This window comes from Peromyscus californicus, unplaced genomic scaffold, assembly GCF_007827085.1.
Source record: "Peromyscus californicus insignis strain IS unplaced genomic scaffold, ASM782708v3 Scaffold_8__1_contigs__length_139910024, whole genome shotgun sequence".
NCBI lineage: Eukaryota > Metazoa > Chordata > Mammalia > Rodentia > Cricetidae > Peromyscus > Peromyscus californicus.
The window spans coordinates 49,016,810-49,138,705 of NW_026294606.1; the positions used below are offsets into that span (position 1 = coordinate 49,016,810).

Below are 121,896 nucleotides of genomic sequence, written 5' to 3' on the forward strand. Positions count from 1 at the left end.
TTTCCTCACAAGGTAAACAGTGTTGCTTAATGAATAACATTGCGCTGCTTAATAAATAACAGGGACACCAAAAAGAGATGTTACAACTTCCTAAAAAAATTTAAAAGGTGAATGGGGTTTTTCATTATGTAGGCCAAGCTAGCTTTGAACTTGGGGAGCTCCTCTTGCCTCCCTATCTCTAAGTGTTGAAATTACAGGCATGCACTGCCACACCCTACTACAGCTTACTGTTCTCATCTTCTAAAGATAGACCAGCTAAAGTCCAAAAGAGAAATGGCATCAGAATCAGGGTCCTTTTAACTATATAGGCTCAACCCTCACTTTATATAAATTACATATGAATGTGTAATAATTATATATGTAATGGTGTGATATTAGAGAATGTGCAATTATATATAATACACAATGATAATACGTGTAATTTTTAACAGTTTTACCACAGGTGAGTAAAAGCTTTCTCACAGACCACAACAGCCTGTGCTTGCCAGGAACCTGCAGAAGAAGCCCAGTTCTGCCTGGGGCCACCAGGCCCTGCCTTGCTCCTCCCTCCTCTCACTTCCTGGTCCAGCCTTCCTGCACCACCTGCCCTGCCCCCAGCCTTCCGTCTCCCACCCTCCCATCATGTCCTCCCTCCCCGCTGGATACCCTTCTCTACTGACTCTTCATTCACAGACCTCCTCCCAGGGTCTATGAACCCTGCCCCAGTGTTCCCTGGATTGCTGCTTGCTTGATTCTTCGGCCCTTGGGAAGGCAGACTTGGCCGCACAGACCTTATACTACAGCAGCCTACCCCGGAACAGATTCGCTTCTCACAGCTCCGAAGGCTGAGGAAACCAAGATCATAGTGAGGACACAGTCCTTACAAGGCAGGAGAGAGCAAATTCACTCCACAAGCTCTACTCTGTAGGTGTTTGCTAACTTTTCCTGGGGAGGTCATTCCTACCCAGACAGGGTACTAGCCACACATTAAAGGAACAATTCCAGCCACACCAGGTGAGCCCATGAGTATATTGGACTTGCTTACAGGAGCATAGACTGCAAGTCCCACCCCATGGATGACACCTTCCCCATAGATAGAACTCCACTTCAGCTAACCTTCTGCAACCTACTTAACCTCACGGGCCGCAGGCAGCTGGGGCAGAACTAGACACAGCTGGATAGGGCTTTGGGCCGTGCGTGAGGGAGTAACTAGAATCTCAGGTGAGGGTCTAGTCATTCTCCTCCGTCCTCTTTCTGAGAAGGAACAGTAGGATGTCTGCGATTGAAGGCCTCTTGAAGGTAATTACAGCCGTTCTGGTGAAGATGCTATTATGCTATTATGAGCTATTATGCTCAGGGGATGGTAGGAGCTTGTCTCAAAGTAAATAAAACAAATATACCCAAACTTTTTTTTTTTTTTTTAAACTCAAGGGGTGAGGATGTAGCTCAGCAATACGAATTCTGTAGCCTAGCTTATGCTGGCCTCTAATTCAGGAATGAACCTCCTGTTTCAAACTCAGTGCTGGGATTACAGTTGTGTGCTACCATACCCAGCTTTTAAAAATATATGTCATCTTTTAATACAGGGTTTCATGTAGCCAAGCATGATTATACTGATACTCCTGAATTTACTTCCTGAATGCTGGGACTGCAGACATGTACTATCACACCTGTTCATGCTATGCTGGGGACTGAACCCACAGCTTCATGAATGCTGGGAAAAGCACCTTACTAACTGAAACACATCCCTAGCCCCCAGTGCGCTCTCTCTCTCTCTCTCTCTCTCTCTCTCTCTCTCTCTCTCTCTCTCATTGTATGCTTTTTGAGACAAGATCTCTCTAGGGAGTACTGGCTGTCTTAGAACTCACTATGGACACAAGGCTGACTCCAAACTCACAGAGCTCTACCTGCTTCTGCCTCCTGAGTGCTGGGATTAAAGGTGTGGGCCACCATGTTCAGCCCTCTTTTTAAAAACAGAGTATTTTGTACTATAGGTGATTTCTTCAGCCTAAAACTTGATCATTTACAGTTTTCTCACACAAAATACACACACACACACACACACACACACACACACACACGGCGGGGCGGGGGGGGGGGGGGGGGGGGGGGGGGGGCACCCATGCCGATCCTTCCAACCTGGAAGCTGTACATACTCGGAAATGTGCAGATGCCCTTGAGCCCACTTGTGGCGGTGGACCGGGTGACTCTGTGACCACATGTCCCTTCTGTCCCGCAGGAAGACCCAAAGGACACCAGCAGCCACTTGCTCACTTTGGCTCAAATTTGTTTCTGTGCTGTGGCCCCTGGTGTTGAAACACGGGGTCAGAGAGACAATTGGGTGTGGTGATATTGTGTTCCCCAAAATATTGTGCACCCTAATAAACTTATCTGGGGTCAGAGAACAGAACAGCCACTAGACATAGAGGCCAGACAATGGTGGCACACACGCCTTTAATCCTATCACTTGGGAGGCAGAGATCCATCTGGATCTCTGTGAGTTTAAAGCCACACTGGAAACAGGCAGGCATGGTGACTCACGCCTTTGATCCCAGGAAGTGATGGCAGGATGTAGAAAGGTATTTAAGGTGTGAACTATAGCCTGGTTAAGCTTTCAGGCTTCTAGCAGCAGTTCAGCTGAGATCCATTTGGATGAGGACTGAGAAGCTTCCAGTCTGAGGAAACAGGATCAGCTGAGGAACTGGCGAGGTGAGGAAGCTGTGGCTTGTTCTGCTTCTCTGATCTTCCAGCATTCACCCCAATTCCTGTCTCCTGGGTTTGATTTTATTAATAAGACCGTCTAAGATTCATGCTACAATTGGGGTTCCTTTTCCAGGACCTAGAGCACAAATATTTACACGTATAAGAGAGTTGCGTGCCTGGGACCCCCGTCTGGAGACAACTGACCGTCTGACAGTTGTCTGGGTTTACAATTTTATGACAAGACAAAGGATGGAAACTAAAAGTGCCCGAGCCACTGTCTAGGTAACATGACAGCAGCTGGCTCCTCGGCCCGTCTGTGAAACCTCTTAGTTCTACGCTGCTCTAGCCCACCCTGTGCAGCCCCGGACCTGCCAGCCAGGGGAGCACAGTTTTAAGCCGTGTTTTAAGCCAATGTCACTGCTCCTGTATCACCTTTTTCTTTTCTCTTTCCTTTGCTCTCCCTTCCCTCTCACCTCCACCCCCTCCTTTTTTTTCCCTTTTATTTCCGGTTCTTACTTGTCCTCCCTTCCCCCTTGCATTTTGAAACATGGTCTCACTATACAGCCCAGACTGGCCTTGAACTCATAACTGTCCTGCCTCTGCCTCCCAAATACCGGAGCTACAGGTGTGCACCCCAGTATCCAGCCTTACATCTGTTCTTCACGTGAATATATAAACTAGTCCAGATCTAGTGACACAGGCCTGGGAGGCTGAGATGGGAGGACTGTTGTGAGGTCAAGACCACTGAGTCTTGAGTGAAACTACATCTCCAAACAAAAAGGGCTGGCATGTGGTTCGGTGGGTAGAGTGCTTGCCTAGCACACATGAAACCCTGGGCCCAATAAACTGGGCATCATGGGGCACGCCTGCAATCCCAGTAGCTGGGAAGTGGAGGCTGGAGGAGCAGAAGGTCAAGGTCATCTTCAGCCAGCCTGGGCTACATGAGACCCCGTCTCAACCCCCAACCCCACCAAACAAACAACAAAGTAGATTACAAAAATAACTTCCGTTTTTCAAATGATGAAACAGTGTTAGGTGTAGTTGGCATTTTCTTTGGGTTGCCAACCAGCTCCCAAATAAAGACACAGAGACTTCTTAATTATAAATGCTTGGCCTTAGCTTAGGCTTGTCCCACTAGCTCTTTTAACTTAATTTAACCTGTTTCTATTCATCTACATTTTGCCTCGGGGCTTCTTACCTTTCCTTCATTCATACTTGCCTACTTCCTCTGTGTCTGGCTGGCCCCTGGTGTCCTCCTTTCTTTCTTCCCCTGCCTGAGCCTAAATTCCCCCTCCTACTTATTCTCCCTGCCCAGAAGTTCTGTCTACACCTCCTCTCTCACTGTGGCCACTCAGCTTTTTCTTAGACCAGTCAGGTGCCATAGTCAGGCAAGGTAAAACAGAGACATATCCCTACATAGTTAAACAAATGCAACACATTTTTACACGGTTAAACAAATGTAACACATCTTTGATAATTAAACAAATATTCCGAAACAAGCTGTTAAAAAACAAAAACTAACCGACAAACCACACAACATCCAGAAATGTAGATGTAAAAAGAGAAAATTTTTCTGCTCTTTCCCCGAAACCCCTACTCCCTGTGAAATGTGGACTTTGAGCCTCCCCAGTCATCTCCTGTGGATGTTGTGGGAAGTTCACAGGCTCTGGAGGCCACTCCCTGTGTGCCTGTCCCAGCTCTGACTCTGGTTCTCCCAGGGTGTGACTTTGGGCCTGTTGTGGACCACCTAGTTCTTGGATTTAGTTCTCTGTGCAATGGGTGAGATCAAACACGTTGTTGATAGGAGAGGCCCCAAACAGAGCTGGGCACACAGGAAGCAGAGGGCATGTGGTAAGGGGTTTGTTAAAGCTACAATCACAGGGTGACTTCCTTTGGAGAATCTGCTGCTGTTGCAACAGGGATCCGAACCACATCAAGAGCTGCAGGTTTGTTTCTCTTACTAGAAACAACGGGGAGCATGTTCCAGGGGAGGCAGCTGCCTCAGTTCCAGGGTTCCCCTCCCCTTGCAGGAGGCCTCAGCTGCATCAAGGCATGACCCTGGGGTCCAGCATCAGGAGGGAGACAGAGATCCGGAGCTACTTTCTTCAGAAGAACCTGACCTCCACGTTGTGTCTCACTCTTGCAGGCACCAAAGAGAGGCGCTGGCTGGGCTCCTGTGTGTAGGATCGAGTTATGCTTTTCCTTGGACATTCACAGAATACAAACCAATGCAGGCGGCAGCTGCCCACTTCAGATGGTGCTGGAGGCCAGCGGACCCTAGAATAACAGAGTGAAAGAAAGAATCCGGCACTAAGTTACTCTAAAGAACAGCTTTAGAGAGGGAGGAGCTATTCCAGCTCCATCAGTCCTCCGTGGCAGGGAATTCAAGGCAGAGTTCATGACCTAAGGAGTATGAGGAGGAGGATGCTCCTCACGTCTTGGAGGGTCAGGAAGCACAGGTCAGTGCAGGACCCCATAAAGGCCTGGGCTCTGTCTGCCATTCATCTCTGTAGCTGTGATAAACACCTTGGCAAAAAGAAACAGGAGAGAAAGGGTTCATTTTTAGCTCACAGTTCCAGGTTATGGTCTGTCAGCGTGGGGAAGTCAAAGCAGGAACTTCCAACAGTCACGTCACTGATGGTCACGGACACAGAGATGGATGCCTGCACAGTTAGCATTCAACGAGCTTTCTCTACCCCTATACAGTCCAGGGCCCCAAACCAGGAGTGGATGCTGCCCACTTTCAGGATGAGTCTTCCCACATCAATCAGGATTGAACTCAAATTTCCAGGCTTGCCAAGCAAGCACCTTGGTTCCCTAAGCCATCTTGCTGGTCCCTTGGCTAGCACTTCTATACATAACATCTTTGTTGCTGTTGTTATTGTTTGAGTTATGAAGAGGACATCGGATTCCCTGGAGCTGGAGTTACAAAAGGTTGTGAGTCTCCATGTGGGTGCTGGGAACCAAACCTGGGTCCCCTGCAAGAGCAGCAAGTGCTCTTCATCACTGAGCCCTCTCTTCAGCCTCTGTTGTTGTTTTTTGTTTTGTTTTGAGGTAGGGTCTCACTATGTAGCGTGACCTCCCACTTACCACAATCCTCCTGCCTCTACCTCCCAAATATTGGGATTACAGATGTGCATACCATCATACCTGGCATAGAGCTTCTTTATAGAAGTAGGTTGCTAAGGGGAAGGGCTTGTGCATTAAATTTTAATACACACTATGAATAACACCTTAAAAATAGTGTGTCAGTGTGTGCTTCCTGATATGTCCAGCAATTTTCCCACGTGCCCTCTTCTCTGAAGAGGAGGGAGCCCCTTTAGAGAGACAATGGATGCATCCAGAAGAGGGACCACCAGCCCCAGCAGTCCAGTGACAGCCTGGGGTTATTGCTGTTATTTTATTTATGTTATGTTATTGTTGTTTTCTAGACTGATGGTCTAGAAAAATAAGAGCAAGAAGATAGAACTCAGGGCTGGAGAGATAACTCAGTGGTTAAGAGCACTAACTACATTTCCAAAGGACCTAGGTTCAATTCCCAGCACCCACATGGCAGCTCACAACGGTCTGTAACTCCAGTTCCAGGGGATCCAATGCACACAAACATAAAAAAAAAAAAAAGGAGACAGAACCCAATGCTTGTTGAAACCCAGAGAGTATTGTTTTTACTGTCTAAATGTAGACAACTACTATATGTAATTTTTCCAGTAACATAGCTTCTAGGGCCTTTTTCTCCTCTTTCTCCTCTTCTTCATCCTCCTCTTCCTCTTCCGCTTCCTACTGCTCTTACTCCTCTCCCTTCTTTCTTCTCTTTCTCTTCTGTCTCCTCCTCCTCTTCTTCCTCTTCCTCTTCCTTCAATGCCCGGCCCATGTTGGGCATTGAACGCAGGCTTCATGCACACTAAGCACACTCCCTCCCACTGAGCGTTGTGGAGCTCTGCCCCTTGCCCCACTTCCTGCCTCCTTTGGGAAGCTTTTCTTAAATCAGCTTTATTGCTGTGCAGTTTATATGCAGTAAAATACACCAGCTTTGAGAATGTGAATTCCCAAGTTTTAACAAACATGTACAGTTGTGTGACCACTACTGCCATCATGATATGGAATGTTTCAATCACTGTTGTTCCCAAATAGTCAGCCCTCACTCCAACCCTTGTGCAGGGAACCAGGGATCTGCTTTCTGTCACTACAGCTTTACTCCCAGTTTCAAGCACTTGGAATCTTGCATGCTCTTTTGCAGTCTGACTTGCGCTGAGTACATTGTTTTTGCGAATCTCCCTTGCTATATAACAACGTATGCCTGCGGCTCAGTCTACTATTTAATTGACACATGGTATTTTATATTTTGGATGTGCAAATATTTGTTTATCGATTCACACGTTGATGGACATTTGAGCTGTTTCCAGTTTTTGCTGACACAGATAAAGCTGCTATAAATGTCTGTGTACACATTCTGTGTGAACATATGAATTTTTTGTTTCTCTTGGGAAAATATCTAGGAGGAAGGCTGCTGAGCTGTGCAAATAGTGTAGCTTGAACTTTACAGGGAACTGTCTGACTGTTGTCCATAGTAAGTGCACCATGGTGCTTCACTGTTGGTGATGCTTGGCAGCTGCAGACCCTCCACACTCTTGCCAACACAAGTGATTGTGAGTATGTCTTTTTCTTTTAGCTTTTTTTTTTGGTTTTCAGAGACAGGGTTTCTCCATGTAGTTTTGGTTCCTGTCCTCAATCTCGCTCTGTAGACCAGTCTGGCCTCAAACTCACAGAGATCCGCCTAGCTCTGCCTCCCCAGTGCTAGGATTAAAGGCGTGCGCCACCGCCACCCGGCTTCTGAGTATGTCTTTTCATTGTACCTATTCCATTTCATGTGGATTGATGCTTCCGTTTAGGTTTTTTTTTTTTCTTCTGGTTTTGGTTTGCTATATTCTATTTGGCTGTGCATTTGTGTATGTGTGTAGTGTATGCAAAGCAAAGATCAGAGGATGATATTGTGTGTCTTCCTCTATTGCACATTGCATTTTTGTATATTGTCTATCTTATTCCTTTGAGACAGGGTCTCGGTGAACTGGAAGCTTTCGGGTCTGGCCAGGCTCCCTGGCCAGTGAGCTACTGGGATCTGCCTATATCCATTCCATCACTGGGGTTACAGGTATGTAAATCCATGCTCAGCTCTTGTTACATAGGTTCTGGGGCTTCATACACAGGTCCCATCTAGCCCAGGCTATCCTGGAACTTTCTAGTAACCTAGGCTAGCTATGAACTCTCAGCACTGCTGTGCCTCAGCTTCCAGAGTGCTAGGATTAGGGTAGCTTCAATTTATATTTTTTTAATGACACAAAGTATTAAGGATCCTTTTTTTTGCCAAGCAATCACTGTTTATTAACTAATCAGATACAAAAACACCATAGGCGACACCTTAGTTGGTCTGTCTAATAATCCTGTTTGTCTGGTCTTTCCTGTTGCCAGCATCCCTACCTTCTACACAATGAGTTGTCTTTCTCTTCATTCCACCTCATGGAGAAGAGAAGGATTTCATGGGTAACTTCAGGAAGTTATTCGCTTCCTTGAAACATTTTCCAACTGTACAGATCTCATGAATCAGATCCTCCATGCAGATGATGCCATATTTACCAAGAGATCGAGCAATCAAGGTACTCTGTCAAGGCAATTCACTTCTTACTGATTTTGCCATAGCTGCCCTTGTCGATGAGCTCATTTGCTGACTTGGGGTTAGGGTACCCCTATGCAATGTTGTGTGACAAAACTTCTCCTGAGGGAGACTCAACACACACATCTACTCAGCCCAGAGAGGGAGCCCATGGCAGACCAAAGTACAGATACCACCAAAGTCCAACTCGGTGAACCAATGAGTGTTTATTAGGGTTACTTACAGGACCATGGGTGTCATGGGCTTTCTATTGCTGTGGAGATACACCATGACCATGACAATTCTTGTAAAGAAAGGCATTTAACTGGGGCTTGCTTACGTTTAGAGGTTTAGTACCATATCATTATAGTGGGAAGCATGGTGGCACGCAGGCAAACATGGTGCTGGAAAGGTAGCTGAGAGTTCTACATCCAGATTGGCAGGCAGCAGAAAGAGACCGAGACACTGGGCCTAGCTTGAGCATTTCAAACTTCAAAGCCCATGCCCAGTGACACACATCCCCCAATAAGGCCACACTTACTCAAAGGCCATACCTCTTAATAGCGCCACTTCCTGGTAACCAAGCATTGAAATCTATGAGCCTATGGGGGCCATTCTTATTCAAACCACCACAATTGGTGAGGGGTTTCTTCAGGAGCAGAACTTACTCAAAGACAGCTGTATCACCAAAGCCCACCCCAGCGTGAGTGACCGCTCACAGAAGCTGGGAACCCGGGGCATACTGCAGGCAGCTCAACAGGTTGAAGAGTATCCTTTCCAAGTGACACTGATCTAAACTCTTCCAGGCAGCTTGTTATCAATTTAAAATTGTTATCGATTTTAAAGTTGTTTCTTCATTATATCTTTACAAGAAAAAGACAGAGAAAAAAATTGCCTTCACGGTGCCTACTTACAATAATTTTCAGCCTGTTAAGAGATATCAATGGGCCGGGCGGTGGTGGTGCACGCCTTTAATCCCAGCACTCGGGAGGCAGAGCCAGGCGGATTTCTGTGAGTTCGAGGCCAGCCTGGTCTCCAAAGCGAGTACCAGGAAAGGCGCAAAGCTACACAGAGAAACCCTGTCTCGAAAAACCAAAAAAAAAAAAAAAAAAAAAAAAAAAGAGATATCAATGGACGCTGGGCAGTGGAGGCTCACACCTTCAATCCCAGTACTCAGGAGGCAGAGGCAGGCAGATCTCTGTGAGTTCGAGGCCAGCCTGGTCTACAGAGTGAGATCTAGGACAGGCACCAAAACTACAGAGAGAAACCCTGTCTCAAAAAGAAAAAAAGAGAGAGAGAGATCAATGGAAGATTCTCCCACAGGGAATGTTAAATAGCACCACCCTGTGCCGATATTTTGTATGACAGCCATTGGAAGTGATAACTAAGCAACATCCTCAATCTATTGTTTACCATTACATGGATGACATCTTACTAGCTGATTCAAACATAGATGCTTTAGAAAGAATGTTTGAAGAAGTAAAAAAAATCTTGTCTTGTTGGGGATTACAAATTGCTTCTGAAAAAATACAAAGAGGAGATTCTATTAATTATTTAGGATATAAAATAGGTCTACAAAAATTAGGCTCCAGCCGGGCGGTGGTGGTGCATGCCTTTAGTCCCAGCACTCAGGAGGCAGAGCCAGGAGGATCTCTGTGAGTTTGAGGCCAGCCTGGTCTACAGAGCGAGATCCAGGACAGGCACCAAAAACTACACAGAGAAACCCTGTCTCAAATAGATAAATAAATAAATAAATAAATAAATAAATAAATAAATAAATAACCCAAGAGAATTATCAGCTGAAGCTGAGAGAGAATTGGCTTTGGTGAAAAAGAAATTACAGGATGCACATGTGGATCATTTGGATCCAAAGCTTGATTGCATTCTGGTTGTTTTGCCCTCTACACATTCTTCTACAGGAATATTAATGCAGAGGGAAGATATTATCTTAGAATGGATCTTTGTTTTGTTTTTTGTTTGTTTGTTTTTTGATTTTTCGAGACAGGGTTTCTCTGTGTAGTTTTGCGCCTTTCCTGGAACTCACTTTGTAGACCAGGCTGGCCTCGAACTCACAGAGATCCACCTGCCTCTGCCTCCCGAGTGCTGGGATTAAAGGCGTGCGCCACCACTGCCCGGCAGAATGGATCTTTTTAGCATATAAACAGAGTAAAAAATTTTAAACTTATATGGAAAAAGTCTCTGAGTTGATTCTAAATGAAAAATTGAGACTTTGTCAATTAGCAGGAATAGATCCAGCAGAAATTGTAGCACCTTTCACTAATGATAAAAATGACAAATTATGGGCATAAAGTGAACCTTGGCAAAGAGCTTGTAGTAATTTTTTCGGATAGGTTAACAACAAATATCCCAAGAGCAAGAGAATTCAATTTATAAAGAGAACTAACTGGATCCTTCCTCTCGTTGTACAGGGAACACCAATATCTGGAGTCCCTAGATTCTATATTGATGCAAATAAATCAGGAAGGGCAGGTTATAAATCAGGAAATTTTAGTAAATTGACTCAAAGCCCTTATGATTCTGTCCAAAATCCAGAATTATATGCTATTCTGATAGTATTATTGGATTTTACAGAACCTCCTAATATAGTTACTGACTCTCAGTATGCAGAAAGAGATGTTTTACAAATTGAAACGCTGAATTTATTCCTGATGAGTCAGAATTAACTTTGTTATTTATTCAGTTACAATAAATAATCAGGAATAGGAATCATCCCATATATAACACATATCCAATCCCATATGGGTCTGCCAGGCCCTCTAGCACAAGGTAGTGATTAAATTGATCAACTATTGATAGGAAATGTGCTGGAGGCCTCATAGTTTCATAAAAAAATGAATGTCAATAGCAAAGGGGTATGTGTGTCAGAAAGCCTTTCTGTTTCAAAAAAGCAATGTTAGTGTGTTTATGGGTATGTATATGAGTGCTGTGGGATAATGCTCTTGTACACTGTAAAGATTTGTCGCTAGAATTGGTTTAATAAAGTGCTGACTGGCCAGTAGCCAGGCAGAAAGTATAGGTGGGGTAGCCAGACTAGGAGAATTCTGAGAAGAGGAAGAGTGGAGTCAGGAGTCGACAGCCGGACATAGAGGAAGCAAGATTAGAATGCTGCACTGAGAAAAGGTACCAAGCCATATGGCTCAACGTAGATAAGAATTATGTGTTAATTTAAATGTAAGAGCTAGTTAGTAATAAGCCTGAGTTACCCACCAAGCACTTATAAGTAATATTAAGCCTCAGAGTCAATTATTTAAGAATCAGCTGCTGGGTATTTGGGAACAGGCAGGTGGGAAAGAACCTTCTGCCTACAAAGCTCAGATCCTTGTACCTGCAAGGCAAGCACTTTACCAACTCAGCTATTTCCTTAGACCCTTCAGATGCAAATATATATATTCAGATGGAATGTCTGTGTGTACTTCATTAGCATTATCTTTTCTACATTTCTCCTTAGGAAAGGTTTTCAGAATTGACTCTGTATTAAAGACCAGAATATCAATTTTCTGTTTATTGGTCGTCCAAATGATGAAAAACCATAAAATTCCAGCAGATGGCGCCAAGGTCCACCTTTTTTCCACTCCCCTGCAATCCCAGACCACCTTTGAGAAAACAAAGATTTCTTCACCCACACAGCCCCAGCTACAGGCTGTGCCACTGAAGAAAATTCTGGTAAAACAATCTAAGGAAAAAAGCTACAAAAGTTGTAGTCTTAAGAAATATACCCAGAAATTGGACGGCCCCGTGGAGGGGTCTCCCATCCACCACCTGCCTTGTTCCCACAGCGAAAACAGCTCAAACCTTCCGGAGCTAGGATCCTAGGACAGGACACTTAAGCTGGCTTTACCAGACTGTGGCAACTGATGTCTTTTGCCCACCCCATCTCCACCCTCCACCCCAAGCTCCCTTGTTCCATTAGGCCCACAGCTCTGCTCCAAACTTCCACCAGGATCCAGATGCAGAGGTAAAAAAGGCCCTGCAACCGGCCAGGTTTAAAGTGCTCCCCAACTCCAGGAGCAGAGGGCTGGCAATCATGGGAACCAGAAACTGAGACAACGAGATAAATAACTATGTCACCCTTTCTCCAGTGCCTCCTGAATATATTGTCACCTCAGTGTAAAAACTGAAAAATTAGCTGGGTCCTGGCTTTCAGGAAAAGTAATGTCCAGGGGAAGCATGTGAGCCAAATGTACACAGTTCTGCCTTCAGTAACACAGTGCCAGTAGTTTCCAGTCAGCCTTGGAATATTCAGTGGAGAAACTGGCACCCTCTGTGAGCAGAATTGCCCACCTTCTTCCCAGAGCTGAAGATCAAACGTTCACCAGCCCCTTGTGACACCCCTCCTCAGCACAGGCCACTTAAGTCAGGATGGGCAGGGCCTTGTCCCACATTTGGGCTCAAGGTCAAGCTCTCTTTGATGAGTCACTGAACTTATCTAGCAGAAGCAGACCCCTGAGGTGGGCCTTGGGGGGTGATCCTCAGAATCTGGTTCTAGCTGGACTGCTGTTGTGGAATGCTGTCCTCTGGCCATAACATCACCACTGCGGTCTTGAACTCACAGCAGGTGGGATAACCCACACCTACCCTAACTAGACTGGCCCATTAACATTCCATCCTAGAGTGGAGGTGAGAGGACGTGTCCACACCTCCCTGAGACCGTGTAAGTAGTTCATGGTTGCTGGGAGGGAGAGCCGTTCTTCAGTGTATAGCCTCTTGTAAGTTGCTCTCACTACTGTGTGTGACCTCTCACCCACCCTCCTTTAAGTAGCCCCAATCAAACTCATTGTTCACTTCCATTCAAGCTAGACTTGAATGGAAGCATTTCTTTGGTCTGTTCCTGATGGCCTATTGGGATAACAGGCATTTGTTTGTCTTCAGGGCTCAGTGCAGGAAACATCAGCCAAGATGTGAGCAAGCTGCAAGCCCCTACCCTGACATAAGGGTATTGGTGAAATTATTAAGGTCACTCCACGTAGTTAAAAGGGAGATTTATTTAGTGGTGTAACTTACAAATGAGGGGATAGGTAGGTTGCAGGTTCTGGGAAAGATGCAGCGCAGTCCGGCAGTGTTCTCTGGAGAACTCTCCTCGGTCCACCTCGGTCTACCTTTCCAGGGTCCAGGAAACAAGAAAAGCGGAGCATCCGGATCTCAGGTCTTCAGGGTCCTCTCTTGGCCCCACCTTGTAGGCGTGACAGTTACCGAAGCCTCAATGGGGGTTGGAACTTCCAGATCAAAGCTGGAATGGCTACCCACCACATAAGGGTGTTTCCAGTCACTATGCTTTCACACCACGAGGGACTGCTCCCTTTGAACCCTGAGCCAGAGTGAACCTTGCTTCTCAGAAGTTGCTTCTATTGGGTACTAGGTCAGTCACAAGGAGAAAAACTAGCTATACACCAAGATAACAGAGCGTCTGAAACCTGTCACATGATGAGGCCTCCTGGATCTGAGTTTGATGGGAAGTACATGAGATGGTTCTTTATTTATTTGTTTGTTTGTTTATCTATAGACAGGATCTCTCTGTGTAGCTCTGGCTGTCCTGGAATTCACTATGTAGACCAGGCTGGCCTGGAACCCGGAGAGATCTGCCTGTCTCTGCCTCCTAAGGGCTGGGATTAAAGGTGTGAACCACTATGCCCAGCAAGAAGACATGATTCTTATTTGCTTATCTGCCCATTTATTTACTAATGTTTATCAATGTTTCCCATATGCTAGAACCTGTGTTAGCTGGTCAGCCCTAAGGAAGAGAGGAAGAAGAGGGTGGCCCTCAGAGCCGCACAGGCACAGATGTACACTAGAAGCCAAGATGTTGAGTTCTGAATGTAAGCTCATGCCTCTGGCCACTCTCCCTAATACCCTAGACCGTCTCTCGGGAGACTTGGAGACTGAGAAGGTGCAAGTAGAGTGATCCAGCATAAGGACCCAGCTTAAATGGAAGTATCTGCTTTGATACGATGACCCCCAAATGCCCAAAGCATGTGGAAGAAACTGCTTTGTTGAACCTGATTTGTTGAACCTACGCAAGATCAGCAAAGGTTTATCCTAATTTCAGACCCAGTCCCGGGAACTCGCTTTTAGGAGCTGTGCAGAGAATTGGGCCCCTGTTCTCTGGTACTAGATTATGTTTTCAAAACATGCAGAGAGAGAAGGAAGGACTTTTCTGGGAAGGAAAATTGACTGAACATTTCACCTATCCCATTAAGTTTGGCAAGAATAACTCTATTTTCGAATAAATAAATCTATTAATCACTGAAAAAAAAGGAAGAGAGAAAAACACCTTGTAGACTCCAAAGTTCTTAGGCAATAAGCCCTTTGTAAAGTACAAGGGCCCTTACAGGGAAAGCTAGCGTGTTTTTCTCATCCTCTTCCATCTCTCCCGATCCAAACACCCAGGAGCCTGATTGGTGGCACATTCCTATAATCTCAGAACTGAGGGAACAGAGGCAGAAGATTAGGAGTTCAAGGCCAGCCTGGGATTCATGACACTATCTAAAGAAAAAAAAAACAACATATCCTCACATTTGCATTGTAAAATAGACTGCAACTAAGATTATTCCTTGACTGAAGCCCGTGGTTCATAAATCCAAGACAAGAAAGCCGTCCCTGTAATGTTTAGTTAGATGTCCAAAAAGTAACTGAATGTATACATTATATGTATGTAGATAAATCTGGAGAAAATGCATTATGGTATTTGTGAGTGATATCTCTAGATGCTAATGTTGATTATTTTCATTTTCCTTTCTTGATCATGTGTAACTTTTGATGTTTAAACATAAATCTCCTAGGAAATTGATGAATTTACTATAAAGAAATGAGATCTGGGTGTGGTGGCATGTGCCTGTATTCTCAGCACTTGGGAGGTAGAGGTAGGCAAGTCAGGAGCTCAAGGGTCAGTCTCAGCTATTGAGTGAATATGAGGCCAGCCTGGGCTACATGAGGCCCAGTCTCAAGAACTAACAACAAAGAAAGAGGAGAGAAAGTGAGCTTTGCTCAGTCATTCACTCCATAGAGCTAGAAGTTGGGGTTTGTCAGGAGAACAAGAGGTCATCTGTAGGGCCCTGGCCTTGCCATTTTGAGTAAGCTGTTGCCTGCTTGCTGACCTTGACCAGATGTCCTCCCTATGCTAATTCCCTGCCGGGTTCCACCCTCCTGAATGCTTAAGGGAAGTTCCTTGTCTGTGTATACTGCATATTGGGCATTAACAGCTTAGATGCAAGATTGTAAACATCAGTAGCAAACTTCTGCCCTCTGGGGTTCTCCCATTGTGCTGTAAGCCTGTATTTAAGGTTTCCTCCCTCTTTCAATAAACGGCATTTGGCAGTCTGCTGAGGCCAATGACCCTCTGTCTTTTGTCTCTGTTTTTCGATCCACACCCCCTCGCTCGGACATGGTGAACAGGTGAGAGATGAAGTAACTGCATGAACTGGGCTCTTCCTCCGAATGAGACATTCATCTTCTCTTTCTTTCCAGAAGAATTTGCAAAGCCTTTGATGAGTATCTGAACCGCCACATGGTGATTAGGTTTTCATCTCTAATCATCTTTCTGATGATTGGTGTCCTCTAGCATGGCAAGTTTTCTTTGCCTTTTTGTTTTTCCAGTGTCAATTTCTTTGCCTAATTTCTTTGGCTTTTCTCTTTCAAGAACTGTTAGGGTAGAAAAGCGCTCTACCCCAATCATGGACCTCTTTAACTATATATCCTTCCCACATTCGCCTTCTGGTCTCTATCTGCTAACTTCTGAGGAGTTTCCAAAGGTGAATCACCATCCTTCCTGGCCATCATTCCTGGAATCAGAAAGTTTCTTTTCTTGACTTGATGTGTGCCGAAGTGAGTCTTTCATGGAGCTCATGGGTGCTCCGTCTTCAAGGCTTCAGTGTGTCCATCAGCCCCAGGATATGTTCCCAACTCCCCTGATGCCCTTTTCTTGCTGAAGATCTCAGTTTTCAGAATCTGAATGGGCTAAGGACACATGCTGTGACAAATCATAGGACATCATAATAATTTCTCTTCTCTCCTGTCCTTCCTCTCTCTCCTCCCTCCCCTCCCTTCTCCTCCCCTCTTTCCCCTTGTGAAGATAATTTTTATTTATTCTTTGACAATTTCATATATATATATATATATATATATATATATATATATATATATAATGGCTTTTGATTATATTCACCCACCCCACCCTCTATTTCTCTTTCTTATCCCTCTCCAACTCTCTCTGAACCCATTCTTCTTCCCAATATGTATCTCCTTTCATATCTTGTTTTTATAACCCACTAGATTTAATCAGGGTTGCTGCCATGTGCATGTGTGTGGAGTTATTTACTTGATCACAGACAACTTACTTACCAGTGGCTACACCACAGAGGAAAAAGACTCCCTCTTTGCCCAGCAGCCAGGAACTACCAAGAACTCCTCATCTAGGGGTAGGAGTTTACATGTCCTTCCTCCATAGGTGCTGGAATATTGACAGGCTTGATCTTGCGAAGGCCTTGTGCAGGCAACCATAGCTTCTGTGTCCTGGGTACAATGGCCATGTCACATCTGGAAGACTGTTCCACAGTACCCCTACCCCATCCTTTAGCTCTTCCTTTCTTTCCTTTCTCTTTCTTTTTCAGTGTTTTCAAACAGTCTCATTTAGCTGAGGCTGACCCTGAACTCGTGATCCTCCTACATTTACCTCACCAGTGCTGGGATTCCAGGTGTCCTCATTTCTCTTTGTTTATTGAGATAATGTCTCAGGGAACCCAAGCTGGACTTGAACTAGCTATGTAGTTGAGGGAGAGGCTGGCCTTGAACCCCTGATCTTCATGTTTTCATCTTCCAAGTGGTGGGCTTACAGATGTGTGCCACGGCACTCTGCTTAGGTGTTTTGGTCTTGATGAAGTCATTTCTAGGACATGACGTCACCTTGTTGGGGCATATGCTAAGCCAGATTGGTCCCTTATATGTGGTTCCCTTGAAGAGTGTCAAACACTTACACACATACACACACACACACACACACACACACACACACACACATACATACACACACAGGACAGGAGAGAGAGAGAGAGAGAGAGAGAGAGAGAGAGAGAGAGAGAGAGAGAGAGAAAGAGAGAGAGAATTTGTGCAACTTTCTAGATTCTTCCAAGAACGAAGCTGTCAGCAGGAACTATCAGATGAGTCATGTAAATAATTTAAATGTGTATACATATACAAGGTATCTGTATGGAGGTAGAAGACAATCACAGGTGTTGGTCCTCACTTCCCACCTTGATTGACACAAGATCTCTTATTGTTGTTTCCATAAGCCAGGCTAACTGGCCCTCTCTCTTGAACTTCCCAGGATTCTCCTGTTTCCACCTCTCATTTCTCCCCAATAGCACCAGGATTTCAGATACTCGGGCTATGTGTGTCCAGCTTTACATGAGACCTGGGGATTGGAACTCCAGTCTGTCCTGTTGCTCAGCAAGCATTTTACACCTCATGCAGTTCTAACTCCAGCCCTTCACATTCTCAGGTGCTCGTGAGCACACATAGCTGCTGGTCTCCACTTGGACACATCCCAGGTCCAGAGGTATTGGATGACTTGTCAAGGTCCCTAAGAGAGAGAGGAAGATCTAGTTATACCTGCAGTTTCCAAGGGGATTTAATCTCTGTGGTTGATGATGTCTAGTAGGTAAAAGTGGACACAAGAATGAAAAGTCCTCATGTCCTAGCCTATTCATGTATGCCATCACCTCATAGATAACATAGCTATCCCCACCCTGAAATGGATGTTGGGTTACAGATGAGCACCAGCACCCATGGAGCCAGGTGTATGTGGTGCCGGGCCTGAGGTTTCCTAACCCCACACCCTCAGCATCTGCCATCTGCCTGCACAGGGGTGGGGGACAGCACGAGACCAAGAGTTTGGACTATTGCTCCAAGTGATGTAAAAACTGGGAAAGGGTGACCACCCTGAGCCAGGGGTGGCTTGCCTTAAGAGGTGACTTCTGAGCCAACTGAGAGGGTGACACTGAGGATATAGTGGCAGATTGGGAGATCTGACCCAAGAAGGAGGTGCTGGGGCAGTCTTCGGGGGTCCTGCCAGCAGCACTAAGTGGCTGCAATAACATCCAGGGCATTCACAGTACTGAGAATGCTGGGTCGCAGGGGGCTGGGATTCGAAGCAACCCATTGGTGGGAAGGCATTCCCTCCCTGGATGGGTTGTATGTGCCAATAGCAAGCAAGGGACCCAGTCCAGGAGTGGAACACATTTGTTCATTTCCTTTGCAAATATATTTGAATTGCAAATATAAGCAAATTTAATGACTCTGGAACTTAGGACCTAGCTTTGGACAGCAAGAGCTCAAGACCTGATGTTGATATAAAGATGGGAGGAGGTGCCAGGCTGTGGTGGCATATACCTTTAATCCAAACACCGGGTGGGGTTCTGTGAGTCTGAGGCCAGCCAAGTCTACTTAGTGAACGCCAGGTCTGCTAGGGCTACATAGTGAGACCCTGTCTTTAGAAGGCAAGGGGAGTTTGGGCATGATACACCAGCATGCCTTTAATCTTAGCATGCAGGAGTCAGAGGCAGATGGAGCTCTGTGAGTTCGAGGCCAGCCTGATCTACAGAGCGAGTTCTAGGACAACCAGAGCTGTTACACAGAGAAATCGAAACCCTGTCTTGAAAAACAACAAAAAAGTCAGAGGAAGAGGAGAGATAGGAAAGAAGGAAGGAGAGGAAAGAGGAGAAGAGAAAGGTGGAAAGGAAGGGAGGGAGAGATTGAAGAGAGAAAAAGAAGAAGAGTAAAAAAATAGGGAAAGGGGTGGGAGAGGGAAGAGAAGAGAGGAAGAAGGAGTAGAGAAGGAGGAGGGAGGGATCAGGGAAGTGTGTGTGTGTGTGTGTGTGTGTGTGTGTGTGAGAGAGAGAGAGAGAGAGAGAGAGAGAGAGAGAGAGAGAGAGAGAGAGAGGAGGGGAGGGAGGGAGAAGATAGGTAATAGATAGATCAATAGATAGATGGTAGATAGATAAATGATAGATCCATAGATAGATAGATGATGGATGGATGGATAGATAGATAGATAGATAGATAGATAGATAGATAGATAGATAGATAGATGAGAGATGAGGGGAGAGAGAGGAAAGGGCTTCCTTCCCAGTTGACTGTGGTTCCACATAATCCACTGATTATTTAGCCAAGACTGTTAATTAAAGTTGGCTGTGACTTCCAGGGTAGCCTACCCTAGAGCCCCCATGAGGCCTACATGATGCCGTCCCACTGAGCTATGGGTCAAGGCCACCATCCTACATCCTACCTGCAATATTGTAGGAGCTACCTACATCCCCTTCTTGCAACATTGAGGTCATGACAGGGAAAAAGAACAAGATTTGCAAACTGAGAAACTGAGGTCAAATGTCCCTAAGCTGGTCAAATGTCAGACACCACAGGGCACTTTAGGTGGTGTTTCTCAGTGGCTCACTGTTAGATGCAGGGCGTTTGGGGCCAGCCTTGCTCTCCATGGCTGTGTGTCTTCAGGGAACACTTCTAACCTCCCAGAGCCTCCTCTAATCATTTATGTCAGCGAGAATGGAATGATGAATTACAGGACACAGTAAGGGAGTGACTTATTTGCCTGTTTGTTTAATATTCCTTGGGGCTGTTTAATTCCAACTCCCAACCCTCTACCTTGCTCACCTTGACTCTGCACCCTCTGACCTCAGAGTGATTCTGGGGTGTTGCTCTCAGGGAGAATAGAAGTAGGAGGCAGAGACCTTGGCTCTGAGACCTTCCAGTGTCCTGAGTTCAGTATGCTTTAGGCTATTGTTTTCTGAGCCCCAACAAAGACTCATGGTTATAATCCTTCCTTTCTCTTCTGTCACCATCTGCTCTGACTTATCATACTACAACCGACCATTAAGCCAATGTCTGCCTGCCTGCCCGCCTGCCTGCCCACCCTCTCTCCTTCCTTTCTTCCTCTTCTTCTTCCTCCTTCTCCCCCCACCCTCTTGGTCCTTAAAATGGAACACAGGGTCTTGCACATGCTAGGCAAGTGCCTTACCACTAAGCCACATCCTTAAGGTCTTACCATTCAGCACAACCTGGCCCAGAATTCACTCTGTAATCCAGGCTGGCCTTGGACTCAAGCAACCCTCCTGCCTTAGCCTTCTGTGTGTTAGGACTGCATGTGTGAGCCACCACATGGGTGTTGTGAATAAACCCTAGTCCTCTACAAAAGCAACAAGTGCTCTTAACCACTGAGCCATCCCTCCAGCCCTCTCATTAAAATTTTAAAAAGGCTTTTAAGCATGTGTATACTGCCTGCCTGCCTGCCTTGAGTTATAACCATCCCATAGTCTCAGTGTATGCACTACATCTAAGCAATACACACACACACACACACACACACACACACACACACACACACACACACACACTGCCTGTAACAGCCACTCCTTCAGCTCCCACAGGTCCCATGGTGCTCACAGAGATGGCGTTTCTGGTCTAGCACCTGATCTCTTACGCCCTGCTGTTGTGGGGTCAAGGGCCATGGAGACAGAACCCAGAGCAGAGCAACTGCCCATAGCTACAATGCCCTTGCTAAGTGGTCATCAGGAGCTGTCCTTATCCAAGCAGAGCAGAGCTGGCTGCTGCTGGTTCCAGCCTCCCTCCTCCCCATCCTATCCCAACCTCCCCCCCCCACCTCCATCCACCTCATGGGGCTGAACAGAGTCCAGCATCTAGTTGTACATTAAAGGACAGCAGGCCAGTCCCTAGGGCACTGGGGACAGTGAGGAGCTACAGCTTGGAACATTGCCAGCTCTGGGGGCCACAGGAATAGGCATGGTCTCATTCAGGCTTAATGGAACTGGTGATTGCCTTACAGGCAGTATTGCCCAGTGGCTCAGACCCAGACACCAGCTCTGCCCTCTGGGAGCTGTGTATGGTTGGGGGAAGGCCTCTAACTTCTCAGGGCCTCCTCTAACCACCTGTGAGCCAGGAGAGCAAAAGAGTAAATTAAGGAGATAAAGGAACACTGTGACAATTTCACTCTAAGACCTGAAAAACAACTGGTTTTAGCAGGGCAAGGTGGTGTAATCCCAGCACTGGGGAGGTAGAGGTGAGAGGGTCAGGAGTTCAAGGTCATCTGTGGGGCCACATATATGGTGAGGCCCTGCCTCAACAACACAAAGAACCACGCAAACAGCCGGTTGGCTTTGAGCTGAGTGTGGTAGTGCATACCTGCCACCCTGGCACTTGGAAGCTGAGGCCGGAGGATGGTAAGTTCCAGGACAGCCTGAGCTACACAGGGAGACTCTGAAAAAGAAAATGGTTTCAGTTTGCTTGCTTGCTCATCCTGTTTTCCTGTTGTTATTTCCTTCTATGCCTGACCTTTCCCAGCTCTGACCACCAGGGCACTGTTAGCTCACCACCAGCCTGCGCTACTAGACCTCTCTGCTGCTGTTCTCTTCAAACCCTTCCTGTCCCGTGTGTGTGTGTGTGTGTGTGTGTGTGTGTGTGTGTGTGTGTGTGTGTGTGTGTGTGTACGTGCACTCACACTCATGTGAAGGTTGTGTGTATGATGGATGCACTTGGATGGATTTCATAGCATAAAAGAGATAAACAAGTGAAAAACGAAGACGTGCCCTACTGGTTAGCCTGACCAGACCCACGGGAACCACCCAGGGAACTGAGTAAACCTCCTTGCCTCTAAAACCAAGAAGCAGCATATGGGAACCTCTGGGTTGGGGACGGCTCAGTGTGGAGAGTTACCCAGGCCAAGTGTACAAGTAGGGCTGAGATTTGCTGGCAGAATGAAGTGGGACCCTCCTCTGATGAGACTTCTCCCAGTGACTTAGTCACCCTCTCCTGTCAACTGATGTTCTCACTGATGGGACTTTGTTTCTAGACCCAAGTGTTCCTCACAAAAGTGTGACTTCCTCTGTCTGCGGGCTAACCCTATGAAGTTTGCTTGATGTTCCATATTCCATGAGTTGTATCTAGGTGACGTGATCTGCTGTACCTGGGATCCTGTAATGTGGTCACAACACTATAGGCACACATATCCAGGGTCCATCATTTTCATAGTTGTTGAGGTTCACTGGAGTGGAGAGTTGGGATTCTCACAGGCTTGCGGCAAACCAGAGACAGCTCTTGCCTGTTGTACCCATGCCCAGAGCCATCTACTTCTTGTTCCTCCCTTGTGGACCTCACAGCTTCCAGAAGTATCTCTGACTGAGCACATGTACTCCATTCACCCACAGGGGCACAGCAAGCCTCTTGCTCCCTACATAGTAAGGAACTCTTAGAGGTAAGGTCCCAGCAGCCAAGCCATGGTGAGCTGGCATCCTGTATTAAAGGTCACCACTGAAGCCACAGGGTGATTTTGTATTCTTTTTTTTTTCCTGGTTCCTGAGACAGAGCCTCACGTAGTCCAGGCTGGCCTCAAACTTGCTATGGATTGAGGCTGTCTTTGAACTTGTGAACCCTTGCTGTCACCTTCTGAGTGCTGAGATTACAGGCCTTCATTGTGACGGCTAGCTCGGCTTGGACTCCTTACCATGGGCAGAGGGGAACAGCTGCTCACTCCTAACTCCTAGACCCCCACCCCTCCTGGAAAAGGCCCCATGGCTCCCCAGGTACCTTCTTCCCCAGTCTGACAACTTCTTTGACTGAATTCCTGACAGACAAAATCCGTACTATTCTTTTTGGAATGGGACCCCCTCATCATGTTCCTGTCTGAGGGTACAACCAGCAAGCCCTTGCTTCAGGATGGAGCACTGTGTTCTTGAGAATACTTGAGAGCTTGTTTGGAGGTTCCAGCAGCTACTCAAATACCCTTTTCCAATGACTGGTCCTTCTCTGCGGTGAAGGTCATCCACTTTGAGTGTGCCACTCTGTGGAATGGACACCTTTGGAGCAGTGAGGGAGGAAAGGGACACCATCAGCCAGGTCACTAGCATTGATCCTGGCCATCAGTGGGGTGTCAGGTGCTGCGGCTAGATAGATAGATGGCCTTTCCTGCTTAAGTTCTTGCTGTAGTCTGGAAGGGTCAGTCCATCCTGAGGGCATCTGTCCTGACCAGGGCCCATGTTGGTCAAATTCCACCTTGGAGCCCTGGGATGGAGCATGTTCCCCTCCCAGGGCCCAGGCTTGCCTTGTTCACTCCTCCCCCCCACCCCCCCACCCCCACTCCCGACCTGCAGATGAAGGATGCTGGGTGCTCTCTGGCCTGTGGGCTGGGAGGTCACCCTCCTTCCAAAGCACAAAGCCTTCACTGTGCTCTGTACCAGAGGAAAATGCAAATGGGGCCCTGAATGTGACCGGTCCCCAGGGCCCCAGAGCTGGCCTGCGCTTGTTTTTTCCTTGAGGCGGCCTTGTTTTCTCTTTCAGAGGACTGAACTATGAGGGCCATTACAACTGTGAGTATGTGAGTATGACCACAGTCTGACTCATGAGTTTTATCAGCCCAAAGGCTGTGACACTCATCACTGCCCAAGGTAACCAGAGATGCTCTGAAAGCTGCGGGATCAGAATTGAAGGAAAGGTCATCGAAGTTCCTTACACTTAACTGAGCATGGTGGTGCATACCTGTGATCCTAGCACTTCAGATCCTAGCACTGAGGCAGGAGAATTATGCTTTCATAGGTCAGACTAGGCTGTAAGACCTTGCATCAAAACACCAAAAAAAGATGGATATCATGGCTCATTTTTGCAATCCCAGCATTCAGGAAGCTAAGGCAGGAGGATTGATTGCCCTGAGCCTAAGGACAGCCTGGGCTGCTTAGTGAGTTTCCGCCCAGCTCATAGGAATCCTTTTGCCTTAGCCTCCAGAGAACTGGCATTTTAGGCATGGCCTGCAGGCCGCATATGCCCTGCAGTCTCTCTTGGTAGTTTATAAGAAAGCATGCTGTGCTGGGACTTTGTAGTTCCTCTCCCCTCTTGGAATTGCAGGCAAGCTCAAGACAACCTTGAATTCTAACTTTGCTTTTATCCAGTGCCTTCTTGTCTTGTGATTCCTAGCACATAGGAGGAGCCAGACCATCAGGTGGCATGGCGCTTGCCTATCTATCCTTGAAAACCTCTAAGGATGACGGAACTCTCTTTGTCTTACAGATTTAAAGACTCTCCCTTGAAGACCTCACCGTGTTGTCTATAATGCTCTAACACTCCTGAAATTTCTGGAACTGAAGGGCCCCATCTCTCTTCCTTTGGGACCCCTGCTATGCTATTCATGGAAGCCATCTCTTCTAATCTCTCCCATCTGAGGGCCTCATTGTGACTCCCTACAGCCATGCTCTTATAACTCTCCTAATACAGGTCCTGTAAAGGGTAATGTTGGTTGTGTCAGCTTCCTTTTCTAAAGTGTCTTTTATATTTTATCTATCAGGGTCTACCTGGAGGAACTAGGTCAGTGGGGGTGGGCCTTTGGAGGTGATATCTCATCCCTAGTTCCTTCCTGTTCCCCTCTCCACTTCACACCTGTCAGGAGGTAAAGAATCCCCTCTAACACACAATGCTGCCACTGCACACTTTTGCTCAAGTGCTTAGGGCAAGAAACAATGAATGGGAGCCTCTGGAATGGGCAGAATAAGTTCTTGTACCATCAAGTTCCTCTTGAAGGTGTTTCAGACACAGCTGCACCAAAGGAAATCAATATGGCTGCGTCCATCAGCTCAAAAATCTAGACACATGGCTACAAGACGAAGAGATGGCACTTCTCAATCTACCTGCCAACTTCCTGTTTCTGTTCTTTTACCTCTGGCTCTACTACCGTGAGAATATCGGGAGCTGTGACAAACACCATGACCAAAGCAAGCTGGGGAAGAAAGGGCTGATTTCACCATAGACTTCCAGGTCACAGTCCATTACCGAAGAAATTCAGGGCAGGAATTCAAGGAACGAGCTTGAATTGAAAAAGAACAGAGGAACACTGCTTGCTGGCTGCTGGCTAGTTCTCTGGATTGCTTCCAGGCTCATGTAGCTTTCTTATACAGCCTAGACCCTTCTCTTCCAGGATAGTACCACCTATAGTGATGCCCCCCCTTACATCAATTTACATCAATTATCACTAAAGACAATAGCTCATAGACAATGCCACAGGCCATTCTGATCTGAAAATCCCCTCCTCCCAGGTAACTCTAGTTTGTGTTAAGTTGACAGTAGAAACTAACTAATACAGGAGTCAAAAGGTATTCCTCTACTTGGAGGATTCTGGCACAGTTCCCTGGAAATAGATACTGGCTCTCTCGGACTCCTCATGACAGTGGGTTGAAGAAGCGCTAGCTATGATGATATTGACGGCTCTGATTCCTGAGGGGTTGTGATGACTGTGATGGCTATGATAGCCATGATAACACTGATGACTGTAGTGGTTATGATGACGCTGATGGCCATGATGATAGTGATTACTATGATGACTGTGATGGCTGTTATGGCTATGATGACTGATGAATATGATGACTGTGATGTCTATGATGACTGTTATGGCTATGATGGTTGTTATGGCTATGATGGTTGTTATGGCTATGATGATTATTATGGCTATGATGGTTGTGATGGTTATAATGACTGTGACAGCTATGATAGCTATGATGACTGTTATGGCTATGATGACTGTGGTGGCTATGATGACTGATGAATATGATGACTGTGATGTCTATGATGACTGTGGTGGTTATGATGATGACTGTGGTGGTTATGATGGCTGTGATGTCTATGATGACTGTGGTGGTTGTGATGACTGTGGTGGTTATGATGACTGTGGTGGTTATGATGACTGTGGTGGTTATGATGACTGTGGTGGTTATGATGGCTGTGATGTCTATGATGACTGTGATGGCTATGATGACTGTGGTGGGTATGATGACTGTGGTGGTTATGATGACTGTGGTGGTTATGATGACTGTGGTGGTTATGATGGCTGTGATGTCTATGATGACTGTGATGGCTATGATGACTGTGGTGGTTATGATGATGACTGTGGTGGTTATGATGGCTGTGATGTCTATGATGACTGTGATGGCTATGATGACTGTGGTGGGTATGATGACTGTGGTGGTTATCATGGCTGTGGTGGTTATGATGACTGTGGTGTCTATGATGGCTGTGGTGGTTATGATGGCTGTGGTGGTTATGATGGCTGTGGTGGTTATGATGACTGTGGTGGTTATGATGGCTGTGGTGGTTATGATGACTGTGGTGGTTATGATGACTGTGGTGTCTATGATGACTGTGGTGGTTATGATGACTGTGGTGTCTATGATGACTGTGGTGGTTATGATGACTGTGGTGGCTATGATGACTGTGGTGGCTATGATGACTGTGGTGGCTATGATGGTTATGATGACTGTGGTGGTTATGATGACTGTGGTGGCTATGATGACTGTGGTGGTTATGATGACTGTGGTGGTTGTGATGACTGTGGTGTCTATGATGACTGTGGTGGCTATGATGGTTATGATGACTGTGGTGGTTATCATGGCTGTGGTGGTTGATGACTGTGGTGGTTATGATGACTGTGGTGGTTATCATGGCTGTGGTGGTTATGATGACTGTGGTGGCTATGATGACTGTGGTGGTTGATGACTGTGGTGGTTATGATGACTGTGGTGGTTATGATGACTGTGGTGGTTATGATGACTGTGGTGGTTATCATGGCTGTGGTGGTTGATGACTGTGGTGGTTATGATGACTGTGGTGGTTATCATGGCTGTGGTGTCTATGATGACTGTGGTGGTTGTGATGACTGTGGTGGGTATGATGGTTGTGATGGCTATGATGACTGTGGTGGTTATGATGGCTGTGGTGGGTATGATGGTTGTGATGGCTATTATGGCTACAATGGCTGTGGCAGCTATGATGACTGTGATAGCTTTGATGACTGTGGTGGGTATCATAACTGTGGTGGGTATCATGACTGTGTGGTTATCATGACTGTCATGGCTCTTATGGTTGTGATGGCTGTGATGACTGTGATGGCTGTTATGATTGTGATGGTTATAATGATTGTTATGGCTATGATGGCTGTGATGGCTATGATGGCTGTGATGGCTATGATTATGATGACGGGATATATTGGTGATGACTATGATAATTTTGAAGGCTATGATGATGGTATTGGCTGTGATGGCAGTGATGACTATGGAGACTGTGATGACTAAGATGACAGTGAAGACTATGATGGTAACAGTTGGGATGACAGTATTGACTACGGTGATGGTGATGACTATGCTGCTGCTGATGACAGGGATGACAGTCATTATTATGATGACCATATTTGCTCTGATGACAGTGGTGATCAAGGGTTGTGCTTACGTGATGAGTGAAATGACATCCATGAGTGGATGACATCCAGCCATGGAAATGTGCCCTCCCACTAGCGGCACATCCAAGGGCAAACACTCACAAGCTAAGACCCTCGTGAGGATCCCCCTGACAAGGGAATGTGGGGGACCAGCCCCTACATTTATTTTCCCTAGGAACTCTTGAGGAATGAGGAATAAGAGACTAAGAAATAGAGAGAAATTCAGGATAGACTCAAGTGGGCCTGGATCTTTATCCAGTGGCCCTGAACTTTATTTCAAAGGTCTATTTATAATAATGCCAAGGGGTGGAGCAAAAGACCTCCCCCTTGCTAGTTACAGTCAAGTGTAGACCCTTCCAAACATCTGATACTCAGATCCGTGGTCTAATCAACCTGTTATGCAGTCCTGCTGGGTACAGCCACTAGGAAACCTAGTGGGCTACAACAAGGGACCTGGTAGAGATAGGGAGGACTGGGGTTGTGGGTCAAAGTTAGAGCACTTTCCTAGTACTCACCAGACCTTGGGTTTCATCCACAACACATAAAACAACATAAAAAGGGACAGAGATTACATAATGTGCCTCAAAGTGAGGAGTCACTAACACCATCCCTAGCTTTAGGACCATTTGTGCAATAAGGACTCTAACTTCTGCTTTAGCTTGTCCTTGCCTTGTCCTAGGTATGTTTCTATCTGTTTGAAGTAGTCATACTTTTCCATCTGTTTTCTTCTACTGTTTTTTACAGTAGACGACCAACTAGTGATAGGCATCTTAATACTTAAGAAAAGCAACCATCTGTGTTAGTTACTTTTCTAGCTGCTATGGAAAAATACCCAATGAAAACAATTTAAGGAGGGGTTTGCTTTGGCACACAGTTTGAGGATACAGATTCTCATGGTGGAGAAGGCATGGCAGAAGGAGTGTGAAGCATTTGGTCACATTGCATCCATAGTCAAGAAGTAGAAATAGACGAATGCTGGTGTTCAGCTTACTTTCTTCCTTTTATACAGCCTGTGCCTCCAGCTCATAGAATGGTGCCATCCATGTTTAGGATGAGTCTTCCCAACTCAGTTAACTCAACTTAGTACCTTCCTCACAGACATGCCCAGAAGTGTGTTGCCTGTCGATCCCGTCAAGTCAACAATCAATATTAAGCATCATCCATGCCTAGCTATTGTTGGCATTCTCTTGAACATGTGGTGTAGATGGATTGTTCCTCTCTCAGTTCATTCTCCTTCATCCGTAATATCAGAAGTATGACTGTCAGAACTGTACAGCACTATACAGAATGAATAATATTAGTCAGCCTCTTCTGTAGCTAGCTTACTAAGGTAATCAAAGTCTATTAATGAGTAGAAATCAGATGCATGTACATAATTTCTGGGATGACTTCATAAACAAGACAGGTAAAATACTCTTCAGTTCTCTGGTTTTTTTCTGATGCCTGCATGGGCTGTGGACACAATAGTTGGAGAGTAAGCAGCCACCTTGGATCAAGAGATAGTCTTGCATAGTATAGGACAAATTTTAAAGGTTGGTTTCTAAGGACAAATTATATTCCTTCAGTATAATAAAATGGAGACTTGTTTCTACAATGTGCCAAGAGAGCCTATGGTAAACAAGACAATATTTCTGTCCCAATGAAACTTACACAGATGTCAAGATGACTGCCAATTAGACAGGGATATTCTGGAAAGACACAGAGCATTTATCCTAAGTGGCCGGCACATGGTAGATGTTGTGGTCTATTAAGTGCTTTGGTGCTCCAGGAGGTAGAGGCAGGGTGGTCTTGATCTCAAAGCCCAGTCAGTTCCAGGATAGCGTACAAATTGAGACCTGTCTTGAAAACAGTTTCTGGAGGAAATGACCCCATACAGAGAGGTGAAAGGACTGGGTGAGAGACTGAGGAAGGCATGAAAGAGTTGTCTTGCTCATCGAGTTGCCAGGCGTTGGTACTGTTCACCCTTCCTCGGGAGCTCAGTGAGGGGGTCCCGATCCTGAGAAGGTGCAGTCAGACTCAAGCTTGAGAATAACAGGCAGATGTGATTTAGAAAGCTGGAGTCATCTGTTCTGTGCAGAACCCACTGAAGTGGATCAATTCAGAAGAGGCAGACCAGCTCGGCATCTACAGGGAAAGATTAGAATCAGATAAGAGACTCTACTCCGAAGGCACGTTGACCTGTTTAGTCGGGAGAGAGTGTGTAAATCCCAATTTTAAGGAAAAGCCAGTTTCATCTTAGGCCTGGCTTCTTAAGCTAAAAGAACATGTATTTAGGAACGACATTGAATATTGATCAAAAAAAAAAAATGAGAAAGGGAATCAGAAGAGACGGACCTGTCTCTTGGAAAATCCGCGTTTTCCTTCTGCTTATCCTAACTGTTCCCCTAGCTACACCTGCATACAGGCAACTTGGTTTCTTGAGAGCTCAGAAGTTACCAACTCCCAACACTACCACTATAAAATAGGTAGTGTGGCGCAGGGTCGGGAATAAACCGAGTCAACTTCACCTGAGAGGAGAGAACCTCTGAGCAGCAGCAGCCCAGAGGAAGGACAGGGTATCTGGGTGGATCGGATTGCGCTTGTCTCACCTAACCCTTAGTGCTCCTCTGCTCTGGGGACCAGAGCGCAGCCGCACTACCGCCTGCAGTTGGGTGTTCTGGGAGAACACTGCAGCTAGGTCTAAAAGCAGTAGTTAATCAGCGCAGGCCGGCGAGATTGCAGCCATTTGGCCATTTAGAGTTCATCGGCGCTGCAGAAGCTGGCCAGCTCGTGGTCACAATTTTATTTTTAAAGGCGGGTGACCGCGTGGGTGTACGGGAGAAGGAACTTGCAAAGTGGTTTGGTTTTTAAATAAAAGAGTGAAGTGCAAAAACCAGGCATCAGCAGAAAACGCGAGGTCAAGCGCGCAGACACGCCCCCAAGCCACACCCCCAACGAAACACCAACCACAGACTCCCACAACCGGAGCGCGCAAGCTTGTAGTGGACTCAGGGGCGCATAGTTTGCATGTGAGAGAGGGGATGCGCAGGTCAGGGTCATTAGACGGCGCGAGAAGTCAAGGAGATGCACTGGTCAGGGGTGCGTGCTATAAGGGGTGCGTGCTATAGAGGGGCGCACAGTGCAGGGGCACGCGGATGCTCCCCAGCGCCATCGATGGGATCTTGGGGGAATACATGGATCCCAGACGTGGATGTTCCCAGTCCCATCCCCAGCGCCAGCTGCGAGATAATGGGGAGCGCACGGGTTGGGGGCACAGATGTTTCTCCAACCCCAGCCTTGGGATCCCGAGAGGCGTGTGGACGCAGGTTAGGAGGCGCTGTGGGCCGGCGTGAGGATCATCCTTAGTCTTGGCCGTGGGTGAGCATAGTCACAAGGGTACTTGGCACGCACGCGAGCACCGATCCCGCTTCAGCTCCAGGGCCGCTGTCCCCGGGGCGCGCGCACCAGGGGCGCGCAGGGCCGGGATGGGCGGGCCGGGTGCGGGCGCGCGCTCCTGGGGGCGCGGCGCTGCCAATCGCAGACAAAGGCCGCCCAGCAGATCATGTGGTGCGGCGGGAGGAAGTGCGGCTTGTTTTCCCGGCTGGGCTCTGGAGCGGCGGGTGCGGCGCGATGCGCGGGTACCCGGCAGCGGACGGCTGCGAGCCCCGATGAAGCCCGAGCCGCCCCAGCCCGATGGAGCCGCCTCCGTGGGAGCCGGTGCGCAACGACTCGCTGCCGCCCACGCTGAGCCCGGCCGTGCCGCCCTATGTGAAGCTCGGCCTCACCGCGGTCTACACCGCCTTCTACGCGCTCCTCTTCGTGTTCATCTACGCGCAGCTCTGGCTGGTGCTGCGCTACCGCCACAAGCGACTCAGCTACCAGAGCGTCTTCCTCTTCCTCTGCCTCTTCTGGGCCTCGCTGCGTACTGTGCTCTTCTCCTTTTACTTCCGAGACTTCGTGGCAGCCAACTCGTTCAGCCCTTTCGTCTTCTGGCTGCTCTACTGCTTCCCCGTGTGTCTGCAGTTCTTCACCCTCACGCTCATGAACTTATACTTCACGCAGGTGAGTCCCGAGAGACGCTCACCTGCCGGAGTCGCCCTCCATCCTCCGGCCAGGGACAGGTCTCCTCAGCCGCAGGTGGAGAGGGTGGGGGCGAGGCGCGGGTCCTGGGGCCATCCTATCCTCGGACTCTAATCGCAGGTGACCCCACTCTGTTCCGAAAGTGGGGAGGACCCACCGGGAGTCTTCTGTGCACATCGTATTCGGTGCTGATGCAAGGGGTGCCTGAACTCGTTTGCCCTGTCTCCCTTGCTCATCTTAAGACACCTACCCCATAGCCTGAAAGGCCATCTGCGTGTTGGCCCCACTTTGGGGCCAGACACGGCCTGTTGGGAGTAATGGTGGGGCGGGCTTGGTTTTGATGAGATGTTTTGAACCTTTGGGATTAGGAGCCCTACTGTACTGTGAATTAGTAACTCATTCCACAGGATTGCTTCACCAGGGCTGTCTGGTGGCACACCCAGCTCCCCAGCTGCAGGAGGTTTTTTAAGGCGTGCTGTCTGAGCTCATCGGAGAAGCCCCAAGAAATAAGCCATAAAATTGAACCTGAGCTCTTTTTACAGGCTCACCAGCTTCATTTTATGAGACCTGGAGTTAATAAGCTAAAGAACTGCAGGAGGGCTCCTGTGGCTGTGTCTTTACTTAATGAGAGTACAGGGATTGCAGGAAGCTTTACAAATACCAAGTCCAGCATTTCACAAAGGCGTAATGACACTGTGACGTTATCCTTGCCTTCTCCAGTTCCCATTAGCTTTCTGGGCACTAAAATGTCCATTTTTACTAGTACTCTGCCCAGGGGGCGAGCTCTAACTGTGTCACCCGATGGGGGTGATTTAAGTGTCTCCTTGGTAGAGGCGCCGTGCAAGCAGCCATTTGAACAGTATCTCTGTTTTTCCAAAGAAAACGTTTTGATGAAAAAAAAAAAGTTCTCGTTGGGGTGCAGGTCAGTGGTGCCGTGAACAATGGGTCTGACCGCCGAGGGGCAGAATTGTGCTTGCATGGTAGAAACTGCCGACTGAAAATTTGGAAGAAATATTTTTGACTAACAGATACCAGCTATGTTGGTGCACACCTGAAATCCTAGTACTTGATGAGTGGAGGCAGGAGGATCAGGGGTTCTAGGCCAGCCTCAGCTGCATGGCAAGTTTGGGGCCACCCTGAGGTATATGAGACTCTGTCGGTAAAGAAGAGAGGAGGAAAGAGACCAGACATGTTAGGTGTGGTGGTTCATACCTGTGATCTTAGCACTTGGGTAGCTAAGCCAGAAGATTGCTGTGAGTTCCGGGGTAGCCTGAGCTACAGCATGAGACCCTGCACCCCTCCTCCAATCAGATGTAATATTTAGCGGAGTATGTATGTGTATATATATATTTATATTTAATTTTATATATATATATATATATATATATATATATATATATATATATATATTGGGTCTCTGCTCGGAGCCTTCTTAGTGGTCCTCTTGGTCAGCGTATTTTCCAGTCCAGGGGTAATGGGCGTGGCTTGTCTGAGCGCTGCTTTTAAACCTGAAAATCAATCCAGGCCATCAGCTTCATGACACACGGGTTTTGTAACTGGATAAAGATGGGGTGGTTCCTGCAAGCTGCAAATGTAAGGTGAGGTGGTGTCACCTGGAAAACCGTTTCTCAGACGGAGAGCTTAACTCTGGTCCCTTTTGAGCATGCTGCCTTGGCTCTCTGGCGATCACATGCCAAGGCTGCTCTTAGGGCCGGCTTAGGGGCCAGCCGGCTCATTTTCTGCACCATCTGCTGGTTGTTGAGTAAATGCTGAGCAAGGGGAAAAGTGGCCAGGCAGACCGAGCCACTGGTCAGGAGGACCCAAGTCACTGTCCTTGTTTCCTTTATGTCCCCCAGGTGGGAGGACACAGTGGCAAGGGGCGTTTTGTCCGAGGTAGCTGGCAGGAGAAGGCGGCACCATGGTGAGGGCATTCCTAGCTTCCTCATAAGAATTCTGGTCCTTCTGGAGAGTTAGGAAGCTGGCTCCTGGTCTCCAGCCTGTTGTACCATCGCTTGTTCTATGACATGTGGGTCGCAGTCACTAGAAGTGCCCGAAATGTTGCTCCCCAAGGATCACTCTGCCTGAGCTTGTCTCAGACCATGTAAATCCAAGTGTGGAGGAGGGTGGCGACTACCAATTAAGAAGTGTACGCTAGCTGGGCCTGGTGGTATGTGTCTGTGGTCTCAGCACTTCGGGTGTAGAGACAGGAGGATTGCTGAAAGTTCAAGACCAGCCTAGAGTTTGACTTATCTCAATGCCCCCTAAAAATATTCAAATCCAGTTGCAGTGATAAGGTGTGTACATGCCCACTTGTCAGTCATGACTTAAGGGACTGAAAAGAGTGAGGACTAGGAGACTGCACGATGTAATCCCTACATCCCCAGGGATGGGGGTCCTGAGGCAAGAGACTGGGTAGAAGAGAGCCAGAAGGCCCAGGGGTTGGAAGTGATCAAGAAAGGAGTCTGGGAAGCTAGCTGCCTTCTATTGTCACATCCTTAGACCTGACACACTCTTGTCACTTAGCCTTTCTTATAACCCATGAACTGTTCCTCCTCTCAAGACTCAGAAACAGGAGGCATTACCACAGCAGCAGCCAGTGTGGAATGACCCCACCCCTGGAATGACCCCACCCCTGGAATGCCCCACGGTATTTTTGTTGTACACAAAGAGCGGTTTGGAGAAGGGTGTGTCCTCCCTCAGCCTGTTGCTCTCCTCTGAGGGCCAGTCGGGGAGCAGCACCTTGTTTGGTAGCTCAACCTGTCTGCCCTGGTGCTGCTCTTGCTCTGCCTGTGTGGGTGACTGCTCTGTCTGCGGGGTGGGCGTCAGCTTTATTCTGGTCTGCTTTCTGATTCTTTTGCATGAAGCCCTTACGGTAGTAGGATCCCCTGTACTGCTTAGCCACACAGACATTGGGCTTAGCCACACAGACATTGGGCAGGGCGCCTACTAGTGTCTTCTGGATCCCCCATCTGGGCGCCTTTCCTTTGACGGGAGTGCCCCCCCCCCCCCCCCCCCCCCCCCCGCATCCCCTTGCGCATGCGCAGACGACAGACAGGAGCAGGACCCCGGGCTCACCCTGCCAGAACTCTCTTAGCAATCCACTTTACTCTGATACTTATACCCATTGGGCCCACATGTTCTCAGATCAGCGGGTGCCCGTTGAGGCTCTTCAGGGACCTGGAAGAAGAGGTTCTCATGCCAGTGGGCTCGTGAGACTCCATCTCGGCTTCACCTTCTGATGTACCCAGAAAGATAGAGAGGCAGCCAGTGGCTGGCTTTGTCTGCTAATCAGAAGAAAGCTATCTGCAGTGTGAGTGTGTGTGCTATCCCTAAATATTTGAGGTCTCTTTGATATACCCATTGTTCCCAGTGATGAGGCCTCACACCAACTCCCGGGGACAGTTGAGTTACACACAGCTTGCAGGGGTGGGTCAGACATACTCGGAAGCCTTGGACCTGGAGTCTGCTAAGCACCACGTCACATCACTCTCTTCGTAGTTAGGGCAGGATAAGGCTTTTGAGACTGAGGCCTGTGAAAGTTCCTGTGTTGGGGGGCATTGTATTGTCCCCTCAATGGGTTATAGGACAGATGGTCCAAAGCAAAAGTCTCAACTTCTGCATGGGGCAGGTCTGCCTTCAGAGCAGAAGCTGAGGGTCATGAGGTGGTTGGGGCTCTGAAATCCTGGTTGCTGTGTGTCCCAGACACCTTCCTAGGAATTTCCAGTCCAGGACTCCAATTTTGGAGGCTCCTGAGGTTGGTTGGATGAAGCGGGCACAGGCTTTTCTTGGACCCTATGTGGTTTGAGAAGAGAAATGGAGGAGTGAGCTCTCAGTTGGGGAGAGGTGGTGTAGTAAATGGACATTGTCTTGGGAAGTAGGAGACATCAGAAATCCAAGACTGTGGACTATGTCACCACACCACCAGGAAAACAGGGTAGTGGATTCTGGACTCACTGTGTACTTATTATGACTTCTAGCAGTCAGTTCAGTCCAAAATTATCTATCAAATATCTGTTGTATGTCAGGCCTCTGGGAGTTAGGAGGGGGAAGCTTCCAGGTCTCCTGGTGATTGTGAAGTGGTCTAAAGCTTGGGAAACAGAGGAGACGGATCTTGCTGACTCCCGGATATCTCATGCCAGAGCTGGGACTATGCCTAGCCTGGGCTGTGCACCAGAGCTGTGTCCATTTCTGGGTGTGCATTTGTCACCTGCATGTGTGACCACAGGTGCAAGGGTCTTACACCTGTGTATCTGTGTGCCTGGATGTGAACCCTATATATGTCAGTGTGCTTGCTTGTGTATATGCCTGTGTGTGCACCTGTGTAGGTCTGAAAACTCGCCTGTGTGTACGTGCTTGTCTATGACTTGTGTGTATGCTTTTGTGCATGTCTATGTGTGAACACCTATGTACATGTCAGTATGCATGCTTATGTGCATCTTCGAGTACATGCTTGCTATGAATGCTCATGTGTGTCTCTGAATATCAGTTTATGTACACCTGTGTGCACCTCTGCATGTTTGCATGTGCCAGTGTTTGTGTGTTTGTGTGTGTGTGTGTGTGTGTGTGTGTGTGTGTGTGTAGAGAGAGAGAGAGAGCGCATGTCTGTCTGTGTTTGTTTGTGTGTATATGCTCATGGAGAGCCTACACTCACTGTTATTGCTTCTGTACCCAGTACCTCCTGGCTAGAACCTCCTATCTGAGCAAGACAGGCTCCTCTGCTGTCCCTCAGCGCTGTTTTTGTTTTTGGTTTTGGTTTTTTTTTTTTTTTTTTTTTTTGGTTTTTCGAGACAGGGTTTCTCTGTGTAGCTTTGCGCCTCTCCTGGAACTCACTTGGTAGCCCAGGCTGGCCTCGAACTCACAGAGATCCGCCTGGCTCTGCCTCCCGAGTGCTGGGATTAAAGGCGTGCGCCACCACCGCCCGGCGGTTTTGGTTTTTTGTTTGTTTGTTTTGAGACAGGATCTCACGAGGTTGCCAAGGTTGGCCTTGAACTTGCAATATAGCCTAGGCAGACCTTGAACTCTTGACTCAGGTTCGTGAGTAGCTGGGATGGCAAGCTTGGTTACCAGATGTGACTTCAGCATGGTTACTCTGCCTGCTCTTTCCTCCTTTTCCCCAAACTTCCTTTGCATGCCTGGCGCTCTGGGAACAGGCAGACTCCTCTGTGTCAGTGGTTCTGGTCCTCTGACCTTGACTCCCAGCACAGGCTTGGCTGAGGAGACCACACAGCAGTAGTCACCTTAGGAGCTCCTGATGTTGGTCCCTTACATCTCAGTCCCTGCCTTTCCACAGTCACACAAACAGATATCAGGACAGGGCCCTGTCCTAAGTCGGTGTCATCACCTGGATGAGTTCAGTGACCTACACCAGGGTGCATCTGCCAACATTCACTGTCCTCAGGCTCGCCTCCAGGCCCCATCCCTGTCCCTTGTCTGTTAGATGTTCCTCCTGATAGTTGCAGCGCTGAGCCCCACATGAGAGTGAGCTGAAGCGGGGCAGGGAGCAGGAGAAGGGCTGAGCAGGCAGCACTGCCCCATACGGCCCTCTGCAGCACCGGCCCATGCGGCCCACTGCAGCACTGTCCCATGCAGCCCTCTGCAGCCCTCTGCAGCACTGTCCCATGCAGCCCTCTGCAGCACCGGCCCATGCGGCCCTCTGCAGCACTGTCCCATGCAGCCCTCTGCAGCCCTCTGCAGCACTGTCCCATGCAGCCCTCTGCAGCACCGCCCCATGCGGCCCTCTGCAGCACCGCCCCATGCGGCCCTCTGCAGCCCTCTGCAGCACCGGCCCATGCGGCCCTCTGCAGCACCTCCTTGCCAGGATCCGGCGTTTGGGGAAGATCCAATCTTGTGTCCACTTCCTTCAGCCCTTCCTGGTCACCTTGAATTTCCTTGTGAGGAGGAAGCTGCTTCCAGATTGGAAGTCCTGCCAGCCTTGAGCTTCGGGTGGCCATGGCTCCTAAGACAGAAAAATAGCTGCACAACAAACAGCTCTAGCAGCTCCTACGGGGCCTCAGAGATTCCGGTTCATTCTTCCGCTGAGGTCTTTACCTGGGAGGGGTGAGGGAAGCCTAGTAGTTTCTTCACCAAGCCGCCTATTCCTCAGGCTTCACGAGGAAGATGTTGAGAAAGGCGGGGATGCCAGGTGCTGGCCAGGACGTCAGGCCTGTGAGCCACATGTGGTCTCTGTCACATATCCCTTTTCCCCTTTCCTCTATTTTTAAATAACCCTTCACAAAGGTAAAACCGTCCCTAGCACACAGATTGTAAAAACAGCCTTCAGGACGGACTCGGTCTGTGGACTGTAGTTGGCCAGCCCTGGGGTCAGGACAAACCTGTTTGTTTTCCTAGCTCTCAGCCCACCTTTAGTCTGTGGAGTTTGCCGAAGCAAGTCCTGCAGGCAAGTCACAGGCAAGCCTTGGCTTTGCTCATGAGAGTATCACTCACTCAGTGCCAAAGTTTTAACTCCCTCTTAGTATAGCCCCAGGAGGACTGCACTTCCCACATACAGATAGATTGGCGGGGGGGGGGGGGTGGGGGGGGGGGGGGGGATCACATCCAGCCTGTGGCTTCCGTTGAGCCGGCACCCCTCCCTCTTCACGGCGGCCTCAGGCAGCCCACACCACCCTTTCTATCTGGACGTTGCATATCAAAGGAATCATACAGCGAGCGTGCGTGCGTGCGGGCCTCTGTGTCTAGCTTCTCTCACTTAGTCTATTACGTATTTGTTGTTCATTTCACGGCGCTGGGGAATTGAACCTGTGGCCTCCCATATGCCACATAAGCACTCCTTTAAGCTGTTTTCTTGGTTCTCTTTTTACTTTTTGTTTGGGGGCCGGGTCTCACTAAGTTGCCTGGGCTGTCTTGAACTCGCACTGTAGTGCAGGCAGGCGGACTTGTGTCTCATCTTCCCAAGTAGCTCGGATGACAGGCCTGGACCACTAGGCGGAGCTGCCTTTCTGCTTGGAAACCAGCCGTTCTTAGTGCCTTTCCTTGTTTCTGATGCGACGTGGACTGGTCCCTTCCCTCCTGGTTGCTGTCCTTTAAAGTCCTGCCCAGTAGCTGGGCCTGCTGGCACAGGCCTGTCAACCCTGCTACACAAGAGACTGAGGCAGGAGGATCAATATTTTAAGGCCTGCCTGGGCTACAGAATGAGTTCAAGGCTAGCCAGGCAGCCTGGTAAGTCATTGTCTTCAAATAAAAACGTAAAGAGGAGGTTGGGGATATAGCTCAGTGGAAGAGCACTTGCTTAGTATGCTCAAGGCCCCAAGTTCCATCCCCAGTGTGAAAGGGAAAAAAAAAAAAAAAAAAAAAAAAAGCCTCAGCCTGGCCGCTTCCCCTTCAGGACTTCCCATAGCCATTCATTCTTCGTAGAACACGAGGAACACCATCCAACACCACATGACCACAAGGTCATGGGTTCCTGGGAAAGTCTGTAAATCTCCACATTTGCCTCAATTTGAAGTAGAATCACTCGGGGGGGGGGGGGGGGGGGGCGGGAAACGTGGGCGGTTTGGGTGCTAACTTGTTTTGTAGCTTTCACATAATTTGCTTTCCAGGAAGGAATATCCTGTGGTAAGATGTGTGCTGCTGCTGCATGCTGGCCAAGTGACCCTCCTTTGTGAAGCCTTTGACTAGCTAGGTCCTACTGTTATGAGGCGACATCCTCTCTGTCGCCTGGTTAATCTCCTTTGGATCCTTGTGGCAGCTGAGCAGCCCTGGTTACCGAACTGAAGCGGTGATCGTGGCTCTCGATGAGACTCTGATCACAGGGCCCTGCTCCTGGGACAGGGTCGCTCCTGGGACTGAGAAGAGATCCTGTGAGAGAGGCCGTCCTTGATTGTTCGGCTGTATTCCAGCCAGCTTGGGACGGGCAGTAACAGGAGGGTAGGGCGGTGTGTAGCTCAGACTGAAGTGGTCCTTGAAGCTGCTAGGTCACCCCTGCCTCTTCATTGGCAGGTAGAAGTAGGGCCAAGGAGGCACGGCTCCGTAGAAGGAGGCTGCAGTGATACTCGTGGGCACCTAAGGACAGGGGGACAGACATCTCTGGGACAGCACCCAGATGAGCATCTGTGCCACCCCAGTTATATGACAGATGCTGAACCTGAGCAGTTCAACAGCCTGTGCCTGGATCTGAGCAGACTCTGGATCCAGCTCTCAGCAGACAAGAACAGGGAGAAGCTGGTGTACCAATGAGCAGCCTCTGGTGTGACTTGGGTTCAACTTGAAGAGCTTCCCATAGGAGGATGGCCTTGAACTCACTGTGTAGCCCATCCTGGCCTCAAACTCATAATTTTCCCACCTCAGACTCCCTAAGACTGGAATTACAGACATGCATCACCACATCCAGCTTCTAACTGCCCTCCTTAAGTGACAGGGGATGATTTTGTCCTGTGGGACCATGCATACAGTGTAGCCATGGACGCAGGGATAGGTGTGGGGCTGCAGACCCTCTCTGGTCCCAAAGTCGGAGCTCTCATCTGGAAGGAAAGACTAGCAAAGAATGCAGAAACATGTTCTCACTTTGCTGTCCTGCCCTGGTGACCTCAGCTGCAGATCCCCTAGAGCGGCTCCGAATTCTCTGGGGAGTCCTTTAGGAAGGGCGACACTCTGAATCTGATTTCAGGGACGCTGGCCGTCTGCCATCCTGCTGGGTGAAGTGGGAAGCTCAAGGCCTGTAGACATACACCCTAAAGCAGTGGGAGGATGGCTGGTGCTGGGAGACAAGGGAGGAAAGGGGAAGACCAGGGCTTCCGGGTTTATGTAATTTCCCTAGAATATCAGGAAGTGGGCAGTGCAGCAGGGCCGTGAGTAGATGCTCATGTGCCATTGAGTCCCTCACTTGTTTGAGTATGAGAGTTCCTTTGATGGTCAAGAAAGCATCCAGGCTAGTCTTTCGGCATTTAGAATCGTGCGATGATACACAATCCTAGTAACCACCTGGGCAGCACAGGCCTACGTAGTACCTATCAAGAGGCGGGCGTTTGACCAATCATCCCTTTACACATTTTACTCACCTAGGCCTCAGAAACGCAGCAGATGCTGTTGTCCATCTTATTTTATGGATACTTGAGGAGCAGTGAGGTCAGGTACCTACCCCAGGTGCTGGTAATTGGTAAAGCTATCGAGATTCAAGCCTGGATTCAGCTCGAGACTCCCCACTCTTCCCCTACATGTTCTTAGATGAATATGTACAGGTGGTCTGTGAAGACACGGTCAATGTGGTGCTAGGTGAAAATGCAGGACCTAGAGAGCTCTGTGTTCTGAGTGTCGTCGTCATGGGTGGACACGCCAGCTGTAGAAGACTGTGGGAGGTATGGATACATTCGTAAGAAATACAGACCTGTGTGTGACAGTCCCATAGTTTGTTTCTGCATACATACATATACACAGTGAAAGTAGAAGCTTGCCGGGCATCGGTGGCGCACGCCTTTAATCCCAGCACTCGGGAGGCAGAGCCAGGCGTATCTCTGTGAGTTCGAGGCCAGCCTGGGCTACAGAGTGAGATCCAGGACAGGCACCAAAACTCCACGGAGAAACCCTGTCTCAAGCCCTGCCTGGGTCAAAAACACCAGCCCCAGGGAAGGAATCACCCTGGCAGGAACAGAGTCTAGGCTTAGCTGGCAATTGTGCCAGTTTTGTTTATTAAAAACAAAGCCGAGCTGGAGAGACGGCTCAGTCAATGAGGTGCTTGTTGCCCAGACATGAGGACTTGACTTCTGATCTTCAGCATCCATTGGAAAAAAAAAAAAAAAAAAAAGCCAGGCACACACAGTAACACAAGCCTGTAATCCCAGCACTGGGGAGACAGAGACAGGAGGACCTCTGGAGTTCCCTGGGTAACCAGCCTAGTTTAATTGGGAATTACCAAATTTAGTGAGAGACATTGTCTCAGAAAATAAGTTGGACACTGATTTAGAAAGACTTGTGATGTTGACCTCTGGGGCATACACACATACACACACACACACACACACACACACACACACACACACACACACACACCCCTCTTTCTCTCCTACTTGGAACAGACATACAAAGTGTTACTATTGGAAGTGAGTGGAGGGCATGTGGATTACTCTCTGTGTATGTATATGGAATATTTTGGAATAAGATGTCTAAGTGGCTGGGGATATAGCTTAGTGGTAGCACTCTTGTGTAGCATATGTGAGAACCAGGAAAAACGGTGCATGGGCGTTAGACGCCGTGGTGCAGGCCTGTCATCCCAGCTACTCTGGAGGCTGGGCAGGAGGGTCTGGAGTTCATAGCCTGTCTGCTCTTCAGAGCAAGTTCAGGGCCAACCTAAGCACCTGACTAGTCTCTATCTCAAAATAAATAGGGAAAAGAGTACAAGGGATGTGGTAATTCAATGGTAAAAATGCAAGCCTGTCTATTACCATTCCCAGACGAGTTCACATACATACATCTACAAACCTGTGTGCACACGTCTAGCTTCTCAGTTACTTCCAGGGCCTTCCCAGGATCTTCAGGCCACAGGCAGGACCATGGCCTGCAGAGGGTGTGGGGATTATGCTGTGTCCCCGGGGCTAAGCCTGTCTTTTTCTGTGGCCTACGTACAACATTTCATGAGGTTGGGTACAGAACTGGGGACTCTTAAGAAGGTTATGTTTTGGAAGGATTTTGAAAGGTTTCCATAGGAGAATTCTTTTTGGTGGTAGTGGGTGATTTGGAAACAGGGTCTCAATATACAGTCCCAGGCTAGACTCAGACTTGAAGTGATCCTCCTGCTTCAATTTCTCCTCTCTGTTAGTCCCGCCTATACTTCCTGCCTGGCCACTGCCAATCAGTGATTTATTCATTGACCAATCAGCAACACATTTGACATACAGACCATCCCACAGCAAAGAATTTTGAAAGGTTTCCATAGGAGAATTCTTTTTGGTGGTAGTGGGTGATTTGGAAACAGGGTCTCAATATACAGTCCCAGGCTAGACTCAAACTTGAAGTGATCCTCCTGCTTCAGCCTTCCAAATGCTGGGATTGCAGGTGTGTACCCACATTCCTGAAAACAATGGAGGAATTCCAAATCAAGTATAACTTAGGAAGCATGATGGATCCCTTCGTTGGCCCAGCTGTGTCTCTGGGGACAGCAGGCTTGCAGAGGGACACTGTCACACATAGAAAGGTGGGTAGTGTGGGCTGTTTCTACCGGGACCAACTATTATGACGTTAGTGAAAGTGAATGTCAATGCCAACTTGAAATAGTGGTTGAAAACACAGGTCATCAGGAGTTCAAAGGGTGTGAGCCGGTCTGTGACATCAACAGCCTGTGATTTATTAGGGGACAGAGACAGAGGTCAGCCAGTTCTCCAAAGAACTGCGTCACTCATCGGGCCCTGTCATCTGGAAGGGTGTGGTGAAGGGCCTGGGGTTCCTCAGGGGTTTTAAGGTTACCTGTAGTTGGACAGTAGTAAAGAAGCCAGTTCAGGAAACCACCATGCAGGGTCCCACCATGCAGGGTCCCACCATGCAGGGTCCCACCATGCAGGGTGACCTCCGCATTCCCACCATCTGTCAGCTGGAGCCTCTTAATGCTGAAACTCAGATGTCCAGCCGTCACCATAGAGAACAAGTCACTGAGTGCCATCTAAGACTGTGTGAAACCCTGCCTGCGTCTGCTAGGACAGACCAGACCCTGATGAGACTTCATTCCTCTTTTCTGCTCCTTCCCTGTCTCTCCTATTGGAGATTGAACCCAAGTCCTTTTGGATGCGAGGCAAGCATGCTATCACTAAGCTGTGTACACAGCCCATTTTTTTCTTTCCATTTTCAGACAGGTTCTCACCCAGTTGACCAGGCTGGCTCTGGACTCACCTCTGTAGCCCAGGCAGACCTTGAACTTCGATCCTCTCTCAGCCTCCTAAGTGACCAGCTCCTGGTAGAACCTAAAGAAGTAGAGGAACTGGGTGTGGTTTTGTTGGCCTGTAAGCTCAGTGCCTGAGAAACAGAGGCAGAAGGATTGAGCCTTTCAGGCTAGCCTGTGCTAACTGACACACCCTCCCCACAATGATGACAAAAGCCTGATGAGGTGAAGCTAAAACTCAAAGGCATTTGCAGGCCCCTTTGCTGGTCTTGGAAAAGGCCTGAGGTGACAGGCCTGTAAGACCCATAAGACCCGAGGTGACAAGCCCATGGAGTCTCTGAAGAGACTGGTGTCCTCCTCCTCCTCCTCCTCCTCCTCCTCCTCCTCCTCCTCCTCCTCCTCAGGCCACTCCTGCTGCCTCTCTCTCCCCACTGTGGGGGAATCTCCTGAGAGCCCTGGTCTCAGGGTTGGGAAGAGGAGGAAATGCCCAGTTCCTGATCCAGCCTCTCAGCGCCTGGGAGTCTGTCTTGGTCGTGTTCTACTGCTGTGAAGAAACACATGACCAAGGCAACTCTTATCAAAGAAAGCATTTAATTGGGGGTTTGCTTTACAGTTTCAGAGGTTCGTCCGTCATGGCGGGGAGCATGGCAGCACACTGGCAGGCATGGTGCTAGGGAAAGTAGCTAAGAATTCTACATCCTGATCCTCAGGCAGCAGGAAGAGAGAGAGCTCAAACCTCCAATGGTACACTTCCTCCAACAAGGCCACACCTCCTAATACTTCTAATCCTTTCAAAACAGTTCCACTCCCTGATGACTAAGCTATTCAAATATATGAATCCATGGGGCCACTCTTTTTTTAAATCGTTTTTTAAAATATTTTTTATTATTTAAAACAATTTTTAACTTGAAATATATTTTGATCATATTCTTCCACTCCCCCAGTCCTTCTAGATCCTTTCCCCATCTCTACCCACCCAACTTTAAGTTCTTTCTCAAAAAACAAAAACTCAATACAACAACAAAAAAACCCCGAACCAAGAAAACACCACCCAAAAAGAAACAAAACAAAACACCAAACTGCAATCAAATAAAAGCATACAAAAAACTGTGAGGTCCATTATATGCTGGTCAACTACTCCTGAACATAAGGCCTGTCCTGAAGTGGTTGATATGCCCAGTATCACTTGGAGAAAACTGATTTTCCCTTTCACAGCAGGTGTGACAGCTTAGTTCTTAACCTTTACTTTAGGGACTAGGTTCTCATTCATTCATTTTCAAAAAAATATAACCAAGTAAAATGTAATAAGATAAAATAAAAACTATCAAAAACAAAAACTACCACATCAAAGCTGGACAGCACAGACCAACAGAAGAAAATGAGCCCAAGAGAAGGCACAGGAATCAGAGGCCCACTTGTTGGCACACTCAGGAATCCCATAAAAACACTAAACTAGAAGCAATAATATATACTCAGAGGACCTGGTGCAGACCCAGGCAGGCCCTGTGCATACTAACTCAGACTCTCTGAATTCAGATGAACTCATGTTGATTTAGAGGGCCTTGTTTTCTTGGTGTCCTCCATCCCCTCTGGCTTTTATATGCTTTCTGCCTCTTCCACAGGGTTTCCCTGAGCTCTGAGGGGAAGGATTTGATGGATACGTTTCATTTAGGGCTGAGTGTTCCAAGGTCTCTCACTCTCTTTGTAATGTCTGACTGTGGGTCTCTGTATTTGTTCCCATCTGATGCAGGAGGAGGCTGCTCTGATGATGGCTGAACAAGACACTGATCTATGAGTATAGCAGAATGTTGTCATTAGGAGTCATTTTATCACTACATTTTTTTTTTCTTTTTTAGACCAGTATTATTTGGTTTTACATTAGGTCCCTGGGCTATCTGGTCACCCAAGCAGTGTCAGGGTATGGGTTCCATCTCCTGGAGTGGGCCTTAAAGGTCAAATGAGTTGTTGGTTGGTTGCTCACACAAGCTTTGTGCCACCGTTACCCTAGCATATCTTGCAGGTAGTACTCCATTGAGGATAAAGGGGTTGGGGCTGGCTTGGCATTCATGTGTCTTTTGGTAGTGTGCAGAGGAAGTTCCTATAACAAGGACACTGGAACGTAGGGAGTGAAGGCTCTAAGTAGGCACCAGCTGGACATCTCTATGGTCAACAAATTGTGTGAGCGTTGTCTTCGGCGATGGGGCCTTGCTGTCAGTTTGTGGAGAGCAATCAATAACAAACTATGGTCTTGGTAACAGCCTGGGTTGTTTGGGGATTCTCATGGGGTCCTTTTGGCTAACAACTCAATTAGATATAACCCAATCCTGGTACCGGAAGCTTCATTTGGTGACAAGAGATGGCCAGCTGGACCCTGTTTCCTTATGGGGTCCACTCTAACTCAGACCACCCCAGGCCGTGGCCTGACTACTCCATCCTTTTGCTGAGTGCCTGCCTTTGCCCTGCTTAGGTCTCCCGGTCTTAAAATTTTAACAAGGGCCTCACACTCTCAAATAACCTCTGCCTGACATGTCACCTGCACACATTTTTAAAGAGTGACTATGTCCAGATTTGACTCATGGCTCCCACTTCCCTTTGCCTGCGGTTCTGGGTGCGCACTTCCCCTCAGGCCCTCCCCAGCTGCCAGGCCCAGTGGCCACAGTCAGTTCATAATGTCTCACCTCTCAGCACATAGGACAGCCCTCCTTGTTCCCACATTTCAGCAGACTGACCCTGACTGCTGAGTACGCTGTTCCTGGACTCCTGTCTGTTCCTCTTTTCTCTTTAAAAAAAAAAACAAAAACCCAGCTTAACTAAGGGATACTTCACACCCCACATGACTCCCCTATGGCACTGTATTTATTAGAGCTGTACAATTGGCACCGAAATCACCTGTCACTCCAAAAGGAAGTCTTGTGTCCACTAGTGGTCACTTTCTGCCCACCTTCCAGCCTAGACAGCCACCCGTCCACAGCATGGCTCTGATTTGCCCACCAACACACACATCTTTTTGTGCAGGTCTTTTGTTTCTGCTGAGCGGCTGTTCTCATTGAGGTCCTTCCATGACTCTTTTTTTTTTTTTTTTTTTTTTTTTTTTTTTTGGTTTTTCGAGACAGGGTTTCTCTGTGTAGCTTTGCGCCTGTCCTGGAACTCACTTGGTAGCCCAGGCTGGCCTCGAACTCACAGCGATCCTCCTGGCTCTGCCTCCCGAGTGCTGGGATTAAAGGCGTGCGCCACCACCGCCCGGCCCTTCCATGACTCTTAACCAGGGCATGTACACTCCCAATCCAGTGCCAGGCTGGTGTCTCATGGTACCACCTGGTCCAGCCTTTCTGCTGGGCCAGGGCTCCAGGAGGCTCCCCAGCCTCACAACTCACACTTCTGCACCCTCACGCTTCACACCTTCTTAGATTTCCTGACATCTCCACTCCTCTTGTCTCCTGTGTCTTCATACTTCACATCTCGCTGTTCCGCGTCCATGTCTTCACACGGACATAATTCTTTGTATCATCTGCTTCCCTACATCTTGTCAAATCCCCAGAATCCACAAATCCAAGCACCTCTCCTCTATGTCTACACATCTTTGAGCTCTTCACACCTTCCCATGTCTCCTCACACTCCCTACATCTCAACCTGGAACCTCCCCATACTTCCCCAGTTCTCTCTCCTCACCTCCCTTCCTTTCTTCATCCCTCCTCACATTTTACATCTTTCCTCATCTCCTTGCACTCACATCTTGACACTACCCCACACCTCCCTACAACCCCTCACACTTCCCTCATCTCCTCAGACCTCCCCCATACCTCACATCTCTCCACACCTCCCTCATCTCCTCAGACCTCCCCCATACCTCACATCTCTCCACACCTCCCTCATCTCCTCAGACCTCCCCATACCTCACATCTCTCCACACCTCCCTCATCTCCTCAGACCTCCCTCTACCTCACATCTCTCCACACCTCCCTCATCTCCTCAGACCTCCCCATACCTCACATCTCTCCACACCTCCCTCATCTCCTCAGACCTCCCTGTACCTCACATCTCTCCACACCTCCCTCATCTCCTCAGACCTCCCCGTACCTCACATCTCTCCACACCTCCCTCATCTCCTCAGATCTCCCTGTACCTCACATCTCTCCACACCTCCCTCATCTCCCCAGATCTCCCTGTACCTCACATCTCTCCACACCTCCCTCATCTCCTCAGACCTCCCCGTACCTCACATCTCTCCACACCTCCCTCATCTCCTCAGACCTCCCCCATACCTCACATCTCTCCACACCTCCCTCATCTCCTCAGACCTCCCCGTACCTCACATCTCTCCACACCTCCCTCATCTCCTCAGACCTCCCTGTACCTCACATCTCTCCACACCTCCCTCATCTCCCAAGACCTCCCCATACCTCACATCTCTCCACACCTCCCTCATCTCCTCAGACCTCCCCCATACCTCACATCTCTCCACACTTCCCTCATCTCCCCAGATCTCTCCCTGTACCTCACATCTCTCCACACCTCCCTCATCTCCTCAGACCTCCCCATACCTCACATCTCTCCACACCTCCCTCATCTCCTCAGATCTCCCCATACCTCACATCTCTCCACACCTCCCTCATCTCCTCAGACCTCCCCGTACCTCACATCTCTCCACACCTCCCTCATCTCTGCAGAGCTTCTTTTATACATCTCCTCATGTCCTAGGACCCTCCTATACTTTACATCTCTCCACATCCTCCTCTGATAACTCTCTACACCTCCCCTCATCTCTTAAAGCTCCCTGTACCTCACATCTCATACCAGTTCCTCACCTTCTTATACTTCACATCTCTCTACACCCGCCTTTGATAACTCCTTTCATTTGATACCTCCCTTTACCTCACACCCCACACCTCTCAGATCTCCTCACACTTGCCCACTTCTCTTCAGACTTTCCTGCACCTCACACTTTCCTATTTTCCTCAGACCTTTGTGCACTTCACACTTCCCTATTTTCCTCAGACCTTTGTGCCTCCTATCTCCTCACTTCCCCTCAGACCTTCCTGCACCTCACATTTCCTCACACTTTTCCACTTCTCCTCAGACCTTCCTGTATCTCACATCTCTCCACCCCTCATTACTGTGCTCATGCCTGGTTAATCTCATGTCTTCTTCATCTCACACTTTCCTATACTTTACGTCTTCTCTTCCCTCTTCTCCGATTCTTCACTGTTGCTTGTTTAGGGACAAACCTATCTTGTCTCCAGGTCAGGAACCAGCTTTTCCTTTCCACAGTTCCGAGGCCAACCAAGTGCCTGGCACCCTGTGCCAGTCCTTTGACCGGCGTATTAGAACTGTTTCCTTACTCTCTTGTTGAATTCCCCTTAACCTGTGGGATGGCGGGAGTCTTCGCCCTGTACCTTTTGTGGCTCCGACTTTGTATCCATTGGGGTGTTGGTGCTGTCAGCAGCTCTGTAAACTGCAGCAGGGTGATTCATCTTTGTTTGCCTCCCCGACAGGAGCTTCCTCTGCTTCCAGCTGAGTTCCTGCCAGTCATTAGGATCAGCGCAGGCTCATGGAGATGGGTAGCGGGATAAGAGGTCCCAAGGGCGAGAGGTCACGTGAGGCTGAATTTTCATCAGTCTTTAAGGAAGCCCCTGCAGACAGTGGGAACTCAGGACAGCTTGGACTTCATTACCATTTTACAACTTAGTTCAGGCGTGTATGTCTTTTAATAAATGAGGACAAAATTATGCTCAAAATGTATTTATATATGTATTGATGTATAAAGCTTGCTATCTATCAAATGTCCCTTCTCCCATCACTTGTAGTATTTCAGTTTCAATTGTCAGCGATTTCTAGAAACTTTAGGGAACTTAAGGATGAAGGAAGAGTTCTGAGCACAGCTTGAGGAGCCTGGCTGAATTCAGACAAGATGTAATTGCTGCACATGGAGGGTGGGTGGAGCTTTTTGTTTTGATCTTGATTTGTTGACTTGGGAGGATCATGGTGGTGTCTGTCCTTCTATCATCTGGGATGACTTCTTCCCTTCAGGCAGGGATGAGACCTTAATGGTGAGGTGAGTTAGGGTTGGTAGGTTAGTGTCATCTTTGGTAGTGGCAGGGGAGGGGTGGGACTAGGGTTGGTAGGTTAGTGTCATCTTTGGTAGTGGCAGGGGAGGGGAGGGGCTTTCCTACTTAGTGTATTACTCATTACTTGGATTCATGTCCAGGGGCTAAAACTTGGATATCATTTTAAACTTTCCCTTCCTAATTATTGTTGGCATCCTTGTTGGTATTGTTGTTCTTTCTCAGGCTGCTGTGAACATCCCATCTGTACCACAGGGCAGTGTTCTCCCGCGTCTGTTCCCTGAGTAGCCATTAGGAAGACTGAGTGATTAAATAAATTTTGAAAACTGCTGTACAGCATGTTTCTCTTGGAGACTGATGTTACAGGAGTCTTTTAAAGGCTCTGAGAGTTGCTGTAGGGGAACAGGCACTGGGCCCCCAACATAGGTCAGTGGGTAAAGATGCATGCTGCCAAGACTGATGGCCCGAGTTTGATCCCTGGGACCCACATGACAGATTCAAAGTTGTTCTTTGACCTCCACCTGCACGCATAGCACATCTGTGCCCATCTACATGCACACACAAATAATTTAAGAAGATAAATATTTTTTCTAATGTTTCTAAATGTATTTGCTCACATGACCACATTTCCAATTTCTTCCTTCCTTCCTTCCTTCCTTCCTTCCTTCCTTCCTTCCTTCCTTCCTTCCTTCCTTCCTCCCTCCCTTCCTTTTTCTTTCTTTCTTTCTTTCTTTCTTTCTTTCTTTCTTTCTTTCTTTCTTTCTTTCTTTCTTTCTTTCTTTCCTTCCTTCCTTCCTTCTTTCCTTCCTTCCTTTCCTTCTTTTCTTCTTTCTTCCTTTCTTCCTTCTTCCTTCCTTCTTTCTTTCTTCCTTCCTTCCTTCCTTCCTTCCTTCCTTCCTTCCTTCCTTCCTTCCTTCCTTTCTTTCTTTCTTTCTTTTCTTTCTTTCTTTCTTTCTTTCTTTCAAGACAGGGTTTCTCTGTGTAGTTTTGGTGCCTGTCCTAGATGTTGCTCTGTAGACGGCTGGCCTTGAGCTCATAGAAATCCGCCTGGCTCTGCCTCCCGAGTTGGGATTTAAAGGCATGCGCCACCACCGCCCAGCACATTTCCAATTTCTAATACTGCTTATTGTTGATTACCAGTTCTGTTGGAATAGCTTAAAGGTTCTGTCTCAGAGCCAGTCCTCAGGTATGGTTGCTGTGCTGTTTGCAGGCGAATGTTTCCAAGGCTCATGTGCTGGAAATTGGAACCTTGTCCTTTATGTGGGACTGGGGATGGATTTTCATGGGTCTTGGCTGGGGTTGTTGGATCTCTCCTGGCTCCGTTCTGTGTGTCCTTCACTGAAAGTGGGCAGGCAGAGCTGTGGGACCAGGGACTTCTGGAAGCAAAAACTTGTTTCCTTATTTATAGTGCAGAGTTGGTAGGGCTATACTGCCCATGCGATGGTGTGGCTGTTTTGTATCTCTTGAGTGAGGACATCATTCTGCAGGTTCCAGAGAAAACAGACACAGCATTGGCCAAAGCTGGGAGTGAGCTGGGATCCCACAGGAGCCCTGGGTTCACTCTAATCTACTCATAGTCTGTCCCATGTCTTCGCCTGACCTAGGCCACACCTGCAGCACTGTTGAGAGAGAGCAGAGACCTCTGGTGGCCCAGTCTGAGGCTGAGTCCACAGCCTGTAAGTCTGCTCCCACCCGCTGCACCTAGGGACTCTTTTGGTAGTTCTGTCTATCTGGACCCTTTTCCTTCAGTGGGACTGTGAGCCGCTGAAGGCAGGGCTGGTCTTGCCATCTCTTTGCTGACAGCATCATGCATGGAGCTGAGCTCATTGGATAGGGTCACTCAGTTGTGCCCTGGCTGGCAGTGCAGCTCCCGGAGGCACATGGGTAGGGATGGGTAGTCCCACAGTAACACCACTAGAGCGTTAGGAACTTGTAGATAGTGCGTTAAAGAAGGTTACATACTTTGAATGAGCCCCCAACTGTGGCACAGCATCAAACAAAATGATGTATCTCCATGATAAGATCAAGCATCCTTTTTGTATGTGACACAGTCTTGCCTTGGCTGACCTTGAACTTTTGGATCTCCTGAATGCCTGCTTCAAAAACACTCCTTTAAAATAGTGTGATTTCTGTCTTGTCTTCATTGGCTACTTTAATGAAGCCGCTTGCTTTTTTGTTTTATTTTTCTTCAGTACTAAGCCCAAGACCGTGCACATGTTAGGCAAGTACTTGACTGAGCTGTATCCTCAGTCCTTATTTGAGACAGGGTTTCACTGAGTTGCTGAAACTGACCTTAAACTCACTTGTAGCCTAGGCAGTCCTTGAACCTGGTACCCTCTTTACCTCAGCCTCCCGAGGCTTCTCAGTGTCAGGGAAAAGTGCCCGGTACCTGGCTGTAAAAAGAAGGGGACTCCAAGTGATGGTGACATTTTGTTGCTAAACACTTTGTGCCCCAACCTACCATGTTTTTCTGTCGTTGCAGGTGATTTTCAAAGCCAAGTCAAAATATTCTCCAGAATTACTCAAGTATCGGTAAGTACCCCCAGAATGTTGCTCTTCCGACAGAAAGTGAAAGTGTACATGAAACCTGTTTCATCAGTTGGAGTGTGTACATTTACCCCTCTGTAAACACCAAACAGCCCCACAGTGGTCCTGATGCCCTACTGGAATGCTCTCCTTGTTCATGAGAGCCTGCACATTGATAGGATTTACTGGAGTCCTATGGAACAATGCGTACACACACACCATACACACACATACATACATACACACACACACATACACACACACACACACACACACACACACACCAAAATACACCCCCCAAAATACACCCCCAAACCTTCAGAAAGAAATTGCATCAGTACTGAACATATACAGATATTTTATTGTCAGTTATTTACACAGCATTTACATTATATTGGGATCCTGCATGACACAGACTTGATTTAGGTTATACAGGAGAATGTGCATAACCAACCTTCTTATTAAATAAGAAACACAGAACCAATGCAAAGAAGAAAGCCAAGAGGTCAGAGCTAAGAGCTAAAACCTTACCCTTCCTCCTGTGGTGGTCCTACCTCTCGGAACCAGAGCTACCCCTGTGTTAAAGTCTTTATATAGAGTTCCTGTTCTGCCTTCTCATTGGTTGTAAACCCAACCACATGACCGCCTCCTCACGGCCTGTCTGTATAGGCCTCCAGGTTTTCCATGATTGGTATTGATTAAAGGCATGTGTATCCAATAATGGCTGTATCCCTGAACACACAGAGACTTACCCAGCTCTGCCTACCAAGTGCTGGGATTACAAGCGTACGCCACCACTGCCCTGCTTTCCTATGGCTTGCTAATAGCTCTGACCCCCAGGCAACTTTATTTATTAACCTACAAATAACATTTTTTTTTTTTTTTTTGGTTTTTCGAGACAGGGTTTCTCTGTGTAGCTTTGCGCCTTTCCTGGAACTCGCTTTGGAGACCAGGCTGGCCTCGAACTCACAGAGATCCACCTGGCTCTGCCTCCCGAGTGCTGGGATTAAAGGCGTGCGCCACCACCGCCCGGCCAAATAACATTTTAATACAAATAAAATATCACCATAAGGTTCTATGCAAATAAGCCATTTTATGTAAGGGTTGTCCAGGCATCCTTGGATTTTGGCATCTTTGGTGTCCTAGAATCAATCCTCTGTAGATACTGAGAGATGACTGTGTATGTAATGAGGATTCTACAGACAACATTTACTCAACACTCAATTTAAATGCTTTTGATCGTGTGTGTGTGTGTGTGTGTGTGTGTGTGTGTGTGTGTGTCTGTATCAGTGTATTTATGTTTATGGGGATGCCCAAGGAGGCTGGAGGTGTTAGATCCTTTGGAGCTGGAGTTATATGGATGCCTGCTGTGGGTGCTGGGGATTGAACTCAGGTCCTCTGTGTGGAGGCCCACAAAGGTTTCCTAGTGAGATATGAGCTTGCTTTACTCAGAAGAGCTACATTAGAGTATTGCTTGACCATGTGCATGGTTTCTAGGTGATTGGAAGGGTCTGTACTTGGCTGAGCTAGGGGGAGGTCTTTTGCTCCACCCCTTGGCATTCCTATAAAAAGCCCTTTAGAAGAGCCAGGAGGGGCTGGTGGATAAGTATCCAGGCCCACCCGAGGCTCTCCTGTGTTTCTTTTTCTCTCCACTCTATCCTTTTATCTATATCTCTTATCCCTGACTCCTCAAGAGTACCCTGGGGTAAAATGTGGGAGCCGGTCTCCCAGCTGGTCTCCCACACCTCTGGAGAAGTAATACACTCTCTTAACCACAGAGCAATCTCTTCAGCTTCCAAGAAGAGTTACTTTTTTATCCCCAGTCTGTGTCTAGGAAACAAGTTTGGAAAATTGTGCACAGATTGAGAGTCCATGCCCGACACTGTTTGTCCCGAAGTTTGTCTGTTCTGACTTCTGTCACTGCTGTTGTGTGGTTCTGTGTGTTTCCATCACACCGTTGACCCGGAGCTTTGGAATCCATTAAGATGCTGGGATGTTGGAGCCAGGAGGTGGAGTAGCCTTAATCTCAAAATCACAAATACCCTCAACTCCGAAACACCTGAATGTGCATATGAAACAGAAGTGATTTTTGTTGTTGTTTACACTTGGGGTCTGTTCCCCGGCTATCTCACTCTAATGTTACATTCCCAGCTTTTTAAAACAACTTTAAAACAATTTTATAATTAATTGATTGTACTTGGGATTAAACCAGGGCTTTGCATCGTCACAAGCATTTTGGATGAGGGATACTGTTGGTAGTGAGTGGAAAGCTGTCTAATGGTAACAAACCAGCTCGTCTGTGCTCTGCACTGTAATCTCCCGTTCAAGTACTAACCAGGCTGACCCTGCTTAACTTCTGTGGTGTCTGGATTAGTGATGTTCAACCCATGTTGACACGTGGAAAGAAATGAAAACTCCTGAGGCTGCCTCTTCTTGTAGCCCCTCCACCTCCCAGGACCTGTAGTGATGTCTGAGTTCTGTGTCTTCCAGACAGAGCATTTGACCGTCTGCACTCTGGCCTCCCAGGACCTGCAGTGATGTCTGAGTTCTGTGTCTTCCAGACAGAGCATTTGACCGTCTGCACTCTGGCCTCCCTTCCGTTTTGGTGGGGTAGGGGTGGAGATCTGAGATGGTGTTTCAGCCCCCCAGGGCCAGTGTCCAACCCAATCACATACCCCTTCTGGTATTTGGGATCTCATTTCTCTGGGCCACATGGCTTGCCCCTCCTTCCAGGGTGTACACACACACTCTGAGCTCCTTGTCATTAGACCTGGCTGGCCTGTGTGGTTCCCCCCTTTCATCAGATGGGCTGGAGATGCATGTGGCTCTGGGTACAGGGCTGTGCAGAGGCATCTACGGTCCTTTCTGTCTACCTGGAAAGATGTCTTCTGCCCATGCCAAATTGTCTCCAACAAGAGGATGTTGTATTTTGGGAGCCAGAGGGAGCCAGGTTCAGGTATCTCATACAGGGCTTTGGGCTTGAGCCCTTCCTCCTGAGGTAAGGGTTCGAGGCTGGCCTCCACCTCATTCTAATGTCACTGAAGATGACCGTGAACTTCTGGTCTTCTGTTTCCACATCTCAAGTGCTGGGATGACAGGCGTGCACCACTGCTCCCAGCTAACACAGCACTGGGACTCAAACCCAGGGCCTCATACATGCCAGGCAAGCATGCTAGCAGCTGAGCTACATCCCCAGCCTCCTTCTTCCATTTCAAAACATATACAACAGTGGCAGGAAGCCCTGCCTGCTTGGTGTGAGCATAGCCAGGCCTCAGGCTCCAGACCTTGTATAGGTGGAGGCAGGCATGAGTTGATTCTTCATCTCTTTGGTTCTAAGCCATGAGAAACCTGTGGAATTTAAGTGTAAGGGACTCAGGGAAGCAGAGAAAATGGAGCACGCATGTCTGTTGGTATGGGAGGGTCAGAGTCAGCGAAGGTCTCTGTGGCAGCTGCTGAGTTGAGCTACAGGCTGTACTGGAAGCCAGAGAAAAAGGCCTCTTGGGATCATGGCTTCTAATTAGTATTGAAATTACAGACATAGGCAACCTGCACCAGTCTAGTGTGTGTGTGTATGTGTGTGTGTGGGGGTAAGTACACGTATATGTATCCACCTGTGCACCCAGAGGAGGACATTGACATTGTGTGTCCAGATCTGTCCTTATTCCTTTGAGGTAGTTTCTCTCTGAATCTGGAGCTAGGCTGGCAGCCAACAATTCCCATCCGTCACCTTACCCACCCCCAGTCATTGGGGTTACAGGTGTGTATAGCCATGCCCATTTTGTGTATGTTCTGGGGATTTGAACTCATGGATCACCTGCGAGCCAAGCTCTTACACCAGTCTGTTTTTGAGCCCCATGATTTCACTCCTTTTTGCGTGTCTCCCATCTGGGTCTGCCAGAAGAGAACATAACGTGGGGAGCTGTGAGAGGAACCTGAGGCTGAGGCCTTGAGTGTCAGTGAGTGTGAGCAGTCGGCCTCACCTGTGCACAGGCCTCTTGCACACATGTAGCTCTGGAAAACTGTAGGATGAAACTGCCAGTGAAATGAACGGTTTAGGACTTGGGCTCTGTTGTTTGATAAGAACACTCACCAAGGGCGTGCAGTGTCCTGGGTTCAATCCACAGTACTGTGAAAGAAAAATAAGAAAGGAGAGGGCAGTTTTTATCCATGTAGCATTTATTAGTTGCTGTGGTAGATTTGTGTTGTGGTTTTCTTGCAGTGTTAGAGCTCAGATCTGGTCTCTGTGCTAGGCCAGTGCTCAGCCACTTAGTGATCTTCCCAGCCCAGCTGCGGCAGAGCTGGTTTTTGTTTTGTCTTTTTTTTTTTTAAACCTTTTATTTTACGCATGAGTGTTTTGCTTGTGTGTACCCCTCATGTGTACCTGGTCCCAGTAAAAGCTAGAAGGCAGTCCTTGGGGCTGGAGCTACAGACCGTTGTAGGCTGTCATGTGGGTGCCGGGAATCAAACCCAGGTCCTCTGGAAGAGCAGCCAGTGCTCTTAATTGCTGAGCCATGTCTCCAGTACCTGTGGCAAGTTTTTACTCACAGGGAGCATTCTGCAGCTGGTGAGCTCGGGGTGGGGTGGGGGCATAACACATATGCTAACGATTGTATTAAATATATATACAGCTGGCCGGGCGGCGGTGGCGCACACCTTTAATCCCAGTACTCAGGAGGCAGAGCCAGGTGGATCTCTGTGAGTTCGAGGCTAGCCTGGTCTACAGATCGAGATCCAGGACAGGCACCTAAACTACACAGAGAAACCCTGTCTCGAAAACCAAACAAACAATATGTGTGTGTGTGTGTGTGTGTATGTATGTATGTGTGTGTGTGTGTACACACACACACACACACACACACACACACACACACACACACACACACACACACACAGAACCGACCTTTAGCATTTGCGAGGGATAGATTCTGTGACCCAGAATGTGTAGCTACTATGAAGTAACAGATCCTGGTATGTCTGGTCTTCCCCAGGTTACCCCTCTACCTGGCCTCACTTTTCATCAGCCTTGTTTTCCTGCTGGTGAATCTGACCTGTGCTGTGCTGGTGAAGACAGGAACCTGGGAGAGGAAGGTCATTGTCTCTGTGAGAGTGGCCATCAATGACACACTCTTCGTTCTGTGTGCCATCTCTCTCTCCATCTGCCTCTACAAAATCTCCAAGATGTCCCTGGCCAACATCTACCTGGAGTCAAAGGTACCATGGTCCAATTCCTTACCCTGAAAATGGCTTCCTGGTTTGCTCTTAGGACACAACAGATCTTGCTCACCCTGTGGCTCATTGAACTTCCTGTGAACTTTTGTTTCTGGGTGGCTTAGCATATGTTAGGTAGTAAAGTCTGGGAAAGTTCCGTCTGGTTCAGAACTACATCTGTTTAACTGTTGACTTATTTTTGTGGCACTGGAGATCAAACCCAAGGCCCATACATGCTAGGCAAGCATCAACCACTGAGTTACAGCCCTGCACATTTGAAAAATTTTTATTCGGAGACAAGGTCTTTGTAAGTTGCCCAGGCTGGCTTTGAACTCAGCACAGGCCTCAAAGTCGTGATCCTCCCACCTTAGGCTTCTGAGTCGTTAGGATTAGAGGAATGTGCCATTAGGCCTGGCTGAACCACATCTTAACTGTCTAGTAGGATAGCTGTACAAACAACACTAATAGCAAGCATGTGTCCAGTGTTGACTGTGTTCCTGGCCCCTTGATAAACACCCTTTTGGGAGAGGGTAATGGGATCAAACTCAGAGCCTCTCGTGTATTAGGCAACATCTGTACCACTCAGCTCTATCCCCAGCCTTTAAAAAACAAAACAAATCATTTTAAGACAGGGTCTCACCATGTTGCCTAGGCTGGCCTTGAACTCAGGCTGGACTTAACTTGTGATCCTCCTACTTCAGCTACCACCGCTATAGCTGGGATTATGGGCTTACACCTCCAGGCCCGACTTGATGAGCATTTTAGAGCCTGAGCTAATGTCTGCCTCCCATCTCCATGGGAGTGGGTAGTGTGTTAAATCCCCACTTAATGGATAAGGAAACAGCTATGCACAGAGAGGTCAGGAAGCTTGTCCTAGGTCAGTGAATGAGGGCCAGGGTTCATGGCCTTCCAATACCTGTTGTGTCTCTGTTCAGCCTCTCCTTGTTGGTAGGAATGTTCCCAGCACTTGGTCCTGGATAGCCAGGGGCCTGGCCCCTCACCTCCATCCTTACCCTCATCACTCCGGGGGCCTGGCCCTGTCATTGTGAAGAGACTGTGATTCCTCCAGAGCCTGTTGCCCTGTGACAGACCTGTTGTTGCCTTCCTCTGGGACTTTGGCCTGAAGACTGCAAGGCAACCGGGCTCCTGCCACGTTGTCTTGAGAATTGGTCAGGAGATGAAAATCTCTGTCTCCAGCTCTCACAGGGCACCCAATGATTCAGCTGGATTCATGAAAATCCTGCACCTTAGCTGGGTCAGTTCTTTCATTTGTAAATTTTGATGAGTTTTACACTTAATTTTTGCCATAAAGGTTATTATCTTACCTCTAATACATGAGTTATGAATAAAATTTTGTAAAATAAAAGTGTAGCTTTTAAAAGGAAGGATTAAATCATAGGCTGTCAGATTTTAGCTGACCCCTGTGACAATATGGATGATACTTTGATTTAGGAAATGACTCCTCCTCACAGGACGCAAGTCAGCTCTGCTTTCCTTTGGTTCTTTTAACTAGCTGGGGGGTCCTTTAACTGTCTGCAGAAACTGATAAAGCTTCATAAAGAGGGATAAGCCACAGATACTCAAGTGATCCCATCCCAGAGACCAAGCAGGACTCCTGTGCTCCCAGCCTAGAAGGTTCTAGACTTTGAACAAGGCTGTGTGCATCCTGACTAGGGCTTGCGGGCTGTACAAGGGAATCAGCCAGGATCTTGTTACTGAACAGTGGGACTTAAGAGATCTCATGAACTTTTTGACATTCTGGCTCTTAAGATCAGGGCTTTGTAGGCTGGGGCAATGCCTCAGCCGGTAAAGTGCAAACACAAGGGCCTGGCTCCCATTCCACCAGAAGCCACATTAGGAGCCGAGTGCAACATCATGTGCTCGTAATCCCAGTGCTCAGCGGAGGAGACAGGAAGATCAGCAAGCTCCAGGGACAGTGAGACCCTTCTCAGAAACAGGGTAGAGTGCGATCGAGGAAGACACCGAGACACACATACACCCAAAGGCCTTGGGGAAAGGCCCGCCCGTAGTTAATCCTCTTAGCGGCAGCTTCACAGTCTCAAGTTTTAGATGAAGGTAACAGAAATCTGAGAGGAAGGGGTACAGATGTAGCAAGGCCTGGGGTGGAGTGCTCTGGCAGAACTGGCTACCTGCCAAGGCTCTCAATTATCGAGGCTTACTGGGTGACACCAGAAGGAAGGAAGGAAGGGGCTGGTGTATCTGCAGTGGCCCATTCCTGTTGGCTTTGTCTTCCAGGGTTCATCGGTATGTCAGGTGACTGCCATAGGTGTCACTGTCATCTTGCTCTACGCCTCGAGGGCCTGCTACAACCTGTTCATCTTGTCATTTTCTCAGATCAAGAATGTCCACTCCTTTGATTATGACTGGTACAATGTATCAGACCAGGTCAGTGGGGCATGACAAGGTGCTGCCTGCATCCCACATCAGTGGGATGTGGTGGTGAGGTGCTGTCTCAGTGGGGACCAGGTCAGTGGGGCATGACAAGGTGCTGCCTGCATAGGGACCAGGTCAGTGGGGACCAGGTTAATGGGACGCAGTGAGTGCTGCCTGCTGGAAGGTCAGACTCCCTGTTTCTGCTGTTGTACAGTGCTGGGTGTACAGAAGGAAACAGGTATCTTTCCTGCCCCATGGGAGTTGATGGGTCACTGACGTGCAGACACAGATAAACCTGTGTTGTGGAGAAATGAACCCCTCTGATAGGTCTCTATTGGATTGCTTTGCAATGCTCCTTAGTGTTATCTAGAACAACAGCAAATACCCAAAAGTGTGTAAGTATAAAATATATACCAGGTATAAAAATCCTACCAGTGCTCACAGCTGGAGCTGATTTAAGACAGTGAGATAAAAATAAAATGACCTCAGTGAGCTAAATCTACGATGGCTATATCCCTGAGAAAGATGAAACCATGGCTGTAACCTAGTAACCCTGGCCAAGCCTGTCCCACAGGTGCAGCGGGGAGAAGGCTGGGCAAGGATGCTCAGGTGCTTGTGCCGTTTGAGAAAAACCAGACATGAGATCCCTAGACCACCCTACACAGTGGAAGATTATAGAGATGTTCATCATACACATAAGGGTTTTCAAGAGCAGACCAGTAGCATCGGTACATACACGTTCAAACCATCACTACTGCCCTCTTGACCTTTTCATCTTTCCAAACTGAAGCTTCTTCAAGCAACAGAGTTGGTCTTAACAAGTTACTTCCATTTTTCTCTCAATCAAGAAGTTAAAACCTTCATGTTTGGGGTGTGATGGTTTTGAAATGCTTGTTTTTGGTTGTTTCAAGCATCTGTGCCTTCTTGAGGAAAGGCAGAGACAGGTGGTCTAGGAGAAGGAGGAGACATGAGTGCCATCACCCTGGGAAAGAGCAAGGCAGCTTCCAACACGATGTGCTAGAGAAGGCTGGAGGACCAGGCTGTGCCTCAGTGTTATCTTCCCTGAAACGGGCTGAGAAGCTGCCACATCTGGTGTCTTTCTACTCTGGGACCTTCTCTCCATGAAACCTCCGTGGCCCTCCCCTTGGGCATTGCCTTGCTCAGAGGACTCTTCCTGGACAAACTGCCTGTGGTCAGCTCTCATGGAGAGCAGGGTGTGGCTGTTGTGATAGGACTCTGCACAGACAAGCTGCTGTCCATTAGGAGGAGTCTGGGCTGGGGTGTGGACTCTGGGTTCATCCCCTGAACTGCAAAAGTGAGTGGCCCGTCATAAATAACCATCCTTAATGGTTTCCACCGTCCTCCAGCTGAGTGAGGCCTGACCCATCACTGTGACCAGGTTTCCAAGTGTAGGCTTTAGGGGGAGCACTTCACCGTAGCGAGGAGTGTCCTCTGCTCTGTGTCCTCCATCACTGGTTGCCTGAGGTCTCATGACTTCATTTCCCCCCACTCTGGAACAGGCAGATCTGAAGAGCCAGCTGGGCGATGCGGGCTATGTAGTGTTCGGCGTGGTGCTTTTCGTGTGGGAGCTCTTACCCACCACCTTGGTGGTGTACTTCTTCCGAGTCAGAAGTCCCACGAAGGACCTTGTAAGTACCCGCTGTCTGTCTGCTGGCATCCCTAATCCTCCCGAAACTGGCAAGTAGGATTTTCCTCCCAGCTTTTCAGTGAAGCTTCTTGGATCCCTTTGTCAGGTCGGTCATCCGTGACCCTTTCAACTAGAATCTTCTTTCTCCTTACTTCTCTTAAATGCGTGTGGAGGGTTAGCTTTATTTTACAAAAGAAATGGAAGTTAAGGTACGTCTCATGGCCCGGGGACTAGCGATTCCTAATGCCACACAGTATTTGGTGTCCTCCAAACACATATGCTGCCCTTTTAGCAGAAGATGGAGGGCTGGAGATACGGCAGTTGGTAGAGTGCTTGCCTAACATGCATGAAGCCCTGGGTTTGCTCCTCAGCACCACATAAAACCAGGCATGTAATCCTAGCACTGGGGAGATAGAAGCAAGAGGATCAGAGGTTCATTCATCCTTAGCTACATAGTGAGTTCAAGACCAGCCTGAGCTACATGATACTTTATTTGAAAAAAACTGTTAAAAAAAAAAAAAGCAAGATGGGGACTCACTTTATCCCCAGAGTGACAACGGCTCATCAGAAAGTGGGAGAGCAGTGCAGTGGCATCAGCGTGACCATGCTAAAGCCACCCACTTGTGTTTGGCCACATCTGCTGAACCAACCCTATAGAAGAGAAAACCAAGTCAAGTTCAGAATTCCCTGGAAGCCTTGCTGCACCGTACGAGCTAGAGTACAGCTTTGCTTTCCTGAGCCATACACTCAGGAGCGGGGACCAGTGTGAGCAGTGACGGGGGCACAGAATGATGCACATAGACACATAGGCACAGCTCCTGGTCCACACCCGGGTAACGACAGCTTGCTGCTCTTTTCCCTCCTCACCTCTGGGTGGTCACTGCTGACCCAGGCACAGGAAACAGACCAGGGTGAGGTGGGAGATGAAGTACAACTTGGCTGTGTCTTCCCTGCCAGGACGGACTCCAGCCATGTCTATTTGCATTTTTTGAGAATTCGGTTTGGGGCAAAAGGATGAAAGGATCGAGGGAGGGTCCTGAAGGAAGAAACTCCCGAGAGCCTGTGTGACTATACAGGTGTGTCTCCACATGGACTGTCTGCTTTAGTTTGGGAAACTCTGTTGTTTTGAGACAATCCTGCTGTAGAACACAGGCAGGCCTCGAGATAAAACCTTTTGCCTCAGCCTTCCAAGTGCTAGGATTATAAGCATGAATGACCATGCCTGGCTAGTTTGACATGTAAGTGAGAAATGAAAACAGCGATTCATTATTGGAAATGCGAGCTGTGGATGTCATTGTGATGTTTATATAGGCATACATTTTGTTCATCTTCTCTCCCAGTTACCCGCTCTCCTTCCCACTGACCTCCTTTGTCTCACCAACTAATCTGTCCGCTTCCCACTTTTAGGTCCTTTTGTCACACACTGCCTATAGATCCTTAAAGAAAACAGCCCCTCCCTCCTGCACGCTGTATTTTGGGGACTGAGGATGGTAGCTCAGTTGGTAGAGTGCTTGCCTAGCATGCACGGAACCTTGGGTTCAGTTCCTAGCACCCGAGAGGTAGCAGGAGGAAAAAATAAAAAATTCAGGGTCATCTTTGGCTATTAGGGTTGAGGCTAGACTGGGATACATGAGACCCTGTCTTTTTTTTTTTTTTTTTTTTTTTTTTGGTTTTTCGAGACAGGGTTTCTCTGTGTAGCTTTGTGCCTTTCCTGGAACTCACTTGGTAGCCCAGGCTGGCCTCGAACTCACAGAGATCTGCCTGGCTCTGCCTCTCGAGTGCTGGGATTAAAGGCGTGTGCCACTACCGCCTGGCTGAGACCCTGTCTTTAAAACAAACAGAAAGAGCATACACAGCACATTCAACACTCTAGCTAATGACAGTACTTCTTCCTCATGCTAGCAGGCAGTTGTCTGCACAGATGCTAAATGACAACATCTTCTTCTAGACCAACCCTGGGATGGTCCCCAGCCATGGATTCAGTCCCAGATCTTATTTCTTTGACAACCCCCGAAGATACGACAGTGATGATGATCTTGCCTGGAACGCTGCTCCTCAGGGACTTCAGGGAAGGTAAGAGCCTATTCCTGTTGGAGACTGCTAGGCCACTGGAACAGATTGAACTGGAAGACTACCCCTGCACAGAGCTGTCCTGCAGGGTCAGGTTCACCACAGGATATAACCAGGTGTGGGAGAAAACAAACGATCTTTAAAAGATTCCCTCCTGTAGCATTTTTCCTAGTCAGTATTCCATGGAATGCTTAATAGTTGTGCTGATTTTAAAGAAATCAACCTTATGACTTCTCCAAGCCTACCCAGAGAGAGCCAGGGCATTTGCTGCTGGAATCACTCAGTGGAACATGATCTGGGACATCCAGGCAGACATCTCGGATCCTCTTCTAAAGCCAGAGAATACATGAACAATAAGTCACTAGAGTGACTATAAGAGCCAGAATTTGAAATTTGTGATTCTTAAAGTTATTTACTAAGATATTCACAAATGTCACCTCATTCTGTGTTTGCTACAGCCCTGTGAGTTCAGTATAATTGAGTTCTCATGGTTCAAGACCTGTCTGTGGGATTCCCTTTGCTGGGTGAGCAGCGTGGCTGGCTTTGGTGCATACTCAGTGCCAGAGCACATGGGCACTGCCTCTTTCCTTGAAAATTCACTAGCAGACTGGGCTCAGTCTATTTTGGGGGTAGGCACTTACACATGGTAGCATTCACAATGGTGTGTGTGCTCAAGACAGGAAACTTAAGCTGGACCTGGCTGCCTCCCATGAGTTCCAGAGTCTGGATAACAGCTAGGAGGAGGAGGAGGAGGAGGAGAAGCACCTGCTTGCCAGGGCCAGGAGCACCCTTCATGGCTTTGGTTCCTCCTCTCCCTGTGCACCCAAATCTGCCCAGTGTTCAAAAAGCTGTGCTTGCTTTTTGCTCTGTATAACTAACAGTGAAAGGCCTTGGAAATGGGAAAAGGGCTCTGAAAGGACCTTGGTTTGAGATACAGAGCTGAGGCAGAACACATTACTGTCTTGGCGGGTAAGGAGGGGAGACCCCTGATCCTATCACATAAAAACCAAAAACAAGGTAGCTGTTAGGGAAAAACACAGAGCAGCCATGTGTAAAGTACAGACTCTGGAAGCAAGCCAACTACAAAGATTTCTCAAGGTCAAAAGTTACCCTTCCAGAGTTTGAGCTCCACTTCTTCCTAAAACGGTTCTCTTATCTAGCTACCCCGCTGGAGCATCCCTTACCATTACTTGCCAATAGTTAACAAGAGCAGAGAGGGGAGTACTTCACCCTATACACAGAGTGAGAAAAGACCCTTTTCCATGAGAGAGGAAAATGAAAACAGTATTTTGAGTTCTAATGAGATCTTAGATACTGCGCTTGAGGACTTCTGTAGGTGTTCACTCAACCCTGACAACAGCCCAACAAGGAAGTTACTGAAGTCACTCCTGTCCCACAGATGGGGAACTTGAGACATAGAAGTTATCCGTCCAAAACACATGGGTAGTGAACCTATAATGCCACCTTGGGGTTCAGACACAAGCCTTTGCTAAAACTATGTTCTCCACTATGGCTAACTTTAGGTTCTAGTGGTTCCAAACTTCTGAGCACTGCAGGGTTCAGTGAACTTGAATGCAGGCTGCCAGCACTGTGTGTAGCTGTTTGGTGGGAAAATGGGCTTCAAGACACAGTGTGAAGAACTCAGGTCTGTTGCTAAACTACACAAGCCACGTGGACACAGTACACACAGTATACTGTGTCAAGCCACTGAACTGGTTTTGTTTGTTTGTTTAAAGTTTTGCTCCAGACTACTACGATTGGGGACAACAGAGTAACAGCTCCCCGGCACAAGCAGGAACTTTGCAACAAGTCTCCACTTTGGATCCAGACAAAGCCAGCCAAGGGTAGCACCAGGTGCCAGTCCTATGGAAGAGTCCTCTGTTGAAAACCTTCAGCCAGACAGACTGGATGACAGCTGAGTTTTTAGGACACCTTTCCTTATGAAACAGGACTCAGTTTTTTTGCTATAGCTTTCTCATGGCTAGATCGGACTAAGCAATAATTTAGAGCGATAAACTCTTACTTTAGTATTAGCAGAGAGCCTGGCTATTTCAGTGGGTATAATTTAAACTTAAAGAGATTCTGTACTTTTATAAAGATGTATTTTATATAACTTAAATACTAATGCTAAAGTATATTAGGTTTTTCCTTGATTGTTATTGTAATGTATGTTGTAGTTTGCACAGATTTTCATGCATAATTCACTTTAAAACGTATAGAATACGTGGTCTAATAGTTTAAAGCTTTTGGACAAAAGTTTCCTCAAGCCTTACCTCTGAAGGTCACTGAAGGTCACTGTGATTGTGAACTCCACATTGGTAGACTCCTTTTACCTGCCACTCCAGTGTTGAAAGTTAAGAGGAAGGAGAGTGTCACGGTCTGTATGTCCACACTAGTAGTTTCTCTTGAACTTTGCCCACAGTCTGGTGCTTCTTCATCCGAGAGCACTACTATAAGCACTCCAGTAACAAGTGGATACTGTCAAGATGTAGTCGCCGATACTACTCAGCCTCCTCGGCTGTGTGTGTAGCCATTTTGTATACTTTTCTTTAGCCAGTGTAACTGAATACTCACTACCTCAGTAGGATGGCAAGATTGCCTTCCCTGACTCAGCCCATGCTCACTATAGTCAATGACAAGCGAAGAGGTCTCCACAGAGTGTTAACAGTAAATATTTCTGGCCCTCGAGCTAAAGGACTGTGGACTCCTGACAGCTTCTCTGTAAAACATGCCTGTTACTTGTAGGAGACTGATGTGTGCTCACTGCCTGTTATTTTTAAATACTCTGACCGTCTGTTGAAAGCTATGTGTATGAAAAAGTGGGTTCTGCCTATGTGGTAGCAGGACCCCTGTTTCAGCCAGAGAGCGTTCCAGACAATGATCCCCATGTGCTATCTCAGGGCTCTGAGAACCAAATGGCCATCCTGGAGGCTGGTTGCTCTGGCTTCTCACAAAATGCATCATCTGGTCACCAGAGCCAAAAGGCAAGTCTTGCTCACAGGCTCTAGCCCAATTCACACATTTCTGCTGTCCTAAGGTTTGGTAAAAACCCATCTTGGGGATTTAACAGGGACAAGCCCACTCTCTCCTATTTAGATGTATTTAAAATTGGGATCCCAGGCCGGGCGGTGGTGGCGCACGCCTTTAATCCCAGCACTCGGGAGGCAGAGCCAGGCGGATCTCTGTGAGTTCGAGGCCAGCCTGGGCTACCAAGTGAGTTCCAGGAGAGGCGCAAAGCTACACAGAGAAACCCTGTCTCGAAAAACCAAAAAAAAAAAAAAAATTGGGATCCCAAATTTCACACGGGTTGTGATTGGGTTTTCATTGTATAGCACACAAAGTTGAAGACTCTGCACAGCCCACGTCTTTGCTTTTGAGTATGAGCAAACATCTGGGTTACCAGCCATTTAAAATAGTTATTTGTCAGGGTGAGTTCCGCACTGAAGCAAAGCCTGCACGAGTTGCCTAAGTCAGTAGTTTACAATAAGAGTGTACAAGACAGCTTATCTGTCGCTATCCCTGCAATAATTCGGCTGTTGCAGCCAGTGCCCACAGCCCCTGTGTCCTTGTCTCCAGCAAGTCTATCCATCAGCAGCCAAGGGCAGGGCTTTCTGAAAAGCATAGCATCTTCAAGACAGTGCTGTGTGCACTCATTTTGTAGCACATGCACACTTTACAATTGTCTATAAGAAAACAGACACCCAGCATTAGCCAACAAGCTATGATCACTTTACAATAAAGTTGTCAGCATTCACGGCAGCTATTTATTTTTCTCTGGAAAGGACAAAATGACATGTCGATTGACTCTCACAATTTTTTTTTTTTTTTTAAAAGACTAACTCTTAAATGCTGTCACCACAGGCTGGAATATAAACACGGTGGCTGTGGGTCTCATGTAGGGAAGGAGTTCTGAGTTGCCTTTGAGCCTTCTCCCTTACTTTCTCTGCTAACAAAACTTCCTAATGTGTTAGATTAAACCTAGGAAAAGAAAAGTTCATGTGTACACCACCATGAAATTAAAACCCTGGTAAATCGCTTCTCAGCCTTTTGGCTAAGATCATGTGTAAAACCCTGGTAATATTAAGCTTAAAGTGCATGGGGCCAAGCATGGTATTATGCTAATAATCCAAGCACTAGGTCAAATTTGAGGCCAGCGTGGGCTATAGAAATACTCTGAGATGAACAAGTATATGGGACAGAGAGAATACCACTGAAAATGTGGTAAATGTGGTACCAGCATTGAGGTCTGCTGTAACAAGGCCAGGACACACAGTTTTTGAATGCTGGAAGAGTCATTTGCCCACACAGCTAATAATTCTGGCCAAGCTATGTTCATACCTATCATTGATTGGCACATACTCCTTTAGACAGTTAACATCTGAGTGTTATGAGTTGTGAACTACAGGTTATTACAGCATACATCCCAGTCACATTTATGAATTTATTTTCTGTGGCTGCCGCCAGGATGGAATCCAGGGCCTTACTCATATATGGCAAACGCTCTACCACTGAGCTGTATTCTCAGCTCTTGTTAACTCTGTCTTGACTACCAGACACACTCATAATAACTCTTCTGTCCCATGTTTATCTGCATAGATCAGGTAAATCCTAGTGTACCCCAAACTCCTCCTTCACTAAAACTCAACTGCTTTTTGTGAACAGTAGTATTGAACCAAGACTTCACCCCTATGAAGAGCAAAAGAAGCATTCGTCACTGTGGGTGCTTCAGAAGCACTATGAGAATCTCATTTGGATCTATATTGTATATTAGAATATTGTGTACCCATATGCATGTGTACCTGCACAGTGGTGATCAGATCTCGGCCTTACTCCTGCTAAGCAAGTGCTTTGCCACTGGACTACATACATTCCAGCCTGTTGTTTGTTCTACAAGGTTACAAATAATTTATCAAGATTTACAAGTTAAGCCAATTATTCTAGAAAAAGGATCCTTTCACTTTTATTGGGCAGAGATCTTAAGAGACTGGGGCAGAAACATATCAATGTCCATTTTATCTGGTAGGTACGAGCTATTCACAACTTCTGATGGGACCAGATAGGGAGCCGCTGAAAGGAGCAGGCTCCAGTCAGAGTTCTCAGCAAAGACTAAACTAATAAGACAAAGTGAGAAAAACATTTAAATGGGACTGTCAAGACAGGCTGTGGAATTCACTGGTCTACTGGGTATCTCTGCTATACAGTGCCGGACTGGGCAGTTGTCATGAGTTTGGATTTGAGATCATACAGAGAGGATCACACATTAACTTACTCATAGTTCCCAGAGAACTATGATAGAGACATGAAAAGCCCTCTCCCCAAAGAACAAAATACCTGTCAAACTACTGGACTCCTCTACCTTTGCCTCATCTTGCCCTGGGTAGGTACTATGCTCAGTATGGACTCATGCAGTCCAGGCTTGTGATCCTTGGATCCAAATGTAGGGTCTTGGCAGCTCCTATAGGCATAGACATCTGCCTTCTTCAAACCTTGATCTGTCCCTGCTCCATTTTTTGATGTAGATACCTTCCTTACCAGTGGCTTCTTTTCCCCTAAGCCTCATCTGGTTAACCCCTCAAATCCTGATTTTTTTTTTTTTTTTTTGTACTCTGAATAGACCTTATGTCTCCAAACATTAACTTAGAACTGGAGTTTAGAGGCCCACTTTATTCAGCTTATATGAGCCTCAAAATTCCTTTCTACCAACCCTTGTTCATATAATTGTTACCCATGATTCTGACATCCACTAGTCACTTCCCAGTCATGGTTTCTTCAAGACCCTCACTAAAGCATGAAAGGGTGCATACACTCAGATAAACAGTGCCTTCCCAGGGCTGCTGTGTCTGTGTAACTGAGCATCCTTCAGGTACTTCCCTATAAATAAACTCACTGGCCCCGTCCACGCTTCAAGTCTATAGGGCAAGGGCCTATCAAAGGCTTTGCCCAGCTGTAGGTCCATCCTGGGCAGGATGGTTTGGTGAGGCCCTGACTGGTAGCTGTCCGATGGCTTTCCTGAGTCAGTGTGCTGGTAGCATCAGGAGGCTACCTGTACTGCTGGGAACATTTTTAGGTGGCATGTGGCCTCAGTGGCATTTTCTTCAGGTGAAGTCTTAACTATAAATGGAATGGAATCTGGTTGGGCTATGAAGGCTGAGCTGTGTGGTGGCAGGAGTTTATTTCACTTATTGCTATATTTCCAGACCTCAGAAGAGTCAAATCCCATACTCATAGCTGCCCTTAAGTAACTCTTGCACTTGCACTTTTACCAAGTTTATTTAGCACTCACTGAAGGGCTCCCCCACTTATGAGTCTTTAACAGATATCCAATTTTTTAACAAATAAATGGAGGAGGGAGTTGGTTTGTTTTGTTTTGTTTTGTTTTTTAATATATGAAGGTAAGCCCAAAATCATTCTTGGAGACTTTGTCTTACAAGGTGAACTCTGACCTCATGGGTGCTATCATACCTTTATTAACTGCTCCATTTAGTAAGAGTACTCAAAGAATTACCCCAGGTAGTTAAAACCTAAAAGGGTCTTTACCATGTGAGGTGAGGCTGAGTTAGAAGAATAAAGACATCGAGGTTAAGAACCTTCGCATCTAAGGATGTAGTTGTAGGCAGATTGCTTGTCCATGGGTAGCAAGCCCTGGGTCCAATCCCCAGCACAGCACAAAACGGGCATGATTGTTTCCACCTCTGATCCCAGCATTTGGAAGCTGGAGGATCAGAAGTGGGAGTTTGAGGCCAGCCTGAGACACACAAGACCTTGAAAGTAATGAAAGGGAGCGAGGAAGAGAGACCCCCCAAAAAACAGTCTGACAGAGTTCTGTCGTGCTAAAAAGAATTTTTCAAAGCTCATGTGGAATCAAATGGAATGGAGGAAAAACAAATCAAAAGAGTGCAGGGAAAGGAAGGAGAAGGTGTGGTCAATTTGGACGCACAGTAAACTCCGACTCACCGATAACATGTGGTGTCACATTAAGGAAAAATCAGAGCACTCCCCTTGGTGTCATTTAACCAAGAGTGAGCCCAGATTTGAATTTTCTCGTTCATGTTCCCTGTGTCTTCTGTCCTCTCAGTTTGAATCTGCCTGCCTGAGGCTGTCTTGTAAATCAATCCCTGTGTGTTCATCCCTCACAGAGGGCTTTGCTCTTTATTGAGCAGCACAGAAGGCATCACATGGGGGAAGGACTTCGTGACACTTTACAGAAATCTTTAATGGAGTTCTACAAGGGACCAAGTCACAGACTCCAGTTAACCCCAACTGACCCACATGACAGTATTTCAAACACTATTGTTTATCAAGCAATATTTAAATGTTGTGTTCAACATTTATGGTGGAATTCATTTTAGAAGACTGCTTTCATCTTCTGTATTTGCTGTTTTCAGCAAATGATACACAGGCATTACTCTGGGTCAAGGATATGAATAAGTACGTAACTTAAGATTATAGCTGTGCTGGGCTGGAGAGATGGTTCAGTGGTTAAGAGCACTGGCTGCTCTCCCAGAGGACCTGGGTTCAATTCCCAGCACCCACATGGCAGCTTACAACTGTATCTCTGGTTCCAGGGGATCTGACACCCTCATACCAATGCACATAAAATAAAGTTAAATCAATTATTTGGAAAAAGAAAAAAAGATTATAGCTTTGCATTGGGAATTCCAAGGGCAAGTAAGGGTGACTGTTAACATTGTTCTCTTAAAGGCAGGTTAAACAAACAGCTGAGTACACAGTAGGATAGCAGTCTTAAGTCATAAGTGACCTCAGGGTGTACTAACTCTGGCCATGAGGTCCATGAGAAGTTCCAGTCCAGTCCTCAGAATGTTTATTTTTTTTAATAATTTTTTTTTTTTTCCGAGACAGGGTTTCTCTGTGTAGCTTTGCGCCTTTTCCTGGAACTCACTTGGTAGCCCAGGCTTGCCTCGAACTCAGAGAGATTCGCCTGGCTCTGCCTCCCGAGTGCTGGGATTAAAGGCGTGCGCCACCACCGCCCGGCCTGAATGTTTATTTTTTTTAATATTGCATCACCATGAGAGGGCTGAGGACTAATGTTAAATATTATTTATTAAAACAATGCCTACTGGTACATATAGAAAATGGACTGATGAAATGGAACAGAACCTAGATAAAGAGCTAAGTCCACAAAGATACCAGAGATCTGTCTTATCTACATGTAGCCTCAAACTAGTTATGGGAAAGATGGGCTGTTCAGGAACAACCAGGTTAGGGTTGTTGAAGATAAGGGTGGTTTCTTAACTTGTATTTTGTACTAGGATCCATCCCAAAGGATCGGAATTTAAAAAGCAAAACCATCAATGAAAATCAGAAAAAAAAATAATGGTGGATTAACTGTCTTGGTCTGAAGTGAGGAAGACATTCTATGAGTTAATACAGAAATCACCAAAGAACTGGTAAATCAGACCATACAACAGCATGATAAAACCATTAGAGCAAAGCCAAAAAAACCAATTGGAAGAATATGCCATTCCTCACACTTAATGGATTCATTCTTCTAACAGGTGAGGTTCTAATGGCCATGTGGTAAAGTGGACAAGGTTCAGGAGTCTCCTTCCTATATTAAAAGTTGTTCATTTTATATAGTTAGGCAACAAATGAATATTTTAAATTTATATACTATCAGAACATCCGAGTCTAGCATTTGAATGCCGTCTCTGATGGTGATGTGGGTGAGCAAGCACGGTCCATCTGTAGATGGTATGTGAACTGTGGAGGGCAGCATCTGAGTCAGTGCCTTTCCGAACTCAGTGTGTGTAGTCTTTCACTTCTGAATACTTACTGTAGAGATGTACGTATACAAACGTGTAATGACATGTGGACAAGGTCTTGAAACAACCCAAATGCCCGAGAATGGTACTGCTCAACTAAATAATGACAGCCACAGTAAGGATACCAAGCAACCACTAAAGTGAAAAAACTATCTGGTGATATGTGGCCATTGAATATTAGGTGATTAAAAAGCAGATGGTGTGTATGTGATATCACTCCAAGTAAAGATAGAGAGAAAGAAGGCTTTATATTTGTATATGTTGGCATATTTAAAAAAAAAAGTATGGATGGAAATAGAAAAGCCAAGGAAGGAGGGCATGTGTGTGTACTGTGGCACTGTATTTTTGGTATAAAATGTGTTTTTTAATCATATGAATGTACCACCTATTCAGAAAGTTAAATAAAGCAAGCATTTTTTTAAAGCCTATGGCTCAGTACAAATCAAAAACCACCAAAGTTCCTACAGTTTGACTGAGTGGTAATAGGCCATTACAAAAATGCCACAAATGGCCCGATTATCAGTAGAGGTTCTTGAGCCCTGGGTTCTGGTGGCATGAGTTGTGACTATGACTGAGTCTCAGAGCTCATCTGTTTTCACGCTTCAGGAAATAACTGTACTTCCCACCTAGTGTGCTGGTGACAGGCTGTTGCATGTGGAGTCCTCGGCACAGGCTGCCAATACCTGCCATTTGTGCTACAAGAAGAGTCCCCCTCAGACCATGCAGATGGTGTATTTTCTCCCTGATTCATAAGTTATAATCACATTCTCTTGAAATGGAGGAGGAAAAAAAAAACCAAAGCAACAAAAGATTGCAGAAACATGTACTTTAATTCATGGTCTAGATTCTGGTGGGCACAACAGTGAATTATTTGGAATTCAGCTCAGAAAACTCAAAGCTGCACCTGTAGATGTTATTTCAAATAAAGGACATGTGGATTTCTGTGCTTGGCTTGTACCAAGGAGTTTCCATGACACTGTGTACCTGGTCTGAGCCTTTTGGTGACTAGCTATGGCTTCTGCGGGAACTTCAATCTGCAAACTGCTGAGAGGCCTACTGTGAACTGTTTCCAGGTGTCCAGCTGAGGCAATGCTGTGAAGACCAGCACAGCTGTCCTTCCTTACATACAGTGGCACCTAGGTAGAGTCGAGAAACACGGCACAGCGGTTCATACACACGGTACAGGGGCCCAACATCTAACCTGTTAAGTTTCAAAACTGATCTTGTTTTGGCTGATCCTCCACATAATCCAATACTGAATACTGAACATTGACCATTTTAGTATGTATAATCTGTCTAAAACAGATACCATTAAAGGAAAGCCAACGTAGTCCACCAGGGGAAAATACTTCCTCCTCTTCATGTTGATTTCGTCATCAGGTCTAATCGTTTCCGTCAGTTTTGCGTCAGATGCTAGACTTTTGCAGTAGGTGACGAGACACAGACAGACAGTATCTGTTGCTCAGCTGTCGGGCGCTCTCAGCTAAGCAGTGCTCCCCCTGGCACTGGTGACAGAACTGGCCGACAGTCTCCTGAGGACCAGACTCATCACCAGGGCCAGCCTACAATCTCCACAGTCCTCAGACAGCAGAAATGTGGGCCATGCACACAATCCTAATGTATGTAAAAGTTATCCAACAAATATCAACTCCAAAATACTTGCCTTACTGAGGAAATTCAGTAAAGCCTTGAGTATATTTTAACTTTACCACATCTTTTCAATTCCCTAGAACACACTCTAATACTACTGTGTGTCCTAAGCTTGAAGCAAACCACAGTTAAGAATAATTCAAGTGGAAATTAAGATTTTTTTCTCAAGCAAATAGTTTAAAACAATAGCATCTAACTGCAGTAATGATAAGTGACATTATCAAAATGACCTCTGCATTTAAAATAAAAATAGACAAAGTGCAAAATTTTCACATTTCCTTACATTCTTAATGGACATTACAGAACACTTCTTACTGATATACTAGCAAGGTCACTGGTATTCACTTTGTAGACTTTTTGTCTTACAGTGGCCCACTCCCATCACCTGGTAACGCAACTCTAAAAATAAAAAGCAAAGAAAAAGGAAAACCAGAAGCCAGCTTAAAAGAAAAATCAACCTACAAAATTCCCCACTATCAACAAAACATGAAGTTTATAAAGGTTAGAAATTAGGAGGGAATAACTAGTGAGGCCCCAGTCCCCGGTCACACCTCCACAGTGGATGATGAAGCATGGAGAGGACCGAGCAACTCAATCTGCACACACCATGAAGTCACAAGGAACACAGTCCAGACTTTGGCAGATAAAATGTGGGTAAGAGCACTTACTTCAGCAAGATGGAATCTAACGAGAAGAGACTTTGGACTCGAATTACTTCCACATAGATAAAAACCTTTCAAGTAATCCCATTATCCACTGCCACCTTTAAAAGAACCAAGATTTAAAACATTTAAAGACTTTAAATCCCAGGTTTAGAAAATGACAGTCTAGGGCCTTCAAGTCCTCTACTGTCTTAAGTCACACCAAGGACGACTGATGTGGGATGAATGGAAGGTGGGGGGGGGGGGGGGAGTGAGGGGGGATGGGAGGTGGGGGAGGGTGGTGAGGGTGATGGTGGTGGTGGTGGTGGTGGTGACATTCCTGCCGAAGCATCTCACCAAAAAGAATCACACAAAGAGGTAGAGGATTGCATAGATTGTGTTCAAAATCAAACAGTGAAAATGCTTACTTTAAAACAGCAAAATTTGTGTATAATGCAAGTAGCATTATAAACCCATAGGATCCCATTCAAATTTTATGAATAAACAATCCATTAAATAAATAGGGCTTTCCATAAAATAACTGAAAATGTTTATAATTAGGAGAGGAACAAAGAAGTCAGAAGAAGGGGGAGCTGTAGGCTTTAGGTAAAGGACACTCCACTCTTGAGCCAGCCAGGTGTACACAGGACATCTGGCCAAGTGAACATGAGAGGGCACTTACCCACCTTCACTGAGGCAGGACCCTTGAGGCCAAAACCAAAGCAGCAACAGCAACTAAACATCTTAAAATGGTTGAAGTCCTGGGAAGTCATCCAGAACCTCGCTCACTAGTCATTGAAAGGCCTAGTCATTATAGTGACAGCCCTGTGTTACAGAAGATGACACACAGTGTTAGGCAAGGCTAAAACACTAACTACAGCACTGACAAATTTCTGTCACTGAGACCAGCCCTAGGCAGCACTGGTTCCCTAGTTCTTTTTCTATAACAGACTGAATAGTCTTCTCAGGATAGACACAGTCATTTCAAGTTTGAAAACTAGGTATGAAGGGTAATACAATACAAATAAAACCAATGTGAAACAAACATGGGATTAGTATAACTCACAATTTTAAAGTATATACTTCATTTATAAATATCTCTAATTGATAGTCTATTAAGGATCATAAATATTCAAGTGAACATTTGAATTTTCTCTTTAAGAGTTCAGAATTCTTGAAGTCTTAGACACTTAGTCTCTCTGCTCAATGTCCAAGGCTAAAAGGCTTCACACAGTCCGTTATGTCTACGGAGACAGAACAGTCTTCATTACCTCCTGTGCTGTAATAATGCTTTAAAGTTCTGCAATTCTCTTATGCTTGTCGAAAGCCTACAGGAGGAAAACAAGTGCACGTTAGTGCATACAGCTGGCGGGATGTGCACACATTTCATAGTTCATCCTGGATCCTTGAGCTCTAGAACCTGGAAGCAAAATCTAAAAGAACCAAACACTGAACACTGAGAATTCCATTTTAAATAGATATGCTGTAACTCTATTAAAAGTGACAACAGATCATGGGGCTTGGGTTCTTTGGGCTTGCTTAGAAGGGCAAAAGCAGCCAATTCATCTTCACATCAAGACTACAGATGAGAACCAGGTGTGGTGGTGCACGCCCTTAATCCCAGCATTCAGGAGGCTGAGGCAAATGGATCTCTGAGTTCAGAGGCAGCCTGCTCTACAAGATGAGTTTCAGGACTGCCAGGGATACACCAGGGAAACCCTGTCTTGAAAACAAAATAACAAAAAGACTGTAGATGAGTCATAGAAACAGTGCCATGAAAGGCTCAAAAATATTTGTTGTCTCCTACACAGTCCCTCCCTACTCCCAGTACCCATCTACATTTATGGTATTGTGTAAGGGATTATTAGCTCAATGAATAAATAAAGAGCTCAAACCCAGAAATAAAATTCTGAGATGGGAAGAAATGAAAAACCTACAAGTTCACTTTTCCCTTATGTACAAAATTCATAGTTAATGAAACAATTTCAGTATTTCTCTTCTATAGCCTAGTGATACAGTGTATACTGCTAACTACTCTTTTTCATTACCCCAGTACTTGAAGACTTCCTGTTTATTGAGAGCTTATTGTTTATTGAGGTTCCAGGCAATGATCTGAGCCTGTCAAGTGTACATACTCAATTAACTTAAAGAATGCAACAACAAAAGGTAGCTAGGACTTTGCTTTTACATTTTAGGTAAAATCAGGCTCAAATAATTGGCCCTCATAATCACCTAGGGAGTGGCACTATTGTTGGAGTGGGTATGGCCTTGTTGGAGGAAGTGTGTCACTTTGAGGGTGAGCTTTGAGGTTTCCTATGATACCACCCAGTGTCTCAGTCAACTTCTTGTTGTCTGCAAGATGTAGGACTCTCAGCTCCAGCAACACATCTGCCTGCATGCTGCCATGTTCCCTACCATGGTAGTGGACTAAACCTCTGAAACTGCAAGCAAGCCACCCTCAGTTAAATGTTTTCCTTTGTAAGAGTTGCCGTGGTCTTGGGTGTCTCTTCACAGCAATAAAAACCCTAAGATACCCAGCTAACAGGTGGGTTCTGAACAGGGAGCCAAGGTTTGCTGAGATGTACTGCTGGCAAAGGCAGGCCAGGATCCCAGGACTCCAGAACCTGTCTCCTGGCCAGCACCCACTACAGGGAGAACAGGCTCTAGACAGAATTGAAGCTAGAAGGAGACATTTCTGAGAGCCAGTGAAATTTTGATGAAGTATTCAGTTTAATTTTTTCTTTCTCAATTTAATTTTGCTTGAGCTTAAAATGTTTAAGTTATTGAAGATCTTTTTCATTTCAAATAATTTACATTTCACCTAGTTTCTTATGTTATTTTTCTTCAGATCTCAAAAATGTGTAGGCTGAATGTTTCCTGAGATGTAAAACACCATCAGCCACTACCTTGTGGGTTATATCTCAATTAGCACAGACATCCCATACAGAGAAGAGCGGGGCACAGCAGCTCACACCCTAGCACCAGGGGTTGAGATAGATCACTGAGCTCCAGGTCAGCTTGTATGAGAGTAAAATCCTGCCTAGGTAAAAATAAATATGTGAAGGAAGTAGGTGAAGGCTTGGCATTAAGATGAGACATATCTAAGTTATCTTTAAGTGACTGGTCTCCTTTGAACTTAAAATCACACTCATAAAACATACACATTAATCTCTGTCACTTGGCTCCAGTTTAAAAATAAACTTTCTCCCATAATTTGACTTACTTTGCCCTGTTACAACACAGCTTTACTTTCTATGATTCTTTTCCTTCTGCTTTATAACCCTCATCACAGCATAAATCTCTCTGTAGGCAAATTCAAATTATTTTTAAAACAATTTCTGATATAAGAAGCAAAGTGTATGTGTTTGTATACTTTTCTGATGTGATATATACAATATATATCACAGAAAGAAATGGGGTAGGGATGTATGAGAGAGGACTCCTCAGCTTAGGCAATACAGAGCAGAGAAAGTGTCATGTCTTTGATTACCTTCTTGATCACACTTTCCTTCTGTCTACTACTGTACTCCACCAGGCAGTAGCCAGCTAAAGAAAAGAATATTAGGAGACTATTTCCCTCATGAAACTGAGAAATCAAACTGAAAGGTACTGGTACTGGAAACTATCAGTTCTTTCCGGTACTGACAGAGAACTGGCTATCAGCCTGGAGGCCACACTGAGCAATGATTATAAGTTGTGTTTGTTTTGTTTTGCTCTGTTTTTGAGACAGGCTCTTTACTACATAGGCCAGGTTGGCTTTGAACTCATGATCTGCCTTCCTCAGCTTCTCAAGCTGGGGTTATGAGTGTGTGCCATCACATCCATCATTTTATCTTTATCTATTTAGCAAACCAAGAAGCATACCTTTGGGGAAAAGACAATCTTTGCAGTATATTGAAACCTGTGGGGAGAGTCAGGTCTCAGCTGTAGGTGCAATTCTTACCTTGCAAAAGCATTTAAAAGAGCAACTATTTCTTGCCGAGTAAGCTGGAAGCCTTTAGATGGACTGTTCTCCGGAAGTTTTTGGATTTCTTTTTCAGAGAATAGTATCTTCAAGGCAGTTCCTAAACCCTGAGTCTAAAGAAAATATTCATAAACTTACAATTAACTTTACACAATAGCTGCTATGAAGAACTACTCAGTAAGGACCCTGAAAACCACACGAGGGAGGTGAGAGATGGCTCAGCAGCTAAGAATGCTTGCTGCTCTCCATCCAGTGGCTCGTAACCACCTGTAATCCCAGCTCCAGGGAATCTGACACCCTCTAATGGACAGACGGACAGACGGAGGAATGGACACACACACACACACACATACATACACACTCATACACACACACACACACACACACACACACACACACACACACACACACCCTTAAAGCAGAAATAATCTCTTCTTTAAATCCTATGAATTGAGCTTTATAACACAGTGCTGGACTATGCAAGAAGCAGTATCTATCCCCTCACAGGTCACATACACATAAACACAACACTGCTCAGGAAAACTTGAGCAACCTGATGCTTGTTGAACATGTTTCTGTTCCAGATTGCCAAAATGCCTGTTTTTATCATCAGAACCACAGCATTTGACTTATAATCCTGAAAGCACATTTTTTTTTTGTAGTGCTAAGGGATCAAACCCTGCTCTACTTCAGCTCTACACCACAGACCCATTAAACACAGCTGCTACACTTAAAACCCTTAGCAATTCAAAGTTCCAAGATTATTGCAAGGTGACCCTACACTAAGTTATTTCTTAGCACTAGAGGAAAATTTGATTTCAGCACAGCTGCCTTTAAAATAATCCTATCTCACTAGCACTGTATAATCCCAGCTGATGCAGAAAGATCACAAATTTGATGTCTCAAGTACAAAGCAAGACCTTGTCTTTAAAAAAAAAAAAAGGAAAAATACCCACACAAACAAAGATTAATTTTGTCTTCTGATTTTCTGTATTTACCATCAGCTTTGGAAGAAAATCAAATAATCCTCTGTATACTGAAGATTAAGGTCTGCCCTACAGAACTTTTGCATTTTGTGCTAAGCAGCCTTTTACCATCGAAACAAACCATGTCCAAAATTTGATGTTTAATTTATATATAAATTAAATATAATTTCATTTAATGTGTTTTAGTTTATACATATAAAATTCTCTATCCATAACTAACTTTAAAAATGAATCTAAGATGGTACCAAGACACAGAACACAAAGATGTCCTTGTTCATGGACCTCCAGCACAGTTCAGTAGCATTTATCTTTCAATAACAATACAGAAAAGCCACATTTGGATCTGCTTGTTTCCAAACACAATTCATTGAACAACAAATCTTGCTAAAACTAAAGTAAGCAGCTGGGTTATGGTGGTGCACAACTTTAATCCCAGCACTTGGGAGTCAGAGCCAGGTGGATTTTTGTTAGTTCAAGGCCAGCCTGGTCTACACAGCTGGTTCCAGGATAGTTAGGGCTTACATGGAGAAACCCTATCTCGAAAAACTAAAAACTAAAGCAGGCAGAAAAATGTACGGCTATGAAAAATCTGAAAAGGAAGATCACACACACCTGCAATTTCCCCCATAATCTGCACTTATCACATCCAACACAGTCCATGATACGCGAGATGTTCTTGAAATGTAACCGAAATTCCTCCTGGTATGCAGAAAATACCAGAATTAGCCTTTTGAGATTAAGTTACATTTGGTTGAATCATATATATAAAATAAAGTTTTGAAGTTTACAAGTGATTAAGTTGTTTTCAGCAGTAAAAGATCTGACTTTGTATACACAACATAGTATATTAAAACAACAGACATTAATAGGAGCTAATATTCATGGTACATAGTCAACACAATTTACTGAGGAGGCACTTTAATGAAGGGCTGGAAAGTTAACAGTGTGAGGCCTTTACTTGTAAGAACTGAGCTGTTGCTAACATCAAATAGCTTCTTAAATCTAGTTTGTCAGGGTATTTTCTCACAGCCACAGAAAAAGTAACTAATGTAAAACATAACTCAGAATGTTGGCCCTAAAACAGATCCAGTTGTAAATCACTCAGTGCCACGCTGTGACATAGATACTCAACAACCAATGATCTCAATTTATAGCAAACTCTAATCGGACTAACATCAGAATGTTGGACAACAGGAGAAGTTCGGATGAATAGGATGAGAACACAACAAATGCTCCCACAAAGCCCCTGTTACCTTTAATGACTTGGCCCCCTTTTTGTCACCTGCAAACATGGACTTCTCATCAAAGTGCATGGGGAAGGACCTGAAACGACAAGGCCATTAGCAAGTTACCAATGAAAAGTCCAAGTGCTTGTCTTAGAGCTCTGCTAGAATTCTGTAGCCCTACAAATACTTAAAATCTGTTATTTATAATGTAGGAGGGGACAGTTCACATATACACTAATAAGACTACAGCAAGCTACATATAACTCTGTAATTTGTAAGACTGCAATATCTTAAGGAAATTAGTAAAATTATTTAAAAGTGAAACGCAATCTCCAAGTATGCCAACACTCAATATTCCTATATACTTTAATATGTAGTTTACTTCAGGTCCTTCTCCATCTACCTTTTCCTTCATGCTTGTCTTAGCACTAGTGAAGGTATTTTACAGACTATGGATGATTTAAAAGGCTATGTTCTGGAGGGAGCTAATAACATCTTGTATGTTCACTGTAATGCTTTTACACTTATGACTCTATGCAAGTTTAAACAGTAAGTGAAAGAATACCAAACAGGTAGAGCATTTTGATGCTACATAAAATCTTCAGTTCTTTATTAAAATATACATGGCCTGTTTTCAAGTGTAAACACTTCTGCAGCCAAACTTCAGGGAGGCTTTTTACTCAGCACCCGAAGAACTACAGTGGTAATATTGCTCCCGTGTTCCTTGGCTCTGCACCTCTTTTTTCTAATGTTTGGAGGATTCCAGGACACTGAAAACCAAGCCTTACTTTGTGTCCTGAAAGATGCTGAGCAGAAGGGTCTTGGTGTTGGCATCTTCTTCCAAGTTGCCAGTGTAAAGATCAACAATTGAGCGCTCAAAATAAGGGGCCACCTTTGACAAAGCACGAAGCTCAATCAAGTATAAAAAGTATAGATTTTTCAGCCTTCTTGGACCCTCCCCCTTTGTTTCCACAGGGTCAAAGCGGCGTTTAAATTCTTTGATGTTAGGTCCCCAACTAGGTTTGCCCCAGTTTTCTGAAAAGAAAGAGAAACACATTGTCTTTTAGTATAAAAAGTGTTTTTTGTTTTGCTCTGCAAAATACGTATTTTACATTCCAATACTTTTTACAGTATCTTACAAGTAAAATAGTAAGATGCTTTCCATTTAAGAAATCTGATTACCTTCCAGAAGATAATTTGCACACAGATGTAAATTGATGCTGGCATGAAGTCCTGATATAAGCTTGTAGAAGACTCTTTTCTCAAGACACAAACCTATTCAGAAAAACATGGAAAAAGAAGCCATGCCCATTAGATACAGAATATTTAATCAAAAAAATCAGTACATGGGTTTCGGTTAATATTCAGGTTATGGCTGGAATATGCAGTGTCCCTACAGGCTTAGGTTTGGGATGCTTGTTGCTCTGGTGGGGCCTAGCTAGAGGAAATACAGCGGTGAGGGCAGGGCCTGAGGGGAGTTATTATTCATGCCTGCTTCCTGTCACTCTCTGGTTCTGATCTGCAGTACAGCTATGCTCTGCCACACATTCCCTGTCATGATGTTCTTCTCATGTGCTCAGAGCCAAACAGCCATGGAGTGAACCCTCTGAAACTCTGAGCAACATAAACCTTTCTGTAGGTAAAAAGTTTCTGTCAGCTATGTTGGTCTCTTGAGATAAAAGTAACTAACACAGACATCAGAAACAAATTCAGAGATAACATACAATCAGATGGAGATTTTCACTAGAAAACAGTAAGATTCTTGTTTCAGAATGGACTTAACCACTGAGTATAATGAAAAGTTAACATAGAACAAGACAGAAAGGCCTGACCCCTTGAAGGCGGCCCAGCCACTACTGGATGCAACTGCAACGTTCCTAGGCTACCCAGAAAGCAGTTAGCTGCACAGGTTGTAGTTTAGACTAAGAATGTACTAAACACAACTACAACAATAAAGGCATTGCTTTGTCTTAGCAATAGCTGTGCCTTCCTATACCTTCCCTCTGTGTTCTTTCTTTGAATCTACTTTGTGGTGTAAAAAGAAGGGCCTTTTGCCCTGTGATGTTCTATCTAATGATGTATCATTCTATTTACAAGGAGAGATAAAACCTAGAAAAAGATCCCAGGAATGTTAACACACACACACACACACACACACACACACACACACACACACACACACACGAGAAAAAATCTGTTGAATATTTACAAGTCCCACCACCATATGGAATTCAAGGACATGATGCAAAGTCACTTCATATAGCTTCCTTAACCCACACAGATTTCTGCTAAAAATTTATGGCAAATACCAACATAATCCCACAATCCTACCTACCCCTGCTACCCTATAAGATTTTCTCTTATAGTAACATATATTGTAAGTGCACTTAGTGCCACCAAATAGTAATCTTAAGAATGGCTAGGATGGAGCTGGAGTGAGGCTCAGTAGCGGAGAATATTCTTAGAATACACATGACCCTGAATTCAACTCTCAGGACTAAAGTAAAAAAATAAATAAAACCTCAAGGCTAACGTGGCCATTTACACTGTATTTGTTATGCCACAATAAAAAAGAAAAATTTTTGATGAATATTCTTTATAGAAATTTAAAAAATGAATGAAAATAAGAATAAAAGATGTAAATTATGATTTACTTTCTGTGCATAAATGTTTGTTTGTATGTATGTATGTATGTATGTGTTCTATGTGCATGTGTAGTGAGTGCCTGTGGAAGTCAGAATAGCGTACTGGATCCCAGGGACCTGGAGTTACAGATGGTTGTGAACTGTCATGTGGGTGCTAGGAACCAAATTCAAGTCCTCTGCAAAAACCACAGAATCCTCTCTCATGTCCTCCAAATAGAAAATTTTAAGAATCCATTAGATGAAGCTTTTCTTTACCACTCAACAGGTTTTGTTTTTCTTTTTTAATACTCTTCCTATTGGGGAAAATGTGACATTAGTGTACAATCTCATTTATGTGCCAGGAGAATTTTCTTACTATAAGAGCATCTCCTTGGCGTACTGCTGCATCTTCTCAAGGACTCTCAGATCATTAGTTTACTCTGTGTCTTACCACAGATGGTTCTGAAGCAAACACCCTCACAAAAGGAAAAACAATTCTTCTGAGATCTCATTCTCTAATTCAAAATGTTATAGAGACCAAAACAGAGAGATTAAAATGTATTTTGTAGCGTCCTCCAGAAAGCATATAGCCAATTTTAAATGTTTGTAACAAGGGCTACAAGGAAAATGAAGAAATTTACTAAAATATTAAGTACTAATATCAAGAAAAATTTCCATCAAATACCTAGTCAAGAAGCAAAATGGTCAAATTTGAGGTTCAATTTCTATTCCTTCTAACCTACCTATACAGGCATTGCTTCTGCCTTACAAAATGGTCAATGTCTAGAGAAGCGACAGCAAGAAAAGCAAAGGTCATGAAAATTCACAAACCTAAAAACCAGAGCCTGTAAATGAGGAAAGTAGAGCAGAAACATGCTTCTGTGAACTGGGTGACCTCAAGCAAAATGCTGACATCAAAGATGTGCCAAATGACTGCACCAATAAGACAGCACTGGGTGGAGATGCTGAAGACCTGTAGGCCCAGCCTGGTGCCAGATAGCAGGGGCTATGCCTGCAGAGAGCAGGCAAAAGCTTCCACCTCTTGCTCTGAAGTAACACAAAACGCTATCCTACAAAGGCAATTCCACCAACTTCTAGTTCTTATGATATATAGCAAGTCTGACTAGCCAATTTAGGGAGATCTCTTCTAGATTTAATAGCACTCAAATTCATTTTCAACAGTGGGTTTAGGGGACACTGGAAGATATGTAAACATGTTTTTCATAAGAGTGCTAGATTTTCTACTGTCACAGAACTGTTCTGCATTTGAATATCTCTTGGCTGTTTTCAAGGAATTCTGACTGGTATCATCTCCACCTCCAGGTGAGGAAACAATTTCAGAAGAGACTAAGCCAGTTGCCAGTAACTAGACGTGCTCTCTGGAACCACATGCTCACATTCAGCGACTCCAAGGAGCAGGGTGCTGCTAGAGTAGTTGATACACAGTGCCTAAGGTCAAACACTGACAGATTCTGTTCTCCTCCTCTATTATCAACATTCAAGGATCTATCTGAGTCTCAACCAGGAGGGTCCAACTTATGGTTCATGTGTAGCATGTATCCAAGGATATCTATAAATGCAGCCCAATACATTTGTAGACCCCAGTATCATGTCACAGTGTCAAAATGTTGGACAGCCCAGATCTTAATTACTTTCCACAATGTTCATCTTTAGAGTAGACTCATTAAGTTATGTATCTTCTACTAAAGGTCGTTTTCCAACACAACTCATAACAGTATTCATACATGTTCACTTTAAAATAACCAAAATATATACCATAAGTGATTAAGAACAAACAGAAATCATGTCCAGAAACACAGCCAACAAACAACTGTCAGAATCAACTACTTAGAATTTAACGCTTTGCTGGAAGCTTATGGCTATGAAACAGTGATTTCCCTCCATCAATCTTGCTAATCATCCACTAATATAAAACAGTATAGCATAATTTCAAAAGCATCATACCCCCAGTTACTAACCAAAGCTGTTAAACTCCTAGAGCATTTAGCCTTTAACTCACAGCATTTTATATTTCCAATATGGAAAATATGAAGAATGAAAAATGCATTGTAAACTATACATTGCTTTACATTTTCATAGATGAATGTGGACTGTATAAACATGGGTACATATGTACAGTTTTCTGCATTTAATTCACCTTGCCTTGTTTTATACATCACAAGTGTTTCCTTGCTAAGGGAAACACCTCTGCTTTAAAAGCACACTTGTTTGCTACTAACTAGTAAAATGTGGATAACATAGGTGCAGACTGAGGAGCCAGTTAGAAAAACACAATCTGTCTAGCCTGTGTATTCATCTGGTACTGATTTTTGGCTGCCCAATACCCTCAAGATTTTCACATAATTTTTTCACAAAATATAACAAACTAAATCATGTTATTTTATTTCAAATATTGTTAAATATTAGTTGTCTAAACAATCAACCACAGATAAAAAGTTTACCTTCTAGCCATGTATAGAATGATTCTCCTTTAAAAAAAAAAAAAAGAATTTGGTTAAAATATTTTAAGTATTTGTGTATAAACAACAAATTAGGTCACTTGAGGACTACCTCTAGGAATGTCTACTCCTTTAGACTAAATAGTAAAATGGGCATATGTTTCTAGAAAAGCCCATATATAATTTAAATAACTCTGGAGAGTGTTCTTACATATAGTTTATTAAATTATTAAATTATTATATAAATACTAAAATATATCTTATTCAGTGGAGGTTTAAATCCAAACGCATGGGGGCAAACACTTAGTAAACTTAAATCAGTCTGAGGTAACAAGCATAGTATTTAATTATGCCAGCAAACTACCAATACAAAAATTAAATTATAATTACTCAATTTTTCCTAAGCCAATAGAGCTAGGTGTGTTTCCTTAATCATCTAAGAGTAAATTTCAAAGGATAATTTTCAGTGTAATTCTTGCTTAGAGTGTGACCCATCTTGCTTAGACTATAACCTATCTGCGTAGGACCTAAGACATCTCCCCAGCACCCAGGGGAAGGTGGTAAGAAACACAGAACTTGGGTTCCAGAGCAGCAGTAAGTTCCAGTGGTCTACTATACAGCATGTTGACTAGAATTAGCAACAATGTGTTGTGTTCTTACAAACTGTGGAGAGATTTTAAGTGTTTTTTGCCACAACAAAAGCTAAGTATGTAAATAAATACATATAGCACTGATCTTGTTTAGCCACTTCCCATGACACATGCTTCAAAACACTGCTGATCCATGTATATAATTTTGTCATTAAAAGAGAGAAGAACCGTTGCTGGCTCAACAACGCTCTTCTGAGTTAGGGAGGGAAAGAAAGGGGAAAAGCTGCTGGACTTTCTGAGAGGAGGAGAGAAAACCTAGCCCACAGAGGTGCTGCCCAGTCTCAGGGATAAACCCTGGGTGCTCTGCTGCCTCCCGAGTGCCTCCCCATTCCACCACAGCACAGTGCAGACAGCTTTGCGGTCAACCACTCCACCCACCCTGTGAAGGATTGGTACTACCTCGCTTCCTCAAATAACCTCAACTACCAGCTCCCACTGGGCTGGAGAAACCATCCCTTTAGACGACTTCAGCCTTCCCACTGCAAACAAGTCACAGGGACACACCAGACCTCCTGCTCAGCTCTCAGGTTCATGTTACTTCCCCAAGGAGCCTGTATTAGCTAGTTCTACTCATCTACACCTGCTCCTTTAATTCTGAATTCATCTTAAAGGCCACTTCTTCCAGGCAGCTTTTCCCATCATGTCTCATCATGCATGAGGTGCTGTTTCACCCAAACTGAGTTACACCTACTGGGGCGGGGTGCTGGGTGTCCGAGTTTCCATGTGTTGTTGTGGTGGTTGTGCACTGCACTTGCTTTCCTCTGCGCATCCTTGGCTCACAGAGGGAAAGTGTGCACTTTGTACACCCCCCACTCTGCTAATGCTACTGAACACAGGCAAGGAGACAGCAACTGGAATAATTTTCTGGCCGTTTTGCAGCCAAATGCTAGTAAACAGTCTTTATAAGATTAAGCACTATATTGAAAACTGAGAATGTAACTTTCAAAGTCAATAAGTAAAGAAATCACAAATTATCTGATTAAAAAAACTTTGCTACATTTCCTCAGAATATTCATGTAGATTAAAAAATTATTACTCATTGTGTATGTGTGTGTGTGTGTGTGTGTGTGTGTGTGTGTGTGTGTGTGTATGTGCTCATGAGTGCCACAGCATATGTGTGGAAGTCACAGGACAGCTAAGGGAATCTGCTCTCTTCTTCCATCATGTGGGTACTGGGGATTGAACTCAGGCCATCAAGGTTGGCAGAAAGTGTCTTTACCACCAACTTTCAAGATTTTGTTAACAGAAAATAGGAAAGTGGTACTTTCTATACTTTCTAAACATTTAAGTAAAATGGTCCTTTTTTTAAACATAAGACAATTCTGTTATTTAAAAAAAATTCATTTTTATCACCATTCACCATTCTTTTCCGGAAAAAAAAAATAGGCTAAGCCACCTGCTTTTGGTGAAAAGAAGAAAAACACCAAAATTTAATAGTAAAAAGGTTTCTTCCATGGTTGAAGTAAACACGAGTCTCAACTCACCATCATCTTCCCCTAAAGGAGAAAAGAGAAAGACATTACAAAAAGCCTTACCCCGTTCAGATTCCAGTCCTGCTAATGTTAACACATGGCTTATCCTCACTGTTAAACTGTTCACTATACCATGAACTCTGATCACTATTGCAGGCATCCTGCAAATAAGAGCCTTGTCTGCAAGCCAAAGAGTACAAGATTCCCACATTCTACAAAACAAACAGGGGGAGGGAGGGGGGAGACAGGAAGAAACTGAGAAGGGAAAAGGAACTGAGCCTGGCACACAGGTGCATAATCCTAGATACTTGAGAGGCTGAGGCAGGACAACATCCCTGAGTTCAAGGCCTGGGCTATGAGGTGAGTTCTAGGCTGGAGTAGCCTTCTAGGGAGCTGGGGATATAGCTATGATAAAATGTTAGTGTGCATAAAGACTCGGTTCCATCTCCAGCACATTAAAAGATCAGGAAGCAACTGAAATGGCCAGAGGCAGCTAGTTTCAGCGCTTAGCAAATACACAAATATCCTTCAGGCACTCCCCCCCCCCCCAACCTCTGTGGACAGGATCGTGTCCATGCTGAGTACTTCTCTAGATGATTACTCTTTTGCTCAGACAGCCTGAACAAGAGGGTCAAGGGCACGCTCCTGGGATGGGAATGGCCCAAGGCTGAGCTGGCTCCTCCATTGCTTACTTTTGTTGCTTTTGCCTGACAGATTCTGACAGAACAGTTTATTTTTCAGAAAAAGGTTCTGTTACTCAAAGACTTTTGGAAAAATATAGAAGTCTAGAGCTGCCACTGCTTCAGGAACACAGTGGAAGGCTGAGGAGGCAGAGCCCTCTCCCAGCATGTCAGTAGGGAGCCCTCCAAGTCAGCCAGAGTTGCAGGCTTCCTTCAGCAGCCCAGAAGAGCTGCGCCCGCTCTCACTGCCTTGGCTTGTCTCTAACAGTCTTTCCCATGTTTTTCTTTTCTTCCCTCCCGAGTCTCGTTGTTGATTTTCCCCCCTCCTCATCTTTGCTGCAGGTTTTGGTCTAATTATGGTAAATGGAAACAAAGTGTTTCTTTGGATTTGACATCTTTTGTGAAACAAACAATTGTATTTTCTACTTTGAAACAAAGTAACTACAGAAAAGGTCTGAAGAAATGCCCTCCTTAACTATAACAGGAAACAGAAGGAGGGATGTCCTAGTGTCCTTTATACAGCTTCCATGGTGTCAATTTCTATAACATTTTGTGTAATTAAGACAGTGAAGTTGAAACCATAAAAGTTATGATATAAAAACAGCAAAAGAGACAAAATATAGAAGTCATGACCACTCTGCTCCTAGTCCCAGCTTTTACCAGTCAGTTTCAGAATGAGTTTGGAAAATAGCATTTTGCCCTGACAGAGCCAACATCTAAAGGCAATGCTTATGTTCAACCACTCCACATCTGTTTGGGCCTCAGGCCAGAAGGCACAAATCTACTTAGGAATGTCAACGTTTTCACTCAGTCCTGGTCTAAACTCTGGAATGGTAGGTCAGCTACAGGGTCAATCCCAGAGATTAGCTGTTCCTAGAGAAGAGGATGGAAGTCAGGCGGCGGTGGCATATGCCTTTAATCCTAGCACTAGGAAGGCAGAGCCAGGCGGATCTCTGTGAATTCAAGGCCAGCCTGGTCTACAGAGCAAGAGCTAGGACAGGCAACAAAACTACACAGAGAAACCTTGTCTCGAAAAACCACAAAAAAAAAAAAAAAGAGAAAGAGAAGAGGACGAAGATGTCCCCACTGACCTCAGCATGCTACACCACCTGAACAACACACTGGCTATACATGTACCTTACATATGTTTTTACAGTAAGACCTCAGCATCATGTGCTGTGGGCTAAGAGCTTTGCTCAAACATGGAAGTTCTCTATGACGACAAAGGCAGCTGACACTGCCACCATCTTTATAATCAAGTGAACTAAACTGAAAATGTCAAATTCAGGTTCACACTGACCATACAAACACTTACTGGCCAGCTGGCCATTGGTTACTTAGTGGAACAGTACAGGGCCTGGAGCAGTGCTGAGGGCAGCCTGAGTGCCTGCATGCTCATCATCCTTCCTGTGCAGAGAGCGTGGTGCATGGGTAGGACCCCAGAGAACCCTTTAGATAGGTCTCTGGTGGGGCCCAGCCTCCTGTGCTGTGTGCTCCCCTGGCTCCCAGGTAACATGTGCGCACTGTGGAGAAGCTGTGATGAGCCCCCCAACTCTCCACTTTTGCTGCACATCACCAAGCAAACAGAGGTTCTTAACCTGTAGGTCAGGGGTCACATATCTGATATCCTACACATCAGATATTTAAATTATGGTTCATAGTAGTAGCAAAATTACAGTCATGAAGTAATGAAATAAGTTTATGGCTGAGGGTCACCACAATATGAGGAACTGTATTAAAGGGTCGCAGCATTAGGAAGGTTGAGAACCCCTGAATAGAGTGTTTAAAAACGTGGGGACAGGGTCCTCATTCTCTGGCTTCTTAATTTACTGTTATGGGGCAGGACCTTGGCCTCCAGAGTTTGAAATTTCAGGAAATCTGAGGTATGTACGATCCCTCACATCTTCTAATCCATCCTACACCAGGCTCCTAGTTTAGGACCTGGCACAGAGTTCCAGAAGACATCTAGCCTATTAACTCATGCTTGTGTTAATCACTAAAATTAAGCAAAATATAAATTGCTGATTTACTTTTTTTCAATTTGAAAATGCATGAAATGTACAGAAAACCCACCTCGGCTGGGTGCCAGGGGATTTAAAGGCCGATACACAGACCGAGGCCTGGAAGAGAGCACAAAGCCCAGCTGTGAAACCGTGTGGCTTGTTATGTGTCACCTTCTCCCAACAGAAACAGCCATCTGCCTCTCCCTCTAGCCCTCCATTACTTGAAGCAGTTCTCTTCATAGATGCTGTTCCACACCCTCCATGCCGAGGAGCCCTTGTAGCCGGTGTACCGCTCTGGGTTCAGCAGCAGGTCCACATACTGTGCAGCAGGAGATCGTTCATCTGCCAGGAACAAGTGGTAAGAAAGACCACTCAACTTCACTACTCCCTACAGCTTGGCATCACAAAGCAGTGACTCCCCAACCAGAGAAGTGCTTGCTTCAAGTCACATCCAGCTCGCACTGTTGGGTGGTTAACCCCTGTGACCGCACTTGACCCTGAATTTATAGAACTTGGACAAATTACTCGAGAGGAAAAAACAACTTCTTCCTTTCTTTGGCTTTTCAAAGTTCACTCAAGTAACATTCTCTATCTTAGTTATAACCACCCAGGAATAAAAAGAAATAACAGAATCAGATTTATGTGATGTTTTTTCTTTCTATAATGATCTATCTCAACATAGACTAGGAAACACTATTTTGTTACATCTCATATTACAAAGATTTTTCCATAATTCTCTACAGAATAATTTGGTCATTAAACTTCCTCTTCCTTTCCTACCTGGTAGTGTATTTTCTGTCACTGAACAAGATTCATTAGCTATTCAATGACTACCACCCCCATAATTATAGGGGAAACTGGCACCCTGGCCCACGCTCTTTGAAGGCTACCTGCTGCTATCATGATGTAGGAGGAATATAATGGTAACAACAAATTGTCATTATTAAATAGACTGAATATAACAGAGATAATGGAAACATGATTTTACAGAATGCAAGATCTCTAATTCTAATCACAAAGATATCACACTACACAAATTTAAGCACAGGAAATAAGTTACAAATGGATATACAAAAACTCACAAGCAATTTAATTTGAACTGAAATCATTACTTTTAAAAATTCTAATAAAAAAAAGTTCAAGCCATGAGGTTTTTAAAAACATTGCTTTTTAGGGCTAAGAATGTAGGATGCAGCTATGTGGTTTTTGATACCTGCAAACAAACACAAACCTTAAGAAAAAAAAGTATATTTTTTTCTTTTTTGTAATTAAACAATAAGAATTGTTAAAATTTATTATTTAATTTCTATTTTTTCCAGAGTAGAAAAAAAAAAGACAAGGTTACTGAGTACACTTCAAGGGAGCAGTGGCCAGGGCAGGAACAGAATGGCCTGACTCATTTATTTCTAAGCTTTGTATCTTTCATTTTTAAAATTTTATGTATGGGTATTTTGCCTGCATGCATGTTTGTGCACCACATGCATGCAGTTCCCACAAAAGCCAAAAGAGGGTGTCAGATTCCTGCAGCCAAAGTTACACATCGTCATGTTGGGAATTGAACCCAGGTCCTCAGGAAGAGCAGCCAGTGCTCTTAACTGTTGAGCCATGTCTCCAGCCTCAGTTATGCATTTTTAACTTCTTTTAGCTGTTTTTAAACTCATCTGTAAAGCAGATTCCATTATATAGAAAACTTCTTGAATATCACTGAATGCCATTACTGTATTCTCTGATATAAACATGCATGCATACGTGTACAACACACACACACACACACACACACACACACACACACACAATCTATACTTTCTGAGTGTATGCGTGTGAAACTAAACATGTGCAGGTCTGATATGTATGTGTGGATGGGACTAGCACCAATCTTCTCACCACAGAAAACCCACTCAACAACTATAAAGGAAAAAAGATTCTGACATCAAACCATGACAATTTACTGCTGTGGGATGGTCTTTCTGTATGCTGTGAATATGTGTTGCTATGACTGATTAATAAAGAAGCTGCTCTGGCCTATGGCAAGTCAGGTTATAGCCAGGCAGGAAATCCAAGAGGGAGACAGGAAGAAGACAGACAGACAGAGACGCCAGCCTGCTGCCAGGAGAAGCAAGATGTGAAAGTACCAGTAAGCCATGGAACACGTGGCAACTTATGGATTAATAGAAATGGGTTAAGTTATAAGAGCTAGCTAGCAAGAAGCCTGAGTCATAGGCCATCCAGTTCATAAATAATATCAAGCCTCCCAATGATTATTTTATAAGCAGCCGCCGACTGTGGGGCGGGTGGGACTGGAGAAAACTTACAGTATATTTTAGTGAGTCAGCAATGTAGCTCAGTGAAAGCATACTTGCCTAGCACGTATGAAGCCCTGTGTTTGATAATCAGCACCACAGATGTGTGCATGCACACACACAAGTCATCTAATAAAGTATTTTAAGGAAAAGTTTTAAAAAGTGTATAATCAAATTATATCAGTTAAAAAAACTCGTTAAATAAAACTTTTATTCTTGGGTTTCCTTCATTTTAAAAATCTTTTAATACTTTTTCAAATCATGGAAAGGGTAGGATTTGTTAACTTATGCAAGGGGGTTGGCAAGCTACCCGGGGCTGAGTGTGGCTTGGGGCTGGGAAGGACAGGTCCTGAAGACCACGGAGCATGTGCTCAAGTGCTGCTTTCACATCACCCCAGACCTGAGAGTGTGCCACAGGTACAGAGTCCACAAAACCCAAGACTTCTACCTGATATTTAAAAAAAAAAAAAACAACTTGATAACTGCTGTGGGATGGTCTGTATGTCAAATGTGTTGCTGATTGGTCAATAAATAAATCACTGATTGGCCCGTGGCCAGGTAGGAAGTATAGGCGGGACAAGGAGGAGAATAGAGCTGGGAAGTGGAAGGCTGAGTCAGAGAGACACTGCCAGCCGCCATGATGAGAAACAGCATGTAAAGATGCCGGTAAGCCACGAGCCATGTGGCAAGGTATAGATTAATGGAAATGGATTAATTTAAGCTGCAAGAACAGTTAGCAAGAAGCCTGCCATGGCCATACAGTTTGTAACCAATATAAGTCTCTGTGTTTACTTGATCGGGTTTGAGCGGCTTGGGACTGGCAGGTGAGAGAGATTTGTCCTGACTGTGGGCCAGGCAGGAAAACTCTAGCAACAGATAACCCCTGACCCACACTGATAAAGAATTCCTTCTGTCCAGAGTGAGCAATGCAACTAGTTCCCATAGTGGTGCTATGGCCATCCTCTCCCACAGGCCAGTTATGACACTGATTCTAACTAATTCAAACAGAAATTGTATTCTTTACACTGATGTGCCTTATAACTCCTATGTCCCCCTCCCTGAAAGTTTCCTTCCCTCTACAAAGCTATCTTTTCTATTTGACCATGCTAACCACATAGAGACCAGAGGGTAACCTCAGTTGTCTGTCCTGCCTCTACCTTGAGATAAGGTATCTATCTGTAGCCAAGCTAGCCTTGACTTCTATGTAGCCAAGGATGACTTTGAATTTCTGATCCTCCCTCCTCTATATCCCAAGTACAGGGATCACAGGCATGAGTCGTGGCACTAAGAAGTGCCTCTCTGGTAAGCATACTTAAGTGTCAACCGGAGCAAATGAAAGAACAGTGAAGTAAAATAAACAGTGACTTGAGGTACTTCCACTCAGAAGGTAGCTCTGACAAACCATCAACTCTAACCATCACAATGAGGGCATTTCACATTGCCCTGGTTGTCTATTTGTATATCTAGATAACCATGGTAACACTTGAGCTCTCAGTTCTCATCTTGACTCTTCTACAGCATGAGCCCTCCATAACTTACTCCATCTTAAAGTGCACGACAGCACAGTTTGGTGTGGTCTGAATGAGAATGGCTCCATAGACTCATATGTTTGAATACCTGATCCCCAGTTAGTAGAACTCTTTGGGATGGATCAGAAGATGCCTTGTTGGAGGAACTGGGTCACTGGGGGTGGGCTTTGATGTTTCAAGAGACTCCAGCCATTCCTGGTGTTCCCTCTCTCTGCTTCGTGCTTGAGGATCCAGATGTGAGCTCTCAGCTATTCCTGCCACACGCTTTCACTCTACCACCATGGACTCTAGCCCTCTGAAACTGTGAAGTCCAATTAAATGCTCTTTTTTAAATTTTCTTGTATAAGCTGCTTTGGTAGAGGTATTTTATCACTGCAATAGAAAACTAAGACAATCTAAGAATCTTCTTCAAATCATTACAAAGCAGCATGACCATCTTAAGATTCCTAAAGGACTTGGAAGTTGCTGCTGTCCATTTCCGTCTGTGTAGGTTGAGTCTCAAGTTCTTTCCTACTTCCCACAAGTTAACACTACATTAAAAACTGAAGAGAGGTCAAATGAATGATTTGAATGCACAACACAGTGGAAATATTCTCAGTCAATTTTGAGTTACTGTAATTTTCTTTTGTTAAGAGGAGCGGTAATTACTTGTCTGACCCCATCCTGCCTATGTATCCTTCCAAGGGATGCTTGGAAAGAGAGGGCTATAAGGAACACAAGTCAGAGTCCTCCCTAGTACTGCAGGAATTGTTATGGTTTATTGAGAACTCCACCAAATTCTCATGGCCTGTTCACAGAACCAAGTGATCTGAAGTGAAGGCCCACAGGAGATGGCATGCTGGAATGTTAATACAGGTTTGGGACTCAGATCTAAGACTGAATCATGTCTTAGCCTCTTGCTATTAACCTCTCACAATTAATGCCACTACCAATGGTAAGGTCTCCATAGAGAAATCTAGTGTTAAACACTAATTTAGGTCATATTTTCAACAGTTTGTCTTATAAAAGGCTTCAGGTTAAAGTGATGATGACAATTTATTTTATTACCATCAAGTTCACAAAAGTGATCCTGTGAGTCATCATATCTCGCCCAGTCAATGAATGCTTCTTTGCTTTCATTACTATGGGAAGGAGGAATAAAAAACAATTACATTTGGAGCTGACATTTTAACATTGCATTCTAGTGAACAAAAATAGAGATCATTTCTTCAGAAGATGATGCCACAAATTCTAGCAGTAGTTAAATGAAGGAATGATAAAAAGTCACATGAAAAACACAGCTATCACTTTTGATGAGTTGTTTATATTTCCTAACTACTTTAAAATGATTCTGAGCCCTAGTAATTACTTTGAATTTAATTTACAAAACATATAACAAGCCCTTATATACAAAACTCAACTGACATACAAATGTAGTAATGTTATTTTTTCTAAAGTAGTTCAGCTTGTTTTCTGAATTCTTTAAATTTAAGTTGCTTCTACATTTATAGAACCCCCAAATACCAACCCCCAAATATCAAAAGCACAACTCAGGCTGTGGTGGCACACTGGGCTGTGATGATACATACCTTTAATCCCAGCAACTGGGAGGCAGAGGCAGGCAGATCTCTGAGTTCAAGGCCAGCCTGGTCTAGAGAGTGACTTCCAGGACAGCCAAGGCTACACAGAGAAACCTGACTTGGAAAAAAAAGTCATTGATATAAACAAAGTACAACTAAACTTGCCTTAATGTACTATTGATGGCGCCCAGCTTGTTAGCCTGCTCACAGTCTTCCAGTTCTTTGGTATTGTTTGCCACTTGCAAGTACTACAAGAAAATTCATATGAAGTTGAATGACAGTGATTAGCTCTTCTTCAGCAGACAATCTATCAATGATGACTTGTTCTACCATCAAAATCCTTACTGTAAGAAAGACTTAAAAATAAGGCATAAATCTCTACCCATTAAGTGAGCAAAGGCATTAAAAATGCAACAGCATGTGTATGCTGGTGATGATGTCATCCAAGAAAGAAATTGGATAAATATGTATCTATAATTTTACAGACACATAAGTCCTTAGAATGGAGTCTTCAACTTAGACCATATCCCAAGGAAACATTTTTTTAATATTATAACCATCTTAGTGTTTTGAATCATTTTAAAATTGTCTAGCATCCCACTTCTATACACAGTACTACGGAAACTTTCATGTGCATACAGTGAAGCTGGGGATAAAAATGCCAGTGCTTCACTGCAAGAGCAAAGAACCAGAATGACTAAACGTCCACATGCAGGGTGGTTACTGTTAGTCAAACAAACAACTAGCATATTGCCGTGAGGGTGAATGCACAAGATCCAATGTGTCAACAGAGAAAGAAGTTTAGAAGCAAAAACAATGAGCCAAAATGTAAACTGAAAATTATTTTCAACTTGAAGAAATTACTAAAATTTTTAACTTTCCATAAAATAATTTGTATATTACTGTACTGCAGACACATGCTCTGAAAGTGTGTTATTTATAGACAGATACATATGTAGTCAGAGCAGAACTACATAAGTCACTTCAGGAAATGGATGGCTCTGGGGAGGAGGAAGTAAAATGGGATTAGAATGGTGTTCAGCAGGTGCACTACCTTGATACTGCTTTGTTTATTATAGCTTTGAAACCAAAGTAAATGTGAGCGAGTGAATATCAACAATGCATGGAAGAGATGGATAGAACAAGGAGACAGTACACAAGAAGGCAGAGAAAGAAGATCTTCATCATGTATGTGCAGCAGTGGAAAATGAGAGTTAACTGCCAGCTAAGAACACAGCTTACTCATTAATGGGGGGAGGGGGGCACAAAGAATACCTTAACACCATTTCCAAGTACTTGGCTCAAAATATGATGGTAATAATTTTCTTTGTATAATGTAATCTGAACCTAACAGACACTAATTGAAACAGAAGAATGAAAATAGCTACTAGTATTTTTTGCTGCAGCTACAACTTAGAGTTTTTCATCTAGAGATTCTGCAAACGGATGTCATTTCAAAAGAAGCTAGGAATGCATGGTCTCACTGCTTGATTCAAGAGTTAACGATTTGAATTCTGAGGCCAAGTGTCTCCATGCTCAGCTAAACTCGTGGCCCACCCATATCCAGAAATACTCAAGGAAGAAAAGTAACTTACCTTATTTGAAGGCCCAGCTTTAATTCCAACTGGAATTTTGCTCTTAAAAGAAAAACAGTAACATTACTTAGAAGACAATCAGAAAGGATGGCTGCTATCAGAGGAAAGGAGGGGAACAAGAAGAAACTGATCTCAAATGCATATGTACTTTGCTTCCTATGTTATGACTTCTCTTTTTAAAAAATGTATACTTTATGTGTATGAGTGTTTTGCCAGCATATATGCATGAACATCATGTGTATGCCTACTGTCTGTGGCAGCCAGAGAGGGCAGGCACTGGATCCCCTGGACCTGTGGTTATGGATGGCTCTGAGCTACCATGTGAGTACTGGTAACTAAAGACAGGACCTATGTAAGAGCAGCAAATGCTCTTAACCCCTGAGCCACCTCTCCAGCCTCTATTGTGAGTTTTTGATCAACAGTGTGTTTATTTCCTATCAGAAATGTAGCACAGAAGAGGCTATAATGCACTACAGATGGAAAGTAATTGGTCATTTGAACTTAGGAATTAAACACTCAACTTAGAAGCCAGCCAGCATTGTGACTCATACTTGTGATCCCAGAACTCAGGAAACTGAGGAAGGAAGACTGCCATGAATTCAAGGCCAGCCTAGGCTATAGGGAAAGAACCTATCTCCAAAAATCCAAATCCAAACACACACACACACACACACACACACACACACACACACACACACACACACACACAGACACACACACACACACACACACACACACACACACGAATACAGAGTATCAAAGTCAAATCGGTCAGGTCTAGCTACATGGCACAGGCTGAGACAGGAACATATCAATTCCCAGGCCAACCTGGGCTACATAATGAGACCCTATCTCAAACAACCAAAGCCAAATAATGAACTTCTAATATTCAACAGTAAGAAAACTATTTAAAAATGGGCAGGCCTGGGTGTGTAGCTCTGTGGCCAGGTGCTTGTTTGGCATGCACAGGTCCTGGGTTCTGATCTCGGCAGGAAAAAAAAAATACTGGCTCCTGTTCCAGAGGAGAAGGAACTAAAGAAACAGGACAACAACATGCAGCCCTTACATCGGACTGGACTGACAAGCTACAAAGCACAACACATAGTCAGCAGATGACATGTGATTACTGTCTATCAAAATGATTAATATCCTGATTTTGTTAATTTGGCTATAGTCATATACAAAAAAAAAAAAAGCTTTGCTTCTAATGAAATACAACAGTATTCAGACATAAAGGACCAGTCTACAGCACGCTTAAATGGTTCAGGGAGTAAAGCAAACATGTACATCCAGGTGATCTGAATAACACGTCCATGGGGTCCTTGGACCATTCTTAGAACTTTCCTACAAGTCTGAGATCATTTAAAACTAAAATCACTTTCCATGAATATCTTATTCTTGTTGGAAAAGAAAGATCTTTTTTTTTTTTTTTTGGATTTTCGAGACAGGGTTTCTCTGTGTAGCTTTGCGCCTTTTCCTGGAACTCACTTGGTAGCCCAGGCTGGCCTCGAACTCACAGAGATCCGCCTGGCTCTGCCTCCCGAGTGCTGGGATTAAAGGCGTGTGCCACCACCGCCCGGCAGAAAGATCATTTTTAAAGAATCTTCCATTTAGGATGACACTGGTCCAGACGCTCTTTTTTAAAACTATTTTTAAGGCCCACAAACTAGCCTGATTTGGTAAGAAAAGAATTGAAAACTGAAATATAGCTTAAAACTAATTGTTACTGAGGGAGAATAATTTAAAATTTTGTTATATGTCAAAACTGAAGTATCAGAACTTGGGGTGTATCTCAGTGGTACCAGCCTATTATGTGTGAGAATGTAGGTTCCTATATATGTGTATGTGTGTCTGTCTGTCTGACACCCCCCACCCCCCACCCCCACACATCCCTAAAATGTAACAGTCCCTTGGTAAAAATAATTGTTATGCTTTATTTATATGGTAGTAAACATATTTTTAAAGAAAAAAAGCAATGAAACTCTAGGCTGGATTTTCTCACTTCATACACTGAAATCTCCATTTTAAATGTGAAGTTTAAAGTCCTGAACTTTTCTTTTTGCCTATGAAGCAAGATCAATGAAGGCCACTGCAGGTCTAATCCTAGAACAAGGCTCTGGTCTTCCTCCCATTTTAGAATCAAGACTTATGTTCACATCCCATCACCAACAGGACTGGACACAGATTTCCTCAACTCATCTTTCAAGGGGTCTAGTCATAAGAGCTGAAAGCCTATGAAGTTTGTGAATAAATCATAATAAACAAGGATACAGAGGTTGTGGTTTTTTGAAAGCCCAAGAGGAAGCCTCCCCCACATTATTATACTCTTACTTACTGTACCTCTGGACAGGGCTCCACATGACAGTCTTTTATTGAGCAGTGGCCATCTTCTGCCCAGAAAGGACATGGTCGCTTCAGATTAACCTTTCGAGGAAGAAGAAATCAACATTAACAACTGAGTATGATAATTACAGAATGTTTGCCAATGTCACTATGTTGGGCATGGTGACACAGTGGTGATAAGAGGGAGAAACTTCTAGTCCTGTGGCACGTACACAGTTCAGATATTAAATGACTGCAGCTGGGTGGCATGTTAACTTTTAAAACAAATGGCTATGGGTTCTCTGACATTGGAAAAGAGGGACAGCATTTAAGTTCCCTGCTCCTCTGAAGCATAGCTATCATTGGGCAGCATTTCAGAATGACTTTAACATTCCCCAAACACTCACCACCACCTTAGCATCAGGGTGCCCACACTCCCTCAGTCAGTATGAACTGAGCACTGGCTATCTGTCAGACACCGGGGTAGGCTCAAGGCAAAAGAGAGCTTTCTCTCTCTAGGACTTATAATATCCTGAAGAAAAGAGAAATCAAATACTAACAAGTTTATTTCATTACAAATTGTAGTACATGTTCCAAAGGAGAACCCAGAGTTATGTAGTAGTGATGCTGATGGGTAGAGCCTCTGAGGAGGTCATACTTTAGGAAGATGAAAAGTGGGGGACATGTGTATTTGGCTACAGCAATGGAGAGCTTTGTGGTGTTAAGAATGAAGAACCGCCGGGCAGTGGTGGCGCACGCCTTTAATCCCAGCACTTGGGAGGCAGAGGCAGGCGAATCTCTGTGAGTTCGAGGCCAGCCTGGTCTACAATGCGAGTTCCAGGAAAGGCGCAAAGCTACACAGAGAAACCCTGTCTCAAAAAAACAAAACAAACAAACAAAAAAAGAATGAAGAACCACCAGTCCCACCATTGTTAGGAGGCAAAGAATGGACAAAATGGCAGAGGTTACTGATTTCCAAATTCTTCATACAACAGGAAGCTGATAATCCAACAGGACTTACAGATGTATTGCCCAAGCTAAAAATCAACGTTTTCTGTTTCCTCTCTTACTTGTTACTTATTTTTTTACCACTTCCACAACCACCATTTGTCTCCTGCCTAAGCTACTGCAACAGTTCCCCACTTTCTGCCACTATGTACTGCACACAGCAACAGTTACATCAAAAGCAAGCAGACCCTACCAGAGTCTGCTCAGAGCTTTTCCTGTGCCTTTTCCTCCCCTTGGAGGAGCAAACCCAACCCTGCAGCAGCTCTACAGGTGCCGCTCTGTAGCCACTGTCCTCTGTCTCCTTTACCTCATCTGTTACACTACATTTCTGCTTGACACACCAGGTTCCTTAAGTCCCAAAGTCTCTATACTGCCCATTCTCTTTATCTGCTATTGCTCCTATAGGGGGCTTGTTTCTCCACCTTACTGAGGTCTTTCAACAGCAGCAGGCCTTGGCTAGACCCTCTAAAGTAGTAATTAGAATGTAACCACCACCCAATATATTGCTGTATAGTTTTGGTGTGTGTTTGTATATGTATTTGTGTATGTGCCATGTGTACATGCTCATGCTTTTAAAGCTGGCCCCAAACTACCTCTCTAATCCTCCTCCTCATTCACCTGCTTCTGTGGCCTAAGCCTTCTTCTAATTCTTCAAATATACTAAGCTTACTCCTGTGTCAAAACTCTTCAGCCTACTCATTCAACTTCCCTGGAATGTTTTCCACAGATCTCACCACACTTATACTTTCACATTAGGATGGTCTTTGCTCAAATGTCACATTAGCATAAATACCATCCTTTCCTGAACATTTCATCAAAGCAAGGCTACTTATCTCTATATCCCTTACGCCGCCCCATTTATACTGTCTCCTGCTTTTTCTCTACAGCATTCACCTTACATCTGACATTACAGTTCACTGTCTATTTACTTAGTGTTTATCTCTCTAAGCAGAACCAAAGCTTTGTCTTGTTCACTGCTGTATCCACAGTACTAAGACTAGAGGCTGTCATGAAGTCATCAATGCAACCAACTGCCCAGCTGCAAAGGTGAGTGGTTGCTTCTACCTCCACTTCCTTGTTTGCTGAATCCAAGTATCTATCTGTGTGTGTGTTTGAAATCAACTTTGTTATTTTTGCCTACTTAACTTTCATTTTCCCTTCTTCTGGAAAGGTCTTATTTCTCCTTGATAAACAATGATTCCTCATGTTCCTTTGAATGGCACTGTCATCCAAAGTATACTTCCTTCTTTTGGTAAAGGTATCACATGACTACCTGGACCAATCATGATTCTCTCCTCTAGAAATCTGACTCTTGTATAAAGAACAAAAGCTACGGGAAAACAGCTCATTCAGCCCGGAAGTTGTAGGGCTGATGACACAGCTCAGTGGAACAGTGCTTGCCTAGATGCCTAACAGGTCAGATAGCCTAGATTCAACCACCACGAAGTTTTGGTGGTATCCTAAAGAGAACGGCCACTAGTGCCTGCTCCACTTTCATCTTTTCTCAAGTGTACTACTTCAGTCAGTCTTTAAATTTCGTACACTACTTAATTATTTTCTCTCTTTCTCAAACTTCTGGGTTTTTTTAGTCAACACAAGTACCCTACTTAGGATACTCAGGCCTATGATTTCTTCAGTTTAAAAATGTGGATAATAACAAAACTTCGTATGAAGAGTAAATGAGATATCTATTCATCCAAATATTCAATTCCTCAATGGAGCAGGCCTTGTATGGATACAAAAATAGAAGATGCAATCCCAAAAGGGAGGTGTACATGAGTGAGGGTTGGGACAGAGTCAGTGGCAATGTCACCTGTACACCCAATGAAGGCACAGTCTCTGACAGCACACAGGAAGTTTCTACTGCATTAGACTGAACCACATGAAGTTGGTATGTTCAACCATTTTGAAATATGAAAGTAACTTCACATGATTTTTCTAATATTATAAAGGAAACAGCTTCACATACAGTCAGTGATTTCATGCTGGAACTTAGAAGCACCTATCTTATTTGTAATGAAAGATCAGCCATAGTTTAGATACAGATTTGTCTTTGAATTCCTAACAGATTCTGTACAAAGGAGAAATGAAAGATCAGCCATAGTTTAGGTACAGATTTGTCTTTGAACTCCTAACAGATTCTGTACAAAGGAGAAACATTCACTCCTTTCTGGATATTCTTAGTATTTGTGGGCAAAGGAATTGGTTCCCAAATCTGTAATTTTCTAATTTATCTTCTTGAACAACCTACAATTGCCAAAAGACTAAAATTTTCACCCTCAAAAATATTTAAAGAGCTAAGATAATCTATTCAGAATCAAGATTAAAAAGGAAACCATGTTTAAATTTTAGAACAAACTGAAATGAAAATCAAATTATATACCAACTAAATCCTGAAAGCAAGAACAAGACCAAAGTCAAACATAGCTTTAAAATCTAGTTGTGAAATAGAGCTGTGCACACACACAGAGGACACAGACTGGAGGAACAGGGAGTGAATTATGGTCAAAGTACATGATGGACTTGAACCAAAAGGCCATCATAAAGCCCACTGTTTGGTGGATATACACTAATAATTTTTTTAATTCACTAGACTACACTTTTGGTATTTTCTCCTTAAAAATGTAAAATTGCAGTTGTTTCTCTGAGTTCTGATTGCTGACATACTTAAAAGTCTGCTACTGCCTTTTCTGGTATTTCCAGAAGGCCTAGAGACTCACTCGAGGTTAAAAACAGATTCTACAGAATTACTGCAAGGGTGTGTTCTACTTGTAGCATCACCTGGTCTGCAGCCCCCGCACGGCAGGTCAGTGACAGTCTGTTACTCTGCATTGCTTACAACACACCCATTATACAAACATGACGCCCACCTGAAGCCCGGACAGCTCAGTCAGACCACAGAACCTATGCTCACAGAGGCTGACAGTGTGGGCAACTGGAATGTCTGTAAAGGAGGAGTCTTCATGTCAAAACCAAAACTGAAAGCATGATTCCTCAAACATAGGGAGGGGGTACAGATTCTTGGTATGTAATAAAATAATTTTTCCACTATGATACTTTTATTTATTAAAGTTTCATTTTTAAAAGATTTATTTTGAAAAACATAATAAAACAAGTCACATTTGCTGACAACTATATAGAAGTCTTTGGATTAACAGAATTAAAATTTTCCACCTTACCTTGTAATAACGAAAATAGTCTCGTTCTTGTAACTTTTGTAATTTGGGGAAGATTTTGTAGGTGTTGAAGTTATCAATGCTGTCAATGTCACACAAGCAATCATCCAGAACTCCAGTCACCTAGAACGTACATATGTATAAGATACAAGATATACAAATCACTAATGTTTTAAATCTAGTCTATTATATTAAAAGAATTCATTCAAGTTGGCCAGTTTTACTGATTAAGATTCATAACATTAGGGCCAATTAAATGGCCTAGTGGGTAAAAAGTGCTTGCTGCCAAGTCTGACGAGCTGAATTCAATCTCCCTCCACAGAGGGGAAGGCAGGAACTGACTCTTGAACTTATCCTGTGACTTCTGTATACATGCCATGCCACGTGTGTACTCAGCCCCCAACACATACACAAAATAACTACTGTAAAAACTACTTTTAAGATTCATGACATTAAAGCAGTCATTTTTTAACTATGGCAGTTGAATATAAAAAACAACCACAAAACCCAAGAAAGTTACATATATCTACTTTGAAATACCAAACCTTTTAGGGCTCCAAATGGAAGATACTTCTGCCTTTCCTCTGCCTAAACACCAATAAAAATGCAAGGAGCCACTGGATTCCAGACTAACTTAGAAGCCACAGTGTAATGCCACTGCTGAGACCACCTGCATCTTTCCTCTAGGCTGTCACTTATGTGCCAGGCATGGAGTTAAGAGCTTTAGTATGTCACCTCATCTACTCTTTAAAACTATCCTGAAAATAAGGAAATTATGGTTTAACAAGCTTACATTGATTGTTTTACATACCTACAGAACTTAACTCCCAAATCTACCAGGCTTTAAAGTCTGTATCCATGAATCCAAGAAGAGAAACAGGTATATAAGAGGTAAATTCTAAGTCCAAAAAATTCCCAAAGACATTCTTCAGCTTTATTAAAAATGACTCTCAATGTGTGTGTGTATATATATATGTGCACAACTTGAATTAATGCCGGGAGAAGTCTCCTGAGTAAAAAACAGCATCCCCCAAAGTTACATGCTATGGTTCCATGTACAGAACATTCTGAAAAGTTTTAGAAATGGTGAAAAGTGTGCTGGTCTCCAGGGCTTAGAGACTAGGTAGGGATAAGAGCTGAAGTGGGAACAAGATAGTGTGGTAATGCAAGGCAATACAGACACTAAGATGGTTCAGCAGGTAAAAACACTTATCCCCCAAGCCTGACGACCCTGGATCCCACGGTGGAAAGGAAGAACCAATTCCCAAAAGTTGTCATCTGACGTCCACATGTGTCCGTATCCACAGGTGGATTGTGCACATATTGTGCAGGTGTGAGCGCACACACACACACACACACACACACACACACACACACACACACACACACACACACGAGATGATGATAATGATGTGGGGAGGAGGATAGGAGCAGCATAGATGATTGAAGTGATTAACCTGATCCATATTTTCCCTGTGGTGGTGAATGCACAAAACTGCAATGTAATAAAAATGTGAATACATCCAAATAATGGACACAGATTCGGGAAATACTAAAGCATCCTGCAATGGCAACATCCTGTTTATAACTCTGTACTATATCTTTACAAGATGTTACCATTGTGATAACTTGGTAAAGGGAACACAGCACTTCTCTGTATTATTTCCTACACTTGCAACTATCTCAGTTCAAGGTTTTCATTAAAAACAGGTACAGGACTCTGCCCATTAAAGGTTCTATTCATGAAGTCCTTGGATGGAAGGAGACACACAAGCAGTGAACGGAAGTAGAAGTCCTAGCCAATCCTTTTTCTTTCCCTGAGTGGAAGTGTCTCTTTCAACTTCCTCCCTCATGGAGGCAGCAATGTTACCTTTACATAAAGAACAAGGGTTAGTTGTCCAGCATTTCAGCTCTGGAATTCTACACTTACCATCCTTCTTCCTAGAATCCTCTTACTAACTCCCAAATTCCATTGCACTTCTAGGTTCTCAAGCAACACACACACACACAGAGCTGTTTTTAAAATACTTTTTCTAAGTCAGGTACGGTGGCTGTCTTAGTAAGGGTTTATTGCTGTGAAGAGACACCATGGCAACTCTTTTTTTTTTGTTTTTTGTTTTTTTGTTTTGTTTTGTTTTGTTTTGAGACAGGGTTTCTCTGTGTAGCTTTGGAGCCTGTCTTGGAACTCACTCTGTAGACCAGGCTGGCCTCAAACTCACAGAGATCCATCTGCCTCTACCTCCTGAGTGCTGGGATTAAAGACGTGTGCCACCACCGCCTGGCCATGGCAACTCTTATAAAGGAAAACATTTAATTGGGGCTGGCTTACAGTTTCAGAGGTTTAGTCTACTGTCATCATGGAAGGCAGTGCTGGAGAAGAAGCTGAGATTTCTACATCTTGATCCACAGCAGCAGAAAGAGAAACTGTCACACTGGGTGTGGCTTGAGCATATATGAGACCTCAAAGCCTGCCTCCACACAGACACACTTCCTCCAACAAGGCCACACCTACTAACAGTGCCACTCCCGATGGGTCAAGCATGTAAACACTTGAGTCTATGGGGACCATACCTATTCAAACTACCACTATGGCACATGCCTCTAATTCCAGCACTTGGGAAGCAGAGGCAGGCAGACATATTCTAATTGGTCTTAATAATAAAAACCCAGAGTCAGATATTAGGATAAATGTTGAAAGATCAGTAAAAGAGCCAGCCACTAGAGAGACTTCTTAACCTCTATCTAATCCTCAGCTAGAAAGAAGTGGAGCTCCTGTCTCCACCCTGCCTTATCACTTCCTCTCTCTGCCCTGCCTTATCACTTCCTGTCTCCACCTCCCAAGTGCTGGCATTAAAGGTTATGTGACACCACTGTCTGGCCTCTAGTGGCTAGCTCCTCACTCTGATCTCCAGGCAAGATTTATTTGTTAAAGCACACAGATCTTTGAGTTTGAGGCCAGCCTGGTCTACAAAGTGAGTTCCAAGACAGCCAGGATTACACAAAGAAACACTGCCTCCCCACCCCAAAATAAAACAAACAACAAACCTTTTAAAGTAAGTGCTCTTTCTTAGTAATTTTTTTAAACTGAAAACTTTTGGTTTGTAAACCATCATACTTCTAAGTATTTTCAGGGGTTGGAAAGATGGCTCAATCAGCAAAATGCCTGCCACACAAGCATAAAAGCCTAAATTCAGATCCCCAACACTTACATAAAAAGCTGGGGAGGCCGGGCGGTGGTGGCTCGTGCCTTTAATCCCAGCACTCGGGAGGCAGAGCCAGGCGGATCTCTGTGAGTTCGAGGCCAGCCTGGGCTACCGAGTGAGTTCCAGGAAAGGCGCAAAGCTACACAGAGAAACCCTGTCTCGAAAAACCAAAAAAAAAAAAAAAAAAAAAGCTGGGGAGACAGCACTAAGGAGGCGGAGACTGAGGATCCCTGGGCCTTGCTGGTCAGCCTGTACAATTGAATTGATGAGTTCCAACTTCATCAAGACTGTCTCAAAAAAATAAGGTGGAGAGAGATTGATGGCACCTGATGTCAACTTCTAGCCTCCACATGCATGTATGCACATGCACAAAAGCCATTTTCATTGTGAGAAGTATAAACTGCTGTTAATACATATCTGTAACTTTTAAAGACTATTCAGATAAACCCTGTGTGCCACCAAACGTTTGAAATGTAAATGTGAATATTGCCCACATCCTTGAAGTTCCTTCTCAATTACATCTACCTAAAAGGTTAAAATAAAGCTTACGGTTGTAACCAATTTTCTTTGTATGCATCCCTAAATAGTATACTCACAATTCCTCTGTTTTTTAATATCAGTATCATTTCCTTTCAATTCTCCACATGGTGCTACTTTTGCTAACATTTTACTTTGGCATTGTCTATAATGGTAAGTTTTACTTACAGCTGGCTCATTTACTTTCCCTGTTGGAAATAGTGCTTTATAATATGAAAAAATCACAGCTTATCTATTCTATTTTGCTCCATGCAGAAGGAAGAACATCCCAGGGTATGCAAGTCCTGATTCCTAAGATACTATTCCACAAATCTAATCTTTTTGTTGTTGTTTTTATTGTTTTATTTTGTTTTTCAAGACACAGTTTCTCTGTGTAGCCTTGGTTATCCTGGAACTTGCTCTGTAGACCAGGCTGACCTTGAACGCAGAGATTCACCTGCCTCTGCCTTCTGAGTGCTGGGATTAAAGGTGTGCACCATCACTTCCCAGCTCACAAACTTAATCTTAAGAGGATATTATTTTGCCAGGTGGTGGTAGTGCACGTCTTTAATCCCAGCACTCGGGAAGCAGAGGCAGGTGGACCTCTGTGAGTTCGAGGCCAGCCTGGTCTACAAAGTGAGTTCCAGGCCAGCCAGGACTGCTTCACAGAGAAACCTTGTCTCAGGGAAAAAGAAAAAAGAAAAAAGGATATTATTTTACAAAGCAAGAGGCTTTAAAGATGTGACGGGGACAGGTAAGATCGCTCAGTGGGTTAAGGATGCTTGCCGGGCAAGCATGGTTACTTGAGTTTGATCCCTGGAATCCATTGCAAAGTTGGAAACAACCAATTCCTCTGATCTCTACATGCATGCTGTGCAAGCAAGCAAGTGCACACACACACACTAAAAATTTTAAAAAGTAAAATTTAAAGATGTGATTAAGGATCTTAAGACATGAAGATTATACTGGATTACTCAAGGGAAACCAATAGAGTTAACAGATTTTTTTTTATCAGGAGAAGGCAGGAGAAATTTGAAGAGGATGCAGTACCAACATTGAAGATACCGGAAGAAGTCACAAGCCAAAGATAAAGATGCCTTTAGAAGCTTGGCAGAAGCACAAACAGTTCCCATCTATACCCTCCAGGGCTCCCACCTTGTTGTCATAATTTTAGCACTGTAAAACTCAATTTCAGATTTTTGGCCTTCAAAATTATAAGATTAAAAAAATTATATTGTTTTTAATGACTAAACTGTGGAGATTTGTTATAGCAGCAAACAGGAAACAAATGTATTCCATATTGATTATAAATTAGGCTAAAGAACAAAGGTACACATCCATCTTTGTACATATATCTTGGATACATGTGCAAGACTTTCTCAAGGTGATAATCTCAGGTGTAAAACTGCTTTAAGTACACATTCAGCTTTATAGGTGAACAGCAGGCTGACTTCCAAAGTTTTTACATTAGGTCAGTATCTCACCACCAAAGATCAGGAGTAATGTTGAGCCATGCCCTCCTGAATATTTAATATTTATCTACGGTTTAATTTTTACCAATCAAGAAAGCACAAAAAGGTATGAGGGAGTAGTGGATTTGTCCTAATGAGGTACTACATTCATTTCTTCCTAATTCTGAAGTTTGAGATGCTTGTTATCCAAATGTAAATGCTGGAAAATAAAAAACTGGATATGGTGATCTAGAACTGAGGTTTCTTGTGTTCAGTTATAAACCTGAGACTCAGGTATAGCTGGTTTATTTATTTATTTATTATTTATTAATTATTTATTTATTATTAATTTATTAATTTATTTTTTATCTATCTATCTATCTATCTATCTGTTTGTTTGTTTGTTTATTTATTTATTTATTTATTTATTTGGGTGCTTTGTCAGCATGTACATCTGCACACCAGAAGAGGGCATCAGGCAGTTGTGAGTTGCCATGTGGGTGCTGGGAATTGCACTCAGGACCTTTGGAACAGCAGTGACTGCTCAACCACTGAGCCATCTCCCCAGCCCATAGCTGGGTTTTCAAACCAAACATCCAGATAAGATGAACAAGAAAGACACAAACCCTGAGGCTCAAATGACCAGTGATCAAGGGCAGAGGAGAAACAAGGCAAGTGTTGTAAGATGGACTAGCCCACTACAGAGGAAGTCAACCAGGAAAGTTAGCATCCTGGATACCAAAAGAAGTAAGTACTTTAAAAGAGTAAGGGTTGAGCTGTGGGGAAAAAGTTCTGCTGACAGGTAAACCTGAGGTCTGAGAACTATTATAGTCTTAGCTACAAAGACAATGGTAACCTTGACAAGAGAGAGCAGTTTCAGGGTAGTAGTCTGACTGTAATGAACAGGCTAAGTAAAACAAGAAGAATAAAATAGGCTAAACAGAACAGGAGCAATAAAAACAACTCGGGAATTTTTCTAGATACAGAATTTAAAAAGGAGGAGGGGGTAGCTCAATCACTAATATGCTTGGTGAGGACCAGAGTTCAATACCAAGAACCCAAGATCATAGGATTGACAGTAACCACTCATTGGGGGAAGAAAAAAATTAAAGACCTGGAGAGATAGAAGACAGGAAGGGAACCGTACCCTTGAGTGGGAAAGAAGAAATGGCCCTAATATACATTATAAAGAGCACAAATGGCTCCTCTGTGGTTGTAACCAACACAGTCACAACAGCTGGCAGAGACCAGTAAATGGATGACTCTGTGGCACTTCTCTTTTGTTAGGCATGGAGCTGACAGGGCAGAGGGGCAGATGATGAAGGATTAAGTGGAAAAATATGTAATTTAAATTTCTTCAGCTGGGTGTAATCAGCTATTTAATCCATCTTTTGAGTTTCAAATTTTACTTTTTCTTTCTTTTTTTCTTTTTTAGAGTGTGTGGGGGGGCAGAGTCTCAAGTAGCTCAGGCTAAGAAGGAACCAGCTAGCCAGGTGGCAGTGGCGCATGTCTTTAATCCCTGCATTTAGGAGGCAGAGCCAGGCAGATCTCTGTGAGTTCGAGGCCAGCGTGGTCTACAGAGTGAGATCCAGGACAGACACCAAAACTACACAGAGAAACCCTGTAAAAAAGAAGGAATCAGCTACTTAACTGAGACTAACCTTGAATTTATGACCCTGTCTCCTACCTCTTGAGAGGGATTATTGGTGCATATCACCACACTTGGTTTACATTTTACTTTGAAAACTTCAGTTTCATTATTTTTAATATTTTGATCTTTCTTTTAAATCTGTTTTTTTCAGACTTCTATGTGTTTTTTATTTGAATACATTAAAACTTATATTAAATTACTTACGTAAAAAATTTCAGAACCTAAAGTCACTTACTGTCTCCAGTGTTTCCACTATGGATGTTCCTCAACTTCCCATGAGAAACCTCCCCCAATAAGCCCACTAAAACAAAAATATCAAATGGAAGTGCAGCCAAGACACACAACCTGGCATACATCATAGCTCAGAAACACGGGAGACAACTTGGGGAGAACAAGCTGTTTACCCTTGTGTCGGCATAGCTGACGGAGAACTGTGGCTTACTGTATCTGTTCAGCATTAAAGCGCACAGCTAGTCAGAGAAAACAAAAATCAAAATACGAAGCAGTTTCTACTGAGCAGATAAACTTTCTAACATCTGTAAAGTTAAAAAAAAAAATACTGTAAGTCCAAGCATCTTAACACAGGGGCTACCCGTATCTGATCACAGCATTCTCTTGCCTTGCAGTTTCGCGATTACTTTTTTGGGCACACTGCTAGCTGTTTATTCCACTGAACACTATCTCTGGAAAAAAAACAACTTAAGTCCTTAAGCTGAAAAATACTCTCTTCTAGGAGGAACAGGCATTTGCTTTCTCTGGTAACCTGGGTACATGAACCTGGGCTTGCTGTGAATTCAACTTCCGGCCGAAGCTTATCCTAGCACAAGCGGTACGAACTTGGCCTGCAAAGGCACGTGAGGGCCGCTCACAGTCGCAGGGTCTCCACTGAGTTTTCATCCCTTTCTTCTAGCAAGTTCTTTTACTTTCACCTTACACCAAGGATGTAGCTCTCTGGGGTCCAGGTTTTGTGGTGGGGCCTTACATTCTCCCAGCTTAGGGAAGACACTGGTGTAAGTTCTTGCCAATTCCACCCCACAAAGCTGTGAGACTAGAAGCTTGATCTTCGGGGTTTAAAAGAAACCCTCAGGGTAATGGAACAGTTACACTCACTGAGTCCCACATTTCCGACTTCCATTTGGTGGGGCTGTGTGCTTCTCGATTTTTTATGCCACTGCAGACAGGCATTTTAAAGGATTTCAAATATATCTGACTGAAATGCCTTTACAGGAAAACTGTATGTAACATGCCATGAATCACATTTGCATTTCATTTATAAGAAAATGGGGCATGAGATATACAAATGAACATCCTTTCACATGGTCAAAAATATTTTCCTGCTTTCAATATAGAAGGCAAAGTACCTATTTCCTTAAATGACTTTCTTATGAACAGAGGGGTTTTTCAAAAATTCTAATTTCTTCCCTTTATCTTTACTGGTTTTTTTTTTTTTCTTTCTACCAAGTTTAGGATACATGAGAAGTTTAAAAAAAAATACTGTCTTAGTTCCACTTTCTGATTTTCTGGTCTCTGCTTCTCTATACTCTGAAGCAAGCATGCCAATTTGTAAATACTGTGTCGAGCAGAAGGGACTACATTAGGGCCCTAGTTTATGTCACTTAACAAGTCAATTAAGCTCTCTGAACTTCACTTACCACAGCCTTACATTTGAGATATGTACCAAACAAAATATATAATTAAGCACGTTACAGGTTAAGGTGAAATCTAAAAAATGTTATTAAAGACTATATTAGAAAGTATCACTGGGAAACAAAACATACATACACTTCTGTAGCCTGTTTAGTGCAGCGATACTTTGAAATGCACAAATATTTAATTGCTGAACTATATATAGTCATTTGTATATAAGGAAATAGAATTACAGGTGCATTATAAACCACTAATAAGTATGATTATTGGTAGCTGGAGAAACCTTAAGTGAAGCTTCTAGACTGGTGATAAAGTATGCAATTAATATACAACATATATTAAGCAAGAAAATAAGAAATCAGACTTTATGAAAACATCTAATGTAAATTCCACTCAAACCAAACAAAACTAGTAATTAGAAAATAATTTTGCCACTGACAGCCTGGGAAATTTATTTTTGCTAAGTCTAGAAAATACATCCAGAATTCTATCATAGTGTTTTCCAAGCCAAGCTAAGATGCAGTGGGGGAAAAAAACTGTATTACAGATACTTGCAAGGCTTGTTTAAAATGCTGATTCCTTGCTCAGTTCCAGATGGAATCAGAATATACCGAAGGGGTCAGAGAACCTCCATGTTCAATAAAGAGTTTCTTTTCCTTTCCCTTTCTCCTTCCTTTTTCTCTGCTTAATTCATTGTTTAGTTTTTTTGAGAGAGGGTCTTTCTATGCAGTCCTGGCTAGTCTGGAACTTGGCATGTAGCCCAGGCTAGGGTCCAACCTGTGGCAATTCTCTTTTTTTTTTGTTTTGTTTTGTTTTTGCCTCCTGAGTGCTGGGGTTACAGGTGTGTACCACTGTTCCCAGATGCTGCTTCTATTTTTATCAAATTATTCATTTAAGGAGCACTCACATAAACAGGAACAGAATATTCAAGCATTCTAGGATTTAGTGCTGGGCATTATAACATCAAGAACGAAGTCGGAAAAACATGTTTACACGGTTACCCTCATAGTTACCATCATTTTTTTTTCTTAGCAATGAGTGCTAATTGCTTCAAACTGCATGCCCCCTCATTACCAGGCCATCTGAGACACTTTTGTTTTGCTTCGTTTTGGCTCTTTGAGCTAACACTTTGCAGCAGGTGCAGACAAGATGCAGCAGCATCTGGCAACCTAGTCAAATCTTACTCACCTAAAAAAGCAACAAACCTATCTCCAAGGCAAGAGGCTGTGATCAGCTAACCCTTGGTTTTCTAGCATATAGAGAACGGTACAGTAATATCTGCCTCATCGAGGCAACCCCAAAGTCCAACGGACTCTCCAGCCAGCAAGCCTCACTATAGACTTAGAGGCCCACAGTCAGGGCCCAGACCCTCCGAATGTCGTTAGGTGGGCTTACCTGGCGATGCCACTTTGCATACGTAGGACAGGTGCGTAATAAAGTGGGTAAAGCCTGACAATCTCTAGTACACAAGTTCAAGGAAGTGAAGTCCTGTCCCCCTCTAGTCCTCTCAGGAAGAGGGTGGAGAGCCTGTCATCTCCAGAGGGAAAGGTGTCAGAGGTTTCTATCCCCCTCTTGCTCTAGACACCGCGGTTTTTCTCCCCGTCACCATCACAATGATAAAGCCGCTAGCGCTTACTGGCCGTCACCATCTTCCTCTTCCGTCTGCCTCCGCCACGCGTGTCGCGTCCCCGCGCCAGCCGCGCTTTACAGACGTTTCCCGCACTAGCCGGTGCGGTTCTCTCCGTCTCTGGCCGGCCACTCGCACCTGCACCTCGGCCTCTCGGCGACGCCGGCGCGGCCCGTCCCCCGCCGCCCGCCCCTCGGGCTTACCTGGGTCTTGACGAGACTTGGGAGGAAGCTCAGGGTGACCAGTAATTGCACGGCGGCCGCCGCCCCCTGCCCGGCGACGGCCCGGCGGAACCCCGGACTCATGGTGACCTCGGCCGCTCAGAGCTGGGGAAAGGCGGGCCGCTGCGACGACGACGGCCGGAGGCAGTGCCCGGGAACCGGGAGCCTCCAGGACCCGAGGTCTGCGCGCCGGCCTCACGATGGGAAGGAAGACTCTACCGTTCCCAGCAGCAGCGACTGATGTACCAGTGCTGCGCGCCCCCGCTTCATCCCAGGAGGCCCCGCCCCCGGCGTCCTCAGTTGTGATCACGCCCTCTGTGCAAAGCCTTCTGGGAGTTGTAGTCCCGACATCCCCGTGAGGCCCCCCCACAACGGGAAGGCCTTGAAAATGGAGAACTACAGGCTCGGAGGTCGCTCTGCCTCCCTGAGGCGGGGCTCCGCGGCGGCCAATGAGGCGGGACCACGAGGGCTCCAAAACACCCAAGAGCGGGCGGGAGACTTGGTACTGTTTTAGGGGTTGGCGGTGGCGGCGAAGCATCGGAATTGTCGCTCTGGGAAACGAGGCTGGGCCCCCCCCCACCCCCCGCAGGGCTTCTGGCTTTGTGCTGGTTGCTCCTTGTCATCGCTTGTCCTTTTGGAGCCAAGACATTCTCAACAGGCGAGAGCTTTAACCTGCTGTCCCAAGAGCTTTCTTTGCCTCTTTTTTCACCTCTGCAGTTACCTAAAACTGCCTGGCATCTTGTCAAGGTGGCTTCAGCACCTCCTTCAAGTCACACGCCCCAGAAGTGAATGCTGTTGCTTGGTGTCTCCCCTACGCCTCTACCAACACCGGACAAATCTATAATGCACTTTAAAGCATAAAGATAAACTCAAACCTACATAGCGAAAAAGAAGAATCGGGATAAAGGCACAGAAAAACTTGAAGCGACATGGGCTATCCCAGATTTAATACATTCTAGTTATAAGCATTGTGACTCAGATGGGAAGGTATCCTGGCAGTTGGGAGCCAAGGAATACCACAAAGTCAGTTTCGTGATCTTAATTACACCTCAAATATTGTCCTAGGACTATTAAGATTATGTACATAGGCTTCCTGTAGTGCCTAGCAAATAGGAAGTATTCAATAAATGGTAACCGCTAGCTTTATCAATATTCCTGGGTTGTAGGAAATACGTTCGGTAGTGTGTATTAATTTGTCATTGTTGATGTAACAAATGACCACAAATTTAGTGGTTGAAAACAAACCTAATGTATTATCTTACATTCTGGAAGCCAGAAGTCCAAAATGAATCCACAGTACTGCATTCATTTGGAGTATTCTAGAGAACAATGTTTCCTTGCTTTTTCCAACTCTAGAATCACTTGCATTTCTAGACCTAGGAAATCACGTGACACAGTGTCATAATCTGCTTTCTGTTGCCATGTGTTTTCTGGCCCTCTCTCTCTTGTTCCCCTGAATATAAAAACCTGTGATTACATGGGGCTTGACCAGATAATCCAGGCAATTTCTTTATCTCAAAATCCTTAGTCACATCTTCAAAGACGACTCTTTTGCCATCTCACATCTACAGATTAGGACAGGGACATCGGTGACTGCCCACTAATCAACCCAGCAGTGCTTTATATCTTTCAAAGAGCATTCACACACATGATTCCTCTGGACCTACTGCATAATCCATAGGGTCAGCTAAAAATGAAAATTCAAGGACTCTTTTCAAAAAATGTGAGGAATTTCAAGACAGAGACAGCAGAGCAATACACCAAGTGCAAGGCCCTGGACCTCTGCAAGTCTTCTCACGAAGCAAGCTCCCTTTTTTCTTTTCTCCTCCACATTTCTGTTGCTTCCACTTGGGACTAGGCCTTCTTTCCCTACACAACCAACAGAGAACTTGAACTTGCTTCTCAAAGCTGCCTTTCCATGGGCCTCATTTCTTTGTGCTTTGGATATGCAGGGGACTTTCTTTGAGCCCCTCTGTGCTTCATTTGGCCCTGATAACACATATATCATGGGACATGGCCATAAAATTTTATTAGTTAAAAACTTTACTATTTTTTATTTATTGTTTATTTATTTTGGTTTTTCAAGACAGTTTCTCTGTGTAACTCTGATTGTCCTGGAGCTCACTCTGTAGACCCAGTTGGCCTCAAACTCAGAGATCCACCTGCCTCTGCCTCCAAAATGCTGGGACTAAAGGCATGCACCACCACTGCCCAGCATAAACTGTCCTATTTTAAAATCTCAAAGCTTTTAATATCTGGTATCAAGGGCAGAACTCATGCTTGACATTCAGAGCACTTCAGGGTTTGTCACTGAAGAAAAACTTGAGTGATCAGTTGATAGGAGGGAAAAAGTTTGCATGTGGGCCACAGTGTTTGTTTTTCAGCTCAGAAACTTGACTCACGGTGTTTGGAAACAATTCTTCCCCCTTGGTGAGTGAAATCAGAAGTAGGTGTTTTTCATGAGAAAGGTACCGAGGGTTCTGCTGACCTGTGCTGCGATCTGTTGTAGTGTTTATTGTAATGAGCAGTGTGAGGGGATTAGGAGTTGATGAACAAGCGGCCTTCCACAGTTTTAGCCTTGCTGTTTACTTCTTCTTTCCTGAAAACCAGCTACATTGCAAACAGCATTAGGGCAGGCATTGCCTCTATGATGCCAGCCATGCTTCCTATCTAAGATCCTCAGTTTCAAACTTGCCATCCAAATGACTGGGTTGCAAGTTGAAACAGGAAGGCCAAACCACATCCCTTTAACGGCAAGCTATAGGAAAAATTCAGATCCAGCTAAATTTAAAAAGAACAAGAAGCTGGGCGGTGGTGGCACACGCCTTTAATCCCAGCACTCGGGAGGCAGAGCCAGGTGGATCTCTGTGAGTTCGAGGCCAGCCTGGTCTCCAAAGTGAGTTCCAGGAAAGGCGCAAAGCTACACAGAGAAACCCTGTCTCGAAAAACCAAAAAAAAAAAAAAAAAAAAAAAAAAAGAACAAGAAAAATAACAGTAAGTAGAAAAAAATGACCACTCGTGGGACTGAACAAGGCTTCATCACATACAGCTCTGGAAAGGTGAGTCCATCAGGGTGTAATTCAGGGGCCAAGAGGAGCAGGGACTATTGGCTAGTCTTTTCCAGAACATTACCATTGTACTGACTCGTTGTTTCCAGTTACTTTTCATCATTTACTCTCCTATCCAAATTCCTCGAGTTTAGCTGAGAGAGGGCATACTGGCTGGTTTTGTGTGTCAACTTGACACAAGCTAGAATCATCAGAGAAGAAGCAGCCTCAGTTGAGGAAAAGCCTCCATGAGATGCAGCTGTAAGGCATTTTCTCAATTAGTGATCAACGGGGCATGGCCCATCCCATAGTGGGTGGTGCCATCCCTGGGCTGGTGGTCCTGGGTTCTATAAGAAAGCAGGCTGAGGAAGCTAGGGAAACAAAGCCAGTAAGCAGCACTCCTCCATGGTCTCTGCATCAGCTCCTGCCTCCTGGTTTCTGCCTTCCGGTTTCTGCCTCCCGGTTCCTGCCCTGTTTAAGTTCCTGTCCCTACTTCCCCAATCTGAAAGTATAAGCCAAATAAGCTCTTTCCTCCCCACCTTGGTCTTTGATCATAGTGTTTCTTTGCAACAATAGAAACTCTAACTAAGACAGAGGAAGAGAGAAGATAGAAATAGAGAGCACAAAAATATTGACAACCCTACAGAACTACAAAGAATGGGAAGAGAGGCTAGGTACACAATGCATGGTGAGACCCACTCCCTTCCCTCATTAATAATTCCAGGGTAAGAGTGTCATACAAATTCACTTTTTTTCCTTATGGTAGTAGAGATTGAACCTCACACATGCTAGTCAAATACTGTACTGCTGAGCCATATCCCCAGTCTCCTCTCCTTCTCTCTCTCTCTCTCTCTCTCTCTCTCTCTCTCTCTCTCTCTCTCTCTCTCTCTCTCCATATATATTTTTTATTTGACTGGGCAATAGTGGCACACACCTTTAACCCCAGCACCCGGGAGGCAGAGGCAGGTGGATAAGGACAGCCAGCGCTGTTACACAGAGAAACCCTGTCTCGACAAAAAAATGTATTTGTATTTATGTGTACGTGTATGTGCCTGCTTTTTGTGAACATTGTGTATGCAGTGCCTGCAGAGGACAGAATAAGGTATCAGAGCCCCTGGAACTGGAGTTACAGGAGGTTGGGAACTGCCTGATATGGATGCTTGGAACAGAACTGGGGTCTTCTGCAGGAGCAGCAAGTGCTCTTAATTACTGAGCCACCTCTCCAACTCCCGTATTATTTTTTTAAATCCTGCTAAGTTGCCTAGAGAGGCCATGGAATTTTGATTCTCCTGCCTCAAGCCCCCTGAGTAGCTAGAATCACAGCCTTTGCCACCAGGCCTGGCTTTCAATTCACTTTTCTTTACCTTGGCTTGCATTCATACATTCATTAAGTTATCTCACATGTCCTGGGCTGTGGGTACACTGAAAAGCATACATCAAGACACCGGCCAGCCAAACACAGCAGTAATATGTTCTTGCGGATAATGTAATTTATTATTTACAGACCTCCTGGCTTAGACAAGCCTAATTATCTGGAATTAAGCTGCAGGAAAATTATTTTTTTAAGTGGAAAAAATATATGAGCCTCCCAGATCAATTCTGGGAAGAGTGAGAACCAGCTTTGTCAATTAGTACAACTCCTTCAGGGCAAACAGAGATGATTTCTCATTGATGTGGTTGGGATAGATTATAGTTAATTCTGTGGGAGAATCAATCTTAGTACAGATAATGTATTACTTTTCTCATTGCTGTGACCAAATACCCAACAAGAAGCAACAAGGGGGAACAGGTGAGTCCATCATGGGGCTAGGAAGGTACACGGAAGCAGGGGAGCAGGCTCTAATCTGTAGCAGTGGGAGCATGAGGCTGCATGCTCATATCTCAGTGGACTAGGAAACAAATCAGGCTATAAATCTTAAGCTGACCCATTGCTCCTCTCACATCACACACACACACACACACACACACACACACACACACACACACACACACCAGGAACTGATTGCCTCAAGTCAGGTCCCGCTTCTAGCGTGCTCACAACCTCCCAAAACAGTGCTACCAGCTGGCCAAGGATTCAAATACAGGAGCCTCTGGGGACATTTTATATCCAAATTATGACAGCCATGATTTTATTTCCTGTGACTCTTAAAGGAGCCTAACCCAAATGAACACAAGTGACCTGAGCATGTTTCCCCTTTTTGAATGGATCTTGTGAATGGGGCTTAACCACTGAGCCATCTCTCCAGCCCTTTGCTTGTTTTAGCTTGCTAAGTTTCCCAGTTGGGACTTGCCATTTTGATCCTCCTTCCTGGGCCTTCTGAGCAGCTGGGATCATAGGCCTCTGCCACAAGGCCTGGTTTTCAGATTCACTCTTCGTGGGGGGCTGGGAGATGGTTCAGTTGGTAAAGCGTTGGCCATGCAAGCATGAAGATTTGACTGTGGATTCCCAGTACCCACATAAAAGCCAGAGATGGTGGCACTGCACTTGTTATCCCATCATCAGGAGATGGAAACTGGGAGATCCCTAGAGCTTGCTGGCCAGTTAGGCTAGCAGAATCAGTAAGCTCCAGGTTCAGTGAGAGATCTCATCTCAAAAAAACAGGATGAGGCCAGGCGGTGGTGGCGCACGCCTTTAATCCCAGCACTCGGGAGGCAGAGCCAGGCGGATCTCTGTGAGTTCGAGGCCAGCCTGGGCTACCAAGTGAGTCCCAGGAAAGGCGCAAAGCTACACAGAGAAACCCTGTCTCGAAAAACAAAAACAAAAACAAAAACAAAAAAAAAACAGGATGAAGAGCAACTGAAAACACTGCATGTCAGCCTCTGGTGCTTGAGTGCGCATGCACATGCACACACACCCACACCCACACACTCCTCACACTGCAACTATAGTCACAAACATATGCACAACAGCAGAGGAATCATTCCTTCAGGTTCACTGTGCTGCTTTCAAATCTGAGTAGTTCTCTCCATCCTACTCATGGATTTCTTTTGCTCCTTCCCATTCCACATCCCCCTCTTTCCTGAGAGGAAAGCTGATCACCTCATTCCCGTACTTAGCCAAATGCTAGGTGGTCCTATGTTGCTTGAATCCTAAATGATCTTATAATAAAAAACCTGGAGCCAGATATTGGGGTAAATGCTGAAAGATCAGAGAGACACTTCTCACCCCTGAGAGAATTCTCAGGCTGAATAGAAGGCGAAATCCTATCTCCATGAATCCTCTGACTGAAAGCCTCTGAGTCCTCAGCCAAAAGGCTTTATTTCCTGTCTCCTCACGCCTTATAGACCTTTCTCCTCCCAGCCATTTCACTTCCTTCCTAGTGCTGGGATTAAAGGCATATGTGCTTCCCAAATACTGGGAGCAAAGGCATGAGATCTCAAGTTCTGGGATTAAAGGCGTGTGTGCTTCCCAAATACTGGTAGCAAAGACATGAGATCTCAAGTTCTGGGATTAAAGGCGTGTGTGCTTCCCAAATACTGGTAGCAAAGACATGAGATCTCAAGTTCTGGGATTAAAGGCATGTGACTCCCAAATACTGGGATTAAATGTGTGTGCCACCACTGCCTGGCTCTGCTTCTCTCCTAGACTGAATCAATCTCATGTAGTCCAGGGTGGGTATGAACTCATGCCTCCCAAATGCTAGGATTAAAGGTGTGTGCCACCACTGCCTGGCTCTGCTTCTCTCCTAGACTGAATCAATCTCATGTAGTCCAGGGTGGGTATGAACTCATGCCTCCCAAATGCTAGGATTAAAGGTGTGTGCCACCACTGCCTGGCGTCTATGTTTAATCTAGTGGCTGGCTCTGTCCTCTGATCCTCAGGCAAGCTTTATTTGATACACAATATATCACCACAGTCCTACCCAAACCTTTATCCAAATCTGATAGTCTTCTGGTCTAAGTTGGAGTTCACTTCTCTTGTATCTGTGGATCCACCTAGAGTATGCAATTTTAACCAAATCTATCTTGCATTATATTCTTTTGTGACTCTCAATCTCAATCCCTATGTACAGCAATCGATGTGTATATTTGTTGGTTAGTAGTTAATGTTGCTCACTACCTCAATTTATTTTAGAACTTACCAGGACTCCTTACTTAGAGCCTCTAAATGTTTCCTGTGGATTGCTGGGTAGTTTACTTTGGAAAAGAAGATTCCTGAAAAAATGGAGTAAAATGAAATAGACAATTGTTCATTAACACATGAACAGAGGTGTATTTGGATACCAAAAAAAGACTAAAAATAACAGACTGTCACACTGCTGGAATCTCATCACTAGAAATGATTACTTTTTTAAAGTTTTTTTTTTTCTTTTTAAGTATGTGTATGGGTGTTTTGTCTGCGTGTATGTCTGTGTACCACGTGGCTGTGCAGGGCCCAAGGAGACCAGAAGAGGGCATCAGATCCCCTGGAACTGGCATTACAGACAGTCATGAGCTACCATGTGGGTGCTGGTAATTGGACCCAGGTCCTCTGGAAGAGTTGCCAATGCTTGCAACAGCTAAA

The 121,896-nt window shown here is 44.9% G+C and overlaps 2 protein-coding genes across 3 annotated transcripts; one reads left to right on the forward strand and one right to left on the reverse strand.

Annotated features, from left to right (window-relative positions):
* The first annotated feature begins 31,162 nt into the window (after positions 1-31,162).
* Positions 31,163-73,142, forward strand: Gpr137b (G protein-coupled receptor 137B). Of its 2 annotated transcripts, none has more exons than XM_052726986.1 (7): positions 31,163-31,655; positions 52,039-52,088; positions 57,071-57,293; positions 59,547-59,696; positions 61,205-61,333; positions 63,281-63,405; positions 63,631-65,113. In XM_052726986.1, the coding sequence occupies exons 1-7, from the start codon at positions 31,287-31,289 to the stop codon at positions 63,770-63,772; spliced, it is 1,188 nt and encodes a 395-aa protein (XP_052582946.1). In that variant the 5' UTR covers positions 31,163-31,286; the 3' UTR covers positions 63,773-65,113. The 2 variants fall into 2 exon arrangements, with proteins under 2 accessions (XP_052582946.1, XP_052582945.1); XM_052726985.1 differs by lacking the exon at positions 63,631-65,113 and adding an exon at positions 65,139-73,142 and having other exon boundaries at positions 31,167-31,655.
* A 1,713-nt stretch (positions 73,143-74,855) lies between these two features.
* On the reverse strand, positions 74,856-114,624 carry Ero1b (endoplasmic reticulum oxidoreductase 1 beta). Its single transcript, XM_052726984.1, has 16 exons — positions 114,328-114,624; positions 104,033-104,152; positions 99,864-99,947; positions 97,524-97,565; positions 96,094-96,176; positions 95,417-95,490; positions 90,762-90,882; positions 90,611-90,657; positions 87,870-87,881; positions 85,739-85,765; positions 81,835-81,927; positions 81,441-81,687; positions 80,680-80,749; positions 80,039-80,125; positions 78,420-78,553; positions 74,856-75,804 (listed from the first exon to the last, which is right to left on the reverse strand). Exons 1-16 carry the CDS (start codon positions 114,427-114,429, stop codon positions 75,744-75,746), a joined length of 1,404 nt encoding a protein of 467 aa, XP_052582944.1. The 5' UTR covers positions 114,430-114,624; the 3' UTR covers positions 74,856-75,743.
* Between the last annotated feature and the right edge of the window lie 7,272 nt (positions 114,625-121,896).

Bases quoted from the DNA above. Each gene is read 5' to 3' on its own strand.
- Gpr137b (XM_052726986.1), top strand. From the start codon at position 31,287: ATGGAGCCGCCTCCGTGGGAGCCGGTGCGCAACGACTCGCTGCCGCCC. The intron at 31,656-52,038 runs GTGAGTCCCGAG...CTGTCGTTGCAG, and splicing joins TGAACTTATACTTCACGCAG to GTGATTTTCAAAGCCAAGTC. The intron at 61,334-63,280 runs GTAAGTACCCGC...ATCTTCTTCTAG, and splicing joins GAAGTCCCACGAAGGACCTT to ACCAACCCTGGGATGGTCCC.
- Ero1b (XM_052726984.1), bottom strand. From the start codon at position 114,429: ATGAGTCCGGGGTTCCGCCGGGCCGTCGCCGGGCAGGGGGCGGCGGCC. The intron at 96,177-97,523 runs GTAAGTTACTTT...ATTTTCTTGTAG, and splicing joins AAGCTGGGCCTTCAAATAAG to TACTTGCAAGTGGCAAACAA. The intron at 75,805-78,419 runs GTAAGAATTGCA...TTCCTCCTGTAG, and splicing joins CTTTTAAATGCTTTTGCAAG to GCTTTCGACAAGCATAAGAG.